The sequence below is a fragment of the Enoplosus armatus genome, chromosome 9 (genome assembly GCF_043641665.1).
Source record: "Enoplosus armatus isolate fEnoArm2 chromosome 9, fEnoArm2.hap1, whole genome shotgun sequence".
In the NCBI taxonomy this organism is placed as follows: domain Eukaryota; kingdom Metazoa; phylum Chordata; class Actinopteri; order Centrarchiformes; family Enoplosidae; genus Enoplosus; species Enoplosus armatus.
In genome coordinates, this window is record NC_092188.1 from 3,987,170 (window position 1) to 4,131,348 (window position 144,179).

The 144,179-nt window shown below is 40.0% G+C and overlaps 8 protein-coding genes across 8 annotated transcripts in view; 3 read left to right on the forward strand and 5 right to left on the reverse strand.

The window, feature by feature from the left end:
* Positions 1-326: 326 nt before the first annotated feature.
* On the reverse strand, positions 327-10,368 carry mios (missing oocyte, meiosis regulator, homolog (Drosophila)). Its single transcript, XM_070912301.1, has 12 exons — positions 10,296-10,368; positions 8,931-9,797; positions 8,244-8,733; positions 7,608-7,706; positions 7,164-7,418; positions 5,115-5,284; positions 4,429-4,494; positions 4,105-4,263; positions 3,112-3,264; positions 2,020-2,224; positions 1,615-1,744; positions 327-1,134 (listed from the first exon to the last, which is right to left on the reverse strand). Exons 2-12 carry the CDS (start codon positions 9,747-9,749, stop codon positions 1,044-1,046), a joined length of 2,637 nt encoding a protein of 878 aa, XP_070768402.1. The 5' UTR covers positions 9,750-9,797; positions 10,296-10,368; the 3' UTR covers positions 327-1,043.
* A 1,446-nt stretch (positions 10,369-11,814) lies between these two features.
* On the forward strand, positions 11,815-29,467 carry col28a1b (collagen, type XXVIII, alpha 1b). The gene is made up of 34 exons (XM_070911831.1): positions 11,815-11,956; positions 12,957-13,522; positions 14,881-14,901; positions 15,000-15,059; positions 15,200-15,253; positions 15,338-15,382; positions 15,474-15,500; positions 15,588-15,632; positions 15,712-15,756; positions 17,335-17,388; positions 18,972-19,040; positions 19,445-19,513; positions 20,005-20,073; positions 20,530-20,598; positions 20,754-20,822; positions 21,016-21,084; positions 21,983-22,051; positions 22,649-22,720; positions 22,797-22,865; positions 22,984-23,055; positions 23,195-23,263; positions 23,352-23,420; positions 23,509-23,577; positions 23,660-23,728; positions 24,066-24,134; positions 24,217-24,285; positions 24,425-24,493; positions 24,691-24,771; positions 24,857-24,892; positions 25,352-25,388; positions 25,473-26,027; positions 26,761-26,945; positions 27,616-27,907; positions 29,295-29,467. Exons 1-34 carry the CDS (start codon positions 11,815-11,817, stop codon positions 29,465-29,467), a joined length of 3,597 nt encoding a protein of 1,198 aa, XP_070767932.1.
* Positions 29,468-30,673: 1,206 nt separating this feature from the next.
* On the reverse strand, positions 30,674-40,798 carry LOC139290075 (uncharacterized). The gene is made up of 12 exons (XM_070911766.1): positions 40,455-40,798; positions 39,216-39,346; positions 38,058-38,233; positions 37,066-37,226; positions 36,625-36,765; positions 36,366-36,487; positions 35,699-35,867; positions 34,558-34,703; positions 32,557-32,681; positions 32,340-32,466; positions 31,860-31,993; positions 30,674-30,887 (listed from the first exon to the last, which is right to left on the reverse strand). The coding sequence occupies exons 1-12, from the start codon at positions 40,796-40,798 to the stop codon at positions 30,762-30,764; spliced, it is 1,902 nt and encodes a 633-aa protein (XP_070767867.1). The 3' UTR covers positions 30,674-30,761.
* Positions 40,799-42,367: 1,569 nt separating this feature from the next.
* On the forward strand, positions 42,368-43,650 carry LOC139290412 (protachykinin). Its single transcript, XM_070912187.1, has 5 exons — positions 42,368-42,511; positions 42,718-42,820; positions 42,925-42,948; positions 43,028-43,084; positions 43,173-43,650. The coding sequence occupies exons 1-5, from the start codon at positions 42,410-42,412 to the stop codon at positions 43,181-43,183; spliced, it is 297 nt and encodes a 98-aa protein (XP_070768288.1). The 5' UTR covers positions 42,368-42,409; the 3' UTR covers positions 43,184-43,650.
* Positions 43,474-57,617, reverse strand: septin7b (septin 7b). The gene is made up of 12 exons (XM_070912186.1): positions 57,512-57,617; positions 55,637-55,743; positions 54,449-54,549; positions 54,159-54,293; positions 51,356-51,473; positions 50,649-50,741; positions 50,463-50,559; positions 50,145-50,196; positions 49,858-49,986; positions 46,802-46,937; positions 45,697-45,839; positions 43,474-44,760 (listed from the first exon to the last, which is right to left on the reverse strand). Exons 1-12 carry the CDS (start codon positions 57,519-57,521, stop codon positions 44,721-44,723), a joined length of 1,161 nt encoding a protein of 386 aa, XP_070768287.1. The 5' UTR covers positions 57,522-57,617; the 3' UTR covers positions 43,474-44,720.
* A 3,045-nt stretch (positions 57,618-60,662) lies between these two features.
* Positions 60,663-72,029, forward strand: nek10 (NIMA-related kinase 10). Its single transcript, XM_070912185.1, has 35 exons — positions 60,663-60,733; positions 60,849-60,909; positions 61,035-61,171; positions 61,648-61,743; positions 61,829-61,913; positions 62,018-62,059; positions 62,166-62,244; positions 62,350-62,417; positions 62,880-62,959; positions 63,033-63,119; positions 63,449-63,673; positions 64,262-64,401; positions 64,776-64,837; positions 64,960-65,031; positions 65,143-65,207; positions 65,353-65,455; positions 65,622-65,750; positions 65,839-65,976; positions 66,175-66,220; positions 66,319-66,440; positions 67,177-67,279; positions 67,381-67,456; positions 68,106-68,235; positions 68,362-68,432; positions 68,748-68,955; positions 69,070-69,151; positions 69,248-69,310; positions 69,572-69,617; positions 69,830-69,867; positions 69,988-70,088; positions 70,358-70,468; positions 70,821-70,926; positions 71,140-71,183; positions 71,781-71,836; positions 71,993-72,029. The coding sequence occupies exons 1-35, from the start codon at positions 60,663-60,665 to the stop codon at positions 72,027-72,029; spliced, it is 3,180 nt and encodes a 1,059-aa protein (XP_070768286.1).
* Positions 72,030-76,286: 4,257 nt separating this feature from the next.
* LOC139290076 (retinoic acid receptor beta-like) lies at positions 76,287-89,314 on the reverse strand. Its single transcript, XM_070911767.1, has 8 exons — positions 89,152-89,314; positions 84,099-84,253; positions 83,009-83,150; positions 80,652-80,818; positions 78,561-78,737; positions 77,375-77,579; positions 77,076-77,234; positions 76,287-76,447 (listed from the first exon to the last, which is right to left on the reverse strand). Exons 1-8 carry the CDS (start codon positions 89,312-89,314, stop codon positions 76,287-76,289), a joined length of 1,329 nt encoding a protein of 442 aa, XP_070767868.1.
* A 54,765-nt stretch (positions 89,315-144,079) lies between these two features.
* Positions 144,080-144,179, reverse strand: part of nr1d2a (nuclear receptor subfamily 1, group D, member 2a) — a 6,171-nt gene continuing 6,071 nt past the window's right edge. Inside the window, exon 8 of the mRNA XM_070911602.1 lies at positions 144,080-144,179. This exon is cut by the window's right edge and continues 1,223 nt beyond it. The gene's annotated coding sequence lies outside the window, so the exon portion shown is untranslated.

The window sequence follows — 144,179 nt, forward strand, 5'->3', positions numbered from 1 at the left end:
AGTTTTTGGGTGCAATTTGGGCACCAGAGAGAGGGAGAAAGAAAGAGAGGGCAAGTCTGTGTATGTCAGAGGGTGTGGGAGGGGGGGGGGTACAGGGCTCAGGCTGTCTGTTCTGTCGCCCTCTCTTTGAGTCAATAGTGTTCCGGCAGCTGAGGTTCTTTATGAGGGGAACAATCTGGAGGGTCTTGTCAGAGTGCCGAGCAGCTGCTGTTTTCTGGCGAGCTTCTTTCATGGACCACAGGCCTGGAGTGGGCTGGTGAATACAGACGCACCCTCCCACCCTCCTCATCACCCACCACCCCTACCTTCTCCAATTCCTCATCCTCTCCCCCAAAACCACCCCTCACACTGGAAGCCCTCCCGCACAATGCCAGATGAAGAGTGGCACAGAGGAACATGAAGAGAGCAAGAGAGTGTTGTTATTGTGCATTGCACTCCGCTCCGTCACCCGGGGTACCGTCCTTCACCCTGAACAAAGCTTTCATGAGGTATGTGAAGATCCATTCGTAAGACAAACACAGACGTTAAATAGCGTATTAAAACACAAGCCACAAAATATAGCTCGGACATATTGGCACCTGTGATCACATCTTTACAACCTGATGTGTGAGTGGACATTTGAATTTTTTTCTTTCTTTTTTTTTTTTTTTTTTAACAGATCACAATAAAACCATAACGAGCCTGATTCAGGTTAGATTGGAAGAGGCTGATTACAGCAGAGCCTCTTGTATTTCTCCTGAGTGGGACTTTCATTCGCAGAGCAGTGAGTTTGCATTTGCTCCCTTTCTGTCATTGATTCGGTTAGTGAGATCAGTAACACACACACTGCCTCCCTTCTTCATATAGGGCTCTGTTACAACGTTACATTCACTAGACTATAACTTAACAGTATGTCATTATATTCAAACAGCCACTCCAGAGAAGGACACTGCTGGCACCCTTTGTCCCTTGCCCAGTTGTCAGTGTGGCGGGTGCAGCAGTGAACCTGCACTGGTTGGCTTCGGGCTGGTGCTTGGCTTCAGTTTCCGACAGGCGTCTTCTGTTTAGCTGCTGTCTGAAGGCACCAGGTTACCTGTGGTGTCCAGCTGCATGCATTTACACGTGCAAGCCGACACTGGGCACTCTGTGTGGTCTCTGTAATGGACACATGAAGGTCAATTAAAAAAACAAAACAACATAGAGGCGAGAAAAACAGATAATACATAAGTTTGGTCACAAGAACAAAGAAGGGCATAGCAGGTCTGTTTAGCTTCCATCCACTTTTTGAGATAAAATTCAAACAATGCAACAAATTGGTTGGCTAATGGCTATGAAGGAATATGGCTCTAATTTCTGTATTTTTGCAATTTCCTAAATTAAATTGACTTGAAACTCCCCCTCTGTATCTTTTATCTATCTATCAACTCTTATCTTTGAAAATAGTCCCATTTTGCATTTCATACTTATTGATATTTTACTTTTGTATTTGACTGGTTATCTAAAAATATTGTTTTTTATTCTTGTTTCAGAATCGAAAATCCAATGAACGGAGGGTACATAGGATCGTAGCATGAATCATGTTCACATATGTCTGAAAATGATCTACACATGTGCAGCATCAAGTGAGAGTCCCACCTGAACCAGCTGAGCATGTGGCCAGCGTGACCGCCGTGTCGACAGTTGTGACACCAGGTGAACCAGTTGTTGAACTGAGCAAGTTTTTTCTCCCTTGTCAAGTCCACGTTCTCATCCGACTTCCCTGTTCCTGCCAAAAAAAGATTTATCCATAGGTCAACATTAACAATATCAACAACATTTGACTATCAAAGTTTGTACGAGTGACATCACAGCATAACAAAACTGGATTGGCCACTGAACTCCCAGGTAAAATTGCCCCTAAATGCTGATCAAAGTCCACACATTCTCCCCCGCAAATGCTCAGTTAAGTATTATAGACACTTAAGCTGCTCCAAGATGGATGCCTGTTACTGGAAATATCAACTGAGCATCTGTCTACATACTCCACACAGGCCAGTTCACCTGGACAATTAGAAACAGGTGTGCCCATGTTCATGAGGCAAAGGGCACAACGTGGCAGCGGTTTCCTGCAGCCAGGGCAACTGGTGACTTTTGACTTGGTGGGTGAGCCGCTGACACCGTACTGGCTGAAGCCGCGGCCCTGGTGAGGCATCGCCGAGCAGCTGTAGGAGATAGACTTCCCACAGAAGTTGCAGCTCACAAACACCTGTCGCACAGGAACAAACACAAAGGTCGGTTGATAAGAACCGGGGAACATGAAGGTAAAACCAACAAGCACACGCTCACCAGCTGTCTGATTTTCACTTTGAGGGGAGAGGGAGATAAGCATTAGATAATACAGCAATAATCCCAACAAGCTTAACTGTGAATATTGGAATGTCAGTGATGCAGTTAGGTAGTGCCAAGTTTTGCTTGCAGCACCAGCATACTCTTAATCACACATAAAAACATTTTTAATATTAGGTTTTATGAAAGCGTCTATTAAAGTACAGCATGTGTAGTGTCGGGAACAGATTCCTCCAACGTAAAGGGAGAAAACAACAAAGATCACTAACTAGAACACAGGTTTTACGACAAGAATTGGAGAGCAGAGCTGTGAGTTTTATGAGCTTGGCTGAAACTCTTCAGATTGCTTGGCACAAACTACCTGTGCTTCTGCTTTGAGTTTGGTAGTGCTCGATCACATTAGAGTCAGGAGTGTGTCAGTTCACGTCAAGACACTGTAATGCTGTTTTACTGAGATAGCAAACATGCATTTCCAAAATAATGTTATCATACCTAACCAGTAACTTATCATGACTGATATTATCAAATGCAAGTATTTATGGCTGCAACTTGTGATTATTTTCATTAATAATTAATCTGTTTATTATTTTTCGATTAATTCTCTACTCTGTAAAATGTCAGGAAAGAGTGACAATTTCATAGAGACGTAGAAGACGTCTTTTTCCTTGTTTTGTTAGACCAACAGTCTAAAAGCGAAAAACAGTCTTAATTACAATGACATAAAACATTGAAAAGCAGCGAATAATTTATCAATAATCACAATTGTTGTCATTTTTTTTGTCAGCGATGTTCCCAGATGTCCGTTACCTGGGCCAGTGGTTTGGAGCTGGGGTCCAGCTTCCCTCTGTGGATGTCAAACTCGGCCCGTTTGTGCCAGAATCTCCACGCATCCAACAGGTTGCGGTAGTTTTCGATCCAGCATTGGACTCGAGGGTCTTTCAACACTTCACCTGGGGAACCCTAATGGAAGAAAGCCTTGTTTCACTTCATCACAGTCACAGTGTCCTTGAACAAAATAGCTTCTAGAAGTCTCACACTCTCACACTGCCCCTTCCTGCAGCCATCCCTCTGGTGCAATGTGTACATGTTTGTGTATATGTGTGTGAGGTATACGCAATTACTGCATAGGCTGTGCACAGCAGTACTCTATTCAGGAGCAGGTTAGAACAGGAAAAAAAATAAAGCAAACCAAGAGTTGAACGAGTTGTTCCACGGCATGTTACAAAGTTACAGACCTGTTCCACAACTATATTTGTCTAGTATTTCTTTATAAAACCAAGTGCATGACAGCAAACAACTCCAGTGTGGCTTGCTTCATATTGTTCAAGGAGGTGGCAAGTGTGTTAAGAATAACAGCTGTGACCTTTTAGAAATGAACAGGCAAGTTTTAGCATGTGTCTTAATCTCTCCAAGGGTGCGAGCCAACAAACAGTTCTTTCTTTCTTGGTTGCAGTTCTATGTTAAGTTCATTTAGGTTGCTATTTAAACCTCACTTATTGTAGCTTGTTGGGGCTGTTCCCTGTACTTTCAACCACAAGACGTCTGCAGTTTGCATGGCACAACGTAAGTTCAAATGGCATTGTGCTCACCTCTTGCATTGAACCACATGTTATGGTCTAGGGATTGGCAATTAGGTTCAACAAGTTTTACAGGTTTGTGTTTATTTGAGAATAAAATTGATTCAAATTAATTTGTTAGTGCTAAACGAGCCGCTATAAGTCTCCTCCTTTCCAATCATACTTGGTGTGAATGTGTTAAACAAAACGACTAAGTTTGCATAATTTGTCTGTGTTTGTGTACCTTCAGCATGCAGAAGCTGGCGGTCTGGACATCTCCAGTGCGGTCCACGTAGCTCTCCATTAGGTCTACGCCATCTTTAGTCAAACCCGTCAGCAGAATGCCCTCCAGGTTGCCCGCCTCCTTCATCTCATTGGTTAGTTTGTCGATGTATCGAGGCAGCTGCAGCCAAATAACCCAGAGATATTCAGTTTACCAATTCAGAGAAGAAAACATCATAATCATGCACTTCTAGAGGAATTCAATAGGAAATGGTGTTACAGGGAACGGCATTAGCATATGGTATCATCAGGACATAATCTGCTGTTGAAAGATTGGCTTTGTTACCTGCGCGTCGCTGAGAAACATACAAGCAAAGGCAACTCGGTCCCGCACAGCAACACTGCTCTCATACTGAAACACAGACAAAGAATTTCATCTTCTCTTCTTGTCATTCAAAATAAACATTTTTGGATCACAATTTGGGGGAAAAAGGCTTCAATTTGCTTTTTACATTCAGTACGTAGAATATGTGTCTCCATATTGGCACTAAACATTATTTGCTAGTAATGTTTTTTTTCTGCTCTGTGACACGGTTCTGCAGGAACACCTAATTCTAAAAGCCAAGATGGCAGGAAACAAAGTCAAATGTTCTTATCGTGGAGTCATTACTTCTGACCAGGAAAAGGTCTAAAGAGATAAATAAATGTGAGAGCAGCTGGCGGCCAGAATCTGACGCAACTGTGGGAGGAAAAAATCAGAAACATGCACTCTGTCCTGGGCACAGGTTCATTTGTTGTGAAGTGACTTACAGTGCTGATGACAGAAATGTAATACACATCTCTTCCTGGACACATGAGGATTTTCCTAATAAAGACCACTGGAGTGTTAACAACCTATTCAAATCCCTCTTTTCATGAAGTGGGAACAAAGAGTGCCAATTTAAACGTTTGATTTTTTTTTTTCCTTTTCACTAACTTTCCTTGTGTTTGTAATAGAGCCATGAAATTCCATGATAGTAAGAGATCCAATACCAGCACGCCATCATAGGCTCCCGGCTCACTGGTGAGAAAGGCAAACATGACGCAAAGGTAGGGGTTCTTCAGCTGCAGCCTCAGAGAGCTACACATCTCCCTCCACAGGGAGGACTTCTCGTCGGTGTAGCCTGACAGAGCCATGGCAACCACATTCAGATTCAGGTCACCTGTGAATAAGACGAAGCCAGACAAGCAGGTTTACTTACTATCTGCAAAGTCTTGACTGTAAGTGCAGCACTGAGGTCAGACAATTGATAAAGCTTCTGAGGCAATTGCTCAAGGTGAGCTTTGTGGCTCAGTGAAAAAAAAAAGTTCCAAGACACAGGAAATACATTAAAAAGCCTTTTGTTTTATGGTTAGCTCACATTAAAAACAACTCCAGAGTGCTGGAGACAAAGAAAATCTCTTTCTTTTAAAGAGATACAGGCAGCTTGTTGGTACTGATGGCCATGTATTGTTTATTTATTGTTTATATTATATAACATTTAGTGTTTCAAAAGTCTACGCTTCATTTTCTTGCCAAGAGTTAAATGATCCAGCACCTCCAAAGGCCACTAATTAACATTTAAAATCCAAAAGTTTGTTTTTTAATCTTTGGATTTTTGAACAGATGAAACACACAAGATAATTAACATGTTATATCTTTAGGGTTAGGGTTAGGGTTAGTGAGCTTTAGAGGTGCTGGTAGGTGGATTTCTTTACCTTTGGACAGAACCAGGCTTTGCTTTATCCTAAGCTATGCTAAGCTAAGCTAACCTAAGCGTCTCAAGGCTGCAGCTTCGTTAAACCATCTAACTCTCGGCAAGAAAGCAAATAAACATTTTTTCCCAAAATGTCAAACTACTCCTTTAATATTAAACTAATTAAATAAAATTTCTCTGCAAAAGTAAACGTGGCAGTTTCCAGTTGGTCAGCAGATGATATCCCACTAGATATTTTAAAGAACCAGCCTGGGAACATGTCAAACTAAAGTGAACCGCTATCACAAAAATGTTCATATGTTTGTGTAAGCATGAAGCCTATACATCAGTGCATTATGTCAGGGCTGCTGTCTGAGAAAAATCACTGTGGGGCTCTGTTGACACACCTTATCTAATGAATCACCTCATCAGTCATGCCCAGGAAACACTCATTAGAACGCACAGCAGAAAAGCATTTGACCTACATTGGTGGAATTTTTCTCAGTCAAGACGTGTGTAAACAACAGCCTTCTCGCTCCGTTTTCATTAAACCTGCAGCTGATACAGGATGAGTGTCAAGGTCCTCCTCCTGTTACATTTCTGAAATTCTTTAAGACCCTAATTTCATTTGTTAGAAGGCTCTGACGAAAAGAAAAGGCACTTTATGTTTATCAGAATAGTTCAATAATATATTTAACACATCAGAGCAGTTTGTGGCCTGAACAACACGCTCCTAACCTGAGTCCTTGGTCGACATAGCTTCATAAAAATTGCTTACAGAGGCAGATCACTTTAAAGTGTAAATCAATGGGATCTCAGTTACAGAGAAAAAAAGTGGTCAGAATTTTTAAGCTTCTGCTTCGTTCTGAAACACTACATAGTTTAATTTAGCCAAAAAACTGTAAAACACACAAGACCAAGCACATTAAAGTTGTAACGATTAGTCAATTAATCAATATGTTGATAAAAAGAAAATTAATCTGCAACTATTTCAATAATTGATTAATCATAATTTTTCAAGCACATTTGATGGTTCCAGGTTGGCAAATGTGAGAATTTGTTGCTTTACTTGGTTTTGGTTGGTCAGAATAAAACAAGACATTTGATGACGTCACCTTGGGCTCTAGGATATTGCCACTGTGTATTTTATTAATTGAGAAACTAATTTTCTTGCAACCCTAATGCACGTAAATACGTTTTTCAATTTAAAATGACTTCAGTGCTTTACATTTTCCAGCATTACATGAGCAACAGTGGTCTGAAACATTCCTCCTTCCAGTCAACACTTGGCTTCAAAGACACACCTGCTTCCTTTCCCACTCCCCTCCCTGCACCCTCCCAACCTCCACAGCGCTGCAGCACTCACCCTTCTCAGCAGTGGCTCCCTTGTTGAGGATCTGGATGGCCCGGCGGATGTCCAGGTTGAACAGAGCCACAGCGGCCGCCCGCTCCCACTCACGCTCCTGCTCCAGGGATCGCAGGAATATCTCCACGTCGATGTCGGGCCCCCGGCTGATCCAGCCGCAGAGCCGCAGGGCAAGGCAGCGCTCCTCGCTGAGGTACCGCGGTACATCTGTCTGCCGGTCTGAACCGCTCCAGCACCTGCGGCTCTCTGTTGTGCCTGCAGGACACAGAACATTCAATCAATATTCCCAGTTTTGTACTATCAATGCAGGGTAACACAAATCTTAAAGACGTTTACAAACGCTATTTAATGATCTCATTCTTCTTCACAAACGAATTCTTCTTCACGAATTTTATCATATCAAATTTTTAGATGGTTCAGGTGAACGGTGTGTCAGTGACTTACCTGAGCTGGTCTTTACAATGTTCTTGATACCAGAGTAGACCACAGACTGTTTGTTCCCCTGCAGTTTCAGCTCCATATCCTCTGCACACTGCTTCATATGTGATACTTGTATAGGAATTCTAACTGATATTGCAGCTCAAACAACATAATGATTGCATGAAAACGACTACAGAACTGTCTCACATTACTCAAATTCTAGCTGGACCAACGTAGGATGACAGTTAAACCGCTGCTTTACCATCAACACAAGAATTAGTACTGACCATAGAGACAAACTTCTATATACAGTTTTTTTCTGCCTTTTAAAACAAAACCATATCTATTTCTTTTTTTTGTGTCTTTATAAAACAAAAATATTAATACATCTCTATGTTTCAGTAGAGTGTCCTTGGGATGTTTTCAGTTGTCATCAGAATTGTCTCATTTTTATACAAATTGTACACCATCAAAATCATTTAAAAGATGCTATACTCACAGACAAATTATTTAGATAAAACTCTAAATAAGAAAGACTTGTAAAGCACAACTATTAAAACAGCATCTTTGCAGATTTTTTTGATAAGGAGCTGTGTTGCTGCACCAAATCACTGCCATCACTGCCCCACTAAGCAGGTACTTCATCATCAAAAAGGATATAGAAGAGATCATACCACAAAGACTTGAGCTGGGGATCGTTTCCTCCCGCCAGCAGGTGGTTCCTCCACACCTGGACAGTATCATGCCCGTACCTGGACTGAGCCCTCTGCCTCATCTTAGTGGCGATGTCTTTCTCAATCACGCTCTCGACTCCTTCAGCACCATCCTCGACGCAGTCGTACAGATGTCTGCCGCACGCCCACATGAGCGAGGTGGTGGAGCTCCAGGCCAGTGAGATGCGTTCGAACACGGTGAAGTCAGTCATGACCCGGTTGGCTGCTGACACCACCACCATGCGGTTCTGAGAGGATGGGTGCCAGGCAAAGCTGCCAATCTGGCTTTCACAGGGCTGCACGCTTCGCTCGATGATGGTGGGCTCCGTCTCATCGCCGATGGGTGTAGGAGTGTGTTGCATGTCATACAGGCGGATGATGTTGCTGTCACGTGTCAGTGTGGCCAGCAGGCCAGTACGGGTTGGACACCAAGCCACCTAAAATAAGAAAGGAAAGCATCACGCTATTAATCACCAACTTTCTGCCTAAAAAATCTAATATATTCAAGATTTTACCAACAAACTCCATCTTCAGAATAAAGAAAAACATAAAAAGACAATTCTTATCCCACTTTAACTGGACAGAGCTTGAACATTTTGCTCATCTCCTCAAAAACAAACATCATGCATCATACCTTAGTGAGTGGCTTAGGCTGCTCAGTGAGCGTGAGCACAGGCTTCTCAAACTTCCTCAGATCCCAGATGGCCACCTGGCCCTCAAAGAAAGAGGCCACACGGTCATGGAAGTGTGGGTCGACCGTCACCCCCTGGATGGCTTTGGTGTTGACAAACGTTTTCTGGCTTGTGTTTCTCAGGTCAAATATTGCGAGGTTCCTGTGCATGCCAGCCAACAGCAGCTTTGGGTCACGAAGCAGCCAGCAGAGGGACAGGCAAGCATCGTTCTGGCCTAACTCATACAATGGTTTGGTCACTACTGTGCTCGAGTCCAAGTCCACAGATGAGAGACGAATCTTCTCAGCAGCTACACTGGCCTCTGGGGAAAACTTACTGCTTATGTCCCATATGAGGACAGAGAAGTCTGCCCTGTGTTTGTCCAACCCAGCAGCCAGTAAGTTGCTGTCCACTGGGTTCCAGGCTAAAGTGTTGCATTGGCGGGCGTGCTTAGGCACAAACTCTTTCCCCACCAGCTCTTTACATGTGGAGTTGTGGCTCTGACCCAGGCTGGTGAGCACCACTCTGCCGTTAGCTTGGCCCACAGCGAGCAAACACTCGGGCTCATGCTTTGGGTACCAGGCCACGCATTTCATATAAGGGGTGTCAGAGTTAATGGCTAATAAAGTAGCAGCAGTTTCTTCAGAGAGCGGGAGAGTGCCAGCCTTGGTTTCTGCGCTGCCCACAGGTCCAATACGGTACAGTCCCAGTTCAGAGTCACAGATGACATAGCGGTCCGGGTGGTGGGGAGACCACAGGATGTCCGGCTTGGAGCCACTCATGATTCAGACGCAGCTAGAAGGATCTCAAGAGAATCTGCCTTCTACAACCTGGAAATTGGACAGTAACACATAAATTAGCACATGTATAAATACTAGTGACACCACAGTGGTATTACTGACCTCAGCTCACTGACTGGATGCAGGTTGACCAGTACACAGCACTGAGAGATCTCATAAACACGTTAAAGTAACGTTAACGTCGTAACGTAACTCGTCACGTAAATCTGAGCGTTACTGCTGTTTATTTCAAAGTTTTAACGTTATGCCTCAAAGTTAGCAACCTGAAGCTAAACTAGCTTGTTAGCAACGTATTTGTTTGAGACAGAGGAGCCGTGTGAAGCGAAAGATGGGGGTAATATGCAACATGCCAACGTGTTACAGTCGTTAAAAGTGCAGTTCAAAGTTTGTTGACATGCTAACTTAACTAAGCTAATGCTAACGAGTGAAGGACGAGCTAAAACATGGCCGTTTAGTTGGCGGTGATTTAGCAAGCAGTCGAAAACATTTGCTAACACTTTACAACATTAAGGATGACGTGTTACTTACAAACATTCAGAGTGTTTAAGAGAGAAGGTGAATTACGATTTGGCATACACATGTCGGGCAGGGACACTTTGAGCCTTACTGAATGTTGTGTGTTACACCAAAACATGTCCGGGGTAATAGAAGTGTCAGCTACTCAAAGTTCCGGTTAGGCTTAATACATCAGTTTACCACTAGAGGGTGCCCTAACCAAGGTGTATGAAAATACATAGAGAGAGAATTCACACAGATCATCCGAATATTTTAGATAATCGAATAAGATTTAGCGGATTATTTGAAAGTATTTTTTTTATCCGGAAAGTAACCAGTTGTACGCGAGTCGTCGGATTGATTGTACTGGTACTTTACAAGTACACTACTACTTCAAATAAGGCTACTTATCTGTGCTGTACATGCGAATCATACTACAACTCATCTGGTTTTCGCATTAGCGGGCGACAGTGGAAAAGTAAAATAATCTCATTGGGGACTTTTACGCACAGCATCCAAACAATCTCCATGCGCAACAGCCCAAAACACAAAGCAGTGAGGCAAAATGAAAACTGTATTAACCCTTCCAACTTGTGCAAAAAGTGACACAGGTAGTCTGTCCATGAGAATAAGTAGTAATGCACTGCCCCTGATGAAAAACCACTCTATCCTACAGAGTAGAGTGTGTCTGCGCTGTGTTTATTGGGGTACTTTATTTTGATGTTGATATCATTTTAGATATTCATTGTGGGGACTTGTACTACTCTTCTAATAATACTCCTGCAGGGACTTGGTGTGTCAGTGAACAGGAGAGTCAGGAAAGTCAAGCTCTGAAGTGGACCAGCGCTGAAATGTTGGAGCGGCCCCAGAGCCCCACGGCAACACACACAGCACATCAGCTCATGGTCCTCAGTTCATCTCAGCCCGGTTTACAGGACTTGATTCCGCGGCGAAATGCAACCCAAAGAGCCACAGCTGACTGGACTACAAGCACTCACTGCTGCTAAATGAGATTCTAGGTAAAATATTTAATACCTTTTTTTAATTTGCATACCCAGTACAATGCACTTTTCATTTATTTAGTCGTTATGCAATGTAACAGTTTGAACGGCAACTTTAATGTGTTTACTGCAGCTTAGAGAAATAAAGCAGGTCCTTCTTTACATTTAGAGATGCTTATTTACTACACGAACTCAAATGCATTATAGATTATTTAAAGGTTGCACTATTTGGAATTTGTTTAGACTAATTTGCTTTTGCACAGATGGTTTTACATACATTTACAGATTTTGTCACTTTAATGTTGCAGGCATTTTAATGAGGCACATTATCTGAATCAGCAGCAGTGTAATTTGAACAAATTAAAGCAGCATCATGACTGTCAGAAACTGCAGCTTTTCAGCTCCCTGTTTGGGTGTGGTTAGTCAGATGCATGATAGTAACATATGAAACAGGTGAATCTCATGATACTGGCAGAATATTTTGTGCAGTAAGTTTATGCACTTCAATACTTTGTCTTGTAACAAGCTATGCAACTGCTTTTTCTGCGAGGATGGAAATGTTGCTGAGGGGAAATCTGAGGAGAGGAGTGGGGCTCTGCCTTCTGCTGTTGGCTCTCGTACATGAGGCCACAGCCCAGAGAAGAAAGACAGGACGCAGGAACGACTACGGACTGCATGACGATGGAGGAAATGGTAATTCTTCATATGAGGTATCTACATGCTGGTGGGGAAACTCAGTCACTGGATCCTGTGGGTGTAACTGACTCCAGGTAGGAGGATCAGACGTTCACCAAGCAACACCCACAGCTCAAGATATCTAGGATCAGAATAAGAATAATTTATATGATTATATTACACAAATATCATATTATTATTTGATAAATGTGGGATGATGGCCAGCAGTGTAGTAGTCGGGTAAAGTCAGGTCATCAAACCTGAAGTCTCAAGACCTTGGTGTTAAAATCCCAGTTCAAGTCTAAAACTGAAATCCTTTTAAGCTTTTTATGCCAGTGATTTAACCCAAAATCCAGAGCTCACAAGTCACAGAGGGACCATCACGGGGCGGCTGTGGCTCAGGAGATACAGCCAGGTTGTCCACTGATCCCCAGCTCCTCTGGTCCACGTGTCAAAGTGTCCTTGGGCAAGACACTAAACCCTGTATTGCCCCCGATAGCAAGGTCGCTGCCATTGGTGTGTGTGTGTGTGTGAATGGGTGAATAGGAGTCAAATTGTAAAGCGCTTTGGATAAAAACGCTATATAAATGCAGACATTTACCATTTGTCATCTCACATTTGATGTGCAGAATTCGCACTCGTGGGCACTGAAAGCCCAGCACTAGTGTTTAAATTGAAGTTTTAGTCTTCATCTGACTTCTAGTGATAGAATCAAAAAAGACAGCAATGCATGCTAGGGCTCTTTAAATGAATGAATGAGAGTCCAAGGTGATTTCTTCTGCTTGTTTTGGCTGACAAACAGTCCAATAAACAAATCAATTAGTCAGTCGTTTCAGCACTAATGCATGTTGCTAAATATTCTATACATACCGGTGTATGGCAACACATCTATTAACAGTTAGATGTGGCTTATCTACTAGAAGGAGTTTGCAACCTTCTCCAGATTCTCTTATCTTCCCCTGCAGCATTGTGAATCTCTACATTCTCCTGAGGTTTTATCGGTTTCCTTCTCCCACAGGTCTGACATGTTCACTGGAGGTGGCTTTCATTCTGGACAGCTCGGAGAGTGCAAAAATATTCCTGTTTGAGAAGCAGAAGGCCTTCGTGTTGAGCTTCAGCACCCGCCTCGCTATGCTGCAGGTAGCCGGCTGGACGCTGAAGGTGCGAATGGCCGCCCTTCAGTACAGCAGCTCCGTGTCCGTAGAGCACCGATTCTCTGCCTGGAAAGACCTGGATTCCTTTCACAGTCAAGTCAGCACCATGAACTACATCGGCCACGGCACCTACACCACCTACGCAATCACCAACGCCTCGCAGCTGCTGGTGCAGGAGACGCCGGCGGACAGCGTCAGGGTTGCAGTGCTGATGACTGACGGGGTCGACCATCCCCGCAACCCCGATGTGATTTCAGCTGCAGCAGAGGCCAAAGGTCATGGCATAAAGTTCTTCGCTGTAGGTTTATCAGACATCGGCCAGCAGAGTCAGAATAACGCCAAGCTCCGGGCCATCGCCAGCACACCTGCTCAGCAGTTTGTCCAGAGTCTTCTTAACCCTCAGCTGGAGGAGAAGCTGCTCAAAGAGATGGTGAGCGTTGGCTTCAAGTGAGATGACCTCAGTTAACATGGGAGAAACAACAGGGACAGGGTGTGTTTTTTAACCCAAAAGTCAGTTTTAAAAGCAAGACATCTCGGTATTAAGTCATGTAATCATTGTGTTACAAATCTAATGTCGTACCCCTGTAAATAATAGCTATAATTATGAAAGAACATGTGTGTAGGATTTAAAACTCACTTTGGCTTTACATAGTTAGGATGGATCAAACTCTGAGCAGTAATTATTGATAAATAACTTTTTAAAAACATTTACGTTAAGTTTTATATACAAATGTAATTTTCTTTTTCAGGCTCAATGAAAAGAGTATTGCTTTGTTTTACCTCGACTGTCATCTGTCTCTGATTGCGCGACATTTCAATAGGTTTAAGATCCACAGAGTCGTAGTTTGATCTTTGAACTGAATTTAAGATGTAAAAATCAAAAAATCAAAAAAGTTGAAGGTTTTCACATGAAAGCAGCAGTGTTTGCAAATACTGTTTGGCCTTCAGTACATCTGGTGGACCAGTGGCTCTCGGGGTTGGGACCCTCCACAGGGACCAACATAAATCTGAAGGGTCATAAGTTCATTAAAGGGATATATGTTCTCCAAAAATACTGGATACTTTCACCTCTTCTGACCTCTGGTTTCTCATGACTCATTTGTTTTAGCAGGTCATAACCACTGAAGGGTTTTGAAGTAGACATAGCTTCATTCACAGTGTCACCAGCCAAAAGGTTTGGTAGCCAGACTGTCAGTGAGAAGACGCTTCAGTGATTCTCAACCATCTCTGTGCTTCCACTTGTTTGACTGAAGGTTCCAAAAAAAAAGAAATCCCTGACATCAGCCGCTGTTGTGTCTGCTTGGATTAAAACCATGCTCGGTTCTTGGCCCTCCACATGTTTGAGAAGCAGGAATGATCTACTGCACATCCAGCGGTCTATCACAGTGACAGCAGCATGCAGCTGTTTATTTTCCCCTCTACTTCTGCACTTTCTGTCCTCACAGCGGGTTCACGTCTCTGTGACGCAGTTGTGTCTGCATGGGGGGGAAGGGGGGGGGGGGGGGGCTTTCCCCGCCTGCTTTGCATTTTTCCTCTCACACAGAAATGTCGGGGTCAGGGCCTGTCTGAGAGAGTGGCATGGCTTTCCAAGAAATGTGTGATATTATTCATTCACATTTATAGCTTTCAAGAAAGACACAACAAATCAAAATAGTGTTGAGGGAAAACAATATCTAATACGAGGGCACCAAGGTTTGACCAAAACAAATAAATTGATCTTTTCTGTGAGTGAATGACGTGATAATGAACCTGTAACTGAACATCTTATGTCTCCTGTTCTGCATCCAGAGTGCAGTCGCATTTGAAGGGGTAAGTCTTTCAATGCAATCCAGAATCCAGAATTTCACCTCTATAATTGATGAGTGTTCTTACTTTGAGCTCTCACTTTGTATTTTTCTCTCTGTTAGTGTCCACAGGCTCAAGTGTGTTTGTGTGAAAGAGGAGAGAGGGGCCCTCCAGGAAGTCCAGTGAGTATTTAGAAATAAACAAGTTCCATACAAAAAACAACCTTTACCAAAATTATAGGATACTCGTTCTGCTGTGCACAAACATACCTAGCATCATCTTGTCTTTTAGCATCTAACCAGTGAACTATTGCTAATTCCAGGGTAGAAAAGGGGACTCAGGCTTCAGAGGGTCACCCGGTATAAAAGGAGCGAGGGTAAGTCATGACACACACAGCGAATAAAACTATTTTAGTGTCTGATTTCATGCGGCTCATTGTAAGTTGGTCTGTTTTTATAAGGGAGAGTCTGGCTTGAACGGCCAACCCGGAAGTGACGGTCCAGAGGTAAAAATATTTTTTTAAAAATCTCCAACCACCAAGTAACATGTTTTTTATCAGATGAACGCAGATTTTAAAACTGTTTCACCTTTTACAGGGCCGTCCAGGTTATAAGGGCAACAAGGTGGGTGACGTTCAGCTTTAGCAACATGCCAGTCAGTTGTTTTACTCTCCTCAAGTAAACTGACATGTTCTGTGTTTGGTCTTTCAGGGGGAGAGAGGAGACTGTGGCACTCCTGGGGAAAAGGGTGACACTGTATGAACATTGTTAGCGACATTATTTTAATCAATACCACAGACTTTGTCCTCATAAGTTCATAAGTGATATTTTGCAGGGACCTGAGGGACCTCCAGGCCTGCGAGGACTGAAAGGAGAACAGGTAGATATCTTTATTTTAAATTGAACGCTAACAATTATGAATCTTGGTTTTATCATTTTAAACCATACAAATAGAAGTTTGCAGGCAAAAAAAAGCATCTCCAAAAACCCTTTTTGTGTCTAATATATAGAACATATTTTATGGGCTACCTGCTTATTAAAGTATATTTCCTCAAGTTTGCTGCTCTATGAATGATTAGTAGAAGTAATGACAGCAAAATGATAAAAAAAAATCATTGTCAGGAAAATGCTTTGAATTAAAATAGTGAGTGACTGAAACATCGCAAAGAATATTGGATGGCTTCAATGAAATTTTGTACATTCGCGGCCTTCAGAAGATGAATCCTACTGATTTTGGTGATCCACTGACTTTTCCTCTAGCGCCATCTTGAGGTTCACATTTGTGGTTTTGAGTAAAATGTCTCAACAGCTACTGGATGGATAGTCAATGAATTTGATTCACACATTCATGTCCCCCCTCAGGACGAATTATAATAATCTTCGTAAACCCTTAACTTTTCATGCAGCGCCATCATCTGGTCAAACTTTTAATTTACCAGCTAACTAATCACATTCAGCAACTGTACTTTATTCAGTGCTGCTTACCAAATGTTAGCGTGCTATGAACTAAGATAGTGAATGAATGTGAGGGTATAATATACTTGTTAAACCTCAGGATGTTAGCCGTGTGAAATGACCATATTAGCATGTTAGCATTTAGCTAAGAACCACACAGAGCTGCAAGCTCGGCTGTACACTCTTAGTCTTAATAATTTAACCTCGATAGACTTTCATAGATCATCAAACTATTACTACTTATTATTAGATAAATGAAATAACTTTAGCAGTTGTCATTCAAGTCCACACCCTTTTTTTTTTTAAATTAGAAGCAATTTCATGATTTTTAATTGTCTTAGCCACATTTTTGTCACTCGTCCTTCATGCGCCTGAACATACAGTTTACTGCCTGCTGTTCATATTGACACACAGACATCACGATACGTCGACATCAGACAGCTCGTTGACTCTTCAATATGAAAAATGGAAGTGGAATTTGTCTCTTATCATCTCTGCACTAATGGAATGTGAATATTGGATTATGGGTAATCCTGATACTAATGTGGCTATCCAAAGCAGTGAATCCAGGCTTGCAGGATATTATTCTTTTGCAGGAACAGACTTTGTGTGGTGGGATTAGTGCAGGGACCTGGCCGCCCAGCACCACTCTTCCTCCTCTGTGCTACTGGCACAGTGTCAGTATAACCTTGTTATTTTGTGAGCTTGGCCTGAGAATCGAAGGACATGAAAGCCGTGAATGTTTATTTAAATCCTGTTGTATTTTTCATTCAGTGGTGGTGGGTTGGTTTTGACCTGGTCATACAACGTGGGGGCTTCATTTTAAATTCATACATGATCCTTTTGTGCTGCTGGAGTCAAAATTTTTGTCGCAAAATAGAAGAAAATCACAGTTCTCAGTTGTTCGGGCAAAAACATTAGATGCTGTTGAGGATGTTATGAATGTGATTAAAGTAAACTAATATGTTGAGAGATTGTATAAGATTTTACATTTGTTTTGCAGGGTGCAATAGGACCACCAGGAGACATGGGTCCTGAGGGCCCAGCAGGACCTAAAGTAAGTCCCCAAAACTTCATGATGAATTTAAATTTCCACTCTGTTTTCTGTTATTTTATGCTGGATTAAAGTCGTAGGCACTTTGAAATCTTATCCAGTGGTGGAGGAAGTATTCAAATCTTTTACTTAAGTAAAAGTACTAGTACCACACTGTGAAAATACTCTGTTATGAGTCAAAGTCCTGCATTGAAAATGTTACTTAAAAAGTAATGGTGTGTATGTATTATCAGGAAACTTTAAGTATTAAAAGTAAAAGTACTCAGAAAAATGGCCCCTGTGACTGTTGTACTATTATATTTTATATTTTATATTTATATTGTTATTACTAATGCATTCATGTAAAAGGATTGCAACTGTTGATTGTTTTCATTACCGATCAATCTGCAGATTATTTCTCCATTAATTGATTGATTGTTTGTAAAGGCTCAGAAAATAGTGAGAAAGGCATCACGATTACAGTGAAACCAAAGTGACACCTTCACAATGCTTTGTTTTGTCCAAACCTCAACATTATTACAAATATATTAAAATGATTATAATAATCAAAAGGAAAAGCAGAAAATCCTCACATTTGAGAAGCTGGGACCATGAAATGTTCAATTGACTAATTGATTAATCAACTAATCGTTGCAGCTGTTACTGGTTGTTTAATTTATGACAAAACATATTTTATAAGCTGTTCATAAGTTTTGTGTGTAAAAATCTTATTTTTTAAGGAATTAGTAACTAAAGCTGTCACATAAATGTTGAGGAGTAAAAAGTACCATATTTCCCTCTGAAATGTGGTGGAGTAGAAGTAGAGAGCTGTATGAAAAGAAAATACTCAAGTAAAGTATCTCAAATTTGCACTTAAGTACGGGGGACTTATAACTTACTTGTATTGTCAGATAGCAGTAAGGAAAAAGGGACAACATAAAAATGACCTTTAAAATGTGTGCTGAAGGCTAATAAGATGCTAAAGCCTCCATCCCCATAGAGCCGTCCCACAGCTTTTTAACAAAGATGTCTTTATACAGATGAAATGCAATGTGATTTATAGCACATCCAGGAAAAGTCAAGACATAAATCAAGTTTTACAGAAGGAACAAAGGACTGGTCTTTATTTCCTAAATGCCATAAAAGGTTGAAACTATAAGTATAATAAGTATTTTTATAGTATTTCCATTAGATATCACAAAAAATGCTACTGTAAATGTCACAAACTTAATTTATTAGTTTCACAGCATTTAGTTAGATTTATTTTGTAAACACTTTAAAGCACTGGGGAGAGCACAGTTTGTTTAATTCTTCATGTACTGCAGTTAAAATCCCACAAACATGAGGTTGAGGTTCTTTCAGAGGAAATATTTACATATTAGTGTTACACTAAGAATGTGAATAGACTTGGATGGTGGATATTTTGTGTATATTTGAGGTCTTGGTTGAGTTTTGAATCTCCCTACTGTATAATCTTGCAGCGTAAGGGCAGAGTCATCAGCAAACATGGAGAGTCAGGAAGGTGTAAACTTTATTGAGACTGTCCTTCAACTGTTGAGCTGCCATCACATAACATGCAAACTTCTGAACTTGTTTCCTTGTCACAGGGGGACAGAGGCCCCAGTGGTGCTTCTGGACCACCAGGAGACATTGGTATCGGATTCCCAGGAGCAAAGGTAACTCTTTTATGTTAACATTACCATAAAAACATCCTCTTCAGTCATATAATCTCCCTCAAATCAAACTTGTGCCTAAATGTATTCTCAAGCGGGTGAGGATGGATTGGATTTTTCTTTATTACAGCAATTTTATATAAATTCTGAAAGTTTTGTGGAATCAAAATAACTCATAAATACAACAGTTAGTTGTTTAATCTTGTTGGCTCATTTGAAGAGTTACAGAACATTTTAAAGACCTCTCTCGCAGCCAGAAATATTGTTTGATAAGGTAACCCACTTTATAAAGTTATTTTCTCTGATAGCGAGATATTAATATAGAATAAATATTATCACTCTTTAATGAATTACTGGAAAATGTTGCAAGTAATTGAAAGTAGACTGGTGCTGTGTGATGCTTACAGGGTGAAAAAGGCCTTCAGGGGAGACCTGGTCCCACAGGTCCTGTTGGGATAGGAGAACCAGGACTACCAGTGAGTATGAAAAACGGTCTTATATTATATTGGTGTTGATTATGTATGTGTTGAAAGTATAACAGCACACTAGTTTCAATGGGCAAGTGACATTGATAAAAGTGTCCTGTTAGAACAATACCTGTAAAGCTACCAGTGGTGGAAGAAGTACTTGTATCATGTACTTAAGTAAAAGTACTCTGTTACAAGTAAAAGTCTTACATTCAATTTTATTCAAAGTATTATCAGATAACATTGGCACATTAGTAATATTTTGGTAACACTTAATAATACCTGTGTGAATCAGGTACCCTAAAGTACATTACTGAAAAACAGGTACCTAGTATTTACAAAAATAAATAATAGAGTATCATTTATGTCTCTTTTCCTCTAAAATGGCCAACTGTTACTCCCTTGTTCCTCATTTTTATTAGCTGCCTCTTTATTACTTTATGTTTTACGGAAGCCATCAAATGCATAGATTTTTATTAAAAGTTGATTGTTTGTTCCAGGGTCCCCCAGGACCACTTGGAGCTCAAGGAAACCCCGGACCACCTGGAGAGGGGCTTCCAGGGCCGAAGGTGGGTCAAGTTTTTAATCATGTGTTGGCTCAAGGAGTGGTTCTACTCTTATTGTGCTACAATAATATATACATACATATTTATTTTGACAGTAACCTAAATGTATTTGTCTGATTTTATTGGTCCATGTTATACGCATGTTATATACAGTCAGGATATAGATAATGGAGCCATTTCCTTATAGAGCCAACACCAATGTATAGCCCCTGTGCAGATGCATTTCATAATGTCCACTACAGGCGCAAAGCAGAACAGACGGATTCACAGAACCAGAAAATGTTTCACTGATTGCCACAACAATCGAACAATGTATTTACTCAGGAATTTACATGATTGGCCTAAAGCATCACCTTTGAAACATGCTGGACATGTGTGAAGCCTATGCAGTTATATTATGAGAGCTGCTTTGACAACAGTGATGTCTACAGTGTGTCACAATTTCCTCCTTTGTTTTAGGGTGATCGAGGATATGAGGGTCCCAGGGGCAATCGTGGACTTACTGGTGTTGGGGTCAAAGGTGACAAGGTGCATAGACTCTAAATGTATACATATCTTAGATGTTTACTGAGGAAAGTGCTGCTACTGCAACACTTTCTATGTTATATACTCTGATACAGAGCTGGGTCTGTACTTCTTGTTTGCCTTTATGAAATTCAGATACAGTAAAAATCTCTTCTCAGGGCAGTCAAGGGCCGCCTGGCATTGCAGGTCCAGTTGGTGCTCCTGGTTTAGGACTTCAAGGAGAAAAGGTAAAAGCTCCTCGGCTCAAACTCAAAGGAAGAAAATTATATTACTGTTGCTTTGACTTTCTGCCAGCCAGATGAGGTTAGAAAAGAACCACGACAAAATAAACAATGTTATCGTACAGAAAGTTACCAGCGTCTCCCACCTGCTCGCTTAACTTTGTTTGATTTGTTTTCTACCTAATCTTCTTTCTTGCAGGGGGATCAAGGCCCGGTCGGACCTCAAGGCCCGAGAGGAGGTCAAGGTATTGGAATAACAGGACAAAAGGTAAGACCGGAGGGGGACGACCATTAACTAACATGAACTGTCACAGACACAGAAACTCAGATACTAACTGTGTTTGACAGCCAGCTGATTCTCTGTCTGATTGCATCTAAATTGTTTTGCATACTTTATCTTATAAATACCCCCGTGAAACACAGCTGGCCTGTCAATCAAATGCCAATCATGGAGGCAACAGAGGGGCTGCTATTGGTGGAAGGTTTATAATCTGAGACACATTTATTTCATATTCAGTTCTCGTTCATTTGAGAGATTCTTTTATAGAATTTCCTGTTTCTGGATAATTTCTCATTATCACATTTAAAGGATAAAGCTGGCATATCTTATTCCTCTGAGCCGTAGAGCTCCATTATTGTCCAAAAACTATTAAAAACACATCAGTGAGTTGTGTTACACTGGGTGACACATTCCCTCATTACCATGAACACACACTGTTTATTGTGAGTCAATCCCACATACATCGTCCTGCTGCCATAAATACTCACTAGTGCGCCAAATGTGTATTAATCCGCCACTGAAAATAGTCCCCAACAAATGCACTATTTACTGTTTAAGTAACGTTTGCTACAAACTACAGTGTCCAGCTGTTTTAGAATATGTCTGAGCCTTTTTTTAAAAATCAAGCTTCATATTTGTGACCTGTTTTTCTTCAGTAGGAATGGGCTTCTGTCAGTTTTCATGGGATTTGTTAATAATAAGAAAAATAGAGAATTATAAGTCTTATATTGTAACTTCCTTTTCTAGGCAAAATTAACCTCCAACTACACAATTTCTTAAATTTAATATTATATTTGCTTGAATTTCACCTGTTTCTTGTTGTCAGTTAGTTTCATAGTCAATCTCCACACAGTAAAAACTGATTCACTGTGAATGTCACCTTTAGGGGAATCAGGGACCCCCAGGTGAAGTTGGACTGCCAGGTGAGAGAGGTGTGGGAGAACCAGGACCCAAAGTAAGTGTGCTGCTCCCTTCTAAACACTATTGCTCTACACATCTATCACAGTACAGTAAAGTCCCCTTTAAAGAAACTGTTTGACATTTTGAGAAATTTGAGATTTAGACAAAAAGATTGATATCACTCAAGTTATAACGTTAGTGAGCTGGAGAGGTGCAGGTAGGTGTATTGACTTTTTTACTTTTGGACAGAACCATGCTAGCTTTTCCCCCCTAATTCCAGTCTTCATGCTAAGCTAAGCTAATCGCCTCCTGGTTCTAGCTCTGGGCGAGGGTAAGTTTAAGTACAGAACTGAGAGTGGTATCAATCTTCTGGTCTAACAAGCAAGAAATATCAACAACTAGTCATTTTATTCAGACTAGTGACATAGATTACAATAAACAAGCCTTAAACCATAAATAATTGACTTTACAAGAATCTGTAAGAAGGTTAAAGGTCATAGCCACTGCCTGAATAACAGTCCAGTGTGATCCTAAAGTGACTTTTAAACCTGATAATTTCAGTTTTGCTTTCAAACTTCCGTTTAGTAGTTTATTTCATTCTCCATCAGTCTGCACACCACCGATGCTCTTGCACTTTATTTTTCTCTCTCAGGGTGACCCGGGGGCTGAGGGGTTAATAGGTATACCAGGTCAGCCGGGAGAGGATGGAGCCCCTGGTCAAAAGGTAACTTCAAGACATAAAACCAGTCTTTCTGTTTATATATTTAGTATTTCTTACCAGTCTGCTGCTTCATTGACAGGGTGACATTGGGTTACCGGGGCCCAGGGGACCTGATGGTGCTCCTGGTAAAGGCGCACCTGGAGAGAGGGTAATGGACATTTTGAGTTTCCAGAAATAGTATAAAAGCTTAACTAAAAGTTTACCTTTCAGTGACTCAGAGGATTGTTTGGGAGAATATGAGGAACAGTTTTGTTTTATTCTGGTAGGGAGACAGAGGGGACAGGGGGACCAGAGGCCAGCCAGGTCCAGTCGGTCCTGTGGGGCCAATGGGGTCAAAGGTATGTAGATACAAAACAGAAGCAGTTTATATGAAAATGTCGTAAAATAATTTTACACAGTAGTGCAACAACTTAGTGCCACATCTTAGCAGTGAAGTGATGAGTAAAGGTTGTCATCAGATGTTGTGTTCTTTTTCAGGGGGATCCAGGAAGTATGGGGCAACCAGGTGCAACTGGACCACCAGGAAGGGGGATACCAGGTGCCAAGGTAAGCCCATGTGGTGCTAACAAACAGCTAATGTAACTGTCAACAACAACAAGGTTGGTTCATTGTTCTAGCTATGTTTTTTTTTCAGGGAGAAGCAGGTCCACGAGGTCCAGCTGGAGCTCTGGGAGAGCCAGGGATCGGTTTAACTGGACCCAAGGTGAGTTCAGCTCAGGTTTCATTGTCAATTATCCTCCCATGAAAAGTGTAAAATGAAAAGAATAAAATTGACATGTTTTGGTTTGTAGGGAGACAGAGGATCACCAGGACCTGCTGGGACACTTGGACTGAAAGGTGAAGGTTTCCCCGGCTCTCCAGTGAGTATCAACCTGCATTACAGCCTCCTTTATCACTTTACACCCCGCACTTTGTTTTTCACTTTTTCACACTGTGTCTTAGGGACTTCCTGGGCCTCCTGGTCTGACAGGAGAGACCGGAGCAGATGGTGTCGGTTTACCTGGACCAAAGGTAAAAGTTAAAAATTGTTCATCTGTTGTAGTAGTTACCTTTACCTAGTGGTAGTTTTGTTTGGTTATACCTGGATATTTTTGGATGTTGTTGTTTTATGCATTTCCACCATGTAGAGTTGTGACGCAGCAGCAGTTATCACCACAAGTGTCAAGAGAAGTTTTATCCTTTTCTGATATTTCTCCAAAACATGGCTTTACTCTAATGAATAATATGATGATGGATGATATAAAAATACTGGAAATTGAAAACAATTCCGGTTTATCACCCATTACTTCCTGATTTACAGACAGAGATCTGTAAATGTTTTATAACTTACAAGCTGTTTCCTGCTCAGGGAGACAGGGGCTTGCCTGGACCTCCGGGACCTGCCGGGCCACCAGGGATTGGCCTAATTGGCCCTAAGGTAATCTGTGCTGTTCAATACAATGACTTGTATGTGATTTGGTCATGTTGGTATCCAGAAAGACAGTTTTCTTTTCCTGCAGGGTTCAGCTGGCCGAATGGGACCACCTGGTCCACAGGGGCTACCTGGAGAGGGCATCCAAGGACAAAAGGTACCGCTGTCGCACTTAGAAACCCATTTAGTCCAGAATCACAGGCACATGTGCTAAAAGACAGACGAGAGAAACTTTCTATAAGCTCGATCTTGTTGTATAAGCTCTCCTCGATGTGGACTGTGCTCTATGTTTCCAGGGGGAACCTGGATTTCAGGGGATCCCCGGCCCCAGAGGTCCTCCTGGACAAGGTCTGCAGGGGGACAAGGTAACGATGTAATGTCACCAGCTGTATTATGAACAGTCATGAAATTAAAACAAAATATGTAATAATGTTATGGAAATGGACGAATCGCTTGATATGTTCTGATATGTTCATGTCTCTGTTAGCGGAGAAAAAGATACCCCTTTCAGCCCAACTGTGTGATCAAGGCTCATAAGATGACCGCTTCTTTCCTCTTGCAGGGGATTCGAGGGTTAAGAGGTGAAAAAGGCAAAAGGGGAGACAGAGGAGAACCTGGAGAGTCAGGAGCCACGGGACCTTTGGTACTGGATTTTGTTTTTAGAGTGATTCAAGGTCTCAAGGAAATCTCACAACAGCTAATACATGATGATCTCTTTCAAATCACAGGGTAGAGTTGGAGAAAAGGGAGACCCTGGACTTACAGTAAGTGTGATGCTCTATCATCATTCATTACACTGAAACACTTGCAGTGCATTGGTATGTTTTTCATTATGAGAGTGAGGTTTAAGTGCTGTCTGTTCTTTAATGTGGCGAACAGTGTAGGAGTTGTAGCCCTTTTTATATATAGATATATATATAGAAAGAAAGTTAACATAATCTTAAACCTTAAATAATCATCATTCTAGTATTCTACTATTCTAGTCAAACCTGTTTAAGGGTGTTTGAGGGTGTTCACATTCATTCTGGGTATACAGAGGCTTTGTGCAGAAACTTACTATCCTAGAATTTGAGGAAACTGAATAAAAGGGGCTTCAAGTCCTAGACTGTCCAACTGATTTGGATTTACACACCCTCAAATTAAAGCTTAAAGCTATCACAGTACCTTTCTACTTTGACTCAGAGACAAATCAGTTCTTTAAGTGCATTTTCTATCTTCCACAGAGGGAAGAGATCATCAAAATAGTGAGATCCATATGCAGTAAGTAATCAGAAACTCACATTTTGAGTTTTTGTTGATCCCTGATGTCTATAACCTGGCTCTTCTCTTCCTCTGTGTCATTAGGTTGTGGAGTGACATGCCGACAAACCCCCTTGGAGCTTGTTTTTGTGATCGACAGCTCCGAGAGCGTCGGTCCTGAAAACTTCAACGTGATCAAAGACTTTGTAAACGCCCTGATCGACCGAGCCTCGGTCAGCCGGGACACCACGCGGGTGGGAGTGGTCCTTTACAGCCACGTCAACATGGTGGTGGTCAGCCTCAGACAGGAAGCCACTCGCGATGAGATCAAGTCTAAGGTGCGCTCCATGACCTACGTGGGCGAGGGTACGTTCACGGGCAGCGCCATCCAACAGGCCAACCAAGTCTTCAAGGCGGCACGGGCAGGTGTGAGGAAGGTGGCCATCATCATCACGGACGGGCAGGCTGATAAAAGAGACGCGGTCAGTCTGGAGAGCGCCGTGTCAGAAGCTCAAGGAAGTAACATTGAGACGTTTGTGATCGGGGTGGTGAACGAGAGCGATCCTCTCTATGAGGAGTTCAAGAAGGAGCTCAATCTCATGGCCTCTGACCCCGACAGCGACCACATGTACCTGATTGATGACTTCAAAACGCTTCCAGGTGAGATTCATGATCACATGACGTACATGTTAAAGGGATAGTTCACCCAAATTACAAAACAAACACATTTTCTTACTTATCACTGGTGGTTTCTAGCCACACAGATAGTTTTTAGATTTAGAGATTTCAAAAACTGAGCAGAAAACCACTGCAGTGGTGGAAAGTAAGTCAGTACATTTACTCAAGTAATAGAGGTACTTGTACTTGAGTATTTCCATTATCTGCTACTTTATATTTCTACTCCACTACATTTCAGAGGCAAATATTGTACTTTTTACTCCACTAAATTTATTTTAAAGCTTTAGTTAATTTGCAGATTCAGATTATTAAAACAAAATATAATCAACTAATTAACTAACTAACTAGAAATAAATTTGCACATTTTTTAGAACATTTTAAACAATTTCTTCTGTTGACACTTGGTGGCAACAAAGAGCAACAGTAAGATACTGCACTGCTTCGTCCTCTACACACAGTTTCTATGTGAGTCTGGGAAAATCTATCCTCCAGAACATCTACTACCATTGTGCTCGTGAGCAAGACACCACAAACTGCTCACATGTGATCTGTGACTGTACTGGGAGCTACTACTAACATGAAAAGTGAAGGCGGAGAACGTGCTGTACACATTTACTGTTGCTCTGAACAACTGCTCTGGCTAAACAGAGATTATACAGAGCAGTTTAACTATGTATAACTGTGTATTTACTGTTATGGTGGTCTGGTTTTGCAGCTCTGGAAAGAAATCTGCTGAGTCGTATCTGTGAGGACGAAGAAAGACATTTGTTCAGCTCCATCCCGAGCTCCAGACTGCCTCCAGGAACCCCTGAGGTCTCCAGTAATGTTCGAGAACCCCCGTACAGGACCGATACAGACACACCCACCTTCACAGGAGACTTCAGGAGAGTTCAGATGGTGGTGAGAACAAATCAGTCACTCCTCTTACAATGGTTTAATGTATCACTGGCAATAGCCAGAGACATTTAAGTGAAATCATTCAAAAACCTTTTGTATTGTCAGTCAATCCACCACTTTGGTCCATATATTCAGATATTCAAGGTGCCTAGATGATAAATCTAAAGACCCCTGACTTTTCATCTGGCGCGACCAGCAGGTCAAAGTTTTCATTTATCCAATGAAATATTTCAACAACTACTGGATGGATTGGCACAAAAATTGGTACAGACATTCATGGTCCCCAGAGGATGAATCCTACTGACTTTGTCGACCCCCTGACTTTTCCTCTGGCGCCACTGTGTGGTTAACATATGTGGTTTTGAGTGAAATGTCTCAACAAATATTGGATGGATTGCCTTAAAATTTGGTTCAAACATTCATGCCCCCCTCCGGATGAATTGTAATAAATGTGTAGATCCGTTAACTTAACGCCATCGTCTTAATTTGTAAAGGAACTCGTAACTAAAGCTGTCAAATAATTGTAGTGAAGTAAAAATTACAATCTTTCCCTCTGAATTGTGATGAAGTAGAAGGGGAAAGTGGCATGAAAAGAAAATACACAAGTAAAGTACAAGTACCTCAAATTTGTACTTAAGTACAGTGGTTTCAGTCATTCTCTGCTCTGTTACAGCCCGGCCCTCCAGCACCACAGCCCGACAGAGAACCCATCAGTCCACAGAGACCCAAGACGGATGACAGAACCATCTTAGAAACTCAGAGATTTCCACTCTTCGACAGGGAGCCCTTTAGACCCGTAACAGAGTTCCTCCCACAGTTGGACATGAAGGACCCCACCAACCATATGGTGATGACGGGAGCCATCGGGCCAGCAGGTCCCACTCTAAAGGCCCCGCCTGAGGAGAGGACACCATCACCATCACCCCCGACTTCACTGCTGCTGCCCTCTGACACCAACGTATCAGGTAAGAGTTTGAGAGATGGAGAAATGACTGATTTAAATGTTAAAAACCAAGTCTTGAGTAAGGAGAAAGAAATGTGCACTGAACATTTAAAGATTTTTACATATTAAGTTCTCTGCACATCTATTCTTATTTGTGTGGAAATGTTGAGACAAAAAGGTATTTCAGATGAATTTACTGGCTATGAACTCAAAATATTATACCTTTACTGACACTTTTAACTGAAACATGAAGGTAAACATTTAAATAAAAAAAACCCAAACAAACACCAATCAGCCAAATTTTAAGGAATAGTTTGATATTTTTGGAAAAACATTTATTCGTTAGATGAGAAGATTGATCTCACTCTTGTTAAATATGCTGGCTGTACATAAATATCAAGCTACAGCCAGGAGCCACTTAGCTTAGCTTAGCATGTGCGTATTTCCCAAAAATGTCAAACGGTTCCTTTAAAGCCATCAAACCAAGTGCAATAAGTTCAAAGGATTTCAAGAATCAGAAGAGTTGTCACACAATTAAAGTCTTTAGAACATATAATGTAAGAACATTTGACTTTCCACTCACATGGTTTCTGTAGCCACTCTGATTTATTTTTAGCCATGCTAGCAGAGTGGCTCCAGAGATTGCATGTTGGTCTATTGGTTTAGTCCAGACTGAAATATCTCAACATCTACTCAATTGATTGGCACAAAAATTGGTACAGACATTCATGGTCCCCAGAGGATGAATCCTACTGACTTTGTGGATCCCCTGACTTTTCCTCTGGCACCACTGTGTGGTTAACATATGTGGTTTTGAGTGAAATGTGTCAACAAATATTGGATTTGCCTTGAAATTTGGTTCAAACATTCATGTCCCCCTCAGGATGGATTGTAATAAATGTGTTGATCCCTTTAACTTTTCATCTGGCGCCATCATCTTAATTTGTAAAGGAACTCGTAACTAAAGCTGTCAGATAATTGTAGTGAAGTAAAAACTACAATCTTTCCCGTTATCCCTTGACCTTTCCTCTAGTGAAAGTGAAATATCTCAATAACTATTGGATAGATTGCATGAAATGTAATGCACACACATTCATCTTCCCTTCAGGATGAACTGTAATCACTTTGGTGATTCACTGACTTTCCTTCTAGCGCCACCACCAGGTCAAAATCGTAATTAGTTCAATATTTTGGTTGATGACCAGATAAAACTAAAAACTTGTAAAACTAATGACATTGCCATCAGACTCTGCTGTACTTTGTATTTAGTTCTAATTATCAAATATTATATATGAACATTGTTAACATCATACCTGCTCAACATCAGCATGTTAGCATTTAGCTTACAGCCTCACAGAGTTGCTAGCATGGCTGTAAACGCTTAGACTTTTTTTTCTTGCTGTCTCCAGCGGAGCGCTGCGGCCACGCCCTGGATCCAGGACCTTGCCGGGACTACGTGGTGAAGTGGTACTATGATGCCACAGCTAATTCCTGCGCTCAGTTCTGGTTCGGAGGCTGCCTAGGAAACAGCAACCAGTTTGAGACTGAGAAGAGCTGCAGAGAAACCTGCGTCAAGGTCTAACAACCACATGCCTGTAGTCACGAATATACACGTTCGTAAATGGTCATGAAACATTTTGCTGTGACGTTGCCACGAAGTTCACTTCAACTTCAGAGCCTTAGTATTTTACTTGTAGCAACTTTGACTTGGATAGGGAAAGTAAACAGCAAATGTTATTAAAGAGGCATCATTAAACCAAATTAGCCTAAAATGGAGTTTAAGGCTTTAAATTGTTCAGTAGCTAATAAAAGTGTTTTTTTCCTGTTGGCCGGAGGGACTTGTGTATTAATTGTGTGAGCCAAGCCAGGCTAATGCAGAGATCTGAGTCTGTGATGTTACTTACACTGTTGAACAGTTCTGCTAAAAATAAAACAAACTCTGTAACCACTAACCTTTCTATTCAGAAAAAGTAACCCTTTTGTATGATGCAATGATGTATTTTTCTACTTAATTTCTTAACGTTTTTTTTTATGTTTTATGTTTTTTAAAGTACTGTGAAATGTCATTAAAGACAAAAAACACAAACAAATAAACATATAATTTCACGCATTGGAGGTTTGCTTTGGACCAAAGTGTCTGCTAAACAAATGTAATGCAAGGTAATGCATGAGTTTTATACACAAAAGAAAAATAGTGCTGGCTTTATTTGGCCATGTGCCTAAAACATGGAATAGGTTTTTCTCTAAACACATAATCTAAGAGCTTCATCAGAGGAAATAGCTGGTATTATAGTTTGCAACAGCAATTTAAACCTCCTGATAATTTCCCACATCTGCAGTAAGCCCATCCTCGCTAAACAAATTAGCTCGGCAGTGTCAAATTAAAAAAAGGAACAAAAAGCCAGTAAGAAGCCGATCTTCTGTTGTTGAAGTTAAGAGGAATCACCTCCCATAAGAAGCACAGCAGGAAGATGACTCACTGAGAAACACTTTCCGTACCCCAAAGTTTCAAGTTGGACATGATTGCATGTAATTAGTGACGAGAGGCTGCTCTCAGAACAATGAGTCTTCAGCTTGAGGCATAAAAAGCATATGGAGTGCCTATTTAGCTGTAAGGCTTCTTCTTGTTGACTTCAGGGCAACATCTTCAGAAAAATGCAAATGGCTGGTCGTGCTGGTCGAGCGTGGCAGGTGATAGTTTGCATCAGCACTGCCGACGGTTACCTCCTGTCTACGCAAATGAATGTAGCAGGAGTAAAGGAAACAGTCGCAGAAAGCAGTAGGAAAATAGAAATTTAATCTTTGGCTTGATTGTACATTCAGTGTCATATTCATTCACTCACGTCGACAGTTTTACAGTTTTACAGTGCAGGGCATCATTTGTAAAAGACAAGAAAAGAAGACATGATGATGTATCCAGGCTGCTTGGATGGATTAGGATCCTGCCCCTCGAACAAGCCGAAGTAGACGACAGTGTTGGACTCAAACATGCTCATGTTCAGCTGAAAGAGGACAGAAACAGGAACAAGCTGTATCAATAAAACTCAGATTGAAACGTTGCTCGTATTTATCAAAAGAGAAACGACCACAAACAGCAACGCACGTTCCCCCAAAAACTTGCGACACAATTACAAATCAATTCTACACATAGCGACCTTGAATACGACTGCTTGCAGCTGTTCATCATCAAATCTTTGTAAGTCAGAAGCTGAACAATACTAATATTAGACTTAGAAGACAAATTAGAGAAGGAAACTCCCAAATCTGGCATTATGTGCAACATGTAGTCGTTTTACTTTTGCAGTTAAATCCTGAAGGAAATCTGATCTCAGGACTGTGCTGCGCATCACGGCTGAGAACACGAGAGCGCCCCAGGCAGGAACAGGTTTACATGATCATATATCAAGAGCCTTTATGGTCAATAACTCACTTCAGAATAATTGACGCCCCTTAAATCTAACGGACTTACTCTATTCAAATGTTCCTGTAACTCTACTAAACTTGTCCTCAGTAACGCTGGATGTGAGTGTGTGGTGGTTAAATTTAAAAATCTCAAACAGAAAATAACAACACTGGCATATCATCACCTTATAAAGCAGTTTACACATCCAGCATAACAAGCAACATTACTTACTTCACCTGGTGACTGTATGTACAATATTCACTCCTCTTTTAGCTGTGTTTTCAGTCTACACCAACTCCTCAGAAGAATATATGGCTTTTTAGCTGCTAAATGTGAAACAATGAGCTGAAAGACGCTAAAACGCTCCGTAGAGCTGAAGGGAACGGCAGAGTCGGGAGATAATTCTCTGTGGGTGCATCGCTACGAACGAAACCTTTCATTTATTTCATTGTGAATTTAAAAACATTGACTGATGCCGCTTTAAACATCAGCTACTGCAGATAAAACATAAAACAAAAAGGTTTGAGATCAATAATGCAGTGAAGATCAAATGATAAAGTTTGAATTGTACCTGTTTGGTGATATCGACCCTCCAGGGGTCCACCTGTAGTCCATCACACCAGCCCCCTCGCCCGTACAGCCATGTGCCGTGTTCGTTTGGTACCGCGCCCTCTTTCACCCGGGTGGTGCAGCCCAGCGGTGTTCCTGATGGTTCCCCACCACGACCCCCAAAAAATATGACAATACAACAGTAAGTGCTTCTCAAACTTTCTGTTTTATATCATTGTTGTCAGACAAAACAAGACACGTGAAGACAAACAAATACAAATACATTTCACTGACACATTTCATGATTAAACTTAAAGTTCAGCTCGTCACATTAAACAGGCCAAAAACATTTTTACTGTCCCGCAAATGTACTAATAATGTGTCAGATTGATCAACATGGGGTGTTTGACTTTCAAGATTTAATTTCTGGAACTTTCAATCCTTCATGTTGACTCAACTTCCTCCTTAAAAGGGCTCAGAAAACTGAGCTTTCGTTTCTCACCTGCAGAATCGAATACGAGGGTGTTGTTGAAAACAGCGTTGAACAAGAAGTGGTGGGAGGTGACACAAAACTCTCCACAGCTGTTCTCGTCGCTGCCGTGGGCTGTGATGACGGCGTACAGCTCTACCTGAAGGCAGACACACAGCTGCTGAGACCGACACAGACAGACAGGAAGCTCTTGAAAAGGTTAACGATGATCAAGCGTCACATCCGTTACCTTTTCGGTCGATGCCGGGACGGGGAACTTGATCGGCTGGAATCTCTTGTTGTAGTTTTTGTCGAAGGTTCCCCCGCCGTACAGTGGCATGACTCTGAAGGGGAGGAGCCTCTCTTCACCATTACCTGTGAGTCAGTGAGTTTATTTATATAGAAGGGCAGAGAGGAAATGCTCATTAAGTGTTTCCTTATTCCTCATATTCAAAAACAGCTTTTAGCTCCATTTAGATAATCAAATTTACTCAACACCCTTTCTTTTGTGAGCCTATAATGTCTAAAGAAATTGAGCACCATCAAACTCAATGATCTGACTTCTTTTCATGACTTTCTTTCCTTGTTGGCCTCAAATATACTTTATTTGACTGTATTTATCTTCATTTTTCATCACTGTTTTTGTTCTCACCTGTATTTTTTCTACACGTTTTGTAATTGTTAGGCTTCATTTCTCTGTACTACTGTCATATTTTATTTAGTTTGGCAATTGTTAATTCATTTAATTTCTGTTTTTTTCCCAGGGAAATTAAGTACATAGGTTTGATCAATATCGTGGTTCATTTCTGGACAGTATTTACTGGCAGCAAACATTGCATGATCAGTTGCTTTTACTTTTCATTTTATGTTAGATTTGATCCCTGTTGCAGTTACATTTTGTGAGTAAATGTGCATGTTTTGTTAAGCTTCTTAGTGTTTTTATGAGTCAACAGTGAAAACACGTAGTACTGTATTGTACTATTTGGCAGAAAATATGCACATGGTCAAATTTCCTGACCACATTAGCATAATAATCTCTTCATAAAATCTGAAGCACATGACGGCATGTCTCTAATCATCCCTAATCAGACTCCTGTTTATTCCCTAATCAGACTATTTTGATAAGGAAGCTGAGTCAAAATATTTCCTGGAACTAAAAAGCTTCGTCTATGCGGTGAGTGTCATTTCTATCCAGATATCTTCCAGTAACTATTGACAGGCAGACTGTTCCTTCCTGCGGAGAGTTTCCTGCTCTCTGCTTTTGAAAAAAACCTCCAGTGAGAGAAAATGGAGAGAAAATGTTCCGGGATGACGTTTTTTTCTCCACTCTCACAGTGGGAGAGTTCAGATCTGGCCATGAAATTATCTCTGAGTGTCTCTGACAGCTGGTGTTAGCTTTGACAACGAGGATGCTCCAAATTGTACCGTGAGTATTGTGTTATATGTTATCTCCACGTTGTAGCGGCTGAAATGCACCTTTAATATGTGACATGTGACATGTTATGTTGTATTGTACAGTACAAAGGTGTTGACTCAATGTTTAAGATCTGTTAAACGCTTCAGTGCTGTGGCTGATGGGAAGATATTACACTTGGTTTTGGTCACGCAACTGAATTTACACTCTCAGGCACTCGTCACTGTTGTATTGACATTTTCGTGACACCACTGTGATATGTTGAATCAAACCATGAACTTATATATTGTTATTCTGTAAATTAAACTGAGAAACATGGAGGATGGAAACAGGAAGTAAGTCAGCTGTGGGCAACAACTCGTTTTCTTCCAAATTTGTTTACATTTTGGCAAATTGTCTTCATTAAAGGTGCCGAATTAGCTATTAGCAGTTCCTGTTTGCAGTGTACCCACGGATGTACAGACAACTATCACTGGAGCACTTTGATACTGAAGAAAATTTAAAAACGTGATGATTCTCAGGCAAGTTCTGGAGCAGGTTCTTTTTTCTATGATTTCTAAGCAGATTTATGGACCTTTACTGGAGATAATCACCATGTCTGTGTGTTCAGATTTGACTGAGTTATGATACTGAGAAGGAAGACGAATATCGATGCAAATTGCTGTTATTGCTACAGCTGCAACTGCTGACTGTGTTGAGAAGCGAGCCAAATATGTGAGAATCATTGGGTCAAAGTACAACAACTAACTTTCTGTTGTTTTCAGAACACCTGTCTCTTTCACACACAGTTTTCCAGCTGCAAATCGAACGCAGCTTCAGCGTTAGAACAGTTCATACCGGTCTGATTGCTGATGCTGAATCTCAGGTTGAGGGAGACGATCCACATCATCGCCCACGGCACCGTCTTCATGGTGAGGGTGCATTTGTTGCTGTCCAGCAGGGGGAGCAGAGGGGACACGTCTGTCAGCCAGCGCCCGATACCTCTGCCAAAATAACACAATCCTATCACACATAGCAGGTGGAATAAGGTCACAACAAACACATTTGGGACTATTCAAGTATTCATTTTTAAATTCTACCAGGAATAAGGGCTGGGTGTGTTCCTGTCCTGGGTGATGTGGTTGAAATCAATATTCATCATCATATCAGTAATAATATTCCATATAATATATATTATGTTAATTATGAATACACATAATGAAATGTGACAAAACATTTCACTGTGCGTATTTATATGTGGTGATTACGTCAGATTAAACTCATCACACATGTAAAACTAAATCTTCATTTCGTAACGACCGGAAACAAGAAAACAGCAAGCCTGGGTCTGTCTAAAGTTAAATAAAAGACCATCACCTCGCTAATTAACACATATCTTGTTTGTTTAATCTGTACAAAAACCAAAGAGTAGCAATTGTGAGAGTTGTGGTTTTACAGGGGGTTGTTTCTAGTGTTTTTGCTAAGCTAAGCTAACTAGCCATTTAGCGTACAGACATGAGGGAGGTATCGATGTTCTCCTCTAACTCTCACCAAGAAAGTGATTAAGAATATTTCCCAAAAATGTCAAACTATTCCTTTGATATATATTTTTTTGGTGCGTTTACACATGGTGGTTTTTACTGCTCAAGCCAAATAAACAGTCAACAAATCACTGTTTCTGCTGTCGGAAAGAAATAAATTCTCTGACTGAAAAAGACCTCTAACTTCTATCAAATTCAGATGTTTTTGTGAATGATATATACGTGGGTTAAAATATTATTGTGCTCAATTATTTGTCAACAGAAAGTAGCAAAACAGACTTTTATTAAATGGCTATGTCTCAGATTTTCATTTTAATACTTTTTAATGCCTTAAATGTAGATAGAAGCCCCGCAGACAGCACAGGTAGATGTATGTATTCCACAACAGCTGTCGATTATTAATAAGAATAGTAGTTATTATATATATAATTATTAGTTTTATTAGTTCAAAATCTGACCTGCGGAAGGCAGTGATCCATCGGCCCAGCTCCGTGTTGCAGTACGGACCGAGAGGATCGCAGCAGACAAACAGCTGCACTGTGTGATCCCAGTGAGCGCAGGACGAGTCTCTCTTGCCGGGACACGACAGGGACGCATCGAGCTCCAGCAGGTCAAAGTCCAACAAGCCTGCAGAGAGACACGAGGTACAAATGTTAGCATCATTAAAATGCTTAACAGTGCTGGTGTTCCTCCTCATGCTGCAGTAAAAGCTCACACTGATGCGCTAATGCAAACCCCCCTCACCTCTCCCTGCTAATGTTGTTGTTGTTGTTGTTGTTGTTGTTTCGAGTGGTCAAAAAATGGATTATATCATCAAGGTTAAATAAATCTGTTTGCTCGTCCTCTCATACCACAGCCACACAGAGAGAGTCTGTTAAACCTGCAAAAACTTTCTTTGCACGTTTATAGTTTCCCTTCTATTAAACACAACCGGACACCTTGTCTTAATGCTGAAAACCTAAAGAATAATATCACTAGTCTGGTAGTTTTAGTGTCACATGACGGTCTTAATCCAGTTTCAGGGCTTTTCCCACGACGACAATCATAGAATACTTGGTTCGGTTTGAAATGCCTGACATGTAAACCTGCCCATCTCACACATGATGTTGCTGTTGGTGAGGTTACCTGACGGCAGGTCGACTGTAGCCACCGCTCCTTTCTCCCCCTGCATTTGGACTTTGTCAAAAACAGAAACAACCTTTGCAGGATTTTGAAGTCTGGTCTGCAGATCCGCGTAGAAATCAAACCTGGAGACAAATTCACAGACAAAACACACTTTTCACACGCGTGAACTGTTACGACGCCTCTGTGGAGATTTATTCAATCTAGGGATTTTTTCAAGAAATTAAAAATAAAATTAGTGTTAAAATTAGTGTAAAATTACCACTGTGCCTGCCAGTTGATGAAGCTGAATGAGGGGTAAAGAAAGCGGCCCATCTCAGCCAGCGCCCCCTGTTGGTCAATACTGAAGAAGAAGTTTGGAGACGGGGTGTTCTGGAAGGACACGAACACCCGCTGTCCAGACCTACAGTACACATTCAAAAGATTTACAGTAACTTTAATGAGCTTTAATGCTTTTTAAATCTTCAGATTCTCTGTGTTTGTTGGAGACATGGAAAGACTGAATTTCAGGACATGACCCTGAAGAGCTTGTGTAAGATTCTGGAAGCATTATTTAAAGCTGTGAGCAGCTTCATCAGAGAGGAAGCAAACAGACTGATGAGAGTCATTACTTTGACCTTTAACGTGTTCAGTTAATCTATGTACGAGGATGTTCAGCATCAGAGCGAGAAGGCTTTTAATCCTTCGGGTGAGTCGGCCTTACTGGAGCGCCTGAGCGACCGAGGGTTCCAGGTGCACCATGGCAGCGGGGATGCTCAGCGTCGTGTCGCATTCATCCCCGACGCAGTTCATGTCCTGGATCGGGTTACCAGGGAGGGCGTAGACAAGGACACCGGAGGTGTTGGATTTGGCCATGGTCTGCACCTGGAAGGAAGAACAGCAAACAGGATCCAATGTTGATGTTAGATGAAAGTCGGAGGAGGGCATCATAAACTACAAAGGAGAAAAAGCAGTAGGATCGCAGCTAACGATTACTTTCATTAGCAATGAATCTGTTGATTTAGTTGAGTCCACAAAGTGTCAGAAAATAGTTGCAGATTGTGATGAGTCACTCTTCAAATAACTTGTGTTGTTCTACCAACAGTCCAAACCCCGAAGACATTCAATTTACTGACATAAAACAGAGAGAAACAGCAAATCCTCACGTTTGAGAAGCTGCAACAAGAGAACGTTTTGTAATTTTTCTTCATAAACGATTAATAAATAATAATAATAAATAGTTTTTGTCCACTGTATCAACTAATTAATTAACCACCAAAAATCAGTCACGAGTCATAAAAGCAAACAGAAGTATATGATCACATCTGAAGGAGTGACAGATCTATGACCAACATTATTTAACAATAATAATAATAATAACTGTCCATTGATCCAGAATTTGTTATTGTTTAGGCCTTGATGGTCCTCTTTTGTAAAGATGTAACTCTTATATGGTGAGATTAAAAATGCTGACACAATTAGTCGATTAATGAAACAGGCAATGGACAGAAAACAGTCATAATCGATTCTTCATTTAAGTCATTTATCAAGAAAAAAAATGACAAAAATGAATGTCTCCGGCTTCTTAAATGTGAGGATCTGTGTTTTCTCTTTGTCATATGAAATCATTGTTTCTATAGTGAACTGAATATCTATCATACATTTAGAGAAACACTTTCCACACCGGTGTCCTGTGAAGCAGCACCATTAACAGACCTTAGTGAAGAAAGAGCAGTTGCCCTCAGACACCCAGGCCACGGCACCCGCCACTGAGGGGGGAGGATCACACCCATCACCCGCATCAATCAGCTCATACGACCTCTGATCCCAGCGCGACACCAGCCAGTCATACCTGGCGTCGAGTCTCTTGATCACCACAGGCATGTTCCACCCTGTGAGGTGAGAACAGGTGATCAGAAACCTTCGACCCATCGAGCCTCCAGCCTGTGATACTGCTGCTTGTTACTGTATTTCATTTTATTTTATTATTATTTACTACTGATGTCTTTTACTGGCTATTGTTGTGCCGTTCACGTCGGCGTGTACAGCACTTTGGTCAACTCTGGTTGTTTTTAAATGTGCTACATAAATAAATTTGATTTGATTTGATGTGATTTGTTAGCTTGAGGACAAAGTCAGACCTGCAGGGTTTGAGGCTGGGTGTTACTGTGGCTCCCTCTATTTCCTGAAAATGCCCGTTTAAGCTATAAAGTCCAAGCATGCAGTTCAATGAAATGTTCTTTGTTTCAAAATGTTCTTCTTCAAATACAAAAAAGGAAAAAATGTCAACAAAATACTTTCAACGTGCTACACAAGAACAATAAACGCGGTCAGAGACTAGAGTGCTCTCAAGGCTCCATAACTTAATCCAATAACTAAATTAACGCACAAGCACAGGCAGCTTGTTATACATCAGAAGCCAGAGTCTGTCAATCAGTCTGCTAATAGAGCCGCTTAATCAAATACAGCAAAATATAAATCATTCACAACTATTTCTCTATTTTATAAATGGTTATTTTATGTTTTCTCTTGAATGTAAAATGCGTCACCCGAAAAAAAAAGAAGAAATAAATCACAATTTACAGGAAAAAAGGGGGGGACCTTTAAGTTTTGTCACTTATTGTGGGCGAAGAAAATAAAGACAAATGTACACTGCTGTTAGAGTAGTTAGGATGCTAAGAGGAAAAGAGAGAATAAAAGAATACATCTAATGCTGCATACATATTAGTAATACAATAATAATAATAATACTGATAAACAACAGTCCCACTTCCAAATACAAACAGTTCATACTACATGTGTCTCTGCTGAACAGGTGAGTCGGACAACAACCAGTCACAGAATCTGAGCCCATGAAGAGAACAGCACTCTTACCCTCGGAGGTGAAAGCAGCCTGGCCGAGTCGTGACGCGCCGCCCCAGTAGTACAACACGCCGGGTATCCAGTTACCCAGAGCGAAGACCGGCACCGGGGAGAAGTGCAGCCTGGACAGAACCTCCTTGTTACTGCAGAAACATGAGCACAGAACTGACATGAAGCATCACGGTTATATTTCTTCACACAGTCAAGTCAAGTCTCTGTAAAAAAAAAAGTTTAAAGAAAATGAATTAAGTTAGCCGAGCAAATTCAAACGTCTGGAACTGCGTGTTATTGGAGATGAGATTGATCCTGATCACCCTGACGAAGGCAGTTACGCTGATTGAGATTTAACGCTAAAACAAAATAAAAAAGTGAGTACTTTATTTAAGGAAAGGAGACTCAAACACAGGTTTCTCACATTAGGTCACATGTGAGTATTTGAAAGCCTCTTGTGTATAAATACCTGACATCCCTGCTGAGTAGTTTCCACTTGTGACTGCACTTCCTGTTTTTCAGTTGTCTGTGTTTGGTTCAGTACACAGCACCTTTGACATGTTAGAGATTTGGCCTCTGATGTTTTATGTGGCTTTAAAAACTCATATTCAATTTCTCCCCTCCAGTAACTGATTTACATCCAACAAGACAGACCCTGTTTTATTGTCTGCTTGTTCTTATTTATTGCTTTTTACCTGTTTTTACTTTTTGTTTTTACCGCTCATGTGTGTAACTGACATTTCTTAGTCAGACAGTAAAGACTGAACTAAACTTACTGCCAGAACTGTTTTTAAAATGATCAATCTTTGCAGCAGAGATTTGAATTGTTATAAGGGTTAGGGTTAAGCAAAAACAAAATCTATATAGTTTGTGTATTTTTTTTCCCTCTTCCAACCCCTTTTATCTAAACTAGCTAACAGTAAAGTGAAGTAGTTAAAACTCGACCAAATACTACACTTCTGCTTACACATTGATGCATCAGTATTGATCTAATTATTCAAAATAGACTGATAGTAAGTAAATGTACTGGGGCCATTTTTCTGTATAATGAGTACCTTTACATTTGATACTTTGAGTGCATTTTGCTCATAACACTTCTGTACTTTTACTTAATTAAGATTTTGAATGCAGGGTTTTTACTTGGAGTATTTTAAGGTTGTTGTATTGTTACTTTTCCTTAAATAAAGGATGTGAGTACTTCCTCCACCACTGATGCCCCCTGCAGAGATGACAGAGCAGTAGTGGTTCCCGTGCGGTCACCTGTGCATGGCGACCCGCTGCACCTGGTCCCTCATCCACAGAACATCACTGACCGCAGAGTCGTCCATGGACAGAAAGAGCACCTGGGTACTGTTAGGCAAGTCCTGCACCAGGCTGGTCAGGGACGACTCCGAGCTCCACAGGCACTCCAGGAACCCTGACTTGTTGGTGAAGGCGTGAATGATGAGGGGTCCCCGCAGAGCACCGGGCTGGTAAGAGAACTCTCCATCCAGGGTTCGGACAGTAAACGGGGCCGCGAGGTCCCCCGGCTCCGGCCCGGCGTCTGTGGAGGCTTTACTGGATCTCAAGCTGACCGTGTTGTCTTGGGAGTCACAGGCCGCCATATCTTCGATCAGTTTCGGTTTCATTACAGCTTCAGTGATACGAGCTGTCACAACAGCGAGGAACCACAACATCGAGAACTTTGAACGCAGCAAAGCCATGTCTCCCGCTGACGGCGAATGAGCCTGAACTCACCACAAACAACCGACTCCGAGCATTTCTTTTGAGACGATCTGAATTTAAAAGGTCGGACTGTTGTTAAACCGCATCAGAGGGGCGTTTTCATGGATCTTAATCTGCCTCTAAAGACTTTTGAGTCGGAGGCGTGCCGTGGTGCCGTCTACGGCGGCCCCAGGGCGACAGAAAGCTTAAAAAACGCGCAAACCGTACAGCTGAGGGCTGAACGGGATTTCCATTGGTTGCCAAATTGATCAAGATTATTCAAATTAGAGATAAAACACACAGATTTTTAATTCCATGAGTAAATATATTGTGTTAAGAAGTGGCAGGAAATCATCATTTATTTATATCACGGTATCTACGTTGGAGAATAGACTAATTATAATATAATTAGGATAATTTAGCATCTCCATATGCTAATTTACAATTAACGGAACTACCATTTCTCGCGAGACTTGTTTTAATGTATGGATTAAATCTTTGTTAGATACAAAAACACATAAAATAAACTTTATTGATTCCACAAGGAGAAATTAAAGTGTCAAGGAAGTACAAAAGCCAAATAAAACTAGAGTACTACACATTATATATAACATCTACTACTACAACAAACACCAAACATATAAGTAGAGGTATGTTCACTGCACCATACATTAATATAAATGAAAATGTATTTTGAGTTCATGAGATTTTATTTTTTGTCATAGATTTAACTACTAGTTACAAATGCTGTTTACACTGTAACATGCATCAGTAATAATAATGAAAGAATATAATATATAGTGGGCTATATGATACTGCAGCACTCTGAGATGGGCCATTCAGCGCATTGATTTATTTTAGCATTAATACTTCAGTACAGTGTTTGACTTGTGTATTTTTTATGTGCAGGATTTTTACTTCTAAATGAGTACACGGTGGCATTACTACTGATCTGAATACTTCTTCAATAACTGGATACTGTACAGATGTCCCTGTTGGATTGCAGCTTATGTTGAGTGATCCAACAACACCATCTTTATAATTTAGGAATAGATAAAGCTAGTTTTGGCCATTTTGTCACTTGAATCTGACAATCTTCTTCCGGCCAGGACGTCAGTTTTGGTCTCGAGTTTAAGTGTTAACGCCCTATGCTCAATTGGTTAGCCGAGTGACCTATGTAGTCTAAGTACCCTGCGCATGAGACACATACTAATTATAACATATGTCAATATCAAGCCCTGTGACTCACAGAATAATTGCCGGAGATGACCGAAATCATCCACTCCAGCTGTGCGTAAAAGCCACTGTGCGCAAATGGAGCGATAATCGACACCGTGGAGCAATGGCGCATCGTCAGGGAAGACGCGCTGTTGTCTGTTCTCAATAATCCAGCAGCGAGGTGTAGACTACCTGCACACAAATATTCATTATTAGCTGTAATCCAGGCTAAAAGGACTCGGCTTTTATATTTTGATTCAGAAGCATTTGGGTGAAATTACGCGCGGTTTGCAATGATGGAGCTGGTTAAATGTGTTCTAGTAGTTGTGCTGCTTCTGACAAATGTTTTCTGTCAAGACCTGGATGTTGACAACTGGAGAGAGGGCGTCGAAGAGGTAAGACTTGTCAAACTTATTCGCATGTGTGTCTCTACAGAGAGACAAAAGATTTTGGGATGGAAAAAAAATCTTCACTGAAACACAGAACAATTTATAATACTTAATAATACTCTCGGCAAAATGATTTATTTTACTCAATTGCTGGAAGAGACACTCTTGCAATATTTAATCTCTTTCTTTGCATTCTTTCTGTCTCATACAAGAACAAATGGCCAAACTCTGAAGTATTTCAAGATGTATTATTGAGAATGACCAGAAAACCGGGACCCCGCCAGTATCTCGGGCTCATGGGGAAGAAAGACTCCGGTAAAGCAAATTTAAGGCATTTCACACAAATGAACACTGTATTTATGTTTAAGACTGTTGAGTTCAGGTCTGATCATTCATTTAATTTATTTCCCTCCAAACAGCAAAAACGCAGACAGCACGCAAGCGTAAGTATTATTATTTTGCTTGTTTTCAGCAGCAAATATAAATCCAGGCATATTTAAAAACTGATGGTTTTATCCCCAGGGCATAAATTTCAAACATTTGTGGGTCTGATGGGTAAAAGGAGCTTTGAGGATCAAGGTATGATACTTCCAACAGTGACATTAAATATACTGAAGGGTCATTTCGGTGGAAATCTGCCTGGTAACTGCTGATTTCACCCCTGCAGGAGCCCTGTGAGCTGCACAGAAGATTGAGGATCTGCGCTTGTTTTCTCACTTTGTTTCATTTCAGACTGACTAAAAGGTTTTATTTTGTTTGTCATTGTTTCATAAAGAAAGTAGAGTTTGACGCCGTTGCCAATGCTGAGAACTTTTAGGCAAACAGCGCCATCTACTGTTCAGTAAAATAGTGGAAAAACGTATTACTTAAACACATTTAACAGTAATATTTCAATGACATAAAGAACAGTGTTATGTACAAAAATGTGTCCACACCAGTTTTCATAACAAACCCATCTCACTCCTCGATATCATCACAGGTTTATTAAGTGACTTTGTACAATACAAATGAAAAATAAAATTAAAAATACAGAGATGGAGTACATAGCCAAAGCAAATTGCGGTGTTGACTCTTCATTTCCCACTGATCGTTCCCGCAGAGTGATTGAAATATTGTTTTTGTTTTGTTTTCTTATCAAAGCGTCCAGGATCACTGTTGTACGTGAAAGTGTTTCTTTTCAACAGTGGACGCTGCTCTCAAGTCTCTGAGGATTTTCTAAACATACAAAAGAAGTTATGACTTCAGCTGGCTCGGTATATATAAAAATAAACTAAAGTGAAATATAACACTTATGACATTATAAACGGTGGTCCAAGGCTAATGCAAATAGCTAAACACAGAGGAAAAAGAAAGCGTTACATTTCAGAGAAAAAAAAGAAGCTTTAGCCATTTTCTTTTTTAAATCTATAAAAAGGCCCAAGGTGCATTTTATTGTTTATTGATTTCAGGTTTTTCCGTTGACTGCCGCACAGGGTTAAATGTTTACCAGATAGTACACTGAAAACAAAACAAAAAGGATTAGTTAATGCCTTGTCCTCTTCTCACTTTAATACACGACAGAAGATCAGGTTAATGTTCACATACTGTTACTCTCATTTTTCTTGTAAACAAATAAAATTCACCAGAACTTGATTGTACAACAGTCAGACACGACTCATGGGTTTGTTTGTTTGTTTTTTTTTTGTCTGCAGTGCTCTTCATAAAACTGTACACATCAGTCTTTTAAAAGCAACCTTGGGATGAAAAGAAGAGAGCAGCAAGTGGGGGGCGGGGACAGTATTCAGTTTCAACAACAACAATAATAATAATAACATCAATAATAATAATAATAATTAAAATAATAATATGGGTTTGGCCTTTCTAAAACAGGGTTAATTCTTTTTGTGTTGTGTTTGTTTTTGACATTCAGTCCCGAGGCAGCGAGGGGGCTCTGTGGTGGCAGATCTACTGTACATGTAGACCCCCTCCACCTCCTCACCTACCCCCTCTAGTGGCTGGGAGCAGGAGCACAGCTGTGCTGGCAGACAGAGCAGGGACGGGGTGGAGAAGAGGGACGGGGTGGAGAAGAGGGAGGGAGGGGAAGGAGGGAGGGAGAAAGGGGGAGAAGGAGAAAAGAAGAGGAGGTGGGTGATGTCAGTGCCACATACTGGTGTCCTGACTGGCAACGTTGGCAAACAAAAATAACTGGAGTTGGGGTGGTCCTGCCGACTGTCTTTTAAAAGATCTTGCCTTTCTTTTTGTTTTTCTCCAGAGTCCTGCAGAAGAGGAAAGACACACACTGTCGAATCAGTAACAATAGTTTAAACGACTTTTACTTTCAGATCTACTAGTCGCAAATACATACATCACTTTGCAAGTTCTGTCTGTAGGAAATAAGATATTATTAAAAAGCCTTCACAGTATTGGCTGATGCAGCTACATGCTGTGTACCTTGTATTCCTTGTCTAGAACAGCGGTTCCCTGTATTACTGGCTTGTGACCCCTCAAACAAGGAACAATGTACTTGTGTCACGAGCTCAATATGTCCATGGGTTTTGACCAGGTCGACCAAAGGTGGATTTTCTTCACATGAGAGATTTCTGAATGTATGTTTTTGTCTGAGCTCAGATGGAAAAAAGGTGTCACACTTCTCACACTTTTTTGAATTTAATAAGTGATCAAACCACACCCAATACAGGCGTGATGATGCAGATGAGTAAATATTTTTCAGGGGATTTAAAGGTTGTGTTTAATCAAGAGTCTAGAGTCACTTCACTTTAATGGCCATATGACCGGTCGATGGAATATGTTTTCGGTAGAGCGTGGACAAAAACGCTCAGTACACAGTGCCAGCAGCATGTTATAGGCAGACATAACATGTTACGCAATAAATAATAAGCAAGAAAGAGCTGAATGTATCAGTTTAGAGTCCGACCTGCAGAATAACAGGAAGGAGCTGCTGCACTGAGGGATCCAATTGTCTGACAGCTTACATACATAAAATCCAATATGTCCTTCTGCAGGAGGGTCAGGTGGCCACAAGGCGGCACTAATCCACTACTGTCCACCATTTACGCTCCACTGAACCTTTCGGTGTTTGTCAACCCCATGGTGGATGAATTTGTGCATGACAGGGGATGATATGTGTTGCTTGGGTTTGTTAAAATAAACAACTGAACTGTGAAAAGTGTGACAGTGAGCGTCAGTTGTACCTGGAGGCCTCCAGTTTCTGCTGCTCCAGGCGCTGCTGGACCTCCCAGTTCGCTCTCTCCTCCTCGAACACGCGCCTCTTCTCCTCCAGCTCCTTGTGCTGAGCCTCCAGGTTCTTCTTCATCTGCTCGTGACGCCGCTGAAGCTACAGAGAGACGGACGGGACAGAGGAGGGCGTCAGTGTTTTGTACCTACAAGCACCGTCACGCATGCAGTCAAAAACTGAAAAACACAGCACACAGACTGCAAAACCTGTGAACTATAGGCTTCTTACACAACACACAAGACCCTCTTCAGCGACACTGAATGCCTTTAAACAGACAATACTGTAGCTGAATCAGAGAGACACCAGAGAGCCCAGTTGGGCTGGAACAACTGAGCTTAACAACAAACAAAACTGGAGAGAAATGGCTGATTTAACAGAGACCAAAACTTGGACCCTTTTTTTAAACCTCCAGAGAAATAAAGTCATCATGAATTTCACGAGAAGGTTAAGTTAATGTTTAATTTATTCGTTTTAAGGTTTAGTTTTGCGTTTGACTTCATAAAACCATTACAACATGACATCTATATACGTCTATAGAAATCTATAATTGGTCCGCAAATCAGCTCTGCTTTTACAGAACTGCCACATGAGTGTGTCAAAGCGGTGCTGCTGTTATTCTCTCATTGTTATAAAAGGAACCTCTCATATAAACAGTGGAAGTCATTACTGGACAATACTCGTTTAAAAAAAAGAAAAAAGAAGATGTAGCGCATTTTCATCTTGTTGCAATAATCTACACACATGGAAATAATTTCAAACAGATGTCAACAGATATCGTTTAACGGAAATGATCCGTCATCGACAGTCCTACTGCCTGCACGTTACACACATTATAAACGTATCTAAATACACCAATTCTGAGACAAATAAATAAAACACGCGGGTACAAAAGAGGGAACTAGCAAAGAGAACAAATCAACCAGACGCTCTCAATCGCACGTGTAACCACCAACACAACAGGAAGGAAGGAGCCCAGACCAAGAGGAGTAACTTCACAAGGACATGTGTTCATTAAACCAGGCGTAAGAGAGAGTGTGTGTGTGTGTGTGTGTGTGTGTTACCTCTGCTTCAGAGTCTTTGAGCTTCTGCACTTTTTCCTTCACTTTCATCTCGAATACTTGTTCCATCTCCATTTCCATCTTTTTCATCTTAGTCACATGATCCCGCCTCTCCTCCTCCATCTGAGCCAGGGGACTCCTGCACGGGGAGCACGTGAGAGCACGCACACACAAAAACACACAGAATCAGACCAGCACTACAGAGCAGCACCGGCGCCGGCCCACTCACCAGTTCATGTCACCCTGTATTAGAGCTGTCACAATAATTTGAATTTCAGTCTTCCAACAGCGTGGCTGTTAAAAACTGAATTTACTGAACATCATTTCAATTTGTTCTGCAGATCGTATTTTAGCATTTCCACTCCTCTTGTATGTTTCTGCATGCAGATTAGAAACCTTTACAGAAGAAGATGATGATAAGGATAAAAGGAGTACAAAGGAGAATGTTTTACTTTCAGCTGTTTTCAATGAACAGGTAAAATGTGCAACGTTTCCTCTCCAAGAGCTGACAGAAAGGCTCTGCACAAATCTCAAATTGTATCGTGATGACATCGGGTCTCATTTCCCAAAGAAATGCAACATGTTCAGGATGGAAAACAGAGCTAGAGGAAAGGTTTTAGGAAAGGCGGGATCCAACAGGTCTGTGACAGGAACAGGAAACCAAACCAACCGTGAGATCTCTGGGAACCAGAAGAAGGGCCCAAAAGCTAATGCGAGGAACCTGTGAACACTGACTGTTAGTGCGAGTGGTGGGTTACGTGTTAGTAAAGCTCTCCAGGATGTTTTGTTGCAGTGTAAGTGTTCAGAGACCTGTCGTGACATATGAGGAGAGGTTACGAGGAATGTATATTCAGGAATGACGACATGAGTAAAGCCTGGTTTACCCTCATTTTGGCGCAGTGGTTATTTTCATTATATCATAAACAAGGGAAACAAAGAGACAAAGGAGCAAACGATACAATCTTAAAACCGAAATATATACTTAGAGTTAGGCTTTGGAGTAATTCTTGTAGGATTTAGGGTAACATTTTCACTTTTTGATTACTAAGACAAGGTTAGTAGCTAGGGATGTACACAATAGCCACTGTAGAGAGAAAGCTAAACTTGTGCTAACTTGTGGATGCTAGGTGGTTGGATGGTGCTTGTTTCATCGCATGCTTTAAAGAGGATCTGAAACCGTGTGCGGGGTAAAGCTGGTAAAATGTGATGTCATGTCATGAGTTTTTGAGGATGTTTCTTCTCCAAACTGATCACTGTATATTCAGTTTAGAGTTATGGAGAAATCCTTCAGATTTGGGGGTTTTTGGGGAGCTTTAACGCAAATTAAATTCAGCAACACTCTTCGTTCAGCACACAGATGTTGTGCCTGTTCAACTTGACGTCATGCAGAAATGACAAGAGCGATAATCGCCGTTTTGTTTATCTTATTGTTACACAGTATCTGCGTTTGCTTCTTCAGCGGCGTCATAATCACATTTTTGTCTCATGTGAAAAAGGTTCAAAGTTGTACCTTTAAGTAGTTTAAATATAATGAAATTATGTTGATGTCGTGCATCTCGTAATCATTCTTAACCACTCCATACATCTCATGTACAGGTCTCTGTTATTACTACAAGCAGGGCTACCAGCAGCAGCAGCAGGAAGCAGCAATGGATTCAGCAGTAGAAAGAATAAAAGGCTTTGTTGTTCACGCATCACATACATAGCTATAAAAACTACACTCATAAGTGTGGCAATTCACAGCTTTTCTCCTGCCGTTCCTGGAAATATCTACTGACGGAGGGGAAGTCAGGAGGGGAAAGCAGCCCTAAGTCAACAGGGAGGGAAGAAAACACCCAAATACAGCCAACGGCGGAGAGAGAGGGAAGGGTACAGAAAAATGAACAGCATACATAAGGGTCTTAAAAATAAGAAAAAATGACCACTTACATTCCTTCAACTGTGTCATGTCTAAAAAACAAAAACACATACAACCAAACACACACACACACACACACACACACACACGCGCACACAGAGACACACAACATGCGATAATGAGGTCATGCACTAAAATAAAACCAGACGTGTTCTGTGATTTCAGCTACTTCTTCATTGGGGAAAAAAAGAAAGCTTGGAAAATATAACAATGTCTAGTTTGTGAGCTGGGCGTCAAATACATTAACAGAGTTGGTCAAATGTTTAGCTGTGTGTTAGCATCAGCGGTGTGAGGCCTCCATTCAGCTGTAGAGCTCAAATTATAGCTGAGTGAGTTAGCCATTTGCTTGTGACTACATGAATGAGAAAGCAGCATGGTGCTTTGAATGAAAATCAGTGGCATGATTTTATGCAAAGTAGTGCAGTGAGAGGCTACGACGAAAGCAAAATCACTGAGTGTTTGTCAAACATCACAGAGAGAAGAAATGGGCGATGAATGAACTCCCCCAACTTAGACCTTTCAGGTTACCTGGAACCCAAATACCTAAATAAATGAGGATAGGAGTAAATAATGTGACAACAAGTCAGCAATCACTTCCTATAGGCCAGACGTCAGTCATGGGGCTTTATCAGGGTTTCTGCAGGTTCACCAAGTTAAATATATGGCCTAGTAATTACCAGCAGTTTATAACAATAATTCCCAATAATATATATAATTCATTAAGTTCATGTGACCTGGATAAGCAGCATAAAATGGATGGATTAACCAATTCAAAATGATTAATTCCTTTAAGTTATTTTAAGCTTTTGCTAAAATGGACAGTTGGCAGTGTTTGCTTTATGTCTAAAGGACTGAACAGCCTCCTGCACACACAATCCACTGCCACACAAGCGTATCACATCTCCGACAGCCTGCCATCAGATACTAAAACATTACATTACTGCCAACGGAAGGCAAGAGAAAAGTCTTTTGTGAAATAAATGTAAGACTTTTAACAAGCTTGTAAATTCAGAGGTCCTGTTCTATTCTGCACAATCTCAGTTGCAGGTACAAAATAAGGCAGACGGTGGATAACGTTATTTAGAAGTGAACTTTATCCTGCCTGCCTTGATGTCTCCAGTGTACTCTGTCCAGGACTTACTTGGTGGACAGTTGACCTTTAGCCCTGTTGTTGTCCACTCCGTTGTAGGTGACAGCAGCCAGCTTCCTGCTGCGGTAGTTTTCATAGTGGACGTTGTTTGTCACGTCCTTCAGGTCCTGCATGTGAGTTCTGGGGACGGATGACAAAGAATTCAAAATATTTTAAATCCTCTCGGAGTACTTCTTCAACTGCTCTTTCAGCTACAGCTCTAAGTTAAATAATTTATACAAAAAAAGACTGAAGTGTTTACTAAAGTTAAATGATACTGGTCTTCGTTTTTTCAGTACCTGATGAGCATATCCCTGAGGATGGTGAAGTCACAGTGGTCACTGTTTTCAACTAGAAAGGAAAACAAGAGGTCAGTTAGCTAAGTATTAGAAGAAAAAAAACTGTTTTCAGGAATGCTGTCCTGTCATGATGCTTACATGTTGGATAAATAAACAACATTCTTTATTTTACATTTGATGCGACACATTTTTAAGTTTCCCTGTTTTTTATTGAGCCCACATTCATATGGATGCATGACTTCCTTCCATTTCTGTAAATTAATTTCAGCGTTACGCATTCTTTCACTGTAGTAATATAAAACTAATAAACACTCATACCTTCTGCAACCCCCCAGGGGTATTGTCTCCCTCTGACCCTCTTGCTGTTCACCTCGATGATGGTGTTGCTTCCTACTACAGCCAGCGGCAACTTGCCCTAGCAAAAGAACAATATCAGCCATTATTTATACAAGTATCTGGGTTTGTAAATTTGCGTGATATGACGTGTCAGGTGACATACAGTACCTTTATTGTCTTAACAACCCTGTTCTCTTCTTCATCGTCTGTCTCAGGGAACTCGTAGATCTTGATTTTGTGCTCTTGGATTTCCCGCATGATCTAACACGAAAAGAGACCTTTCAGCAACTTTTCTCCACACTACTACTATTGAGAAAAGTTGACTTGTGGTTCTGGGTCACACCTGTCTTCTTGACACTGCGAAACGTCTATGTGTGACACTAGATGCGACATATTCTTTGTTGCAGTTTCGAGATGTATTGACTTACAGATCACAGTTTTCATTCTCCTAACCGTATCCAGTCAGTTACAGCCTTAGCTTGATGTTGAAGATGCCCATTATGTAATGGTACCTGATATGTTCCTAGTTTATATGCATTCAAACTCAACTCAAAGTGGTTAAAAGATGTTGCTGTATGCAATAAAGCACAACACAAAAGCACACTTAAAATGGAACTTGAAATGATTCATTATTCATTATTATTTATTGTTCTTACAGGAACTACTTATCTTGCTTTTTGTATTAATATGTATGTATAATGTACAGAAAACCTTCCACACAGTGCAGGACATCACCGTACAAACACCAAAGAGGGTTTACTTTATTTGGGTTTGCTTCGTGATGCACATTTTCTCCAACATACCGATGACCACAGTAGAAAAAAAGATCTGGGATACTTTTACTGCAGTAGTATGCCGCTGTGGAAACCACTGACCTGTTTCTTGAACTGTTGGCATTCCTCTGGGGTGAGGGTGTCTGCTTTGGCAATCAGCGGGATGACATTGACTTTCTCGTGCAACCGTTTCATGAACTCAATGTCCAAGGGCTTCAGTCTGCATGGCGATAAAGATACAGCTTCACATGTAGTTCAACTGGATACTGCAAGCAGCGTCAAATCATTTTGAATCACTCTGTACAGTGGACTGAGTGTTGATATCTTAAGCCTGTCCAGCACATTTAAGAACAAAATGCTTCATGATCTTTTGTCATTATAGGAGTAAATGGAATATTTTGGGTCTGACTGGCTTTTGGATTTACATTTGATCTCTGTTTCTTGGTTGGATCTTCTGTAGACAACACAAGGAGGAGTAGTGGAGCTGTGACGCCTGACTGATGTTTGTAATGTCTAAGAAAATGACCATGTAGTCGTGAGTAAGCGTTTCTATTCTTGGCTCTTTTTGAGCAGAATAAATAACATTTGACATGACTGAATTATCAAGTTATAGCGTTGCATTTCACTTTATATTTTGTCATAAAAAATAACTTAATCTCTGTTTGATTCTTCACCACAGTGGAAATATCCCTCTGAGTTGAAATCTGCCCTGAAGCAGAATCAGATGCTGGTGGTATTAAGAGTGGGATGCATGTTTGCCACGTTGCCAACAGCCATGCAGCCAACACAGTGCTGCATTGACACACTTAGAAAACCCTGAATGCAACAGCTGATAACAACTGTTATTATCTGAAAGAAGAGTAACACAATAAATTAAGGTCTGGAGTTCTCACTGCTTTGACTCTACACAAACTGACCAGGAGAATGTGCTGTTGTCCAGCCACAATGAAGAAAACCCCAAAACATCCGAATCAGAGTGATTCAGCACCCATCAGGCACAAACACACACATTTCCAAAACTGTCTTACACAAATAGGGTAATATATTTTGTGAGAGAACAAAAACTTAAGCCAAAAAGCAACCTATATACGAGACAGCGAGCAATGTATACGTAAAATCACAACAAACAGAAAAGGAAAAAAAAAAATACAGAATTTCATAATATTATGGCTGCAACTTACAACAAGAAATAATTGTTAGAAATGTTGAGAAAAAAAATGGCAATGACAACTTCTCAGTGCCCGAGGTGCCATTTTAAAATGTCTTGTTTTGGCTGACCAAAAGTCCTAAAAAGGTATTCAGTCTACTATAATATGAGAAAGTCAGAAATGCTAACATTTGAGAACCTGAGAGGTTGCAGCATTTTTTCCTCATTCTTTTTGCTTGATAAATGACCAAAGCCAAAATAGTAGCCAATTATTTTTCTGTCGATGGACTAATCATTTCAGCTCTACGTACTGAGGTGCACAATGTCAGAGAACACCTCTCATGACTGGATTCAACCTCTTTTCCTTATCGAGTCACTGTCCTCAAACCTTTAAGACAACCAGAGTTCAGCTGGGAGCTCAATGTCCAGATTGTCTCTCAGTGTTGGAGGTCATTGTGCTGCTGTGTGAGAGCAGTCAGCTGGTGTTATGAGGGGATGCTCTCTCTCTCTCTCCCTCTCTCTCTGTGTGTGAGAGAGAACATACGCTGCCCATCCTCAAGGCTAAAGTACTGCTTGTGTGGGTACAGAGAACAGGCTTGTACAAACACAATGTCTCACAGAGGACGGACGAAAACACGAGGAGAAAGGAGGACAGAGGCTTCTTCATTGTTTACACTAAGTCACGGTCAACAGCTTTAAGGGCAAGTGAGACATTTGCATATACACAAATTGGGTAGCTCCACACAGCAGACACAAACACAACACTATGTTGCTCTACAATGGCTAACAGCATGAGCTCCTTTTGGATGTTTTAAAAGGTCAAGAGTCTTGACTAGAGGCAAGCTTTCATATGAGCATAATTTCATACCCATACATGCATTTAAATGAGTTATCAAAAAAAAATTTCAGGGCAGGAAATAACCTCAAGTTTCTCAGTTTCACTACTCCCACACTTTGTGCTCTTTGACTGAATCACAGAAGAACGCGTGCACATCTTAAAAGAAAGACAAGACGAGCACATCTGAGCTGTTGGCCGTTAGAAGATCTGGTGGTTTGTGAATAATAAAAATACAATTAAAATTCCACACAGTCATCTCTTTATGAAACATTTAGCGATCAGTATCATCTGCTGGGCATGTTGCCACAGTCTTTGTCTGTATTGCTTATGCCCCCCCCCCCTTTTCCCTTTTAAAAGCTTCAAGTTTTAACTCTTACTTTGCAAGACGCTCTGACTCACATGATCATTTACAGCTATGGCCTGCAGCAGTATTTGTAGGAGATAGAGTAAGACAACACACACTGAGCTGCCCAGCATGACCACAGCTTCATGCTGTTGGCCACCGAGCTGCTCCAGAAGCAGCAGGGGGTTCAGAGCCTTGCTGAAAATGCTAAAAAGGAAGAGCTTTATTGACTGCACTTCCATACATTTTCCAGACTGCATATGGATCTGAACCAGCAACCTTCATTTCCAGTCACAAACCAGGTCCTCTGACCTTTGGGGCACTCCTGACCTCTCATTTCCCTCCTTACACTATTTTTTACTCATTTCCTCTCACTGTTCCCCCTTCCTATTCGTACCTCCCAATTCGTTCCTTACCTCCATCCCCTCTTTGTATTGAACAAGGAAGGGAAAATTCAAGAGCTTGAATCTCACTGGATCTGCCCATACTAACAACGTGGGTGGTGTAGAGTGCTCTGAATAAAAGTGCCCACATAAAAAAGGCCTTAATTGTCTTATGAATTTGTCTCCAGACTCACCCGTGTCCTGAGGGGGCGATGAAGTACAGGCAGCAGTGGATTCGGCTATCAGGCATCTGTCGTCTATTCACTCGGGATTCAGAGTTCAGGTAGTCTTCAAACTTGCTGTCTATGTGGTCGATGATTGGCTGCCAGCTGCGTAATACAAATTAGAGCTTACGTTAAGAAAGCCCCTCAAAGACCCAGATGTACCCCTGAATTAGGAATGGCAGACAGCAGCTTTGACATTTCAAGGATTATAAATGAAGGAATCTTATCTGTGCTGTGCTGAAGTTGTGGCAAAGTCTTACCAGTTGCTGTTGTCAACAGCATCTCCGAACCCTGGGGTGTCAACTATTGTGAGCAGAAGCTGGACTCCGCCTTCCTTTATTAAAACTTTGGACTGCTCCACCTGACACAGGAGAAAGAATGAAGGGCACATTGTGTTTACTTCTGCCACAAACTGTGCCTTTGAAACCAAACAACTTTAATTAATAATAAAAATGAAAACACAATATGGAGGGTTAGCTGTGAAATCATTATCACTATAAGCTAATAGCATCACAGATCATATATTTCACATAGAAAACACTTCAAGATAGCAGCATGTAGCAACACGCCATCGCACACTGTGCTATTAGCTAACTATGCTGAGAAACCAGAGAAGCACACAAGCATCTGGAGATAGCAGTGCTGTCAGTCAGGAGCCAGACAGATGAAGTGCAGCTCTTGAGGCTCTCAAGATTCAGGACAATGTTGTGTAATTAAGGAAGACGGCATTTATGGCAGGAGCTGAGTTTGACTTTCTGAAACCACTGTGAGAAACTACGGTTTTACTGCACATCTGTCAATGTAAAGTCAACAGTGTGGTAAAAGGTATTTTTTTACAAATCAAGTCAGCTGTTAACAGAGCTGTATCCAATTACAGAAAGTCATATAAAAACACATAAAAGTAGCAGACTTTCAATATTCAGACGATCAGAGAGCAGGTTCTCTGGCACTGTAACACTGTAAATCACTGTTTTATACACAGTGCATTCATGTATGTTTTCATGATGATATGTTATGTTTGTTAATGGTCCAGTTGCTGCTGTAACAAGAAGTTAACCGTATTCATCTTAGAAGCCAAGGCAGTTAATCTGCATGGGAGCTACAGAGTTGAGGCCACATTGAAAACTAACTAGGCATTTAGGTCATTAACACAGATGTGCCATGAGACGCTACAGAGTCTGTATTTGATGTTTTTTTCTGTTGGCCACAGTTCTGGCCACATTTTCAAATAAAACGTTAAAATGATGGTTTGGATAGCTGCCAAAGCTGCTGGTGGTTTAGAGAATCTTACCAGCCACAGCCATTTCAATGTTGTTTATCTAACTGTGCCATTTGGTCTACTTAGTGCTGTGTAAGTGGTTGGTTATTTTTTACCCCACAGAACAGTGGATTTAACACCATGTGCAACATCTCAGCTCAAAGATGACATTTATTTGCTCAAAATGTACCTGTACGGTCTTTTTGATTCGATGTGAAGGTCCAGGATACTCTGCTGAATACAGGTCTGTTAGGAACAGAGAGTTGATCAACGTGGATTTGCCCAACCCTGACTCACCTGGGGGGAAAAAGCAAAAGCAGAAGACAAATCAGTATTTCAGGAACACTGTGACTTCTGCTATTCATGTTATAGTTAGAAAGTTAGCCAGACTGTAAAGCATTGCATTACTAGGAATAAAATATAGAAAATGTTTAGTACAAAAACCCAACACCCTGTATCATATCCCCACAAAGATCACTGTTGACATCCTAAAGATAATCAAAGGCCATGTGTCTATCCAAGAATGAGACTGACATTTGCCCGAGACATTAATCCATTTGGGTTAACAGTTGAAAGGCTAAGGAAACAACACAGACAATGGCTCTTGTTGTGTGCGGCTGACTGGCTGTGCGGTCCGGGAGCCTTCTCAAACTTGGTTGGCCATTGTGGGCCCAGTTTCCAAGCTCCCAATGAAAAGGATCATTAGCGGAAATGACCAATGCCACTGTCTGCATTGGCTGTTGGCCACAAGTCAATATTTAACGAGCCACCATTTACACCAGAGCTGCAGTCAAAGGGTAATGTGTGGAACTTGTACTGTAGCATTTGTTTGTCGTACATTTTATGCATGGCATGTAACAAGTTTCTGTGGGTATGGACTTGTTAAATTTACTGCAACATGAAGTGGTGACAGGCCTGCGAAATGAGCTGCTCTGTAGTGTGTGAACTGAACAGGTTGTTGGGTCATGTATTTCATGAGGCATGGGCAGACGTGCCAGTCACTGCTGGTGATACGAGTCCCATCTCTCTCCTTCCCTTCCTCTATCTTTCATCCTCCTTTCCTCTTTCACACCACACTGGTGACGCATTGCGTTGCGCAGTGGGGACATGTGGGCTCACAGCTCATCAGAGCCAAGAAAAGCTGAATATTGTGTGTGTGTGTGTGTGTGTGTGTGTGTGTGTGTGTGTGTGTGTGTGTGTGTGTGTCCGTGTCCATGCAAGAGGGTGATACCGTAAAAACAATTGCAATCATTTAACTACCAACAAGACCAGAGGACTGGATGCAATGCCATCTGTATCTTTTTTAAATGAATCCCAAAATGAAGCTGTTTGTCGCAAAACACATCTAAGCATTCACAGTTTCCAGAGGACCACTTGGTCACCATCCAGCAGCTTTTACAGAAGATACCGCAGAGAACAGGAGCAAGCAAACTCCAGGTGCCTTATCATGAAGATGTTCTGATGTAAGCACCTCCTAACAGCAATGAAAAGACTGCACACTTGCTGAAATGTATCAGCAGTACTGTAAGCAAAAGCCTGTAGAAACAAAGTGTTGTGAACGCAATGGGAGATGCGCTATTCTTAGAGGCATGCTGGGTACAAATTCTGTCGGTCCCACCACAGGAAATGGTTTTGACCCGAGGAAACATTTTCCCTCCAAACAGGGACTGATCAGCCGAGGAGGATCTTGGCCTGGTGTCAACCACCACATCCAAGCATTTTAAAAGAATGTCTGCATTTTTGATTCGCTGAGTGCAGCTCTGGATAAACCCATCCCAAATGTTTCTGTTCTGGGAGACAGTGTCAAGGACCTGACATCAAGATAAATTCCAATAAGAGCAAAGCAATGCCCCCCTCCTCTCTGACTCAGCAATTAACACTACAAAGCTGGGGGCATGTCCCTTGTGTATTAATATGGTGGTGTACACACACAATCTCTCTCTCTCGCTCTTTCTCGCTCTCTCTCAAAAACAAACCGCAGTGAAAATACCAACCACAATAAATACAATGAAATGATTCATATGAAACAAGGGCAAACAGAGGGCTGAGCAGCGTGTGTTCTTACCAACGACCATCAGGGTGAACTCAAAGCCCCTCTTGACAGACTTCCTGTACACTTGGTTGGGGAGGCTTGCAAAGCCAACATATCCTTCCAGATTCTTTTGCTGCTGTAAGACAGTAAAAAAAATACACACATCAAAACCATGAAGAAATCTAATCTCGCACCCCCATGTTAGCTGCAAGGCTTAGAAGAAAAGTTTTAATCGCCCCATTCCCACGCTGCCAAAACTGAAATACACTCCCAATCTTCTAACCACCCGAACCCTAACAGTTTGACAACTTCACATACTCACCCTGATTCTGCTTATTTAAGTTTTCATTAAAGATATATCACACTTGAGTGAAATATTCTAATCCCAGATGCCACCATTAAATCAAATGGAAATAATCTAGATGTGTACATCATGTCATAATCCTAACCCTAACCCTGTCCTCTGGAGATTTTGAGTAAAATTCAAAATGATGTTCTGCAGAGCTGAATGCTGCCTCTCCAAACGTAATGGTTGAAAAAAATACTCTCTATGTGTTATTCTAACGCATAGAGATTATTTGTGTACTTACAGCTGTTTTGTGTAGATCAATACAATGCGGCCCCAATGAGCAGGAAAGGCCAGCGTGTCCAGGGTCAGAAAGCAAAGGGAGAGAGAGCACAAAAACAAAAAAAGCAACAGAGAATCAATCTCAGGCCATCTGACAAACAAACCATTCTGTCTCCAGAATCAGCTTCAGAAGTTGAGAGGCCTGGGGCAAAATGATTCATGATCTTGGCTACTGTAACAACACAGACAGTTGGCCAGTGTGGTACATATTCCACTCCACTTGCTCCTTTAATGTCAGTAGCACCATAAAACAAGGTCCATTCACTGTTGCAGCTTTTTCTTTTTCGCTTGTGGCTAGGAGAGGATTTCTGCATCTTACACTGGAGCATCTCCTGCCTACATGTCTTCTGTGTGACACTATGATTTACTACCGATTTGCCTCCAGGATGTGCAGCTTAATCTTGGCAACATCATACTGGTTCAGTTTGAGAATCATTACATATGGAATTTTGCAAACAGGTTACCTTGCAAACCATCACCAGTCATGTTTTATCACCGCTGAATTTTTAAACCTAAAAAGCTGAGAAGAAAATGTGAGAACAGTCATTTTAAAATGACAGCTGTCTGTTTCCTTTCCGGCTTTGTCTGACAGCTCTGCTAAAGGAAGTGGTGGCAGGTGGAGGACTAAGTTACAGTTTGCTTGTGCTGATTTTAAAAAGGCTCTCCTCAACAGAACACAGTTTGCTGTTCCAGTCATTCTGACTTAAAGGTCACAGTCTGAAGCCAATGGACTTTAAAAAGTCAAAACATTAACTCTGAGGTGCTAGATCCACTGTAATCCAGATTAGATGGCAGCCGTAGCCTCTTTATAACTAACCGTGGCACATCTTCCTGGTTTAGCTTTGACTGCCTAACCTAGATGTTCCAAACATGGCAGTTTAATCAAATTATTGATCACACACTAACGTTAATGCAGCCTCCATCTCCCCCATCGTTCTCCCCGTTTAAATAAGCCTTTTGAAAATGTCTCCATGGACAACTGTAATGCTAGCAGTGACTGTGTACTGCATAACGTAGGACTATTAAACGTTATCTCACGTAACAGCCTTATACAAAGCCACTACAGCTCAGATGCAGTAATGTTACATGCCGTTTCTCCCTAGGTTCAAACAAGTTAGCATTAACGCGAGCTGTTTAATCCAACATGCGACACTAAGTGAGCTAGTTACTCAAATTCCTAGAATTTGTAGACAAGATTTAAAAACAATTGAATGTCACCCTAACATGAGTGTTAACATGGTGTATTATGTTAGCTCGTAATACACACAGAAACGTTTACTGAAATGCTTTGCTACAGAGCTAAAGACAGGAAATGACACTCCCGTTAGGTTATGCAGCCTGCGAGCGAAGCCCAGGCTAACAACTAGCTAGCTAGCTAACAACCCATCCAACTGGAGGTGGAAGACTGGGCGTTGGTTGCTCAGACAACTGCAGAAGCTAAATAGCGGCAAAGCCGAATTGTTCAAATAGCGAATCGAATCCAACTCATATAATCACAGATGGAGTTTACAACACAGCTTTCTGGATAAATCGTGACAATATCTGACTGCAGCAGTCTCACCCATAACGTTGACGCTCCCTGCCGCCTCAAAAACCGATCATTCACAAGCCGACATTCCCCCTTCTCGCTACTTTTGCTGGAGCTACGCACTATGAGGCACGCAACGCCTGCCGTGCTTAACGAATCTACTCCGAAAGACTGGCGTAAAATCTACGTGAATCACAAAGGGAGGAACGCTCCAGCCTCGCGATAACTTGTAATTTCTTTGAGTCTTGGTGTGTTTTCGCGATAACTGAGAGTACAAGCAAGAACACTTTTTTTTTATGTGGAACATTTTTTTCTTTTTGAACATGCTAATCTAATTACACCTCTCACTCGGTCTCCATGGTAATACGGTTTAATTAAATAAGTATGGGCCCTAATTCGTTCACGTAGCATTAGTTGAATAAATAAACTCACTTGCTGATGTGTTGCCATTTTACATTATTAGTGGCAGTTAATTAACAGTATGTAATGTGTCAGTTTGCGCTCGTGGCAGTGTCAAGTTGCTCAACGACATTCCAGCGTCAAAATACCGTGGTGACGGAATGCGAATAGCGTCTGTTGTATCCATGGCAACCAAGAGTCTCTAACACTGCTCACTTGGATTGGCTGAAAATGCAGTGAAACTGAGCATTGTCTTTTCTTATTTGCTAATGTATGGGCGTCTGCTGTTTCAAGAATAAAAACTATGTCGCCTATATCCCCGACTAGGGATATTTAATTAAGTGAAATTCGTATTGTAAACTGTCTACTGCTAGTTTGCGATGCTGGAGGAAGGGTAAGAGACCTTTGACTTGTATTTTTAAAACTGCCAGTTCACCTGGTAAACAAGACCAGCTCAGTTCAACTGCTAACTTTAGCCAAACATCAATAGTCCAGTTAGCCTTCTTATCACAGAAGCTAGCTGTTTCGTGTAGGATTTTAGGGTTAAGAAAGCTAAATGTCACTATGTGCCAAAAATTGTCTGAAGTTGAACCACAGGTTACTGATGGAAACAAAGGGGGACGCTGAAAATGTCCAATCCAGTTAAAAAAGTGGGACAAGGAGAAAAATTACCCCTGAAATCCAGAGGAATCCAGAGCAAGTAAGCTGGGTCATCACCTACTCACATTTATTTAATAGTCTGTTACAGAATTTAAAATTAATTTCCCTGCTATGAAAAAAACAACAACAAATCACCTGATAAGCCTGTTTTCTAGGGCATCTCATGATCTCAGGAGGCTTCAGTCCCTGCTTGCCAAAAGCGACCCCAGACAAGAGGTGAACAACAACAAATGACGCCACGCTGAGACAGAGTGTCTAGACATTTTTGATAGCGACACAAACCAGCTCATATTTCTTCTGGTTTGTGTATATATTGCAGTATGAGACTCCCTGTGTTGCAGGTGGCAGCGTTGAGTCACAGTAAAGCACGCCGCAGTGGAGCCAGCAGATCACAAGGCCTGCATCCTCCCAAAGACATCAACAGACACAGGAGTGAGAGCGACGTCACCAGTGAAGCCTCTGAACTGGAAAAATTCAGGTTTTCAAAATATAACATCTGAAAATATTCACAAGCCGTAAGCAGTAACTAGTTAAGTTTACATGTTTATGTCCAAATTTCTCCTATCCATTTGTATGTAACTGAATATTTGCACCACGTATCCAAAAGGCCAATATTTACCCCATTAACTCCCATATTTCCTGCACTAATCATCAGCTGGGCTTCCTGTAGTAGCAAGCTGATTTTGTTGAGTGCATACAAGTGTGTGTATATGTCACTAGGGCTGGCTTTGTGTGAAAATCTTCAACACTGGTGCCGATATGATATCTGAGTTTTCCCCTATACGTTACTTTGAGAAATATCTATGTGATCAGAAAAGAAGTAAACAAGATTATTAATTTGGACAGACATTGGATGCCGGCTTTAGAACTACAGAAATTGTGTTTTTGTCAGCTGAACATTCATTATTATAACAGTTTCTTTTAAGAATCAAATACAGTCTGTATCATTTTCAGCATCGCATACAGAGACCAAAGATCTTTCAGCAGCCACCCGCTGCATAAACTCTTCTCTGACATCCTTACGTCTTTGGTCAGGAACCGACTCTGCAGGTAAAATATCCTTTGTTCGTCATACCGAAGCATTTCTTCTCTTGTCTCACAAAAGGCTTACTGACAATATTTACTCCCTCTATAGTGAATGGATTGACCATGCACCGCCTGAGTCTGTGCTTAGAGTTCTGATCTGCCTGCGATTATTGATCAGAGATCCCCACCATCAGGTACAATTTAAAAAAAAACTTAATTTGTATTGTTTATTATGTATTATATGAATACTTCCACTGTATAAAAACATTAAATGCTTCTTTTAATTGCTTTCTTTTAGAAAATCCTCCGTCAGCTCCAAGGCATCAGTTTACTTGCCAGGGTAAATGCTCTCTAAGACTTTTCTCACATGCCCAAACAGGCTGCGTTTGGTGATTTATCCACACATATCTGCGGTCATCTTCATCGCTGCTCTTTTTCTCTTTCAGTATATGGAGTCAGTCACTGCCATGTACATATCTCATGGTGAACAGTCGCTTGCTGTGCAGAAACTGGTCACAATGACCTGTGAGTAATCTGAAGGCAATATCAAGACGCTGATAATAGCAGAAAATAGATAATAGAGTCCTGTGTGCGTCCTCATCAACGCTGCCTTTGCTGATTTCTCCGCAGACATGTTTCAGAAGATGTCTGCCGTTGAAGATCAAAGGGTCTGGGTCATCGAGAGCGGCGCTCACAGGGTGAGTGATACGTTGTGATAAGGTTATCTATGATTATGTGCTGCTTGGTTTCAAATCATATTCATGTCTGAGCTAAGCTAACAGGAAGTCATTCCTGTTGGAGCACTGGAGTGATGCACTACTTTAGATATTAACAACCTCTCTCGTAGTGTCACATGAAAAACTTTACACTGTAAGCTCTGTGGTAGCTCTAAGAATAGCAAGACTGTCAGTATTGTTGCTTGTGGGTGATAGTGAACATTGCAGCTTCCAGGGTGCAAATATTCACTCTCGGTTGTTAAAGGAAGCAATGGCACCCTTACGCAGAGTGATAGCAAATCTTTTACACTCTCTTAGTGAGATGTATGACGATATTAAGTCATGCTTTTCTTATAGCACAATGGTCAGTGAGTGTCTCCGCTCTCAGTTTATCATCACTAACAAAGACAGATTTGGGTCTCTAACGAAGTAAACCATTTCTAGACCCTGGTGAAGCTCCTCTCCACAACAGATAGCAGTGTGCTTCTGGGAGCCCTGCTGGCGCTCACCACTCTGGCTGAGAGGTAAGCAAACACTTCATTTAATGCATTGAATAAATGTATGATCTCATTTGTTGCAAGACATTTTTTTCTGCAGCCCAGAATGCAAGGAGGAGATTGGCGAGCTGCCGATAGTGGAGAACCTACTTGTAATACTGCAGGAATATGACCTGCTGTCAAAGAGGTTAGAAATCACTTCTTTGTAGATGTATTCATCTCTGTCAGATAAAATGTTGTGTCTTCTCTTGTGGGAATCTTCCTTCATTCATTAGTGCTGATAAAATACAAAAAAAGTAGACAAGCAAATAAAGTTACTGCATCCCGTCTCATCTCATGTCATCTTATCTGAAAGTACACAGACACATTACTTTTGGATACAGAATAACAAACTAATAATCTTAATCTCCACAGCAGTTGAAAGCAATTTGTAGGATTCAAAACAACAAATGAACAACAAACACAATAAAAACTTGGAAACAAGCAAGGCTGGACTGAACCTGGTGTTTCCTCCAGAATGAGTGCAGAGCTGCTGAGGCTCCTGACCCCGGTGTGGCAGGTTAGGGACCAGGTGAGGGAGCTGGAGGGTCTGCCGGTGCTGCTGAGCCTGCTGTACGGCCAGCACCTGAAGCTGCTGTGGAGCGTCGCCTGGGTCCTGGTCCAGCTCTGCGAGGATCCCGACACCAGGACGGAGATCCGGAGCTGGGGCGGGGTGCAGCAGCTTCTCCGGCTGCTCAACAGGTTTGTGACATTTGAAGCATGTTTGATATTTATCACATCATATGAATTCAATTATATTTTTCACAACTGTAGTCAAATTTAAAACAGCCTCTCAATTCACTGGAAGTATTGAAAGTATGTTGTTATGGTATTATGGGAATTGTAGGATCCAGTGATTTTGGAGCTTGACACATATAAAAGTCAGCCTCTGTGGCACCATCTTGATCATTCTTTGTTTTTTAATCTGCCTCGTGTGAGTCCCCCAACTTTATGGATGTAAAACAGTAAATTGCTGTGGTTGTAAAGTGAAAAGGGTTCAGATCTGTATGTCCCCATACCACAACATTTACCATAATATATCTGCAGGGTGTTGACTACTAGCTGCTCTCATTTCTGGCCTTCAAAACTAGCTTTCTGGAATTTTTCTCCTTTGAAATAAAAGCTCCCCCAGTTTTACCTCGCAGTATTTTAACAGCTAACGATGGAGGATGCAGCTACCACTGAGGAACCAGCATCACAAGACATTTCAGTTATAAAGTTTTCAGGTAAAAACAAATGACAAAGAAGTGCAATTATCTACATTATTTTGTACGGCGACAACTCTTACAGTGAGAGGCAGTACGTCTCTGACCGCTCGTCCATCGAGACGCTCTCCAGCGCCAATGCAGCCGGCCGCATCCAGAGAGAGCACATCAGAGAGGAACTCAGCCCGCAGGAGGAGGTGGACAACACTATGGCCCTGCAGTCAGGTCAGGGACTATACAACTTATCAGTCTTTGCAGTCTTATCAGTTGCTGAGAATGTAAACAGTTTTTTCCTGAAGTGAGAATCCAGACCACTGAGACTTGACTTCTTGACTTGTCTCTGAATGACAACACTGCAAAATAAAACTCATTCTGGTTACAAATATATAAACGTTCTGTTACGGCTGTCCCAGGAAGTATCTGCAGAGAAACTTTGAGTTTTACAGTCTAAAGGCATCAGTGTTTCCAGTCTTTGTTCTCCCTGAGGTTTAGGGAGTGAGTTGTTAATGGTCACAGCTGTTCATTGGACTGTCTGAGACAATAAGTTTGCATATATGAGATCTTATATTAAGTCATATTCCCTGTAATGCCTTTTCCAGCCTGCTGTACAGTTCTGACTGAGCTTAGTCTGGATGACACATCTGCTCACCACATTGTGCAGGTAAGGAAACGTCCTTACTCTAAAAGCAGGACGGGAGTTAATAAGTTCCACCTTTATATCAAATGACTGTTGTTAAACATGTTAAAACATCTGGTCAATTCATTTTGACATTCTTTTCTTAGGAAAATGGGGTCTATATAATCACAAAGTTGATTTTACCACAAAACTCTGGACCAAAGGTCACATCTTTACAGGTATATGGCTCCATACAGTATCATCTCAAAGGACATGACATTATAAAGTCAATGAAGATGTTGTATCTACCATAAAGTAACATCTTTGTGAATTTGTTTGCATGTTGGCAGTGCTACGCATTTCGAACCCTCCGGTTTCTCTTTAGTGTGGAAAGAAACAGACATCTGTTTAAGAGGTGATGTTACAACATATTTATTAAAAAAAAAAAAAAACTATATAACCTTAACTTCATGTCAAGCATAAATCGTTTCAGTTTGGCTTCTGCTGGATATCTGTCTTGTTCTCCGGTGCTGTTATGTAATCCTTTTTATCCATTTCAGACTCTTTCCCACAGACCTCTTCGAGTTGTTTATTGATGTTGGACATTATGTACGGGACCTCGCGGCCTACGAGGGACTGCAAACCAAAGTTTCCCTCTACACTGTAAGAGAACAGCTTCTACATGGCTTCATCTGTTTATTCAGCTGGTTTTGGGCTGTAAAATAAAAAGAAATTTGACTGTGTTTTGGGATAAATAAAACTATGTAGATTGACGAGGAGGATTCTTTACCTTGCAAATGGATGGAGTGCTGTGTGTTTTATAATGCAGGAAGAGGAACTGGACAGTCTGAGAGACAGCATCGAGGCTGTGGACCAGAACCGGCCTCCCCTTAAAGTCACCAACGGTTACTCCATACTGGATCATCTGGGCACCGGGGCCTTTGGAAGCGTCTTTAAGGTACAATCATCCTGACAGTCAGTGAGTTTGGGTCAATTTTATTTCTTCGTTGTGACCTCATGCTTCCAATAAATATACTCGATGGCAGGTCCGGAAGCAGAGTGGCCAGAACCTCCTGGCTCTGAAGGAGGTGAACCTCCATAACCCGGCATTTGGCAAAGACAAGAAGTCCAGAGACAGTAACGTGGAGAAAATCATCTCTGAGCTCACGATCGTCAAAGAACAGGTTTAAATTACATTATAAAGAGTCGGTGTAGACCTGCTCTATATGTAAAGTGTCATGAGACGACGTTTGTTGTGATTTGGCGCTATATAAATAAAATTGAATAGATTTGAATTAAATTAAATTTTAATCACTGAAAGTCAGTTTAAAAACATGCTGTATTTTGTGTTGTTTATGTACTCCTTGGTTCTTCTCCTGTAGATGACACACCCAAACATTGTCAAATATTACAAGACATTTTTGGAAGGTGAGAATGATCATTTTTACTGGCCCTTTTAGCCTCCAGCTGATTGTGAGGAAGGAATACAACAAGGCCGGAAACCCTACTCATACCGCTCTTTTTAGGGGACAAGCTGTACATCGTGATGGAGCTGATCGAGGGGGTGCCGCTGGCTGAACATTTTAACTCTCTGAAGGAGAAGCAGCAGCAGTTCACAGAAGACAGGATTTGGAATATATTCATACAGGTAATAACTCTTGGACTTATTTGGGAAATGAATCTCCTCTTGGTTTCTCGTGACATGTCTTGAGAAAGATCAGCTGCATTTCATTTGGGTTGTCCATCTTTAACAAAGCATATCATATATATATATTTTTAAGGTACAATCTTAGACACGTAACTATAGATGTCAGATAAATGTAACAAAGTAAAAACGTATAATATGGCTAGTACAAGTACAAGTAGAAAGTAGCATGAAATGGAAATACTCAAGTAACGTACAACCTCAAAATCATACTTAAGTACAGTACTTGTGAGTAAATGTACACAGTTACTTTCCACCATTACTGTGTGGTCAGAGGAAAGATTGTGAAGTAGCTCAGCTAATTTGTAAAATAATTAAATTCTGATTCATGATTATGATTAATATTATAACAAAATAGATGATCATATTTGTGTTTATGAAAATAAACTCAATTAGGATTAAAAATAGTTGTGAAGCTGATCTTTAGTATAATCATCTTTACGATAACCAATAAACTACCAGCCGCGACTGCAACCTGAGTCAGTATTACTGTACCACTAAAGATGATTCTCCAGAGGAATTTCAGTCTATTTCTGTGCTCATTGGAAATAGTTTGAGATATAAATACGACTGTAAATAGTTTTCATTGTCAAAAGAGAGACACTTTGGCTGAATGGAAATGGGAATGGAAACCTTAGTCTCTCCAAAGTCCATTTCATAAGTGAATTTCTTTCCTCAGATGTGTCTGGCATTGAGGTACCTCCACAAGGAAAAGAGAATAGTCCACCGCGACCTCACCCCAAACAACATCATGCTGGGAGAAAAGGACAAAGTCACCATCAGTGAGTGTCAATTTACAGTTTTCCACACCACACGTCTCCATTCAGATCACTCTGCCTGTCTTATTGTGAAAGTTGAACCTGTGTCTTTCCTCCGCTTGAAGCTGACTTTGGCCTAGCTAAGCAGAAACAGGAGAACAGCAAGCTGACGTCTGTGGTCGGCACCATCCTTTACTCCTGGTGAGGAAATTTCAGTGTTTCAGTGAGTTTTCAGTGGGACTATTTCTTTGGTGGAAAGTAGTTCCAATCAAATCTGCTCATGGTGAAGTCTGTGGACGATTTCTAGAAAAATTGATTTTTTTTAAAAGCAGTGGGCATCACGAATGAAATTGAATTGTATCCATTGTAGTAGGTGGCAGATATCTCAAAAACTGGGCAAATAAAACCAAAAGGGTCCCACAGAAAATGTGTTTTGGGTGAAACAACCCTTTAAGGCAGTGTAGCAGAGCTGTTGTTATGTTATGACAGCCTGTTAGCAACTTAGAGAAAAAGCAGATACTGCAGCTCAAGTGTGTTTATGGTCCTGACAGCAGCTGTGTGTGTGTGTGTGTGTGTGTGTGTGTGTGTGTGTGTGTGTGTGTGTGTGTGTGCTCTCGTACTTATATGTTTGTGAGGATCGATTTGAGTCATTGACCTTTGAGGACATTTTTGGAATCCGGAGACATTTTTCCTGGTCTTCATTTTGTCAACGAGCTGTTTTTAGGGTTGGTTAAGTTTAGCTTTAGGTTATGTAGGGTTGGATACAAGGGAATGCATGAAGAGGGTTTCTCTTGAGTTAAGACGTACAAACGTGTGTGTGTGTGTGTGTGTGTGTGTGTGTGTGTGTTAGTCCAGAGGTGGTGAAGAATGAGCCGTATGGAGAGAAAGCTGACGTCTGGGCTTTGGGCTGTATCCTGTACCAGATGGCCTCTTTACAGCCTCCATTCAACAGCAGTAACATGCTGTCGCTGGCCAGCAAGGTTACATTAACACAAACACACACACACACACACACACACACACACACACACACACACACACTCTCTGGACATAAAATATTGTTCCCTCCGTCGTCTGTTACTGTTCCTCTTATTCTGTGCTGGTAGATCGTCGAGGCCGTCTATGAGCCGCTTGCAGAGGGAGCTTACTCTGAGAGAGTCACGGACATGATCAGATGGTGAGACTTTTGTTTTGAAATGATTGATTTTGTTGTATCGTTGCACCTGCAGAGGGTGTCTTTACAAATATAAATAAGTCCATTAGTTATACTGACTTAGGGTAATTGATTTAAAGTCACAGGGTGATTCTGCCCAATTAATTTATTAGTTTAGAATAACTATTAAAGCTGTTAAAATCCACTTGGAATAACTAACTAGACTTGCATAATCGTCTATGAAATGAAATGTGTTTTTATTGTAGATTAAAAGTAATTTAATATTAAAGTCTAACGAACTAATGCAGCACTCTGTTCTGTTATGGGACGTCCTGTCAGGTGTTTGAGTCCAGATGCAGACCAGCGGCCGGACATCGTGGCCGTCAGCTCCAGGATCTCCGACCTCATGATGAGGCTGATGGACGGCCTCTACACTTCCCAGAATGCACTGGAAAGAAGAGCAGAGAGAGACAGGAAACGAGCGCAGAAGTACTTCCTGGAGAGGCACAAAAGCAGGGCGAACTGCTGTCACTCAAACCTGCCTCAGGTAAATTGGATTTTGACATTTGATTTTATCCTCGAGGACGATTTAGATTATATTTATTGAACGTCTAACATTTATTTGTTGCAAATGTTAAAATAAGTGTTGCGCTTCTTGCAGGAAAAATCCTCAATGAATACTGAATCTCCAACTCCTCCCTTGTCTGCAGCCTGCAGGTCAAACCAGCAGAATATCAGTCAAGGTGACTCTGTTTCATACTGCACAGACTCTAACACTGACTGGGAAAGACATGAAATCAGAATGATTACATGTTGTAAATAATTATGTGTGTTTTTAGATGACGCCTCCGATGGCGATGTTGAACCACGCAACGCTGCTGCCTTCACAGGAAAACACGATGGTCAGTTCTCAGTTTCTACTCAGGGAACCTTCACACACACAAGCATGTTGTTTTTACATGATAAATCAGTCAACCTGTTCATCGTAAACAAGTGGAGGCAGTCTTGGATTTGAACTCACAGTCTTGCAGTAACCTTTTAAAGCTAGAAGTTACTATTTAAAACTTGTTATTGCTCAAGTTTTTCAGATCGCTTCACTGTGTTGTGGATTTTTCTCTGATAACCAAGATTTTATCTTTTGGTTTGTTTGGTTTTGATCAAAGGATTAAAGTCCAGGGCCTGTGTTACACCTGACCAGACTCCATCTGTGTAAGTCAAACATCTCACTTTACCTATTTCTGTGTGGTCAGTGGGATATGTACAGTTATTGGGCTCAGTATCATCATTTAGTAATGTAAAAAAAACAGCTATCTCTACATGGAGGCAGATGTTTGTTGAGGCACAAACACACAAACAAAGACAGTTTATTTATATCTGACACAATTTATTGACCTGCCTTTTCATTTTGCCTCTCTTCTCAGCGGGGATTATGCCGCTGCAAAGATTAAACCAAGACCAGGTACCTTTATGAGTCGACTACACGAACAAAACAACCTAAAGAGCCGATGTTGGAAGTTAAGAAAGTGTCTGTCCTGTTTATTTAGCCTCAGTCAGCCTGTGTGTTTTGGTTTTACCTCAGTGTCTGCAGGGATCTGTGTCTCCCAGAAGAAGCTTCGGCAGATTGATGATCCCATTCAGAGGCTCCTCGTGCAGCTGCACAAAATAATTCACATCACTCAGGTACAGTAATACAAGAATTAGATCTTATCAAGGTTCAGTTCAATGCTGCGGACACATGGTGGTTCTGGTTTTATAACTTTGAATTGGATTCTAACAGGGTCAATCATATGTAAAGAGGGTTTCATGACTGTTTGGAACATTCATTAAAACCACACGGCCATCAAACCTGCAAAATAGGCTGCTTTTCATCCTCACAGGAAGCTGACTCAGCAGGGATTACACTTGAGTGTGAAGATGAAATGTTGACATTATCTTTTTTTCACCTCCAGCTTCCACCAGCTCCGCACCACAACATCAAACGACGGGTCATTGAAAGATTTAAAAAGTCTCTGTTCCACTACGGGAGTGATCCATACAACCTGAAGGCGGAGCTCAGCAAGGTTTGTACGGTCGACTTCTCAAGTCAAACTGTCTTGTTTAATCTTGTCTAATTTAGTCTGACTTTTATGGGGGAGAACTGGCGAGAGTCTTATGTTTTATGTTACCCTTCCCTTGTCAGATGTCACACATATTAGGCCACAGCATTATCTGATGTAATCCACGTTTATTATTAGAAAAAGAATGTTTTTCCTCTTTTAGTTATTAATGGTGAAATAAATGGTATCATCCCAATTCTGTTTCTATTATTTTGAGATATTTGGGGGAGAGTGTTGCAGTTGTTTGTGGGAGTGCATTAGTCACACTGGGGAGGGTCTTTAGAAAATGAGAATCCTCCTTCCTGTTTCCCTGTAGCTCCTCCAGGCTTCTCCAGAGCTGATGGAGTTCGGCTCAGCCAGTTCAGACTGGTGGCCTCTGGTCCACCACTTCACAGGAGACCCCCATGCTGCTGACAGCACAGGTAAGAGTTACCACAGCTTCACCCAACACAAAACACTGCAGGCTGCCAGGCAGATCTCCTCTCACACAAACTCAAAGGAAATGATTGATGTAATCTGGTGCACTTTCAGATCGTCATCAGGCTGATTCGACCTCAAATGTTGGGACGTTAACTGCTGATGTTTAAATTTTAACGCCAAGAATGTGCATCTGATTTTCTTTCTGCTTCTGACAGGTGATGGGAATCTCAAAGACGGAGTCACGTATCAGCAGATGCAGGTCAGTTTCTCTGAGAAGGTGATCTGACCATTATGTAGTCTGACATTTTGGGAAACAGGTAGATGAGAGGATCGATACCACTCTCACCTCTGTGCGTTTAATATTAAGCTACAGCCAGGAGACGTTAGCTTAGCTTAGCACAAAGCCTGGAAGCAGGGGGAAACAGCTAGCCACTGCGTCCGGCCAAGAAATAGTTCCAGCACATAATTTCACAAAATCATTTTTACACTTCAGTTTTTGTATGGATTAAACAAACAATGAAGTGTTAATCATTCTGATTTTGTTACCTTTGGACAGAGCCAGGCTAACTGTTTCTTTATGCTAAGCTAAGCTATCCGGCTGCTGGCTGCAGCATCATATTTACCTCTTAACAAGAAAGTGAATAAGCTTATTTCCCAAAATGTCAAACATTTCCTATCATGTAATCAAATATTTTGTTTAATATATACCAGTTCAATTCAATTCTATGGACATGTGTTATTCTGTAAGAAGAGTAGGTGTCACCTTTGTTTTGGATCTAGAGTCTCATTTTGGAACAAAAATGTTTAATTTCCGCCTCACGCTGAAGAGATTTCCTCTACAAATGTTCCTTTTCAGGGGATCATAGAGGAGCTGCTGGAGGAGAACAGCTACTATGAAACAACACACAGCAGGTGACCTGGAAATGTGTACATTTTACTATTCGGACAGACAATAGACTTGAAATTCTGTCGTTATTTATAATTAAATTTCCTAAATTCACTTAATCGAAAGTGACCTGCTGTTGTTCAGATAATTTTAATCTTTTGCGTGTTTTGTGTTCATTTAAGGATCGCAGAGAGAAGAAATGACCATGAAAACAAGTGACCATCGTCCATAGTCATCCTCAGCTGTAATAAATCACAGTTCACAAAGTATAGCTTTCACAAAAATACTGTATGTGCACTTAAAATGTAATTAACCTTAATTTAGTTAAAATCCTCTTAATACATAATTTATAATTATTTAACATATAAAAGAATGAAAATGCTATGAAAAGTCAACACATGTATTTGTTTGTCCTTGAACTATTGACAACGTACTGCTGCTTGTTAGCTATTGTTGTCATAAGGCTGCTGTCACATGTTACCAAAGCTGACATGTGGGGCTGCAACGGTTATTGTCATTACTGATTAATCTGGCCATTATTTTCTTAATTAATTGATTCATGATTTGATCTATAAAATGCCAGAAAACAGTGAAAAATGTCTGTCACAGTTTCCTAAAGCCCAACGTGACGTGACTGGGGACTGTTTCTGATTTAAGATTAAACGATTAATTGATTATCAAAATAGTTGCCGGTAATTTTTAATTGTTGCAGATCTACACCAAACACCTCTTCGCTTCTCAGGATTTGATTATTTGTACAAATTTGATGTGACTGTGTGACTCTGCAAAGATAATCGAATATATGTACACTATACTGTAAATGCATGTGCTTGTGATGAAGGCTGAAGATGATCTATGTTTATTTTTGTCACTTCTGACAGTTTAGACCACGAGAAGCTTGTAAACTCGTAACCTGCATACAAACGCACAGAAACAACCGACTAACGTCCAACACCATCCAAAGCTCTTTATCTGGTGGGCTCGTGTGAAGCTTTCCGTTTTGTTTTTTCAGGTTTGTCTGAGTTTAGAACTTTAAATTCTCAGGACCAGCGTCAGCGGTTTGACTGTTTTAACTCCTCGCTGCAGGACTGCACATCACAGCATGCGTTTCCAATGGCTGTGAGCCAAAGCTGCAAAGCCAAAGTTCCCTATTCACTTCACTTTCAGAGAGCTGATGAGACACCCGACGTTCACCTTGATTCAACATCAGTTTTCAAGCATATAAAGTCTGACAGACAGTGAAAACCAGGTCAAATGTCTAAATTATTTCCACTTTTTGCTGGACTTGAACTATATTAACACGCACTGTTATCATTATCAATATAATAACATCTGACATATACTTTTTATATGTAATTCGCTGAGCATTTTCATTGTCATTTTGAGGAATGGAGGGCAGCTGAAGGGATGCTTTCTTATGCACTTTGATCCAAAAGGGATTATTCAGCATAATCTGTATAAGAAACAGCTATTTTCAAATGATGTACTAAATAAACACGGTTTTATGTCCAGTTGTGATCATTTATCACGTTAATGTGAACTGTGAGGAAGGTTCACCTTGAGTGAGCTGGATAAAATGTTTAGGTTGAGCAAATGTAGTGAGCAAGTTTTCAGATAATTTACTTAAAAGTACTAATACAACAACGTAAAAATACTCCATGAGTAAATGTCCTCCATCCAAGAGTATCATCACAAAATGTCCTTGAAGTATCAAAAGTAAAAGTACTCATTCTGCAGAAAAGTGTCCCCTGTGACTGATATATTAATATATATGACATTATTTGATTGTCAGCTGTTGAAGTGGAGCTATTCTAAATTACTTTATGTACATTTAGGTAGTTTAGTCCAGTCTTGGGATGAATCTGAGGGTTTGTGAGCTGATAAATGGGAGAGGAAAGAAGGAACGACAAAGGTCTGATACGCAAATCTGTGTTTATTTTTCGGACTTTTCTTTAATACGATATTTCTTTGTGTGAAATATTTGATAATTTGACTCAAACATTCATTTAAACTACTACTACTACCCTACTCCCTACAACTATACGCTGCTTTGTTGTGTAAGGAGTCACAAACTAAAATGTTTGGAAGTTACTGGTTTAATATTAAACAGTGGTTTGTATTTTATAAGCTCATAACATGTTTCTTGTGTAATATCTTAATTTGGAAAGTCACTACAACTGTCAGATAAATGTAGTGGGAGTAAAAAGTACAATATTTCAAATTGTACTTATGTATATACTTATGGGAGCTCTAGTCTTAATGTTTACTGAAAGAGACAACCTGTTCAAACTGGTGACTTCTCAGATCAGAACTGAACAGATAAACTCAGTGGCAATTCCTTACAGGAGCCACAGGGGGCAGTATGAACCTTGCTTTTGAGAGAAGACGACCCTGAACAACCTCACAGCTCCTCAACATGAAACACGTCCCGCTGCGTCACCTCAGAAATAACCAAACAGCTTCAGTGTAAACATGAAACAGCCAAATGAAATCCAGTACACAAGACTTTAATAGATCAACGTAAATCATTTGAAATGTGAATCTGTTCCAGGTTGATACAAAATATGTTAAGTTCCCAGACATGGAAGATGTCGGCACATTTAGAGTAGGCACGTGAGTTGTTACAGTACAAAGTCTGCTTGCTTCGCAGCTTACAGGAGATATTTTATACACTTAAACATCTTCTGTTTCATGGAATGTACATTTCTATAATGAGACAATGCTGCTTTGACATTAGACCACTTTTCCCATAATCCTTTTCCTCCTGTTACAGATACATTTCTAATCACATTGTCTGGTTTAAATGTCATTTGTTTGTTTGTTTTTTCTATTATTAGTATTATTTCTATAGCACACAGCATTTTATTTAGGCAAAATTCATGTGATAAGATGATATCAAACACTGTTGAATTTCAAAAACTTATTTTGTTAAATGAAAAACAATTTTTTTTGTAGAAAACATGTTTATACAGAACTCTTCAAAGTAAGACATATAAAAAAAAAAAGATAATCTTTTCAGAATCAATACTGAAAGTCGAACATTTCAAACATTATCCAGGCCTACCAATAACTGCAAATATGCCACCTGGCATTAAAACCTTCAGAATATGTGTGAAAGAATAAAGTTGTGTATTAGCTTACTTACGTGTACAAACTCTTTACAGCAAAACAATCGAGAAGATTTCCAGCAAAATGTGCCACAACTGCTCCAGAGAGTTTGACCTTGAACCATAAAACCCATTAAGCAACAAGCTCTTTAAGGAAGAGTTCACAACCAGTTAGCTTAGCTTAGCACAAAGACTGGAAACAGGGGGAAACAGCTAGCATCGTTCTGCCCAAAGGTAACAAAATCCACCTGCCAGCACATTAAAGCTCACTAATTAATATGATTTATCTTGTTTGTCGAATTGAGGTTTTACGGGGGTTTACGTGCAGGACTATTTCTTGACGGGGCGCAGCGACTTCCTGGAGTTAGCGTGAGGTTGCTAGTGCGCTATATTTACCCTTTTCACAGCATCTACACTACTTACTGCTAACAATCTGAGTATCAGTTATATATACAGTGTAGTCGGACGAGGGATTTTGGACACAACTTTAGTCTTTCTGCTAAGCTAAGCTAATCAGCTGCTGGCTCCAACTCCAGACATGAGTATGATATCAATCTTTTCACCGAACGTTTGGCAAGAAAGAGAATGAGGATTTCCCCCCAAACTATTCCTTTAAACTGCATCACTGTGTGTTTTATAAACTTATTTGATGTGCATTTTGTTTTCTCCACATTTTCCTGTATAAACTCAGCTATATATGTTTGTGAACTTTGTTAATGCCAGTTATGAACATTCACCTTTACGAGTTACAACTTCATCAAGTTTTTGCATTTACATTTCCCTTTTGTTCGGATAAATCTGCTTATTTCTCCAAATATGTTCAGTTAGTCCAGAGCTTTTTAGTTTAGTTTTTTTTTTTTTACACATATGGAAATCAATAAATTGCGTGTACAAACAGAAGACTTTGAGAAGTGAAATAAAAATCTACTTAGTATGTAAAAAGCTTAAACCCCCCCCAGAAAGTGTTTACTGTCTTTACTACACTAATGCTAAATGCATTGTTATTTAATGAGGTAAAAATTAATCCATGTGATATCTCATGCAAATATAAATATGGTTGAAACCTGACAGAAAAGTTGGTTATGAGGTGCCTGCCAGGGGGGGGTTAAAAATTAAATTGTGATAGATTAAAACATTACTGCATCATTCTCTTTTTTCCCCCGTTTGAAGCAGAATTTGAACTCAGAAATTAGCTTTCATCAGCATTGTCATTAGTGTAAATCTGTGAATATTCAGCGACAGCTCTCCAACCAAAAACTGAGGTAAGACCCTAGTAACCCTCTGGACTTCTGTAGTTTAAACTGTTAGCGTTCTCTCTGGGAGGGAAGACGGGAGCCAATGTTCTTTGAGCAGCTTCAGAGTAAGAAGTTCATGTGCTGAGAGGAGACGGTGAATGTGTGTGCTGGCTGCTCTCTTCGGAGTGTTTCTTCTGGTGTTTCTCAAAGTTCTGCAGATCCTCCAGCATCTCCTCGATCAGAGGGGGCATGGAGCCCGGGATCTCCATCTTTAAGGTCACCACCCTCTCAGCTCCTGTGGAAATTGACATGTTTTTACAAATCACGTGCGGCGGCAGTTTTACCGCCTGCCATCACAGATCTTTCACTTGGCTCCAAATACCTCCAGGAGGCTTGACAGTTAATTCTGGCGTCCCAGATCCAAAAATACTGATTAAACCCACGATGCACTCAGACCCAGATTTATGCTTAGCTTACGCACAGTATACAGAGCTACAGTGTATAGAGCACAGTAATGTCATGATCAGAAAGGAGGTTTTCTAAATAATACAGTGGAGACGTTTGAAGGTCTCCAAGAGGGAAACAGCGTTATATAATTCTAATTGTAACAAACTATAATCTGATGGAAAAAGAGGCATGACTCTCTCTCAAAGCCGCTCTCTGTCTTGATGATACAAGAGCTAATTGTCTTACTTTTTATTTTTGGAATACAATTCAGACAGTCTTTTTTTGGGGGCTTCACTTCAGGCAAATACCTCACATTTGATATCCTCTACTCGCTTAAATATCCAATTCTATTGCTTATGAATTAAACTTTTCATTTGTAAGATAATGTAGTTTCTTCTGTCAAAAGTTACATATTCTTGCTTTACTTTCCTTCCTGCACAAACAGGATTAATTCCTTCAGGGCATTGCTTTCTGACCTTTAGCGCTGATGCTGCGCAGGTCAGTGATCTTCATGAGGGCTTTTGGGAACATGAGGGGCATGCTGGGCCGCCGTTTGCGGGAGTAAATCTTCAGCGCCTCCAGCAGCGGCTCCTGCAGCACCTCCACCTTAGACGGCTCCTCCAGGTCCTGTCGGTCTGTTCACACACAGAGAAAAGACAGATCATAAACATCCAATTTCAGACGTCAGACATATTTAGCATGTTAAAGGTATAGCTGATAGCTTAACAGTCCACTGGTTGGTTTATTTAACATTCTTTCTTCTGAGATTCAGTACCTCCAGAGACGAGACAGATGGCGCTGAGGAGGCCGCTCTCTGTGTCGTCCATCTGCAGTGGCAGCAGCTGGCCGGCAAATGTGAAAACCTGATCTGTCAACGGTCCGAATCCGGCGTTGTGGATCTGAGTGCGGGTCAGGGTCAACCCGTCGGAGAAGGTCATGGTGTCCTTGTCTGGAGTGTAGCGAGTGCAAATCCTCAGGATCTGAGCGAGGAAGAGGAGAATGGAAGGAAGACAGGAGTTGAGTGCAACATAAATTACTTAAACGGAGGTAGAACGTTCTTCAAAAGTGCACCTAATTCATTCATGAAATTCTACATATAACTTTCAGCTTAATCTCATGTGTTTAGTGTTAATTAGCAAATGTTAGCATGCTAACCCGCTAGTAAGATGGTGAACATGGTAAACGCTATACCTGCTAAACATCGTTAAACGTTAGCATTGTCGTTGTGAGTATGTTAGTATGATGATGTTAGCATTTAGCTCAAAGCATCACTGTGCCTCAGTACAACCTCACAGAGCTGCTAGCAAAGCTGCAGAATTCCTGTTGGAAGCTGGTTTTCTGGTTTTACCTTTTGTTTGTTTAATGCGTTTAATTGTAAATTAATTGAGACTTATTAATATTTCAGACAGGGCCATATGAACATCAATCTTAACTGTGGCTCATTTACACTTTAGTTAATGCTGATCACTGTGCATTGTCCCTGGTGAATAACATTGTGCTTTTACATTCTGGGTTGAAAGTGGTGCCTGGTTCCAGGAAGGGAGTGAAAAATATGAAGACTAAGGAGAATTTGGCAAACAACAGTCCCAGAACGTCTCATCAGGGAAAAGTGTGTAAAAATGAAACAGAGCTTTTGATGGTACGTGGCTCTTCCCTGGTGCTACCAGAGAGCGTCAGAGTAAATGATCAGGCCCCGATGGTGACGACGACAGACAGACTTGGCACTGAGTGACGGAGGAGACGGAGGGAGGATGAAGGAGAATAAAACATGTGACACGCTCTGCCTGAGGGCTGCTCTCTGTCTGCCTGCCTGTCAGTTTGTCTTTGGCATTAATGGCGGTTGACAGCAGGAGTCAAGACCCACAGAAGGTGTGAATCGCAGTGGGAGCTGTGTATGTGTGTACATGCGAGTAAAAGTGTAAGTCAGGTCATTTAGTTTAAAAAAAAGGTCTTGTGTGTACCAGGATGTCCAGGCAGGCGGTTTTGAGCAGAGTGATCTGGTCTGCGATGGTCAGGCCGGTGAAGCCAGGCACTCGCTTGGCGAACTCCACCACCTTGATGATGCACTTGGTGGCGAGCTCGCTGAACTTGTCCCAAAGCCCGAGGTCCAGCTGGATCCTGTGGTCTGAGCTGGAGTTCTGGACGGAGGAGAAGATAATATCTGTCTGTTGGTTGTTCATTGTTTGAGAGATGTTTCGGTTCACGTCTCAGGGAGGATCCAGGATTCAAAAAGCCACATCCAAGACATGATTATAAATATAAGTCCAAATGAAGCACCAAAACACATTGTTGTCATTGTGGGATAATGGTGTGCAGACATTTCAAATTCACCTGCACTTACCACACAATGATAATCGAGTCTAGTCTAGCTTTAAAAACACAATCTTGACACTAAAAGCAGCCATGATGTTTACTTTCACCTGCAATAATTGACTTTTTGGCCATTTTTGGGGCAACAAGCTGTAAACACACCATACGTATATTGTCACCATATAAAGTTGATGAACGTGTTAGCAAACGATTGTCTATTTCCACACACACAACAGATGTAAGTGATGCTGCAGAGTGTGTGGGACTTTTCAAATCTGCACATCTAAAACTACACAATGATAATGAAGCTTTGACAACAAAAGCAACCATGATGTTTACTTCCAAAAATGTACCTATTTTCAGAAATTAGGACAAAATCATTGCACACGACCAACGTCGAGCTTTGCTGCATGTAACTACAGAAATTGTCAAAGTAAGTATCAGAATGATAATTATATTCCTGCTCATATTCTGCTTTAAGTACAGTGGATCAAAATGCTCAGATGTTTCTACTATGACTTCACCAGTGTGGTAAATTCATTAAACTTTAATGAATCAACATGTGAAAAACATTCATGTGTTTTTGAGAAGGGCACACCCAGATACATTAAACCAGTTGGATTACTGTATTGTGTTTTACTGACTGTGTACTGTGTGCTCATTGTTGTAGCAGCACATGTAACTCCCGGCCTAATCTTCTAGCAATCTGTATGAATTTACATTTTAACCAACAATTATGGCCAAAAAGGGATTTTCCTGAGCTTTCTGTGGATTAGCAGGTTTTTGCCAAGCTTATAGTGCGGCTTTAGGGATAGCAATGTCTGTCTCTCTGTCTGTTGGACGGTTCACCACCTCGGTGCAGACTGATCAAGTGCAGCGGCTGTTGGATTAGGTTAGATCCCTCCCCCCATATCTTTTACCTCTAAACAGGAACGCTTTAAAATACATATCGCATGAGACCAAAAAACATCCTTTAGTAAATAAGGACAAACACAATTTGACTGTTAAGAGATTAAACATGGGCCACAAATCTTTACTAAGTATCCCCCCCCAGTGTTTATTAGTACATTTCCAATTAATTAATTGATAAAAGCCAGAGCAGCTGAACATGCAAAAATGTGTCCACAGGGAGGCATACAATTCAACATGTATGAAGAATAAAGTTTCCAATAATAAATGAATAATAAATTAAATATTTACTTCATTGAGAGCAGCTCTCTCAATGAAACTCAACTGCTTATAATCTCAACTGACTAAATCCTAACTAAAATAACTTTTCCGTCTTTTCCATATGATTAGTATCAAATTACATTGTTCTTTTCAGAAAACATGAATTATTTGGAAATTACGGACCCATAAAATAAAGCGTTAAAGATTTCTTAGTTTAGTTGTGACTAATTCTATGTTTATTTCTTCTGGTGCAAACGAAAATGATCTGCTGACATATACTGTTTCTAATTTGACTAATAACAAATATATCAATATTAAGTGATATGCTTTACCCTTTAAGCCTCATCGGGAACAGCTCTGCAGATTTTGGGACAATTTAGCCACTTTCATGTATGTTTCCTGTTATGTTTTATCTTCTATTGCTGTCCTTCAATAATTATCCATAAAGTGCATATCTAAATGAAATGAACCACAGGACTGAGAGGACAGCTTTGATCGTTTCCTCCCTGCAGATTATTTTCTCTCTGAGGAGGAACATTGATTTAACAGTCAGGTCTCATGGCGTGACTCACTGTGGTGTATTTTCCCAGCTGGCAGAGGGAGGGGAAGGTCTCCCTGTGAGCCCTGCAGATCTTCTCCACTATCAGGCCGAGCTCCGCCGTCAGCTCGTACGTCTCCATGACGGTCATCTTCACGTCTTCCTTCTTCCCCTTCCTCCTGTTTCTGTCGTTTCTCACTGCTGAGGAAAAACCATAACGCAGGTTATGTTTCGCACCACGTTAAGATGTTTCGGAAACAACTTCTAACAGTTAAAACGATGGTATTTGATTTCAAACTCAAAGTATTTTGTTGTTATTCTGTATGCATTTCCATGACACTCAGACTTTGAAAACGCAAGATACATAATTTTTGACATTGTTGGAAATGACAGCATACAACAGCAATATATAGATATATCTGTAGAATATATATATATATATGTATGTATATAAATATATATGATGGTACATAAACAACACTATGTGGGCTTTCTGAAAAAGGAGGAACGTATTCTCCAGTCAGTAGCGCACCATGGAAAATGACACTGTCTCCTAGCAATGCTCTCAGATGTCAACAACTACCAAATGAAACACCCACCCTGAGGCTTGAATCTTAGTCGCTGTTTCCACAAATATGTCCGAAAATGGTTTTTATCATCTTCTGAAAAATGGAAAAAATATGCACAATAGTTTCTTTATCATTAGAGGTTATATCTCCTTAATGAGAGGAAAATCCATGTTCTTTTATGGAAGAGTATATGTGGTTATAATTAAGTCCTTTATACTGCTCAATGTTACAGCGACATGAGCTTGCAGACTAAAGAATGAAGTGTGTCAAAGGCCCATAAAATAGCAGCCTAACTATGCCTGAACCATGACAAACAGCCCCAGATCAGAAATATTCAAAAGTATGTGGACAGGTGTTTCCATATATTTTTGACCATGTCGTGGTTTTAGAGGTCAGCCACTCGGACAACTGCCTCCATGAAAATACAATGGAGGTGATTGGAATCTCAACTGTGGTTTTTAAAGCATCTAAACATGGCTTTTGAAAGCGTTGAACTCTTTCTCTGATAGAAAACAGTTTCCATTGAAGACAGTCGGCAGTGAGCTGTGTGGATTATCTGTTACTCCAGGAAGCACGTGAAGCCGACTAAACGCAGCCTAACCAGGTTAGCCTTTCATAATCACTTCAGTAATGGTGTCAACACATTTCGATGCGTCCCACTGACTTGGCTCAGGCAGCTACACACATGTCAGACAAGCTCAGGATTATGCAACCCACCCTCCTCTCCCTCCTCTCCTCCTCCCTCCTCTCCTCCTCCTCCTGTCTCTGGATGCCCTACATCCAGTCGTCATTGTGTAAACACTCCAAGTGAGATCATATTACACACTGACTGGAGCGGTCAGCAAACAGTTACATAGCATCCATCTGTCTGCTACATGTGATGCATTTATGTAATACATGTGTCTGAGAGTGGAGCAGCAACAATGAGAACATGTGGATTGGTGGATCCTTCGCTGCTGCCCTATCGCTGCCCTCGACCCCCTCCACATAACACACACCCTCTTATCTAGGCCACTGATCTTGCGGGTAACACAGAGTTTGACTTTGTTTCTGTTGTACAGTCGAGGCGCTAAAGTGCTGCTGGAGTTCACTGAGAACTGAGACTCAATGCGGGGGTTAGGCTTGGATGGATCTCAAAACTTTAGGTGAACTGACCCTTAAATCTGTAAAATCTTTTGTCTTTCAGAAGTTAAAGTAAGTTAATAAAAACAACACACACCCTCGGAAAACAGACATTAGCTGTTATTCATCACTTGGAGAGGCGGATGTTATTCTTCTGTCCAAAGAAAACCTTGTATCTCCAAATGACTCAAACTCAAGGATTAAGTGCTCCTTTGTGATTTGAGAAAAATCCTCCACGTACGCAAGATATTAGAGCGGCAGCAGCTTCAGTCCTCCGTCTGTGTCTGCTCAGGACGCGTTCAACCACAGTATTGGGTGTAAACGGAAGAAACTAGGCCTCAAGTGTAGACAGCTGTTGTTAAGTCACCTCCACTATGGTGGTTCCTATAGTCTAAACAGGCATTTCTTTCACTGTGCTTTTACGAATACCTTATATAACATGTGACTGGTTCTGCAAAAACACAAATGATAAACCTGAGTTGATTATTCACATTTACTACACTGACCTTTCGGTTACCTCTTACATCTTCCACTCTCTAATCAGTGACTTCTGAATGAGAGAGAAGATAAATCCTTTTGTGGATTGCGAATGTGTAACAAAATGCTGCTACAGATGCCACTTATGTTCAACAAGAGAGGGGGTCGAGGAGGACGTTTCCTTCGAGGCGCCCTGCTGAATCAGAGTGGATCAGACACTTACACTCCTTGGACATTCCCACAGCGAAGCACCTCTGGAACCGACAGTACTGACAGCGGTTCCTGGTGATCTTGTTGATGATGCAGTTTCTGTCCCGGTGGCAGGTGTACACCATGTTTTTCTGCACGCTGCGGCGGAAGAAGCCCTGCGGAGACAACGGGAGAGTACAGAGAAGATATTAATGATTGAAGTTACCAGAGTATGAAAATAATCTGAACTCGTTCTGACAGTGTAAACAGGCACTTTTCCCCTAATACTTGGAGAGTTTATAGTGATACTGGTGTTTTGTCTGTACAAACACAGCAACTCGACTAAACGTTGCAGCTCTACAATCAATGACTGACTAATGTGACAGAACACAATAAAACATCCTGTATGAACGAATTATGCATAATGATATTTACTTACTACTTGGAAAAGTGAAAAATTTGACCTGCTGGTGGCGCTAGAGGAATCCCCAAAGTCATTAGAATTTGTCATACATCATGTGGGAATGTTTGTACACGATTTTGTGCCAATCGATCGAGTAGATGTTGAGATATTGACTCACACTGTTGTTGAAAAATCGTCATTATAGTATACCGTAAAATGTAACCCTTCTTCATTTTGATGTTTACAAAAATTACCGATGTAAAGCAACATTAAACAGCATCAGAAAACAACAAGACGTTAGATTTAGTTGTCTTTTCCTGTCCAATAATCTGTTTTGATGAAACTCCTGTTATGTGTACTATACTTTTGGATCAGTGCCTTTAAATAGATTTTCAGCAGAAACTCATTGTGATTCTCAAAAATGTTGCAGACTAACACTTTGTTTGTTTTCAAAAAACAGGAAAGAAACTGTCGGGTAAAAACAAAAATACAAATCTGTGTGTCATTACACAAATAATAACTACACAATAACCAATTGTTTTATTTTTCTTGTGAGCTTCGACGTCCTCCAAAACTGAGGCATCTTCTTTTTTTACAGCATGACACACAGAGCAAAAAAAGCAGAACATCTGAGAGAATACTGTTCTGCCAAGTAGTTTATTGGAGCATAACAGAGGTGATTCTTAGTGAAGAGCAAAGAGGACGAAAGGCCTGACATTACCTTGCAGCCCTCGCAGGCGCTGACGCCATAGTGGTAGCCCGAGGACTTGTCTTGACACACAAAACAGGGCTTGTAAGTGCGAGGGGGGGGCAACGGGGAGGGGGGGCTGGCGAACAGGTCGTCTGAGCTGGAGCTGGAGCTCTGGCTTCCAACTGCTGCAAACACACAACACAACACAACACTCATAAACAGCAGGGAGATACTGTAACTTATACGTCTAAACTTTTCAGGTTTTACTTGAAATCTGACTGAGCGGCGCGACAGTATGATAGGAAATACAACATCTTTGGGTGTTGGAGTTTGACATTTTAACAAGCATTTTCGACATTTCATAGACAATCGATTAATCTGTTGTAGGGCTGTCGCTTGATATTTTATATTTATATAATATTATTATATAATAACAAATTATATTTTGTTGGAACGTGGGGAAAAATAAAATAAAAAAATCTAGCATTTGCTGTAATGACATGAATTAAAAATGTACCGTCTTTAAGCGCAACAGGCCGTTTGAAGAAGTACTCCTTGTGGTCCAGCAGAGGGCGCTCTTAAGATTCTTTACCTATTGCATGTCCTATTGACCTATCGGTAAACGAAGATAATAAATAAGCGATGCTGATCAGATCATCACGACAGCATCTGAGAAGCAGAGTATGGAAGTATTTTCGGTTCTACGGCAGATGGTAAAGTTACCCACAAAGAGACAGCAGAGGCACCAGAAGTGTTGTAATTAAGTCGCAGACCTACATTATATTTGCTTAAGACATTCATTATCTCCAGGAGATTAATCCTAAGACGTTTCCTCTAGGGCCAATATCAGGTCAAAAGTTCCACTTGAACAGTAGAAATATGAAAAATCTAACATCAGATTGTGGTGAAATCTATGACCCACTTGTTTGAGGATGAACCCTGTCGTTCTGGACACTCAAATGTCAATTTTCACACAAGATATCTCATAATCTAACAGGCAGATTGCACTGAACTGAAACTTCACATTTTGTCTCATACATTTCCCAACATTTCTAAGAGTAGCTTCACTTCATTTGACCTTAATCTAACATAGTATTGAGGAACAAGGGCCGTCTTTTTTAAGTGTGCCAATTTGTTATCATAAAAAGAAAGTCAGACTACATAAAACCATAACAATCATAATAAGAATAAATTAATCAGCTGAGCAAGTGTTAGTAACAATACCACAGTCTAAAAGTCCTGCATTTCTAAATTCTACTTCAGCAAAATGTACTATCATTAGTAAAAGTACTCACTATGCAAAACGTCCCCTTTCAGAGTGTTAAATTATGGAGCCTACAAGGTCCCGGAAGATGATATATATTTTTTATCTTACGCACACAAGATAAAAAATATTTGTTTTGGGACTTCAGGGACTCTCCTGTTATTTTTGTAGCGGGGAAAATTTACAAATCTAACGCAAATCCCAGCATAGCTATGCACAAAAAAAACCTGAGAGGGTCTGTTGGGCCTTTTAATCAACAACAATGCATCATATTTAATGAGCTGATCATACGTTTTGTATGTAAAATAAGTAAATAAGTTAAATAGATGTAGTGAAGTAAAAAGTACAATATCCCCCTCTGAAATGTAATGTAAGGATAAAGTAGCATAAATTGGATATATAAGCAAAGTACAAGTACCTCAACATGTAACTTACATGCACTACTTGATGTACTTTTCTTTACTGTCACCAGGAGCTTCAGTCATACTTCTAAAAAGCAAGCTTTGTGGCAAGATGGAAAACACTTTCAAGTGACACTGAGGCAGAGACTCTTTTAAATGCTCAGGCTGTTCAATTTCATTAAGCTGCGATGAGATATCAGAGTAAAGTAATGATCTAAGAGTATTACTTCACTGTGTAAATATACACGGATCTTATCAGCCTTTATCTCTGAGGCTGCAACAGAGAAAAGCATCCCATCCCCCACCTATTCATATATGTTGCTCAGTTTGCTTTGTCCTTAGAACTAAGAAATTATAGAGTGAAGCCCAAACTGTCTCATAAATAGGAGAGTGGGCGCTCTGTCCAGAGAGAGCTGGACTAATTTGTCTTTAAATTTCCTTTAAACATCACAGACAGGCCGAGTTGGAAATGCATTCATGTAGAATTTACCTCTCCCTAATATACACAGCTGCACCTATTGTAGCACGGCTTTAACCTCCATTTTTCCAGTCGAACGTATAATTTCACTCTATCAATCACAACAGTCAACCCTCCCACTTTAGAACCACTTTGGAGAGGAGGATTGCTCCAGTCCGTGGGGCTCGCTCAGCCTCCCCGCCGGCTCTCTGATCACCTCCACCGCTCCGACACTGACAGAAAACGAAGAAAGTCGTTGTGAAAAGGGGACAAAACGAGAAAAATTGCTCATCTACATCCCCTTGAACCCGTGGCCTCTGGTTGAACCTGGAATCAGCGGGTCAAACCAGGACACCCCCATTAGACCCAACACAAAACAATGCAGGAGCATGCCACAAGCCCAGCTGACTGATGAGAGGGAGAGAGAAGAAACAGAGAGTGTGTGGGGTGGGGCGGTGGAAGTGATTTGGTCGGGGGAAGGGGGAAAGAGGTTGCCATCACCCCAATTTAGATGGTGTTATTTGATGTATGCCACAATGCACTGTGTGAGTCAAACATTTAAATCAACAAAAAATGTTTAAATTATTTTGGAGCCTGAGAGATAAGGAGGTACATTTAAAAGGATTTATTTCACAGGAAGGAAGGATCTACACGATACGGTTGAGTAAAATAATAAAAACCTCAACTAGCTAGTGGAAGAAGTTGTGTTTAAGCTTATTCATAGATGCTACATGCTGCTAAATGTTATGTTTGGTTATACTGATATTTTGCTTCTAGCGAAATACAACATCCATAAATCCAGTAGAAGCATTTTCTGTTGCAGATCTAGCAACTAACGATTATTTCCATAATTGATTAATCTGCTGAGCCCAAAGTGACGTCTTCAAATTGCTTGTTTTGACCAGCCAACAGCCAAAAACCCAAAGACATCCAATCTTCTGTCATATATGACAAAGAAAAACATCAAATCCCCGCGTTAATTTCCGGCAAATCGATTTATTCGACAAATTGTTGCAGGTTATTAATTTATCTATCTTATGTAATTTGTCATAAGTGAGATCATTTGTCACGTGCATATGTATTTGGTCTCCCCTCTGGTATTACTGTATGTTCTACAGTTTTAAAATTATAAATAAAGATGAAATGTTTTGTGTTTTGGAGTCTGAGACGTAAAAGCAGCAACAACCTGGGGTGGAATTCATCTAAGTACATTTACTCGAGTACTCAAGAAATATTGTGCTTCTTACTACATTCATCTGATAGCTGTAGCTACGTTTCAGATTGAGATTTTATATAAAACCAACCTTTTTGACCCCTTACCAAATGAGTTGTTAGCAGTTCCACCACAGAGACATTTTCCCTCCTAACTTCTCACATGATTATATTTTAAAAACTGTCGAGGCCCGAAGAGGTAAAAGCATCCAATATTTCACAAAAAAAAAAATCAAACATTAGAGAAAAGTCCAAATAAACTGTTTTATCAGCTTTCAATAAATCAAACAATCTAATAACGTCATATATAATAATAAATCAGTTGCAGGGGCCATTTTTCTGCAGAACAAGTACTTTTACTTTTCATACTTTAAGTACATCTTGCTAATAATACTTCTGTATGGACTTTGAATGCAGGACTTTTACCTGTAATGGAGTATTTTTTATATTCGTTGTACTGTATCTGAGTACTAACAGTCTGGCTCTCCTCTGACCTCCTGAGCTGGTGACCGTCCGGTGAACCCGCGGTGACCCCAAACTGACCGGCCCAGCCCGCCCCGGCCCAAAACACAGACCACCACGCTGTCATGGACTGCTCTGTGCTCAAACACCCCGTCTTTCTGCTGCTCACCATGTCCCAGTTTCTGTTAAAAAAGTTCCTGCGAGGGGAAACTCATCATGAAAAGCATGCAACACTTTACTTTGACCACCAACTGTTTTTATAAGCAGTATGTAAAACAATGAATAAGTTAGTTATAACACGCTGTAATGTAGTTGTAGTCAGTAAGTGTTCATCAATGTGTAGTATTTGTCAACAGTTGTAACTTCTCCCATGAAGACATATTTAATATTATATATATATTACAACTGTGTTTTTTCTTTATTGTCATTCATTATCTGTTTATACACCAGCCTCCACTTACAGTATTAGTGCACACACGAGTTATAACTGTTGACAAATATATTCATAAACACTGCTTACAACTACATCATATTGTTATGAACCCGTTATCAAATGTTTACATACTGCTTATAAATGTTAAATATGGGGTTTAAAGTAAAGTGTTACTGTCGAAGGCAAAGTCCTCCAGACATGATTAGAGGAAAACTCAAATTTCAAACGCTGAATAAATCTGAGATGTGGACAGCGATACAGTATAAAGATCTTGAACCAAGAACATAATGTATCACACCTATTTTAAAGTCCTTACATTTCATTGCTCCATGTCAGTTTTTGGCACTGGTTTTAATATACTTTCACTTGTTTTTGAAGCTCTTCATGGTCTTGCACCTGCATTTAGACAGTATTGTATTCATGCTCTAAAATGTTTTTATTTCTCCTGTGCATTAGTCTCAAATTATTTCACTGTTTACATTTGCACGGTCTTATTATCAGCTTGTCTACCTGTAAAACACTTTGAATCGCACTACCTTGTATGAAAGAAGCTATACAAATAAAGTATGATGGATTGGGTGAACCAGACTATGGGAAAAGTCACAACAGGGCAGTAGATTTATCCCATACTTCTACCTGTATGTGCATAGTATTAATATTCATCTACCTACCTGCACCCTAATGTTATGAGATGAAAGTCTTTTTGAGGGTCTAAGGATGGAGGGTGCAGCACAGACTGTAAAACCCTTACAGGCATGTGGTCTGAATTGTTTTCTGTTTTGATAATAAGCTGATATTTTTCCTTACGGGGGCCACGGATTCACCAAAACATCACTTCATCAGTTTCCACTTACATTGCGAGCACCGGTGCTGCTGCCAGTCCGCCTCGATCAGCTCGGGGAAGAAGGCTGCCAAATCCTGGTCCTGCTCCTGCTGCATGCAGGCAGGGCTGGATGCGGTGTAGAAGTCCACGATTTCTCCGGGACCTAAAGCTTGAAATTCCAGATAGTCAAACATGATTCGGTCCGTCCGGTGATGTTGTCCGCATAGGCACTCCTTTCCGTTGCGGTAGTTTACACTTGATGCAAACGGTGTTTTAATAGGAAAACGTGTGTGTAAGACATTCAAAGCAGCGTGCGCGCTCCGGAAAAGACCTATATTTCCCAGAGACTGTCAGAAATTGTTCGCATGTTGCCGGCGGACTGTAGTCCTCCAGCAGAGAGACCGCGGTTAAACGCATCCAGATTTTGCAGGCTGTTTTGCATAACAAAGTTTGTCCCGGGACTTCTTCTTCTTCTTATCGCTCCTTTATTGACGAATGTCTCAACTCAACCTGCTTCATACTAGTTATGTCACAGCGACCGATGGTGTTACCTAATGTATGCGAGTGAACTCTCCGTGAACCTCCTCCGCTGCTGACCTTCACATGACCCAGCCGCTGCCTCACATCACCAGCAGCGGTGCAAACAAGTACTGAAGTCCTTCACTCAAGTAAAATTATCAATACTGTGGTGGACAAAAGGAAAAGCACGCTACCCAAATAAAAGTTTAGAGTCAAAATGAATGCAGCAGAACCAGAGATATCGTATCATTATTTCCTGGCGCATCCATTACCCACAATGCACCTCGACATTGAGCTTAACTGTCCCTGGTTGGAGATTCTGGTGTGTCATGCTAGCAGCTGCTAGCCGCTAACCTTCAACTTTCAACTACACTATTAATTGCTATACTTTAAAAAAAATTTTTTTAACTTTAAGTCTTTAATGAAGTTATGCCACTTAAGGCAATTTATTAGACTTTATTGGACTCTGTCCAAACGTCACACATGTATACAAAGTTATGAAGCTAGCTAGCTAACGTTATTGAATCTCATTTGTTTAATCCCTACAAAATGAGAAATGCTTTGTGGTTTTAATTAGCGAGCTTTAGAATTGTTGGTTGACATATTTTTGAACTTTGGACAGAACCAGGTTAACGTTAGCTGTGCCCCCCCCCCCCCCCCACCCCCACCACCCAACGGTGCCTTCAATGGAACTGAGCTTGTGGTTACGACATGGGAAGTCGTGTACACGATATTCTTGGCATTCAAGTAATAAGCACCACTGCTCGGCAATGGCAACATGGACGCCAAGACTCCTCGACAAACAATTTAGTAAGATAGCGAGCGGATAACGTAATGCAGGACATGACTAAAATTACAATATATTAACTTACCATCCTCCTAAAAATGAACTTCTATGGCCTCCGGCATTTCTGAAAACGCCGGCAAACACATCGCAACTCGAGAACTCGGAGCTTTCAGAAAATGTCCACTTCCGATGTTGTGAATACCACAAGAGGGGGGGTGTTCATATGAACTCTTATCGTAAACACGACCCCATTTGAAGGCACCATATCTTCTCACCTCACTCTTGGCTAATGGGTACAAGGTCATAATGTTAAATTATTAACAGCTGGTTCATACTAATACATCAATGATGATTTCTTGTCTTCATATGAAGATAAAAGATTACATCCTAAACTATAAATGTGTCTTGTCTGTACCATAGGATAATCATCGTCACACTCAAGTGTGTTTTTGTTCTGAGTTTTGAAGAAGTAACCATGTCGAGGTTACAGGATTTCTACCAAACAACATAGTTTATGAGCTGTTCAATGTCATAATAAGCCTTTAATGCATGGTATCAAATACAGTGGGAGATTTATTTTAACCATTTAAGACAAACCAATGCATCCAAAGTACCCATCATCCACCATCCATATTTATACATTTATATCAGCAATTTATTTATTTATTTATAAGTCCTTTTTTTGTCCTAATGTTTGTCTGCATCGCAGCAGTTGTGCAACTAATTTATTGGGCTGGCAGTAACACACCTGACTCTGATGCAGAATCTTTGAAGCTAAAGGCTCCCCTTGCTCAGATAAGTATTATTTAAATGTTAATGCTCTTGCTTTTGTATTTGCATATTTTGTTCACTGTACGTGCTTTAATTTAACCTAATCAGACATTGGGCGACGATACGATTCAGGGCCGATACATTTTAATAATTTAAAACAATTTTGAAATTGAAAAAGAAATTGACTGTTCACAACCATTGAATAAGCATGGTCTGTAAACCTTTTGATCTGAATTTTTTTTTTAAAAAGAATCTTGTTTTCACGGTGATGATATTAAAATTAATCCTAAACTTAAGTGAAATATTCTTCCTGCTCCCCCCAAGAAGTGCAGTAGGCTTAGTTTTAGCAGGCTGGAGAACATTTAGGTTTTTAGCTCTGGATTTATGGTTTGCCATAAAGGGACACTCGTCTGTTTAAAATAAAGGGCATTCAAAGCAAAGCAGATAACGCTGATGTTCCAGTATTGGCATGTCATGATTGAAACCATGTGGCCTTTTACAAAATCAATACTTTTTAGGCTCTGTTTCTCTTCATTCATGTCCACTTCAATTCTTGATCCTTGACTTTAAGTGAGAAATATTTGCAGTTAGGAGGATCCATAATTAAATCTACCGGAAGACAAAGTAGGTCAGCTGCAAGATGGGTTAGTGGGTGGGGGGAAGGAAATCTGCTCCACTTCAAAATAATGGACCTAATTTATTGCATTCATCAACTGGAAATGACTGAAAACAACTCCCCTGCCCTAAAAACCTAAAACAAAAAAAGAAATACATAGAAAAGGAGTTTAAAGCATCGTCTAAAAATGATCAATTAAAAAGAGACAGAGTGATAGAGGCGGGTGGTTCCAAGGAAGAATGCTAAAGTTATTTTGTTTGAAAATATAAATACACTTGATCTCTTTCAATGCCACTGCTAACCCCATTGAGGCGTAGAGGCAGCACAGACCCAATGTTAAAGGAGGCTAATTACTCCCAGTATCTCCCACACTCCAGGGAGGCGAGGTCATCCAGAGGACAGGCATGTGAAACATTCCTGCAGCCTGCTTCTGCTGCTGGACCTCCCTCCCAGCTCAGTCTTCCCCTGTCCTCCTTTCTCCTCCTTCATCCATCCTCCCCCGGCTCCTCATCTTCCTCCGTCTCCTCCCTCTGTCCCATTTAGCATAGCTCACATTTTATTTCTTGCTCTCCATGTTGATCGCTCTTTCCGATGCTCATTCAGTCATTAGTTTTCATTCTGTGGTAGGAGTGCATCTATTCAGCCATTCATCAATATTTTTGTGGCAGGGGGTTGGGATATAAAGACTTGTTCTGATTAAACAAGACCAGAAGTCTACAGCCATGCTAACAGCTCTCTGAGGCTTGTACATGGTTTGAAGTAATGCTAACATGCTGATGTTAAGCAGGTGTATTGTTTACCATGTTCACTATCTTAGTTTAGCATATAAGCATGCTAACATTTGCTAAATAGCACTAAACACAAAGTACAACTGAGGCTGATGGGAATGTCGTTCCTATGAGAACCAGTTAGTCCTCATCCTTGAGGCCTACTTTTTCCAACAGAAGTTTGGTTAGTTGGTTTGCCTAATGTACTGGTCTGGTTATCTTTCCCACCTGTGATACAACGCACACAACTGCTTCCCAAAGTTTTTCTATGGGAAACATCTGGGATTGTCTCCCAAGCAGTAGATGAGAACTTATCCATCATTCATTATCCTTAGCTGTAATTAGGCTCAGCTGTGCTTTGAGCCGAATGTTAACATTAGCATACAGTTAGCTGACATTCACATATAGCATTTACAGGCTGGCTTGTCAAATCAAGTTTATATAACCCAATACCACAAATCACAATTAGCCTCAGGAGGTTTGATGCTTATTAGCATACTAAAATACTAATGTTAGCATATTTTAGCACTGACAACCATAAATACAATCGGGTTCAATTAACATAATATAATACACTTGATATATAACCCTAAAACATTAAGAAGAATACTATTATAATATTTTCTGTTATTATTTAGGTTTTTGTCAAGATTTGGTCAAAGTCATCAAGGAAATCTACCCTAAATACACAAAACCAGACACAAAAAAAAACACATCTTGGGTTTGTTAAAGTTGTAAAATTCTTTTAATCTACTCATCATCTTGTACATTTCCCCAGCATTTTGTCCAAATATGGCATTGCACCAAATGGTGAGTAGGAGCGGTCAGCCTTCCTTTTGCTTCTTTACAACCAGTTGTAAACCTTTACTTGGAGCCTGGCACCATTGAGGGTTATTTATTAGTGCAATATATCTCTTTATTTTCACTGTCACACAAGCAGCTACAGGATGACAGGGAATGAGCAGGTTTAAAAGGGTTCTCTGTAAATCAAACTCCTCTTTGAAGTTATATTAGATTTTTTTCTAAAGGACTGGGTCTGACCTATTAAACATCTGAAAATTAAGACCGTTTTTGCTGATAGATGTTGCCATGATTTTTTTACTTGGAACATCTGGTGCCAATAAAATATGTGGGACATGGCATGTCCTGCAACCAAACTGTGGGGGATTAGTTTTACACATTTTAAATACGTCATGACTTCCCAAGTTTACAACTTTAGCCTGCAAACTAGTCAAACTGATACACCTTTTGTTAGTTTTTATAATATTGATCCTAAAAAAAAAACGTTTAACAAACCAAATGAGCAGATTTCCACTCAGAGTCAGAGGTCATCCTTGAATAGATTAAGTTATCCACACTCGAACCTATTGTGTTCATTAATATATGCTTACTGTAGACCTAAACACCAAATCTGCACCAAGTAACATAAAGCAGAAAACATCGACTCTTCTTTCTACTCACAAAATAATATAGATTATCAATATAATAAATAGATCAAGATTTAGTTTGCCAAAGTAAAGAATAAAAACTCAAAACCCATTTCAAGATAATTGTTTGGATATTATGCCAATTATTGGAAGCAAACTATTTCAAAAAGCCTTGAAAAATACTATTTTCTGTAACTATTGTTCCAGTGCCCAGGGCAATCTGATATTCAAATACTGGGTTTAACCAAAGAAAGTGATTTGACTGAGACGAGCTTCTTATCTTCTTAAGTGCTCGCAGATGACCTTCATCAATCTTTGTTAGACTTACTTGGCGGTCCAATTGTCTTTTGTGTGCACTTGCATACAACATTGTTGATTTCTCAGTTATTGTCACTAGCAATAGTGATATTTTATAACGATTAATGTTAATCTGTCTTGTTCGTTCCTGCTTTGGCCATATTGATCCAATATTAAGTTTGAAAAAAAAACCCCCATTAACTTTGGCTTGAATTGCTCGAGTTATTTAGGATATCAAACCAGGCGAAATTATAAAATACAGGTAAATATTAGATAAGTAAGTAAATATCCAGCAATTTAATTTCTAATTCTAACTGAATACAACATGACAACAAAATGCTAATTAAGCCATGATGAGCCTTACTTAATTTTACTACACTGTTACTTATTGAAAAACATTAGACTTCATCTTTCCTCTCCTTTTGTTCACATTTGTATCTCGACAGCCAAAATACACATACATATCACAAACAATATCAAACAATATCACAAACCAAAGATAGACGTAATATTTTTTACTTATGGAACTGCAAATATAGCTTGATAGAAGCCAAAATAATCCTCAAAAAGTTTAGTCTGTTTAAGGAGCGGACGGCTTTTGTTCTCCTCGGCGTTCTTGACAACTGCAAGGTCACTTCAGGCTCCAAAAAAACACTTTAACATATAGTGACGAGGATTCATTAAATCAAACGGCCAATAAAAACAAGAAGAAGAATGGATGAACGTTAAATTGCCTTTGAGTTCTGCACTAAAAGTTGACAATCAAAACAACAAAAACTTTCTGCGCTGAACAGTAGGCTCGGGCAGTGTCAAGGTATTACAGCACACCAGGGTATTCAGAAATCTCGAAGGTATGATATTCAATACTGTCAAAAATACAGACGCTCCTCTTTCTATTAAACTGAGACTGAGGCTGCAGTTTAATACTACAGGTCACCGAATTCTGGGGGCAGATGAACAAATTATTGTATTATATTATAGAAGCTGTGAGTTTGGTTTACCAGTCAGTAGTGATGGGTATCAAAACCCTGTATTAAGTCGGCCTGTATTATGTTGATCTATCTAACTGCAAGAAAGTAGACGAGTTAGGATGATGATATGATTCTCATAAAAAGGATTCTTATAGTTTAATCACTTGCATAGCTTGGACCTCCTTCCAATCATATCTTCATGGGTTTGCAAATGTTAGATGAAGAAACGTGTTCTTTCAAAAACTAAGGAAGTCAGATTCAAATGAGAGCTATTTGAGGGACTTTGTACATCCTGTAACAGGAAGAACACATATTTCTCAGCTGTATGATTTAAAGGAGGCCTATAAACTGTTGTGTGGTGCATGTGACCTGGAAACCATAAAAAATAGGATTATGTAAAATCTTTACACTTACCAAAGAAGAGAAAAATCAAAATCAGTTCATGATCCATTCTGATTTCACTGCAAAGGAAAAAAACAGTATCAATAAGAAAATTACAAAGACAGCAAATATTAAAGCAAAAATCCACCCTGAAACAAATGATTTGCATACAGGATCCGATTCTATCCAGATTCAGGCAACTTTGATTGTAAACAATACATTTACACCTGTTTCTGGGGTTGTTCAAAAGCATTTTGGGAAATATAGCTTATCACTTGGTTGTCAGTGGGTTCACCAACACACTAAATTACATAACATAAACAAAATAACGCATGCTATCCAATGATCAACAAAATAAACAACACCTGAAGACGATTAGTAATATAAGATATGTAGTGTGAATGCAATTACAAGTTTAAAGACAGAGGCTTTTAAAGGACATAATTTGCTAATGGAATATTTGCTTTAAGATACTTCATTAAGATACTTTATAAAGAATGTTAATATAAGATATAATCACAAGTTTAATATCCAGCATTCCAGCTCATTTTAGGGACCTCTTTGAGAAGCATCCAGTGCTGTGCTCCATTTTAGCGTGCACAAAGCTGAATATACAGATGAGGAGTCTGACAAAGGTCACCTTGATTGTAACCTGATATTAAAGTTTGGTCACTGATAACCAATATAACCAAGATTGATAACTCAAGAACTGATGACCATATTTCACAGTTGGCTGGACAATGAATTGGAGACACTTTTGACTCAAAGGCAGCAAGAATTACCACAAATCCAGTTGTGAGAATATTAGGAAATGTAATGAATGTATATGTATGTAATCAGTCCACAGAGAAAACACATTTTATTATTTATAGGTGTTGTGTTTTTGGGTGGTCCGTCCGTACGTCCAGACCGTCCATCCGTCTGAGCCTCTCAGTGCTGGCTCGGTGGATCCGGTACCTTCTTCCCGACTGCAGCAGGGAGAGAAGGCTGTTGTCCGGGTGGTTGGAATCCTTGTGTTCACATAGCGTTTTTCTCTGGCAGAGGAGTGCTGGCAGGGCGCTTGTGCAGTGAGAGAAAAAAACGCTGCACATAGGTTTTGTTTCTATGACAACAATATCTTAACGCTACGTTAACAGAGGGTTGACTTTACAGCTAACAACAGTCTTACAGCACGTAGGGTGAAAAGCACAACACTTGCCAGAAACATTCAGTTTCCGGCCGATCTGCTCACAACACAGCACAAAAAATCAGAGAGCGCTCTGAGAGAACACGCTGGGTGCAGCTGTCTTTCTCGAGGCGGCCGCATGCTGTCGCATGCGCTCTCTCCTCATTGGGAACAATTGAAAAAATTCCAGTCTGGCGCTCAGAAAAAATATATATGGACACAAGCCCTTAATGATTCTTCTAGCCTTATTCTTGCAGCACCTGGTGTAAATATATTTTAGGCAGGGTAGAGCACCACCTATTGTACGTTCAGCTGAACGAACCACTATTTAAATGGCCTTGCTGCCCTGTTCGGTGCTGTTTCCGTACCAGGCATAGATGTTCCCTGTGAGGAAGCTCTCAATGGTGCAGGAGTAGAAACTCTTCAGGATACCCGGAATTTCCTCAAGCGGCTGAGGTGGAACGGTCTCTGCATGGCTTTTCTCACCACTGAGTTGGTATGCAGCACCCAGGTCAGGCCCTCAGTGATGTGGACACCAAGGCACTTGAAGCTGTCCACCCTCTCCATGAGGACCCAATGATATTAAGGGGTCGTAGTTCCTTTCCTGCTTCTTCCCAAAATCCACTATCAGCTAGTCTTGCTGACGTTCAGGAGTAGGTTGTTGTCATGACACCTGTGGGTCAGGTCCTCGACTTCCTTCAGGTAAGCCTTTTCGTTGTTATCTTCTCTGTTATCTTGTTAGCAAACGTGATGATGGTGTGTGTGTACAGGGAGTACAGCAGGGGCCTCAAAACGCAGCCCTGTGGTGCTCCGGTATTAACAATGAGGGTGGAAGAGGTGTGTCCGCCCACCCTCACCACCTAAAAAATCGTTTTTTAGCCTTAATTTAAGAATGAATTGGGCGATTCCAGATTTCACATGCATGTTGACTGGACAGTATGGGCTTTCCTCCATCTTGTCCATTCTGCCTTTCACTTCCTGCCTCATTCTGAATTTTCCAGCATCGTCAGAATCACATGACTGCAAACAATGTATTGGAGGGAGCAGAGCTACCATTAATATGGTAATAACTTCCATTTAGCTAAAAAATTACACTCCATTTCTTATATTCAATTCCTCCCAAGTATTCACTACTTATATTATATGAGTCTGGACAGACATGGATGTAAACTGCAATTTGACTGGTTGGTGGAGGCATTCCACCGAAGGGGGGTAATTCTAAGAAAAACTATTATAGAGTGAGGAAAAAAAACTGGCATGAATTATATTTCATGTGGATTTCTACAAATGTGGATAATATGCCATTGATAAATAAACTGCCTTTGTGTAAGAATTATAAATTGCTATCCAAAATGTAAAAGTAGGGTTTCCAGCAGAAGTTGATGCAAAAAGATACAGGTACGTTCAGGTACTTTCTCTAATGCAAATTATTGTGAATCCGTGTGTTACAGTTGTACAAGGATTTATCAATGTTATAAGACAAGAGAAGAAATGCACCCAATAGGATCGTCATGATTCTTGTTCCATTTCAAGCCAGTTCAAAGGGCAATGTTTGCAGGGCAGCATTACAAAACCCAAACTTTAAAGCAGAACAGTAAGAAGTGCTAATCTTTTGCACTGTTCCTCCGTGGTTTATAGCTTCACAGTAAAGGGATGATAATTGAGTCTCGAAGCCTGAAGAAGGATTTAGGGTGAATGGCAAATACATGTATGACAAGTTTTTTTTGTCACTATCTTTATTGAAATTTCTGATATACAAACAAGTACAAAACAGGACAACAAGACCAAACAGTATCAGAGAGGAAGGCTATGTCACACACTAAAGAAACATAGGGGGAGATCACATCCCCATCATTACAGCTAAAGTATGTCATTTTGTTATACTACAGACTACCTGTCGTAGACACACAAAACACCAGAAATAAAGTTTACATTGGACATAATTGCTATAGTAAGATAACTGATAAAAATTCATTAAATTTCATGATAGATTATTTGATCTACTTGGGTTTGGTTAACAAAGTCATCTGGCTACATTAATTATGGTTCCATGCATTCTGCCTTTTTGCAGCTTGTTGAAAAACATTATCAGTTACAAAGGCCATCTTTTCCATTGGCTTCTTCATTCTCTCCGTCTCTCTTTGTTTGTTTGTCTTGTTTTCTGGGTCGAATCTTCCACTCCAGTCTGACGTCAGTCAGTAAAGTCTCATTTGCTAGCACCGCACCTAGCTGAGAGGGAATTAAAATACAATTAGAAGACCATTGTCAAAAAACGACACGAGCAATTCGGGAATGTAGCGTCTGACACACTGCACACCAAACATCATTCATTTCAAATGTTATTTTTGCTGATGGAACACAGATTCACTTGAGGGATGCGAGTTATCGGAGTAAACAGTCAAAGCTGTTTTGATTGGTTTTATCCCATCAGGCATCAGGTCATCTGATTTATCAATATATCAGATTTCACGCAGCTCCCTCTAAGCACAAATATCTTAATACAACTTTTTTTTTAGTCCTCCCCAAGACCTGTAAACAAAAAGATTTAAGACCTGATAGAGAGAGATAACATTGGAGGGAGTTTCACCTGTTGAAGGATCTTGGCGTTAGTAGCTGGATCTGAAAGGTCAGCTTTAGTCTGAATCTTCATCCTCACCGCAGTCATCTTCACCTTCAGGGCTGGACAGTCCAACAAACACATGACCACAAACCAAAGAGAGAAATATTATTGCATTGCAAGAAAAAAACAGAAGTATGATTAAGGTTTATATATTTTTTCACCTCCATGGCAGATGAATGGAAGCTTGAAGTCACATCTTACATCATGCCAAAGGTGGTCTACTGACTTCTCAGCCACACAGTGTTCATCACTATTGTTATTTGGCTGTCCATGTTGCCAGTTTGTGAAGGAGGCGCTGGTATTGTCGGACCACCTCCATGGTACTCGGTGCAAGCCAATCCAATAACCATATATAGTTTTTCCTGTCAACACTTGTGTGTTTTCCTGAGCATTCTCGATGAAAGCCAGGTCTGTGTGGTGTGTTCTGCAGTAAGCTTGGGCATCCTCCCATTTCAGTCCGATTTGGATTGCATTAAATGTTTTCTGGCCTTGAGGATTTGTAACTGCAATAGAAAAAAAGACTAAAGCTACTGTTGGAAGATGGCAGTGCTTGTAAACATACAACTCAGTTAAGTAAAAATTAGTATATATAGTTAAGTTGGGGTAGTAATGCAATTTCAGGTGAAAATTCAAAAACTGAACAGTAAAACAACTTAAAATGTCATCATTATTTTCTGGTTTTGGTTCAATTTCTATACAAATTGCCGATTTGAAGACGAAAACAGGAAATCCATGTGGATCTCAGTTTTTTTTTAAATTCACACTAAAAGCAGAAGAAAAAATAATGCATTGAATATACGGACCGACCAACTTAACAGCAGTTGGAAATATTGTTTTTGATGACCTCCTGTCGTTTTAACTCACCTTGCTGTGGTGATGTCAAAGTAGACTATAGGGTGTGTCAATACACTGTGACATCACTGAGGGGTGGGATTACAGGTGCCACATAGCACACTTCTGACCACACCCAAACAGAGGGCAGTTATACACTGCTTTTCAGTCTGCTTTTTAAGTTACTCTTCATATCAATAAATGCAAAATGTGTCTTACCGTCGTAACAAATAAAATACAATGTATAGTGACAGGCCTCATCTTTCCATGTTCCATCAATGTCCATCACCACACAGCTGTGACTCCTTTCAATATTATCTGGCTGACCTGGTTTCCAGTTGTGGTAACCAGTTCTGCTCGTTTCATCAGTCGCTGACCATCTCCAGAAGTTTGAGTCATCACTCAGTCCGATCCAGATATATGAAGGCAAATTAGGTCTGTCCAACCTGCTTATGTCATCCAGGCTTTCAATGGTTGCCAGGTCGGTGTGTTTCACTCTACAGTAATGCTGAGCCTCGGTCCAGTTCATTTTCAAGCCGACATAGTGGTACTCACGAAGGATGGCGTGAGAGCAGGGAGTGAGGCCAAACACTGAGGGATAATGATAGAGGGCTTATTTGGCTGTAAAAAAATTTTGGAACTGTTGATCGGAATCATCTCAAAACGTTTTTTTATTAAGTTTTACAATAAAAAATGTTTAATCTTTACAATCACAAATATTATCATCAGCATCAAATAAACCAACTGGCAAGTAGATGAGTAAGAAAATCATTCATGTGTCCAACATAGAAAAAATATGTAGTTCTAGTTTAACCACATACAGTATTTCATATATTGGAGACACATTTCTTCCAATCATATCTTTATGAGTCTGATATGGGTAACTTTTAGTGACAGAAGTGAAGATAGATTTAAATGAGAGCTGGTTAAGAGTTTCTGTATGCCTTGTAGGTATTAAAAATACTCCTCTGACATTTTCCATTTGCACAAAATGATGAACAATGATGCCCAGATGCCCTTCAGTAAATGATCTCTCTCTTACAGGCCTATATTTCTCAGCTGTATGATTCAAAGGAAGATTGTTAACTGTTGTGTAAAGTGGAAACCAAAAACCATCACCATGAAAGATATTGTAACTCTTACCAGAGAAAACGGAAATCAAAAGCACCGTATAATCCATTTCTGATTTCACTGAAAAGAAAAGAAAAAAAAACAACTTAGAAAATCACTAAAAACATCATTTACAAGGACAGCAGACATTAAAGCAAAAAATCCACCAGAAAACAATCACATACAAGATATGGTACATTTTGAGTAAGCTCGACCATGGTTTCCATTGGACTTGGTCCAATATTTATTAAAATTGTTGCTGTATATATATATATATATATACAGCAACAATTTTAAGCACCAATTTTAATAAATATTGGACCAAGTCGAGCTTACTCAAAATGTACCATATGTTGTATGTGATTGTTTTCTGGTGGATTTTTTGCTTTAATGTCTGCTGTCCTTGCTGTGTATATATATATATATATATCGTATACATAAATCGTAAATAATTAATAAATATAAAAATGGGCGAAACAAATGTAGATGATGCATGTTGAAAAACTGTGGATTCATCAAAATCCCACAACCTCAAACTAAAACAATGTTGTTAATGTTAATAGAAGATATACTCACATGTATAAAATCCAGCATTTAGACTCTTGGCAGCCAATCAGCCAAACTTGGAATCGCTTGTATGGTATTAATGTCTGCTCGCCTCTCTGGTAAGTATCCAGTGCGGTGCTGCATTTTTACATGTGCATGTTTAAATATCCAAATGAGCAATCTGGCAAAGGTCATCTTGATTTGTACTTTATATCACCATGATCTCTGGTCAAAGCTAAACGTTTTCATTTCATAATCTGAGGTTTACAGAAAGCCTGAAATATATATAAATATATTTACTGTATATATATATTATCTAAATTAGTCCATAGTTGATATACAGTATGTGTATCCTCCTGAGAACCAAGGGAAAAAAGTGTCTTACAATTTCTGTTTCAGTGTGATTTCCTATCTATTTGGGCCTAAAAAAACACCTTACAATTTTATTTTTTTTAAATATATTTTTTATTTTAATAATAATCTTAACATGATCATAAAATGTAATACATTAGCCTGAAACTAAATAAAACATACAAGTTAGTTGTGGCCCACAGAGCACGACGACTTTGCTGCTCCCTCTCTGCCTCTGACTCTCATCAGATTCTCCTGCATCTTCTTCCTCTCCTTCTTCATCATCATCTTCACCTATCACAGGCTGATACTCATCCTCCTCATCCTTTTCCTCATCTGAAAGCTCCAAATCTGAATCTCCCTCTACTATCCGGTATAGAATCCTCTCTGCTTCACTTCTTTCTCCTACAACAATGTGCAGTCATTAAATACATTAAAATGGTCCTGGTGTCCACTACAGTTGACATTCATTTAATGCCTGTTATTTCAAAACAGAAATAATGAAACTGTTTTCAGATGTAAAAATATTGTTCTTAACATGTTTATGAACAAGAATATATATAATTATCATGGTAAAAATAGCAATAGATAAATAATATTTGACTTGCCTCTCCTCTTTCCATAAAATGTGGTTGTTGGTATGGCAGCCATCTTGATAGAGGAAAAAAGTAAAGTTCCCAGCATGCAAACCCATCACATGACACATCACTGGAAAGCCCAGGATGTCCCCTACAGAATACTATAGGACTTGGAAGGGTAACTCCAAATACTTAAGAAAGATACAGGTGAACAAAATGTCCATTATAAAGGACATAAATGAATGGGCCGGGTCTCAGGAGGATATATGCCTGGCTGTGGGTTTGGTGCTGGAACAGTTATGGTTGTTGTTGCTATTGTTGTGGCTTTGGCTATGACTATAGTTGAACCTATTGATGCTGCTATGGCTGTAGCTGTGGCTACTGTGGTTACTTTTTACAGCACCTTATAACTACCACAGCCATGCAATCGTGGTGAAACCACACACTCCTGACAGGGTTTCAACCTGTTTGACCAATACACACCACATGAGTTCAGGAACAGCTTCACCACAATTCTGAGCCAACACCTGCTAGTAGTTGGTGTTACACCCATTAAAAACAAATATGTCACAGCCTTGATGATCATAACAGCCACGACCAAAAGTCAGAGCTCAGTCTTCCTCTGGAAATGAGGACCAGAGGGAAAGCAAAAAGTACTGCAACAGAACAGAAAAGCAGTTTAAAAAAGTCAGTTTTATAGAGAGAGAAAAATGCATATATCTTTATTGATGTAGCTGAACACAATACAACAGGATTACTAAACATCAAAACAACAAACAATGAAAAAAGTACTGCCGCTTTTCAGCTGGCATATATTTGAATATGCAAATGAGGAATTTGACAAAGGTCACCTTGACTGGCACCTGATGTTAGTTTGGTCATTGATAACTAGAGTGTATTGTCTCTTTTTGTAGTCTGAGGTCAGAGGCCTATTATTTAAAGCAATATTCAATTTTAACTTTTAACTTTTTTAACTTGCACCATATTTTTTACAATCCTCCTAAAATATTTGTACAAATCCAGTTGTGAGAATTAGGAATTAGGAATTAGGAAGTGTCATGAATGTTGATGTATGTAATCAGTCCACAGAGAAAATCTACCTATACAAATGACCTTGACAAAGACGTTTTTGGACACACACTAAAGAAACATAGGGGGAGATCACATCCCCATCATTACAGCTTAAGTATGTCATTTTGTTATACTACAGACTACCTGTCGTAGAGACACAAAACACCAGAAATAAAGTTTACATTAGACATGATTGCTACAGCAAGATAACTGATAAATGAGGTGCCCTGAATTTGTGAAAACAGATGAGGATGGCATTACCTGTCATACACCAAGACACCTGTGAGTGTTTCATTGAGCCTATACCATGATCACTCACCACAGATAAAAGACTAAATCATCATCCTCTTTCTTTAGGTGTGTTGTGCTCATCTTGGTTTAAAGAGTAACTTAACGACCCTTGAAAATCATGTCTTTGCTGACCTTCAGTGGTCTTCCTGAAAGAGGCTTGACACTTTCAACCAGAGAGGGTAGTAAAACACTGTTTTTCAGCCTGGTGTTAAGTTACTCTTACAATGTGCGTGTAATTCTTCACAGGAGCGCCATATCATGTAGTATTTGTTGGCTGTGCATTGGGTCTTGTATGCAGATAAAGCACACTGAATGAAGATTTCCAGCATGTTTTCTTTTACAGTATATTTCATGATAGATTATTTGATCTACAGTAAGATAACTGATAACAATTCATAAAAAATCATTAAATTTCATGATAGATTATTTGATCTACTTGGGTTTGGTTAACAAAGTCATCTGGCTACATTAATTATGGTTCCATGCATTCTGCCTTTTTGCAGCTGGTTGAAAAACATTATCAGTTACAAAGGCCATCTTTTCCATTGGCTTCATCATTCTCTCCGTCTCTCTTTGTTTGTTTGTCTTGTTGTTGTCTGGGTCGAATCTTCCACTCCAGTCTGACGTCAGTCAGTAAAGTCTCATTTGCTAGCACTGCACCTAGCTGAGAGGGAATTAAAATACAATTAGAAGACCATTGTCAAAAAACGACACAAGCAATTCGGGAATGTAGCATCTGACACACTGCACACCAAACATCATTCATTTCAAATGTTATTTTTGCTGATGGAACACAGATTCACTTTTTTAGTCCTCCCCAAGACCTGTAAACAAAAAAGTTCCTCTTTAAGACCTGATGGAGAGAGATAACATTGGAGGGAGTTTCACCTGTTGAAGGATCTTGGCGTTAGTAGCTGGATCTGAAAGGTCAGCTTTAGTCTGAATCTTCATCCTCACCACAGTCCTCTTCTTTAGGGCTGGACAGTCCAACAAACACATGACCACAAACCAAAGAGAGAAATATTATTGCATTGCAAGAAAAGAACAGAAAAGTTTTTATGATTAGGATTTATATATTTTTTCACCTGCATGGCAGATGAATGGAAGCTTAAAGTCACATTTTACATCATGCCAAAGGTGGTCTACTGACTTCTCAGCAGCACAGTATTCACCACCAACGTTATTTGGCTGTCCATACAGCCAGTTTGTGAAGGAGACGCTGGTATTGTCGGACCACCTCCATGGTACTCGGTACAAGCCAATCCACACAACACGTGCTGACGTTACTAACACTTCTGTGTTTTCCTGAGCATTCTCGATCATAGCCAGGTCTGTGTGGTGTGTTCTGCAGTAAGCTCGGGCATCCTCCCATTTCATTTTGATGTCGATTACAGTGTATGTTTTCTGGCATGGAGGATTTGTAGCTACAGTGGAAAATAGAGTAAAGCTGGTGTTAGAAGATGCTAGTGTTTAGAGATGAGTAGATATGGATCAGAGCTACTTCTTTTGACGCGTCAGACCACGTCAGAAATCAAAAGTGTTTATAGTTGTTCCGAATGGCTAATTCAAAGGTAGGGTAACAACTTGTTTTTTTGCCTTTATTGTTATACCTATATTATCTGCCCTTACTGCATCTCTACAAAAAACACTGTCATTGGCTATGCTTCCTTTAGGTAGACTGATATATTGATTACGCAGGATAACATGTTTTGCTGATTGAACTGCGGTCAAGTGGTGAACATTCAACGAAGTGTATGTGTGTGTGTGATGAATGAAGTAAAGTGTGTGTTGACCGAAGTGCGTTTTGACTGAGTGAGTGAAGTCCATTTAATTTTCTCAAAAACTGAACAGTAAAAAAAACTTAAAATTTCATTATTATTTTCTGGTTTTGGTTCAATTTCTATACAAATTGCCGATTTGAAGACGAAAACAGGAAATCCATGTGGATCTCAGTTTTTTTAATTCACACTAAAAGCAGAAGAAAAAATAATGCATTGTATATACGGACCGACCAACTTAACAGCAGTTGGAAATATTGTTTTTGATGACCTCCTGTCGTTTTAACTTCGCACCTTGCTGTGGTGATGTCGAGGTAGACTATGGGGTGTGTAAGTGCACTGTGACATCACTGAGGGGTGGGATTACAGGTGCCACATAGCACACTTCTGACCACACCCAAACAGAGGGCAGTTATACACTGCTTTTCAGTCTGGTTTTAAGTTACTCTTTATATCAATAAATGCAAAATGTGTCTTACCGTTGTAACAAACAAATTCTATTGTTTGGTGACAGCTTTCATCTTTCCATGTTCCATCAATGTCCATCACCACACAGATCTGAACACTTCCAATATTATTTGGCTGACCTGGTTGCCAGTTGTGGTAACTAGTTCTGCTCGTTTCACCAGTCGCTGACCATCTCCAGGAGACTGTGTCATTGCCCATGACTCCCTTCCAGGACTTTGGGTCATCACTCAGTCCGATCCAGAAATATGAAGGCAAATTAGGTCTGTCCAACCTGCTTATGTCATCCATGCTTTCAATGGTTGCCAGGTCCGTGTGTTTCACTCTACAGTAATGCTGAGCCTCGGTCCAGTTCATTTTCAAGCTGACACGGTGGTACTCGCGAAGGATGGTGTGAGAGCAGGGAGTGAGGCCAAACACTGAGGGTTAATTTGGAGATGTTGATTTAAATCATTTCAAAAGGCTTTTTTAAAGTTTTATAATAAAAAATGTCCAATCTTAAGAGGCGATATTAGAGGGAGAAAGAATCACAAATAGATTCTTTGAGAATCAGACCATATCAGTGTTTGTACATGTTTTAGCCTATTTACTAAAAATCACATACATTTTAAATTACCCACCAAGCCAAGACATTTTTTAAAGATACTGTAACTCTTACCAGAGAAGACGGAAATCAAAAGCACCGTATAATCCATTTCTGATTTCACTGAAAAGAAACGAAAAAAGAGAAACTCGGAAAAACCCTAAAAACATCATTTACAAAGACAGCAGACATTACAGCAAAAAATCCACCAGAAAACAATCACATACAAGATATGGTACATTTTGAGGAAGCTCGACCATGGTTTCTATTAGACTTGGTCCAATATTTATAAAATAGTTGCAATAAATAAATGGATGAAACACAGGTAGATGATGTATGTACTTATATGTGTAACTGTGATTGTTGGTCTACAGAAACCCTGAAATATATATAAGTATATTTACTGTATACACAGTAGGGTCCAAAAGTTCAAAAGACCACATTGAAAATCTCAAATATTTTCATGTAAACCGGGAAATAATCACAAAGTTTGAGGATTCAGAAACATTTAAAAACATAAGTAGTTATGACATGTAAAAGGAAGAAGAAATATTTTGATTCTGCACTACTTTTAGGTCAACAATCAAATTTAAGCAAATTTGTGGCATTGACCAACTCCTTCGTATGAAAAGATTTCTTTGAGGTGTATCCCTTCCATCGAAGCATGCGTTCAGATGATACTCAGGTGGACTTGATCTACTCATCGGAGACTCGTTCAATTAACTCAGCTTGCAGCCAGTGTTCACCTGTTATAAATACGGCTGTGCAGATCATTGCTTACTAAGTAGCACTGTGATATTGGGAAACATGGCCTCCGAACTAAGTGAAAGCGTCAGAAGTCAAATTGTTATTCTGAGCAAAGAGGTGCTTTCTCAGCGTCAATGATATTCCAACTAACTGTTGAGAAAAGGTATACTCACAGGTTTAAATCCAGGTGGAGAGTGTTGAGTGAAGAGAGTTCTTTATATTCTCAGCGAACTACAACCCTTATATTCAACTCTTCAATGCTCAAAGTTGCAAAGTTCCCAAAGTTGGAATCACTCAGATCTGCATGTGAACATCTGCTGACCTCAATGACAGACTGCCAGTGGTATGTCACTGCATGTTGAAAGGCTTTTATTTAAATATACAAATGAGGAATCGAAACAATGTTCTCAACATTTCCCAACACAAAGCCAAATGCTGTTGTTGCTTTGTTGTGACGACCTCATTTTCACATGCAAATGAGGAATTAGGAAATGTCACGTAGTGTTGTTGGTTGCATCATTAACTAAATTTGTTTCAGCCATCCTGGCTTTAGGGATGGATCACATATAAACGACTGAATGGAAACGTCCAGATCACAAATAGACCTCTGAGCTCTCCTCATGTTTAGGGTGACACATTGGTTAAAGTAACACAAAAAGTAACGCATTACTCTACACAGACAGTAATATTGTAAAGTAACTTATTAATTTCAAATGAAAGTAACTAGTATTATGTACTATATTACATTTTAAAAGTAACTTACCCAACATCTTTTATTTATCTAGCTTAACAAGGCCGCACATGCTACCTACCCAGCTTGCTAACAAGCTCGGTGGGGTTGTGTTGTGTTGGTTTATTACTCATCATCAAGTGAAGACACAGTGTTAAATGCAGAATTGACTATTTTTCATTTTAACTTCAGCAATTCTGAGACAACTTAGTCAAGTCAATTCACTTCTAAATTTTATTTGTGAAGTCAGTGTTTGCTTTAATAATTTCTATTTTGCACAATTGGCAATGTACCGATGAATTGTATTTGGTTTGGATTTCTGCAAATGAGGTTATAAAGATTTCAATAGTAAATTGTATGTAGCACATTGACTGTATTGAACAGGCAAGAACAGGAAGCCCTAAATGAAATCAGAATCAGACACACGTTTATTTCCAAGTAGATTTTCACATACAAGGACATAATAAATATAGAAGGAGGAAAAAGAAATTAAATTATTTCCTGTCTCTCTCCACTATCACTATGAAATAAAGGCATAAAATGCCCAAAAAGCAAGTATTAGAACATTACAATTAAAAATATGTAAAACATATGTTTTTAAAAATGAAAAGCTAAAGTATCTACTTTTATTATGCTCTCACCTATCACAGTCTTCTTTTACTTGAAATGAACAGATGTAGACAAAAATCAGACTAAAGGTGAGTTCAGACAGAAAGCACAGTGAGTTTTCACCTGTTGCACATTTGATTGCTAGACTGTTTGTGTGTATTCACCTCCAGCAGGTGTTAGCTGTAATAAGCTAGCTAGCACTAGACAGACTGTCTACTTAACCCTTGTATTATATTTGTTTCTCCCCCCTTATTTTGGTGTTCCCGGTCAAATTTGACCGTTCTGGTTTAACTGCTCTTACATTAACACAAAAAACATAATTCAAACATAATCATCACCAAATTTTAATTAACACCTTTTAATGCTGTAAATAATGTCTCCAACTAATGGTGAACATGAATAACTGCAGTGAATATACAAAGAATAGACACTGTAAATTAGGGGTTATAATAATAATCAAAACAGAGACCAAATTCACAGAACATCAGAAAATCAACATGAATAGTCATCTTTGTGTGTGTGTGTGTGTGTGTGTGTGTGTGTGTGTGCGTGTGTGTGTTCACACACAGGAGTGGCATTGTACAATTAGGTTGGAGTGTGCCTTGCAAACGTAGGCATCACATTTGTAGCATGTCAGTCTTGTTTTATTGTCTCTCGGGGCACGGAGCTTGCCTAATTGTTTAGGTGTGGTGGTGAAAGTGGTGATCAGCAATTTTATATGTTCAAATGCCTAGTGTGGAGGATATCGTAAGGCCTTGAGGCAATCAGAGGAAAAATAAAAATGTTATGATTTTATGAAGTTGTAAATCGGTCAGATTTGACCCAAACACAACAGAAGGGTTAAGCACAGTGGTGCTTAGAGTTAAATGCTAACATCAGCATGCTAACAAGCTCTAAAAACAAAAAACAGCTGAGGCTGATGGCAATGTCATTAGTTTTGCAGGTATTTGGTCATAATTGGACCATTTAACCTGAAGATGGCGCTAGATGAAATGAGAATTGATCATAAAAGTTGTTATAATTCATCCTGAGGGGAACATGAACGTCTGTACAAAATTTCACAGCAATCTGTTTAGTAGTTGTTGAGATATTTCACTCAAAACCACAAATGTCAATGGTGGCGCTAGAGGAAAACTAAGGGGTTCACTAAAGTCATTTGGATTCATCCTCTGGGCACTATGAATATCTGTACCATTTTATGGCAATGCATTGATTTGTTGTTGAGATATTTCAGTCTGGATCAAAGTGGTTGACGAACAGACAGACCAACAGACATTGCCATCCACAGTGCCATGCTGCTTGCATGGCGAGTAATGATTCTCAAAACAAAAAGGAAAAGTAGTTTACACACAGTTTACAGTCGACATGATTGTCAAAGTAGGATAACTTGATTACAAATATAAGCAATAATACACAAACGGGACGAACAGTGACAATGACAATTTACCACAAGGCAAAAAGAGAAAGGCAGAATTGTATCTACTGTGTTTGATAAAACAAGTCGTATAGCTTCAACAATTAAGGAGCCACACAGGCTCCCTTTTCCCCTCACAGACAACCATTATCAAACACAATGGATGTCTTCGTGTTTGGCTTCATCTTTCTCTTCCTCCAGTTTTCTTGGCTGAATCTTCCACTTCAGTTTGACGTTGGATAGACTCCCTTTGGCTACCACTGCACTCAGCTAAGAAGGAGTAAATCAAATAGTAGAAGACCATTTTCAATAATGACAATTGTGATTTGGGCACCAGCCGTTTAAAATAAAACACTTCACACTATTCCTTATACAGAAAAATGGTACAACCCTCTAAACTCTTACCAAGTATCACTCTTAACTCTAGTATGTTCGTTACCTCAAGGATACACACAATGCTTTTGTTGTGAAAAACACTGAATGTAAACATAACTTTTGTTTGTTTATAAGAAAACTCCAGAGGGCAAAAATGGCTAAAAAGGCCTGCAGATAATGCAAACGTTGTCGACATCGCTGCAATGTCCAGATACAGGTACAGACTGATTTACTTCAGTCCGAGATCTGGGTGTGTTATGCTAGTAGTGGCTAATGTAGGCTCGAGCTGCTAGTCCCAAATATGGACTGTATATAAAGACGGACGACATGACAGCCAAAACATCTGGATCGCCCCCTGGTGGCTGGCTGCAGTATAGGTCCTAGCATCACCAGTGCAAGATGGCAGTGCCCGTATCCAGGATATTTTGGCTTAATTTTTGTACAGTTGGGGGAAGTGGAGACACGTCCATCTTTATATATAGTCTATGGTCCCAAGCGGAGATGAGGAGCGGGCTACAGAGGTCTGATAAGCTCCGATTTTCTACGTTTCTTAACTTGTAGTCTTCAGACCCAACGGACGCTGACTGAAGTGGCATCGCTTGAGGCAATTTATCAGATTTCACACAGCTTTTTTTTCACAACAGACTCTTTAAGAACGATAGAGAGAGATAACATTGGAGGGAGTTTCACCTGTTGAAGGATCTTGGCGTTAGTAGCTGGATCTGAAAGGTCAGCATCAGTCTGAATCTTCATCCTCACCACCGTCATCTTCACTTTTAGGGCAAACACATGACCACAAACCAAGGAGAGAAATATGTTAACGTTGCTAGAACGAACAGAAAAGTGTGTATGTGCATTGTAGTTTATTTTACCTGCATTGCAGAAGAATGAAAGCTTGAAGTCACACAAGTTGTCATACCAAAAGTGGGTTGACGCCTCAGCCACACAGTACTGGTTACCCATAGAGTTAGCTGGCTCTCCATACGCCCAGTTTGTTAAAGAGACACTGCTCTTGTCGGACCAACTCCATGGTACTCGGTACAAGCCAATCCACACAACACGTGTTGATGTTATTGACAACATCTCTGTGTTTTCCTGAGCATTCTCGATCATAGCCAGGTCTGTGTGGTGTGTTCTGCAGTGAGCTCGGGCATCCTCCCATTTCATTTTGATGTCGATTACAGTGTATGTTTTCTGGCCTGGAGGATTTGTAGCTACAGTGGAAACAAGATAGCATCAGCTGAGCGGAGATGGTAGTGTTTCTAAACATTCAAACTTGGCTACGTAGAGACGAGTAGATATGGTTAAGCATGAATATGCTGGGAACGTATCTCACCAAGAACAAGTGGCTTCATATGGGGACTTCTTTAGTTTTCCCTTGTCTTGTTGTTCATTAATACAATTTAAAATGGATTAGTTTGAAAACAAAAAGGCAGCAGAAAAATAAAGTAGTAATACTTTGGGGGCAGATGGGATCGAACAGGTTATGGGTAAACACAAAAACTTTGTTGCCATTATTGGCATTAAGCTACTAGTAATTCTCCATTTGCAATCCAAGATGGCTCCAGTTGATGTTACTTTAAAACTGCAAAGACAAAGTGTTGGTGCAACTTGCTGTCTATCTGTCCCTGACAGGCTGAGCGAACACGTTAAATCTCTTGAAGCAAATCTTGTCTTACCAGTGTAACACACAAAGTCTTGTTCAAGGTAACAGTCTTCATCACTCCATGATCCATTCACGTCCACCATCACACAGGTCTGTTTTCCATCATAGTAATCTGGCTGGCCTGGCAGCCAGTTGTGGTAACCAGTTATGCTTGTTGTGCCAGTAGCTGACCACCTCCAGGAGTTGGAGTCATTGCCCATAACTCCCTTCCAGGATTTTTGGTGATCATGCAGCCCGATCCATGCTGGTGAGGTGTCCATATGAGGTCTTTTTAGTCTGCTCATTTCATCCATGCTTTCAATGGTCGCCAGGTCGGCGTATTTCTCTCTGCAGTAATGCTGAGCTTCGGTCCAGTTCATTTTCAAGTTGACATGGTGGTACTCACGAAGGATGGCATGAGAGCAGGAAATGAGGCCAAATCCTGAGGGTTAATGATAGAGGGCTTATTTATCTGTACATTTGAATAGACAAATCCGAGTTGTAGGCGGAGGTAGATAAACTGCGATTACTGCAGTGGCAGCTCACTCACAACCTGCGTATGCTGTACACTTAAATGTATGTAAAATATTTCACTTTCAAAGAGCTTTTGCCAAGAAATCTCAAGCAGATCCTGTTGAACTGGTTATATGTTGAAAATGTATTCATAAAATGCCATGAAAATAAAGGTTTTAGTTTACAAAACTTCTGTTCACCTTCATCTTTTCTGTTCTGTGCTGTTATCAGCTGCTCCAACAACAAACTGAGACTTTAGGGAAAAAGTCAGTTTTACTTTCCTAAATCTCCATTATTGTTTCGATCACATTCTGCAAGGCTTGCCACCAAAAGGCCGACCAGGTCATTAAAGACTCAGCCCACTGATCTCTTGTTAGCTTGGTACTACGTATGTTTCCTGGCCGATATTCCACTTTTACAGTATCACGTTTCTGCGTTTCTTCTGATTACAAAGCAAGGAATCATGGAGTTTGATTGAAATCATAAACTAACAAGTAATTCTTGGTGGGTTGGATTAGCTGTTTTAGGTCGGACAGAAGTGGTACGTTAATGTTATTTGCTCCACTTCATAACCTACTTCAGACTAGTGTTCAGAGACCTAACCTTCATCTGTTGGAGGGGGGCGACTGCTGACTGCGATCAACCCAAACACCAGTGCTGCTGCTGTTAGTGTTGTGCTAAAAGTAGGATTATGGCTACTTATCTGAAAACAACCTAATCCATTTTTGGTATATAAGTATTGAAAAATGTTGGTGTATTGACAAAACAAAATGCGATAAAGTGCGAATGGAAACAGACTTAGCAAATAAATCATGACGTACATGGATCATGTGACAAACCTGACGGGAGAAATAGCGCAACCAACTGTTCATCTTGATGCTCCCAATATTCACATAACAGTAGCGGATGGAAATGTGCATTGATTCTACAAATTTGGTCAATATTTGAGCCACATTTGGATGGAAACTTGACTATTGTCATTTTACTTAACTTTATCAACTTAAATAAAGTTAAGTAAAAAAGAGATCAATTAATCATTGGAACCAGAATGAAGAGCGTTTGTATGTTTTTATCCCACCATCACCGATCTTTTTAAAGCATTTGTAATGTTTTGGACTTTTGGTTCTTTCTATCTTCCATACAGCCACTGGTTTCCATGTTTTATATAGTCTTGTGGTACTGTGTTACAGACTTTTACAATTAATGTGCACTTACAACTACATTACCATTCATTGCTAACGTAGCTGTGAAAACACTAAAAGAACTCATGATGTTCACTTTGATGGATGTGATCCAGTTTAAAGTCACTGCAAGCTGATTTTTATACTGTAGTGAAATGATTGGAAAATAGTGGCTGCAAAAACACTTAAAAATATAAAACACAACAGAATACTTGAAATAATGAAGAATTGTCAGCAGTAGTAACATGATTTCTAATAAGTGGGCTGAAACAAACAACCACCAAAGAACAAATAAAATTTCACTCTTACCAAAATAGATGAACACCACAAACACTTTATGAGCCATGTGTGAATTTACTGAAAAGCATAAAAGAATACAAAAATAACAAAATCACATTAACTGCAGTTTCCCACTAGGATTAATAAGGTACTTCATATATCCAGACATCTGATAAACACAATGCCGCGATGATCACACGCCAGCTTGTTTCTAGTTATAAGCCAATTGCATTAAGCAAGTTTACACTTGTTTCTGTGAAGTCAGTGAATCATTTTGGAAAATATTTCAGCAAATTATTTACCAAAATATTTTCTGTTTCTGTCACGGTTAATTGACCAGTATGTGCAAGCCAGGCCCTTTAATCAAAATGATATCTTTAATGCTAAAATATAATTATTGTTGTTATCCATGAATTCTAAAATTTACTGTTTTACAAAAAAAAATAGTAAAGCACATTATTATTTTTTGATTGAGATGCCAAATTACAGTTATTTACTTGCATTCCTGAACAGAAACATTTGTTTTGTGGTTGCAAGAGTGCAAGCTGTTATCAGGGCCAAAGGAAGTCATACAAAATATTAAGATTTTTGGTTAATATATGTGAATAAGGACTATTTAGTTGTTCCAGTATGTTATTTGCCTAATAAATAACAATACAATTTTTAGTTTGAAACAAGTTTTTGACAGATTTCTAAAATAGTTTTCTCATTTTTATGACAGGTGGTTAATAAATTTGTTAAGCACTGTATATATAATATATTTAATAATTCAATGCAAAGTCAGCAGGTTTTTTGTTTTTCATCAAAATGTGAGGGATTTAACATATATTTATTATGAGTGTAAACATGAACACGTTAGAATCTGTTTTTAAAAAAACACTTGCAGATATTCCAACATACTTATATGTATGTATATATATAAACCTTCACTTAGTGCGAGGACACCAAAGGGACAAACACGCACAACATTTTCAGGAAACATTTTAAGGAGAAGCTAAAGAGGTATCTGTTACACTTTTATCAACAATGCAGTATTTTAATTTGTGTTACAAGAAATGCCTTAAAAGGGAAAATTATTATTATGATATTCCAACTAACTGCTGAGAAAAGGTATACTCACAGGTTTAAATCCAGGTGAAGAGTGTGAATTCTTTATATTCTCAGCGACTACAACCCTTATATTCAACTCTTCAATGCTCAAAGTTGCAAATTTCCCAAAGCTGCTGACCTCAATGACAGACAGCCAGTGCTATGTCACTGTATGTTGAAAGGCTTTTATTTAAATATACAAATGAGGAATCGGATTACATGGTGATAACCAAACACAAAATGAGGTTTGGTTGCATGATGTGTTGAAAAATTGCATATTTTATCACTTTATTGAACAATTTGATGTTTGGGGGCTATAATTTTAAACAGTGTTCTCAACATTTACCAACACAAAGTCAAACGCTGTTGCTGCTTTTTTGTGACAAGCTCATTTTCACATGCAAATGAGGAATTAGGAAATTGCAAGTAGTGTTGTTGGTAGCATCATTAACTAAAGAAGTAAATTCTAGTAGTAAAATGTAAGTAAGTTAATTTGTTTCAGCCATGCTGGTGTCATTTTCAGTCAGTCAGTCACACTTTGGTCCAGGCTGAAAAACTCATATCAGATATAAACTTAACTAATTAAAAATACAATGCTCTCTCATACGTTGATGGTGGAAATTGCCCAGGACACTAAAAAGTAATAAACATGTTGATTGTTACTAAAACTAATAAATGAATAAATAAAGTAGAATTTGTCCGTTCGGTGGACTGAGGTTGTGCTGGACAGCTTCCAGGTGTGAATGTGATCAGGGCATTCCTGAAAAAGAGAGCATTGCTCTCAGCGATATTTCCCCTGAATAAATGAAGGTTAAAAAAACAAAAGTAACAACTAATACGTACGCGTGTGCAGGATTTTATGATGGTGGGAGACGTCTTGAGTCGAAGTAATTTTAAGAATTTTTAAAAGGAGGTAATCAACCTTTTTTTATTTGTGGAAAAACCACATCAGACACAAACTATTATTCAAAGCAGAGCATCTTTATATATCTTAGAACATATCAAACAATAATACAAAGCCAGTGATGACAGTAATAAAGTCAAGTTAGTCAATAAGAAACTTTATTCGCCAAGTATCATGTACAAGGAAGTTGTTTAGGTTAAGACGATAAAGAATGTTAAAGTGTTTAAAGTAGAATAAAACAACAACTATACACCCAGTGGCTTCTATATTAGACACACTTGCACATGTAATTACTTACATAGTTTACCATATATGAAGTCCTTGTGCAGCACACAACAAAAAGCAGTATTATCTCATATTATTATATTGTTATCTTCTATTCGCTGCAGCGTAATTACATACACAAATTAGTTGAGAAACAACACAACAAAATCATTATATCATCTTGTAGGTTTGCAGACAAAAATATATAGAAAATGTTAAGTGCATTCAGGCTCCTTGAGTTTCTCTTTCTCCTGTTTTCTGGGCTGAATCTTCCATCGCAGCTTGAAGTCGGTCAGTCCCTTACTTCTCAGCAATGCATCTATCTGAGGAGGAATAAAAGAAATATGCAGATTTGTTCTCTCTTTAACTGTGACATCTCTCTTTAGTTGTACACTCTGTAGTTCCCTGTTCCATTTTCTTCAACCTCTGATTTTACATCCTCAAAAAACCAAAACAGAGAAAGAGAAAGAGCTTTACCTGCTGGAGGATCTGGGTGTTTGTAGCTGGGGCGGTCACGTCAGCGTCCGTCTGAATCTTCATCCTCACCACAGTCTTCAGTTTTGAAACTGAACAGGAAACATGCAGTCACAAAACAAAGAGACACATACTGTAAATTTTGATTGACAGAACCCAAAAGAGTGTCTTTGTGTTGTTCAACAATCACCTTGATGGCAGATGGAAGGTTTCTTATAGCTACAGTCGTCGTCATCCCATTGATGGTGTTCGTACTCGGCCACACAGTGCTCCTTACCAGTAAAGCTATTCGGGCTGCCACTTCGCCAGTATCTGAAGGAGCTTTGGGTCTTGTCGGACCAAGTCCATGGCAGTCGGTACAGACCAATCCAAACTTTAGCATTGGCTGGTTTTGCAGAGTAGACCTCATTGTTTTCCACAGTGTTCTCGATCATAGGCAAGTCTGTGTGGCGTTCTCTGCAGTATGCTCGAGCAGAATCCCACGTTTTCGAAGTTGAGATGAACACATAGGTTTTCTCGGTTTGGTTTGTAACTACAGTAGACAGAAATGAATGCCAGTGTAACAAGTAATTAAATTATTCCTGTTGTTGCGTCACAGTTGTCGTCTCTCAATGAGGCTACGTCTACTCATAGTTAGGGCTGGGCAATGTGGAGTAAATTTGATTAATTTGAATGCTCATTTTGGACTTTTTGCGATTTGCGGCGGTGGTCGTGTGCCCACTGCAGTTGTGCTCATTCAGCTCCGTCTGCCCGTTCATTGTTCCCCATTTTTCCTGCAGGTGCGAAAGCAGACCAGCAGGAAAAATGGAGGAGGGAGGAGGGACAATCACACTTTGGCTCTGACTAGTGCTGAAATGATTAATCAATTTATCACATAGCATAAAATCAATCAATATAACATTTGATAAATTGCTTTTAATTGCTAATGAATTATTGTCAAGCCAAACATTTGCTGGTTCACTGGAAACAAAATAAGCATTTTGAAAGTGTCATCTTGGCCTTGAAAATGTGATGGGCATTTTATAGACCAACTGACAAATTATCTATTAATTAAAAAACATTAATCAATAAAAATAATCGTTTGTTAAAAGTCTAATTTGGACTCAAACAAGTGAACCCAGTCAAGACAAGGAGAGCTGAGATGCACCTGCAAAGCTTCAGTCCTGTCGCTGTGACCTATTAAAATCATCAGTGAACAAATGCAGATCCCCGACAGGTTAAGTCAGTAAGTAAAAGCCATGAACTCAGATCTTTTCTTACCAGTGTAACAAACAAAACTCATGGGTGAATTACAGGGCGCATCGTTCCATCCTCCACCAGCTCCCATGAACACACATTCTTCTTTGCCCTGATAACGATTTGGTTTGTTTACGTCCCAGTTGTGATAACCAGTTTTGCTCGTTTCACCAGTCGCTGACCATCTCCAGGAGTTTGTATCATTGCCCATGGCTACCTTCCAGGATTCTGGGTCATCCTTCAGTCCGATCCATGCCTTTGGATAGGAAAAAGCAGGTTTTAGCCTGCTTATATCATCCATGCTTTCGAAGGTCGCCAGGTCAGTGTATTTCTCTCTGCAGTAATGCTGAGCATCGGCCCAGGTCATTTTCAAGCTAACATAGTTGTACTTTCGGTGGGGGAACTGAGAGCAGGAGTTGAGGCTAAATCCTGAGGGTTGATGATAGAGAACATATTAAGGACTTAGTGAATCTTTGAACAGGAATGAACACAATTAAAACCAATATCATCATTTTAAGGGTTTCAAAGAAGAAAAATCCAAAACGTGTATCCACGGATCTCCATGAAAGATCAAAATACAATGGCTTCAAATCCAAGCAACTCATGCAGATGGTCCCTGGCCTGGCAACTATCCGTTTACTCCCCCCCCCCCCCCCCACATCAACGTTAGACTACACAGTGGTAAATGTCCACCTGAATGATAACAACCAAAGCTGGCCAGTATTGCTGAAACATTATTTATTCAGTATGGAAGTCCATTTCTGCCAAGAAAAAAAAAGAAAAGATGATGAAAATAAAAAGTCATGGTAAGTTGAAACCACAAATACAGGCGTGTAGTTTAATTTGTTGAGAAATTCATAAAAAGATATTTTCCTGGGGCACCAGTTTGTGTGCAGGGCCTTTAAAGTGGAATACTTTACTTTATGGAAATGTCAGTCAGCAGTTCTCAACAACTATTGGGTGGAATGCCTTGAAAATTTCCACAGATATTCATGATCCCCAGAGGACAAATCCTAATGATTTTGTTGAGGCCATAATTTTTTACCTAGCGGCACATGCAAGTTAAACTTTTTAGTTGTCCAATACTTTGGTTTATGACCAAATACCTGCAAAACTAATATAATTCCCATCAGCCTCAGCTGTACTTTGTGTCAACGCCTAATCAGCAAATGTTAGCATGCTAACCAGCTAAACTAATATGGTTAACATGGTTAACATTATACCTGCTAAACATCAGCATGTTAGCATTGTCATTGTGATCACGTTAACATGCCGATGTTAGCATTTAGCTGTGCCTAAGTACATTGTCACAGAGAGGCTAGCATGGCTGCAGAGAATTGTACCCAACTAACATTTGGTATTCTTTAATTACTCCACAGACCTCGGTTACTTCCCATCAAAATTTACACTGATAGCATTTTAAAGGTCCCATATTGTAGAAAGTGAGATTTCCATGTCTTTTTTGATTATAAAGCAGGTCTAGGTGCCTTTAAACGAGCCACCAGGACTACCATAAGGATGTGATGTCACAACTATACAGCCACAGCACTCAGCCACGCCCCCAGCAGGTCATCTGCGTCAGTCACAGCACACCCACAAAGCACAGGGCCGCTCAATCTGTCTGAGTTATTCCACTGCTCTTCCAATTTTTGGAGGTTGTTCAGTTTGTCTAAAACGTCTTGTTTCAGACAGACAGGTGAACCGAGAGGCTGCATGAAGGGCCGGTGTAACATAAATAACAACTCTTTTGAACTGTGCAATCATGCAATGCTACTCTAGTGGAATCCCAGGATGAAAATATGAGCATAATATGGGACGTCTGAATATTGTTGATTTTAGTGCTCATCTAAATAATTCGCCTTTTGTGAGGTTTTCTTGTTACGTTTAGCTTCTCTAAGTTTACTAAAAAAAAAAAAACCCCACTCATGAATTTGTCGTCTCTCAGTACATCATTATTCATGACAAACTTTCTAGCACTATCAGATCACACCTTTCTTAAATTGCAACCGTCAGTGAACTCACATGATTAATGCCTACAGGACACCACCCATAATGCTCCTGTGATCGCAAAACTGAGGCAGATCCTCTCTTAAAGCTCTAATCTCACAACCTGAGTCAACCAGTCCTCTTGATTAATATACAGATGACACAAACTGTCATAACTTCTGTCAAGGAGGAGACGCCTTCAGTCCTGTTTACAGTTAAATTTGTTGAAAATGTACTCACTTTGCAACTGAATGAATGAATCGCTTTAAAAACACCACTCCCCCTACTATTCCTGTTTGTTATAAGATAAATGCCTTCTACTTAAAGTAAAAATTAAAACATTTTTCATTTCCATTACTTTCTATCTTACTATCATTTTTTCTGGACTCATTGAACGCTGATTGAGCAGTTTATTAACATGCTGGTGTTCATGAAATGCTTCGAGATACTTTTTTTAAATTCAGGACATGATATTTTTGCCTTCTGCACAAAATAATTGCCTGCGATGATCATAATAAATCTTTTGTCAGTGCATAAAATCTCCTGTAAAATCTCTGTTCTCTCCGTTTGGACCTTTAGGCCTCTTTTAGGCCGTATGACTCAACCAGCTCACAACACTGTGGCATGGTGAACTGAAAACACACTTCATCCATGAAATTATGTAAAAGACACTGTTGAACTTACCAAAGAAGAGGAGAAACAGAGTCATGTAACAATCCATTCCTGATTTCACTGCAAACAAGAAGAAAATAGGTAGATTATACATGCATGAGCACACAGGTGTTCCCAAAAATAATTAGTATGAGAAAGTCACACAAAGTTCCTAATTAGAAATAAATGAAAAAAACTGTACATGTACTGTAAGTTGTGTATAGAGAGAGACACCTTGAAACATATCAAAGTAAGTAAAAAGTTATATTGGTGGTGTACTTTCTATTTCAGGGACCATTTTACTGCCTTTGTTGGTGCCCAGTGGTCATGATTTTGGTGATTTGCAGGTCCAAAGAAGTCCGGAGGTCATAGTTAAAAGTGGGTTAAATTTGTTTGAAAAGACGACAGAAAATTAAACTTTCACCTCCACTTCGATGTGTAATTAGGACCTAGATTCCAACTATTTTGTTTCATTATTAACAACTTCAAAAAGCTGAGTTTACAACTGATGGCAGTTCAATGTGTAGCTGTCACCCTCTTCCAGCTCTAATAATAATTCCCTTAAAATATAAAAGTATACTCACAAGTTTAAAATCCTGTTAAATGTTGTTAAGAGGTTGAGATCTGAACTCCTCGCAGTGGATTGGCTATAACAGCTTTCAGAAATATATAGTGCTTGACACTATTTTCATATGCAAAGCTTGACCTTGGTCAAAGTCATCCTTTGGGGGTTGGTTACATCAAATATCTGACCACTTGCAGAACAGTCATTTAGCACAGTTGATGAAAAAAAGAAAATTGTTTTCTAAAAAGTCCCTCTTTTTCTCAGCAAGTGTCAACATGATTTGTAACCTTTGTTAAAGCTGCATTAACTGATTTCAAAGTGCTTTATTTGAGACATAAAAGGCATTAAGCAAAGAAACAATATTAAAAGGACACATTGAGATTTAAAAGAGTGAAATAAAATAGAAGATGAAAACAAGCTAAAATAGAATAAAACAATAATAGTGCAAGATATGATATAGTCCCAAATGTCATTTTATGAATTGCAGTGGCAAACAAAAGTTTTCATAACTTATAAACCAACAGTAGTATTTTAAAGTAAAGTGCTGCTGTCTGATTGGCTTTATTGATCAGTAAACCTCCCTCCCGAGGTAGTTCTCACATGTTATTGCTGTAACTGTGTACATCCCTCCATCAGCCGATGCTGCTGCAGCCTGCGAGCTCATTCACACTGTGGTCTCTCAGGTACAGACTCTGCACCCCCAAGCCCTCCTCCTCATCTCCGGTGACTTCAATCACGCTTCCCTGTCTGCTACTTTCTCCACCTTCACCCAATATGTGAAATGCCACACCAAGGATGCATACACCTCACTCCCCCTGCCCCCCGCTTGGCCGACCAGATCACAACCTCGTTCATCTCCTTCCGGACTACACCCCCCTGGTGAATAAACATCCACCTGTGGAGAGGTCAGTGATGGTGTGGTCTGAGGAAGCCAGTGCAAGACTCAGGGACTGCTTTGATACAACAGACTGGGGAGCGCTCTGCAGCCCTCGTAGGGAGGACATTGACAGTTTGACCCTCTGCATTACAGACTGTATCAACTTCTGTGTGGAGAATACGGTGCCTTCCAAGAAGGTACAGTGTTTTCCCAACAACAAACCGTGGGTGACTCCCGACATTAAGGCCCTGCTGAATGAGAAGAAGAGGGCCTTTAGGTCGGGGGACAAAGAGCAGCTGCGGAGCATCCAGAAGTAGCTCTGGCAACAAATAAGGAAGGGCAAGGAGAGCTACAGGAGGAAACTGGAGGAACATCCGGGGCAGAATAACACCAGGGATGTCTGGAGAGGACTTAAGAAGATCTCTGGACATGGTAAAGGTGAGGGGGAGACACCAGGACAGTGGAGACAGGGACTGGGCTAACAAACTAAACCTGTTTTTCAACAGATTCGATTCTGCCCAGTCTCCCTCCAACACCTATCCTGCCCCCTCTTCACACCTCTGAAACCTGCCCTCCACTCCACCCCCCTGCTCGTCCCCTTCCTTATCAACACCAGACCGTCACCAGTCCACAACTCCCACCCCCCCTGTCACCCCCCACCCCCCTCTCCTTAACAGCGGACCAGGTGAGAAGGGAGCTGAGATTCATCAAGGTGAGAAAGGCCGGACGGAATCAGCCCCAGACTGCTCAAGGACTGCGCAGACCAGCTATGTGGGGTGGTCATGCACATGTTCAACATGAGCCTCGTCTGGAGAAAGTCCCGGCCCTGTGGAAGACTTCCTGCGTGGTCCCGGTACCCAAAACGGCGCACCCCAGGGAACTCAACCACTACAGGCCTGTCGCCCTGACCTCTCACCTTATGAAGACCATGGAGAGGATCATCCTCAAACACCTGCGACCCCTGGTGAGCACATCGCTGGACCCCCTCCAGTTTGCTTACCGACAGCATCATCTACCTACTACACAGATCCCTTTCCCACCTGGAAAACACTGGAAGCACTGTGAGGATCATGTTCTTTGACTTCTCCAGTGCCTTCAACACCATCCAGCCAGCACTGCTGAGGGTGAAGTTGGAGGGAGCGGGAGTGGACCGTCACCTGGCTTCATGTACAATCGACTACCTCACCAACAGACCACAGTATGTGAGGCTCCGGGACTGTGTGTCTGATGTGGTGGTCTGCAGCACGGGGGCCCCCCAGGGTACGGGCTCAACCAGCACATCAACGCCAGCAAGACGAAGGAGATGATGATCGATTTCAGGAGGAAGTCATCCGGCATCACACCGGTGAACATCCAGGGTTTGGACATTGAGGTAGTGTTCTCCTGAACAATAAACTGGACTGGTCTGACCACTCTCAGGCCCTGTACAAGAAGGGCCAAAGCCGCCTCCACCTGCTGAGGAGGCTGAGGTCCTTCATAATCTGTATTTATTATATATATCTTGTTTTTTTATTGACACAGTGCTTGTCTGCTGTGTGTTTCTGCACCTTTCTGTCTTTGCTGCTGTGACTTGTAAATTTCCCCGCTGTGGGATGAATAAAGTCTAAGTCTAAGTCTAAACAACACTGACATATTATCACCTTTTTAGTCGATTTAGTGAACAGTTGCTTATTTACGCATCCAGCTGATATGGAGCAACATTAGCATTCATTTGGAGTCGTGGGCAAGAAAGTCCAATATTCTCTCTTTTTGGTGTCCACCACCTCCTGAGGGATAGGAATATTTTCTCCAGTGCCTGAAATGGGCTGGTACTCACCGGTACGGAGTACTGGCACGTCACATGAGTACCCTTACGTATTGCAAGGACCAGGAAGAAACTTCAGCAACTGACGAGACTTCCTATAGACATAATATAGGTTTTATATGGAATTCATCTGCTTTTATCCAACTTTGAATGTCAAAAAAAAAAAAAATAAGTAGGACAACAAAGCACTGAAGGGCTGCATGTTTTCAGGCTTGAGCCAATGCAACGATGTAAGTAAGTTAAATACTATTCTCATGCCTTCTCTCGTCTCCCTCTTTCTTCTTTCATGCTATGTATATACCATTACTGCAAGGGGGGAGATACCAGAAGATAAAAGGAAGTTTATCAGTTATACTCCATTTATGTTGATTTGACACACTGTACTTCAAGGTGACACTTGATTTAACTGCATCATGCAGTCTGGCCCATACATTATGGACTTGCCTTTGGTATTCCTTCTCATTATACAATTGAATCTATCACCAAAGATATGCGTATAAATATATATCCAAGACACATGCGATGGCACCTTTTTTGGTCCAATTCAGGCACTGGTTTTCTCCAAATTTTGCATTTGAATGAATCAATTTGTGTCAAAACATTTGCTGTTGTTTACAGGGGCTCATTCATACGTCCCCAGGGTCCTGGGTTTCCGATGGAAGAGATTGCTAAGGGCTAGCTTCACTGTTCAGAACCTCACGTTTCAAATGTTCTCTTGAAATTCAACGGAAACAAGACTAATGTGTCATATTAAACTGGGGAACATATGAGCCTGGTAGCATAGATACACTCCTGTTTAAAGAAGTCAAAACAAAAGAATTAAACAAGCTAATCTTTAAGAGTTGATTTCTTATTCAAACTCTGCTGCTGCTGCATTTGCCTTTGCTCCACAACAAGTTAAGCTCCCTGCTGAGGTTAAGTAGGTTGTGTAATAAAAAAGGTCTTATAAAGGTCATTAAATGTAAATGAGTCAACTACCTTAACAACATCACAAACAACAAATAGCAATTTGTGTGTGACTTGGGTTTTGGATTTCGTCGAATCAAAGTGATTACATTGAATTGAAGCATTTAATTCAGATTCTTAAAAAAAAAAAAGAAGGTATTAAAAATTTAATTTAAATTTAATTTAGTTTGTCTTGCCTGCCGTTGTTAGAAACAGGGAAATAGGGAGCCAAGACAGACACACAGCACCATAACATGCAAAGAACAAAGGAAGTGAACTGGTATACGTAGTGAAGGGCGATTAGGGAACGAGGTGCTGATGAGGGAAATGGTGACAGGTGTGTGGATGAATGAGGACGGCAGGTCTGGAGAGTTGAAGGAAAGAACGTAGCCTGGGAGAAGTGAGCAGGGGCTGGAGACCGGCTGAGGGGAGCTGAGGAGCAAACTGTGACAGCTCTGGATGAAGAGTGGGCTTTTTAAGAAGAGGTTTAATTACAGCTACTTTAAAGGACTGTGGCACGTAGCCTGTCAATAAAGACAGATTGATCATGTCTAGTAAAGAAGTGCTGACTAAAGGTAAAACCTCTTTGAGCAGCCAGGTTGGGATGGGGTCTAAGAGACAAGCTGATGGCTTAGATGAAGAAATGGTTTTAGTAATTTGGTGAAGGTCAATGGGAGAAAAGCAATCTAAATATACATCAGGTTTTTACAGCTGTTTCTGAGATTCCTGTGTTTGAAGGTAAGGTACTACCTGAAGACAGGAGGTGATCAATTCTGTCTCTAATAGTTAGAATTTTATCATGAAGTCATTACTGCTGAGTGTTATAGGAATACATGGCTCCATAGAGCTGTGACTCTCTGTCAGCCTGGCTACAGTGCTGAAGAGAAACCTGGGGTTGTTCTTGTTCTCTTCTACTAATGATGAGTAATAGGCTGCTCTGGCTTTACAGAGGGCCTTCCTATAAGTTCTAAGACTATCTTGCCAAATTAAACGTGATTCCTCCAGTTTGGTGGAGCGCCATTTCCTTTCAAGTTTCTGCACTGTTTGCTTTAATTTGCGGGTTTGGGTGTTATACCATGGAGCTGACTTTCTCTGTTTTATTATCTTCTTTTTAAGAGGGGCAATAGAGTCTAGTGTCAATCGCACTGAGCCTGCAGCACTGTCAACAAGATCGTACATTTGTGAGGGACGACGGTTAGCATAGGAGTCCTCAGTTGTATTGAGACATGGCACTGAATTAAATGCTGATGGAATCACTTCCTTAAATTTAGCTCTAGCACTATCAGATAGATATCTGGTGTAGGCTTTTTTGCCTAATGGCGTGTAGTCCAGTGATAGGAATTCAAAAGTTATTAAATAACGGCCCGATAACAAAGGATTCTGTGGAAAGACAGTTTGATGCTCAATTTCAAGTCCATATGTCAGAACCAGGTGGAGGGTGTGATTAAAACAGTGAGTGGGTTTCTGTACCCTCTGACAGAAGCCGATCGAATCCAATAATGAGATAAACGCAGTACCAAGGCTATCCTTATCAACGTCCACATGAATATTAAAATCCCCTACGATAATGACTTTGTCTGTTTTAAGGATTAAACCTGATAAAAAAACTCTGAGAATTCAGAAACCTGGAGCGCGATAGACTATAATGAATAAGACTGGCTTCAGTGTTTTCCAGGTTGGGAGTGAGAGACTCAGAACGAGGCTTTCCAATGACTTATAATCCAGTTTAGGTTTAGAGTTCATCACTTGGCTAAATGGCTGCAACTCCACCTCCTCGGCCGGTGCCTCGAGGGATGTGAGTATTAGTATGACTGGGCGGAGTGGATTCATTCAGGCTGACATATTCTTCATGACACAGCCAGGTTTCTGTCAGACACAGTAGATCAATATGATTATCTGATATTAACTTGTTTACTAATACGGCTTTAGACGACAGAGATCTGATATTTAACAGTCCACACTTAATTTTCCTATTGTTTTGGCCCATAGTAGGATTGATATACATGTAGAATTCATATTCGTTTGTATATTTTTTTACAAAATGTATTTTATTAGAATTTTGAAGGTGTAATAAAAAAAGACAAAATAGGACAGCACTCCAATATGACATTTTAATATTGCTACACGGACGTTTTGGTCAAGACGCCCTTCTTCAGCGTGTATTCTGGCAATTTCACAATCAATATACACAGGTGGGGTTAATTACAGGTAACTGCAACCAGCACGACAAGTACACCCCAACAGGGGGAGCCACAATCTTTCCAGGCACAGAGTCTCATGATGTAGGATACTAAAACATGAAAGACCAAAGAAACACATCACAACTTATATTCACTTCTTAATAAACAAGCAAAAGATCTGACTATTACTTTATGAACGTTTTGATTGGACTTCAATAGTTTTATAGTTGTATAAAGTAATGATCATATCAGATATCTCCTGGTCTTTTTTCCAGTAACTCGTCATTATCTGCTATAAAGTCCTCGAGTTATTCAGGAACTACTCACTAACGATTCATTAATTATCAGGTCGTTCCTGATTCGTTCCTCTCTCATTTGTTAGTAACTACTCACATTTTTGTGTACAATATTGTGAAACTTTATTAAGTATCATGTACAAGGAATTTGTTTAAGTTAAGTAAAGAATGTAAATGTATAATAAAAGTATGATAAAACAGTGCAATACAACCAGTGTCCTCTTAATTAGATACACCTGCGCAAACGAATGCAATTCAATATAACAGCTCCACCATTAATTCTACCTTTATGAAGTTTATACTTTTCAGTTTCATTGTCAGTAATGTGTAAATTCAACTATATGTTTTGGTGGTTCATTTTTCAATTAGCTGTTATCGGCACACGCAAAGCAAAACACAGAATGTAATATTTTTTTGTAGGGCCGCAACTAACAATTATTTTTATTATCAGTTCATCTGCCCATAATTGTTTCGTTTGGTCCATAAAACGTCAGAAAATTGTAAAAAAAAATCTCAAAACAGTTTCTTGCTTTTTCACCAGAACCCCAAACTCCGGACACATAAGACAAAGAAAAGCAGCTGATCTTCACATGCGAGAAGCTGTAACTAGTTAATGTGCTTTTTTGCTTTCTGTCTATCGATTAATGCATCAGTGCATCACTTACATAGTTAACCATATATGAAGTCCTTGTGCAGCACACAGCAAAAAGCAGAATTATCTCATATTATTATATTGTTATCTTCTACTCGCTGCAGCGTAATTACATACACAAATTAGTTGAGAAACAACACAACAAAATCATTATATCAACTTGTAGGTTTGCAGACAAAAATATATAGAAAATGTTAAGTGCATTCAGGCTCCTTGAGTTTCTCTTTCTCCTGTTTTCTGGGCTGAATCTTCCATCGCAGCTTGAAGTCGGTCAGTCCCTTACTTCTCAGCAATGCACCTATCTGAGGAGGAATAAAAGAAATATGCAGATTTGTTCTCTCTTTAACTGTGACATCCTCTTTAGTTGTACACTCTGTAGTTCCCTGTTCCATTTTCTTCAACCTCTGATTTTACATCCTCAAAAAACCAAAACAGAGAAAGAGAAAGAGCTTTACCTGCTGGAGGATCTGGGTGTTTGTAGCTGGGGCGGTCACGTCAGCGTCCGTCTGAATCTTCATCCTCACCACAGTCTTCAGTTTTGAAACTGAACAGGAAACATGCAGTCACAAAACAAAGAGACACATACTGTAAATTTTGATTGACAGAACCCAAAAGAGTGTCTTTGTGTTGTTCAACAATCACCTTGATGGCATATGGAAGGTTTCTTATAGTTACAGATGTCGTCATCCCATTCATGTAGACCGTTCTCTGACATACAGTGCTGATTACCACCATAGTTATTCGGGCTGCCACTTCGCCAGTATCTGAAGGAGCTTTGGGTCTTGTCGGACCAAGTCCATGGCAGTCGGTACAGACCAATCCAAACTTTAGCATTGGCTGGTTTTGCAGAGTAGACCTCATTGTTTTCCACAGTGTTCTCGATCATAGGCAAGTCTGTGTGGCGTTCTCTGCAGTATGCTTGAGCAGAATCCCACGTTTTCGAAGTTGAGATGAACACATAGGTTTTCTCGGTTTGGTTTGTAACTGCAGTAGACAGAAATGAATGCCAGTGTAACAAGTAATTAAATTATTCCTGTTGTTGCGTCACAGTTGCTTTGAGCCGGCATGAAAATTGTGTGAAAAGTGTGAAAAGGGGCCATTCTTGCATTCTTAGAAAGAAAACACGTATGTTTGAGTAGACAAGACCCACTTGATGCAACAGAATTTTGTTTTTGGCAGATGCTATTAGCACCTGGGGTGGAACCTAACCAAACTGCGACCGTTTCACAACGTTAACCACGTGTTTGAATGGCTTCAGTTAGGTTAAAGCTGGGGTAGGCAGTTTTATTTTGGCATCATTGGGCAAAAAATACATAATACGCTTTCAGTATATTGTAATTCAAGTGGTCTGAGAGGAAACTAGACTTCGGCACATCCTCATGGCTCTGTTTTCAGGCTCCAGAAAATCTAGCCGCAGGTCATTTCAGAGAGAGGGCGTTCCTATTGGCTGTTAACCCTCTATGAATGCAGATGCGCATCTGATACAGTCTGATACAATGGAGGAAAATACAACAGGAAAAGTTGGCATGGCTATTGAAAGTAACGACTAAGATATGTAAAAAGCAACCGGTTGAGCCGACGAACTCCTGGGCTTTCTCGCTGGTGGCGGTTGCCTGTAGTCAAGGTCAAGCTTGCGTTGCGTATGAAGCGCGTGGATGTGTCCGTACTCGTCTGATAGGTGGCCGTTCTTTTTGCCTTTTCCAGAAAACTGTCTAGCCCAGCTTTAAGGAAAAGACCATGTTTTGGAAAAAACAGTCAAGGGATATCATACGGGTTTTCGAACATTGATCTCCCAGGTGAACAAAACTGTTTAAACCATACTGAACAGATACCAAACACCTGCAGCGGTCAATAACCACCCCTCGGTCGACGCTCTCTGCCCGTTCATTCACAGACCAAACTTTGTTGTGACTAGTGCTGAAATGATTGGTCAATTAATTGCTTAGCATAAAATAAATGCAAACCCTAAACCTAACCCTTGATAATCGATTAATTGCTTTTAATTGCTAACCTGCAAAGCTTCAGTCCTGTCGCTGTGACCTATTAAAATCATCAGTGAACAAATGCAGATCCCCGACAGGTTAAGTCAGTAAGTAAAAGCCATGAACTCAGATCTTTTCTTACCAGTGTAACAAACAAAACTCATGGGTAAATTACAGGGCACATCGTTCCATCCTCCACCAGCTCCCATGAACACACATTCTTCTTTGCCCTGATAATAATTTGGTTCGTTTACGTCCCAGTTGTGGTAACCAGTTTTGCTCGTTTCACCAGTCGCTGACCATCTCCAGGAGTTTGTATCATCGCCCATGGCTACCTTCCAGGATTCTGGGTCATCCTTCAGTCCGATCCATGCCCATGAGTAGGAAAAAGCAGGTTTTAGCCTGCTTATATCATCCATGCTTTCGAAGGTCGCCAGGTCAGTGTATTTCTCTCTGCAGTAATGCTGAGCATCGGCCCAGGTCATTTTCAAGCTAACATAGTAGTACTTTCGGTGGGGGAACTGAGAGCAGGAGTTGAGGCTAAATCCTGAGGGTTGATGATAGAGAACATATTAAGGACTTAGTGAATCTTTGAACAGGAATGAACACAATTAAAACCAATATCATCATTTTAAAGGGTTTCAAAGAAGAAAAATCCAGTGTGAAAAGAATTAAAATACGACAACTGCTAACTATCAGTTTAGTTTCTTCACTACATTAATGCTACATACATTAGGCTACACAGTGGTAAATGTCCACCTGAATGATAACAACCAAAGCTGGACAGTATCGCTGAAACAGCAAATTTCTGCCAAGAAAAGAAAAACACTTGAAAGGTTAGGCATGATAAAAAAAAGAATACTAGTGGTGAAGGCGCAGACCATGAATCACAAACAACAGGATCTTTGTTGCATGTTGCATGTTCATTTTTCGTCAGAAAAACCCAAGAAAAAAAAATACACTAACACATGCAGACCACCGCCTGTAGTTTAATTCATAGCAAACAATTCCAATTTAAATCACAATCGTGGTATTGGTAAAAAAAAAAAAAAAAATCTCAATAAGATGTTTTCCTCAAATGGTGAAGCACTAGTTTGCATGCAGGGAGTTTAAAGCTTCAAAAAAGTGTAATGCTTTTTCTCAAGGGATGGAAATGTCAGTCAGTAGCTCTCAACAACTGTTGGATTGCCTTGAACATTTCCACAGACATTCATGTTCCTCAGAGGATTCATCCGAGTGACTTTGGTCCAGCACCACCAGCAGGTCCAAATTTTAATTTGTCCAATACTTTGGTTTATGACCAAATAGACAATTAGTAAATGTTAGCATGCTAACATGCTAAACTATGATGATGAACATAGTAAGCATAATACCTAAATATCAGCATCTTAGCATTGTCATTGTGAGCATGTTAACATACTGATGTCAGCATTTAGCTCAAAGCTAAAAGTCTCTCAGTACATTATTATTCGTGACAAACTTTCTAGCACTATCAGATCACACCTTTCTTAAATTGCAACGGTCAGTGAACTCACATGGTTAATGCCTACAGGACACCACCCAAAATGCTCCTGTGATCGCAAAACTGAGGCAGATCTTCTCTTAAAGCTCTACTCTCACAACCTGAGTCAACCAGCCCTCTTGATTAATATACAGATGACTCTGTATCATAACTTCTGCCTTCTGCTCTGCTTACTTATGAGATTTCAGTTGAATTTGCTGACTTTCCAATAAACATATAAATGAAATAAATGAACTCAACTATGAGAAAAATATCTTTTTCCTAGATTCCTTGGTTCAACACATATCTTTCCATCAGAATTTGCATTTTTAATTGCTTTAAAATCACCACACATCCTCCTACAAGTTCCTTTAAGTCTTCACCAAATTAAATGAGGCAGGAAAAGATTCCTGTTTGTGATGAGAAAATGTCCTCTAGTTAAAATAAACATTACTATCCTTTTTATCATTTTAGTAATGTCGGGACACATTATATTTTTTCTGTCTGCACAAAGTAAGTGATGTGATGATCATAATAAATCCTCCTTTTTTAAAATCTTTTGTCAGTGCAGTAAATCTCCTGTGAAATCTCTGTTCTCTCCGTTTGGACCTTTAGGCCTCTTTTAGGCCGTATGACTCAACCAGCTCACAACACTGTGGTGTGGTGAACTGAAAACACTCTTCATCCATGAAATTATGTAAAAGACACTGTTGAACTTACCAAAGAAGAGGAGAACCAGAGTCATGTAACAATCCATTCCCGATTTCACTGCAAACAAGATGAAAATAGGTAGATTACAGGTGTTCCCATATATTCTGGCTGATGTGGACCTCTGCTCTGGTTGACACTGGGAGAGGCTGGAGATTACTGTATGTTTTCAACTTTACAATAAGGGTCACACAGAGCATTAATAAATGGCCACTTATGGTTAAGTAACGCGTAAATAACATGCACAATTATTTATAGGTTAGGTTAGGAAACATGAAGATAAAGGAACAAGCGAACCTCTACATGAAGACCACGGAGTGAGTCCTCTGATCTCAACCTTCACCTAAAAGAAGTCATAAGCTGGAGGAAGTAAGTGGACAATCATTACCCTTAAATAAACAGTTATAAATAAATAATTTTCTCTTAATGAAATGGCTTACATGACATACATGTTAATGAATGTCTTTATCCACCATTTACCAATTTTAGTTAGTACCATAATTAACACGTAAACCCTAATATATGTTAACAAGAGACATTTGTTAACAGTTACTTAATACTTATTATCTGTCTGTTAATGCATATTACTATGTTAACTAATGTTAATAGCATCTTTATAAACTATTAAATAATATAATGTATGTATAATGTATAAATTAATACTTTAGTGAACATAAACAGCATAAACACCTGCATAGTTTAATAAGTTGTGTATAAAGGCACCAGATATATTGGTGGTGTTCTTCTGGGACCATTTAACTGCCTTTGTTGGTGCCCAGTGGTCATGATTTTGGTGAGTTGCAGGTCCAAAGAAGTCCAGAGGTCACAGTTAAAAGTGGGTTACATTTGTTTGAAAAGATGACAGAAAATTAAATTGTTTACATGTGAAAAAGTTGTCTAAATAAAGCAAAGTTATCCCAGTTTTCATGTCTATACACCTTTTGACCAGCAAATCATCAAAGCAATGCTTCAGAGTAAAGTTTCAGATTCCAACTATTGTGTTTCAATATTAACAAATGTGGGAAAAAAAGGTGAGCAGCTTTAAAAGACTCTGCCAGCTCCATGTTTATTGTAAAGGTTTAATGGTTTTCCAACCATCTCACTAATTCCCTGGAAATATAAAAGTATACTCACAAGCTCTGTTGTTGAATGTTGCAGTATGGTTGAGATAAGAACTCCTTGCAGCGGATCGGCTATAATCCCTTTCAGACTTTCATAGCGCTTGAAATTATTTTCATATGCAAAGCTTGACCTTGGTAGAAGTCATCCTTTGGGGGTTGGTAAAATCATAAATATCCTACCCCTCGCGGACCATTCAATTACCATTTTATTTCTCAACATAAAAATGAAGTTTTAATATATTATGTAACCTTTATTAAAGCTGATTTAACTGATATTTTTTGGCCACTTGGGGGGCAAGACAAGTTTATTTGTGTAGCACCTTTCAACAACAAGGCAATTCAAAGTGCTTTACATAAGGCATGAAAGGCATTAAGAAAAGAAACACAAGCCAATATAAAAAGACACATTTAAATGATATAAAAATATGATATAAATAGTCCAAAATGTATTTTTTTTAACTGCAGTGGGAAACAGAAAAGCTTTAAGCTTTGATTTAAAAGAACCTTTTCTGGGAGTTTGTTCCAGATATGTGGAGCATAAAAACTGCGTGTTTAGTTTTGACTAAGACGGTCCATAAGGTAACATTTCCATAAAGTTGGATGAAAACTAAAATACCACTGTATGCTCTAGCATGAAGTACAAAAGAAGTATGTGGGCAGGCATTTGCATTAGCATGAAGCAGCTTGTGAGTCAAAACATAATTTGTTGTGGTTACAGACAAAAGAAAGGAAGCCAACAAGCAAATCTTGTAGATGTGATTTCTTATTCAAACCAGTAAAATGAAATGTAAATGTTTCAGTAGCGTCTCTGCTGCAGCAGTTCCCTTTGTTTTACCATAAATTAAGCTCCCTCCCTGTTGAGGTTAGGTTGTATAACGTCAGAGATAGTCTTTGAATGTACGTGAACAATTGAAACAAACGAATTATTGCAGAACAAACTTCACAGAATTCAGTTTCGTCAAAACAAAGACCTTAGAAGGTGTTAAAAAGTCTTAGATTTAATTTACAAAGAGAGTTGGATTGTGCTGCAGGAGGCTGTTCAGTCCCTTGGTGCGTATTACTGACAGCAGAAGGGTGTATGTGGGATTGTCTCAATAAAGTACAGTGCCCATGTTCATTGTAATGAAGCCGCCCAGTGCAACAGTGTGTTTTTAATAGTTTTTGGACAATAGTGGACAGTACACAGACAGTACTGTTTAGTTGGATCAATTCAGAATTGGTTTTGGTCTTTATAGAATGTTACCAACTTATCTTTTAATGGATGTATTTATTGACAGTTATTTATAAATCCCTTTACAACTACAGCATTATGAGGATGTACAATAACCGCAGTGGAAGACACTGAATAACACATAATGACAGCAACATTCAGCATAATCAGAGACAAATAATAAAGAATAAAGATTTCTAAGTGGGTTCAAAGTCACTGAATCAGACAACATTACCTCTAAGTCACACATGACGATCAAACACGCTGCCGTCTATTGGGAATTCATTCAAAACTGAAATCAGAAAAGCTGCATCTTTGCACTGCAGATGCAACACTTTGTGCTGGATTTATTCACTGCGAAAACTGACTGCACGCAAAACGCACAGAAAGTAAAACATGTACATGCCGAGGCTGAGCTTTTCTGAGTCCAGTCTTCAACTTAAAAGGGGTCAAACATCAGCGTATTCTGTGTGTTTCCAGAGTCACTTAGTGATCTAGACACAGTAACCCTTCTTTGTACGAACAATGCCGTGGTGCGTCTTTCTAGGAGTTGCTCTCACAGGGTCGACAAGCATCTAAACGGAAAGACAAAAGCATTTCGGTATATAGAGAAGATTCATTGTGTGTGTGTGTGTGTACTAGTATCAGTGTGTGTACTTACCGTCACTGTTCTCTTGTGGCTGCTTCACTGGCAGTTTCTTCCAGGTCAGTTTGAAGTCAGTCACTCCCTGCTTAGCAAAGGCTTCACGCAACTAAAGAAGGAGAAACATGATACTCAAAGTAATTTGTTTTGGACACTTCTGGGTGCTTATCTCTCTAATACTCACGTTCTCCAGGTATTAGTTTAGCATATTCCTTTTATGTCTTGTTGCTGTTAAGATGCCAATGCCTAATGGCGATTTATTTGTTATTTTAAACTGATAACAATACTGAGCGCTGGAACACAATACAGTTCAGAGAAGAAAATTACGTCCTGTATTCTGACTGATACACCATCTTGTTTACTGCCAAACCCTAGATGAGCAAGACCTACTCGATTACCTCACAAATACACTGACTTACATTCATTTCCAGGAGACTTACCCTAACCTTAAACCCAGTCTTCACCCTGTCCCCACAACATGAGTAATACATTTCCACACACACACACACACTATACCTGCAGCTGCAGGTCGGCACTGCGGGCTGGATCTTCCATGTTTGCGCTGGACTGGATCTTCATCCTCACCCGTGTTTCCCGTGATTTAGGAACTGCACGTGGTCACAAACAACAGACAGAAAAATAATCAAAATTAAAAAAATTGTTGCTGTTCTTCTGTGATGGTAAATTCAACATCTTTGGATTTTGGACTTTTGGTTGAACAAGACAAGACAAGCAATTTGATGAAATCATGTTTCTGACACTTTTTTAATATACAATATTTCAGAAATTATTAATTGAGAAAATAATTGGCAAATGAATCGCTAATGAAATATCTATATAAATAAATGAAACAATCGTTAGTTGCAGCCATAGTCTCGGCCAGCAGCAGTATGGGTTTGTTTCTGGACTTGGTAGTTAGCATGAGCAGCATGAGCCACCTTGGTTTAACTGAAAACGAAGAAAACGCTACCTAAAGAGAAAATCCAAAATTAAAGGTGTCACGGGACTGCCTGCACTGTTTGATTGACAGTTGAAGAAACAACAACAAAAAATATATACAGAATAAAAAGCAAGAAGCATGTCATCTGCAAAGTTTTTATCACACTGAGGCTATAACTCAACATTCAACCAGATCAATACACCATACACTCCATGCTGTGTATAATAAAGCTTCAAGGGAAATGTTTGAGTGATTCATACTTCCATAGCAGAAGAAAGGGTATGTTGCTTTGCAGTTCTCATCAGTCCAGGTTCCATCTTTCACCACTACGGTTGCACAAGTTTCTTGTCCTTTCAGGTTGTCAGGTTGTCCTTTTTGCCAGTTTATGAATCGGTAGATTTTTCCGGTGTCTGACCACATCCAGATGTTAGGTCTGTTGAGGCCAATCCACGCTTCTGGAACTCTTGACAGAAGTTCCTGGATTTTATCATTTGTTTTTTTGTCAGGGATAGTGGCCAGAGTTGAATTTTTATCTTCACAGTGGATTTCTGCGTCTGTCCAAGTAATTTCTTTCTCAGAGAGGAAGTAATTCAAACCCTTACCGCCTCCATCTCAAACAGAAGTGAAAGAAATAGTTAAACACAGCTTTTCAACGTACCATGAACAATTGCATTTAGACCACGGGTGTAATAAATATTAAAGGTACTATATGTAACAATTCACATGTATGAATCGCTGTTAATTGCCAATGTGTGAACGGATTGTAACATAACTTAAAAAATGAGACCCTCCCCGACTATCTCGGTTTCATATAACAGCCTGCGGACTGACTTCTATGTAAAGGACTTGGGACTTGGGGAAAATCCAAAGGATGCGACGTTGTGCACAATCCCGAGTGCCTGATCCTCTCTCCGGCTCAATGTTCAGCTCCCCTATAGTGCGAACAATGTGCGCCACTAGCTAACGTTAGCTTAGAAATGAAGTCTGCTAAGATCAACTAACGACTGGCACCCACCAACACAAAATTGGAATGAGTCCAACACGAAATTCACGTAGCTTGCTTGCTAACGCTGACGAATTGCTAGCTAGCTAACGTAGCAAGACTCCCGGGGGTGATCTGACTGGTAAATTGGCTAGCTTGCCATTTTCAAATTACTTTATCAGCTAACGTTACGAAGCAACCAACGCCTGATCCATGCAGCGTAGCCGACCTTAGCTTGCTTGCTTGCTTATATTATAGCTAGCAAAATACTATCTGAGTGGCTCTGTGATTTAACGGCCCAAAGAAAATGTGTATTATTGTTATAGGGTGGATCTTTTAGTTGGCTAGCTTTCCACATTACTTCACCAGCTAATGTGATCCATAATACTAAGTGATGTATTATGATGAACGGTGTTCATTTTAGCCAACAACAAATGAAGTAAATGATGAAAACAGCGTGTAACATTAGAGACAGAATAGTTTCACATCTACCTCAGTTGATCAAGGGTGTATTTCAACCAAAACAGAGTTGGGGATTGTTGGACCAGTGGAAAGACTAACCAACACGTTTTGATGAGTTTTAGATTGGTTTTGGACTGGTTGGGTATCAACCCTACTATTCTTTTGTGAGCTTTTTGCATGTTTTGAATATAACATCTTAATCTGCAAAGTAAGCACAACTGTCACACAAATCTAGTGTAGCAAAAAGTACATTTCTCTCTGTAATGTAGTAAATCAGGAAGTCTTCCAGAAGCCCAACCAGAACCTAAAGTACCAGAACCTCAAAACTATACTTAATTACAGTAATCCTGGTTTATACCCACCACTAACACAAACAGAAGGTTTCTTTTCTGAGCAGTTGTTATCTTTCCAGAATCCATCATTCATGCTCACACAGAACTCCTTGGCATTAAGGTTGTCTGGCTGACCAGCTGACCAGTTGGAATATGTGGCTATTTGTCCGTCCACCCAGGTCCATTTTAAGATGTTCTCGTACAGCCCTATCCAGGCCTTGTCTGTGTGCCCCCCGGTAGGAGTGTTCATCATTGTGGTCGCGTTTTCCTTGCCCAGTATTTGGACCATTTCAGAGTGCTTAGAGATGCAGTAGTCTCGTGCGTCATGCCAAGTCATCTCCTCTTTGACGAACGTGTAGTAGATGCTTGAACAGGAAGCGGAGGGGACGCAGAAACCTGAGGAGGGAAGTGGATTTGTTGTAGGATTTTCTTAAAATCCAAACTTAAATTAAAATGTATTTTTACCAAGTAATAAGTATATATATATCCTTTCTTTTGACATACTGTACTTGCATGGATAATTGCATAATTGCCAAAACAAACATCCACTTGGACACGAGGATGAACTGATTAGAATTTGGTTGTCAAAGTTCAAAGGTCACTGTGGCCTCACAAAATGCGTTTTTGGCCACAACTCAAGAATTGATGACGATACTTCACAGTTGGTCGGACAACGAATTGGTGACACTTTTGACTCAAAGGTCATTGTGACCTCATGACGACATTTCACCCAGATGTTTAACGGGATACAATGATGAAGTGATGCCATTTTTTTACCCAAAAGGTCAAAGGTCCACTTCACTGTGACATCATAATGTCATGATCATAATGGGAAAACACTTTTATGGCCATTATTTAGCACGATAACTCAAAAACAGTTGGTCGGACACTGAATAGGTGACACTTTTCACTTGAAGGTCAGAGATCAGTGTGACCTCAAAATAGGTTTTTAGCTATAATTTAAGAATGAACACACATGTTGACTGGGAACGACACAATGAGTAAACAATATAGTAAATTCCTTTGAGCCATAGAGCTCCATTGTTGTCCAAAAACTATTAAAAACACATCAATGAGTCACACTGTTGCACTGGGTGACATGTTCCTTCATTACCATAAACACATATACTGCAGTTTATTTTGATTTAATCCCACATACACCGTCCTGCTGCTGTAAATACTTCATCTGCCCCTCAAACTTAAATGTTTTTCTCCTTCCTTAAAATCACATTCCATCTGTGGTTAATTGATGTTGTGACATTTTGTGGTTCTAAAATCTTCTACAGTCGCAGCAGATTGACACAGAGTATTTCCACCTTCTTTGTGGTTTATTATGATTAATACAAATAGTGCGTAATGATTTATTTGCTGAACTTCTAGTAGTTAAATACCTACACACCTCACAGCTGGAAAATCAGACTGTGATGGTTTGTTCCAATAATCTATCGTCTATCAGTCATCGCATAAATCACATCTCACCTGTAAGCAGGAGTATCACAAACACAGTCTCTTCCATGCCGACTTTGATTAACTGTGGACAAAATAAAGATCCAACATGAGAGCTGAATTAGCACTGACACAGTTAAAAGACATTTTTATGAAATCCTTTACTTGCTTTTGTTGTTTTCATACAAATCCTGTGTATTCTAGTATTAATAACAGCTGGACAGGTGACCTAAACAGACATGGTTTTATTTTGACAGATTTTACTGATTTTGTCTTTGAACACAGTTACCCATCGCTGTCGGCCAACGTCGGCCTCCTAATTGTTCCCAGAATTTAATCCAAACGTGGTGAAGCTGCTTTAAAGTCATATGCTGCACAGAACCTGAAGATCTGACACTTAATCAAGACAAAAACGTACTGTTTGCTTTTAATTAGACTGTTTTTAGATCTGACTTCTCTTTGAGTTTGCATTTTCAGTTGTTTTGGGCTTTTGGGCAAAGTTAGACAATTATAATATAGTTTAATTTTTTATTCATCTTTTTTTCCATCTTTATCTAACCTGTTGATGTGAATTGGGTCAGACCATAAATTCAAATATTTATGGTGCTCTCAGTTGAGAGAAGTAAAGAATAAGAAATCAGTCAGTTTTGTATCCTGTAGTGATGACATTTTGACAAGCTGCATAAAATAAAACATTTGTTTCATGCTGTTTCTATTCTTTTCAGTGTTATATTGGTGCGCTAACACAAAAATGGTTCAATTGCAATGAAAGAGAGCTAAAAAACCTTAAACCTATCCAACAGATATATGAAGCTAGATGCTTACTAAGATATCAACTTACCAGCTGTCTGTTCTCTTCAGTGTTTGACTACTTCTGTTGTGTTTTAGGCTATTTTATAAGAAAATGCAAATCAGTACAGCTGAATGATTAACTTTGAATGAGACAGATTGGATGAGAAATCTGTGACACACCCTTGCTGGTCCAACCTTTTCCTTTGCAACAGGCTGAACAAAACTTAATATATATTTACATATTTGAAGGTAACCACTTGCAGATTATACCAGTAGAGATCATTTAGCTGTGTTTGCTCTTTATATTTGCATATATACGAGATATGACATGAAATGATAACTGCAGATCTCCAAATCTAAACGTTATCAACAGCATTTCTGAACATGTTTAAATAAAAAATTGAATATTTTGGGAAATATACTAATTTGCTTTCTTCACCACTCTCATGGCTGAACAAACAAGATACAAAGTATAGTATACTGAGCTTTAGGTGTGTTGGTAGGCATATTTTTTAACTTTGGACAGAGGCAGGCTATCTGTTTCCCCCTGCTTCCAGTCTTTATGCTAAGCTAAGCTAACCGACTGTAGCTTCATATTTAACATTGAGACACGAGAGTGATATTAATCTTCTCATCTAACTCTTGGCAAGAAATTGATTAAGTATAAATCCCAAAATGTGAAGCAACAAGCTGCAGATAACCTGGCATCAGTGTTGAACTAAACTTTATTAATACTAATTATTTATTTTAATTCCCACCACATTTATGATACAAAACATCAGACTGGAGATTTATGTTTACCAGTGCTTTCCTCTTTGATTACCACATTTACATCATCATCATCATCATCATCATCATCTTCATCAGGCCTGAGTTGACATTATGTGGTCAGTTAGATTTGAATGAATCATGTGGAAAGCTTTGAATGCAAATTAGCTGAACTTTACAACTTATCGGATCGTCTTTTCTGTGATCTGCTTCAAGAAGAATGCACCTGAAGCACTCACACAAATCAGAAACAATTGAAAGGTACCCGGTGGAGTTTTTAGGGTAATGTCAAGGACACCCACAATGTGTTCTGCTGAGTAACATTGAAAGTAAAAAAAACTTTGTTTACAAGAAAACTCCACATGGCGCCTTTAACTCATGAAAATACAAAATACACGATTCAAAGTCAGATCCTAGAACAGATTGTTTCCTGTCATGTAAACATATGAAAGTCGGCTTCGAAATCCTGATATTTGAGCTGCTGTTGAGTCCTTTTGTGTCACGTTGAAGTTTCTAAATCAGGCTTCATCAAGTTGAGAGCTGATTTAATATGAACGCAGTGCACATTGTTTAGTTAAATTGTTTTTTATACCTGCAGGTTTTAATACGCCACATTAATGACACAAAAGAGCAGTAACTGTACATTCATGTTTACCAGTACTTTTCCAGTGTTTCTCTCTTTGACTGCCACATCTTCATCAGATCTGAGTGGATGCTGTGACCACTCGGATTTGAATGATGCATTTACAGAGATTTGAATATAAAGACGATCATGTTAAAACTTCTGTGGAGAAGGAATCTACGCTGACCTAAAAACACTGGTACTGGTGTACTGGTAACGTGGCAAAACTATGGTCGGATGTTCATTTGTGTGTACAGTATGCCGCACCCATTTGCTTTTGTGGTCTTTAAGATTTAGGACTTTTATTTTTGTATGATCGCTATTAGCCCTGAAACATCAAGCTCTGTTGCCTTTACACTGTACGATAAACACACACGTCTCATTCTACAATGAAGAATGAAATAAGTCATGGTTAAACTTTTTAAAATCATCATCTCTTTACAGTCAATACCTGTCAATATTTACCTGTTCATAGTTTATATGGGATGATTTGGACAAAGCCCCTACAAACACATGCCTCCTCACCTTTGATCTGTCTGTTTGGTTGAACCAGCCAGGGGTATAAAACCCCATCCGCATACCCCATAGCTCTCAGGGTCACTGGAGTACGCAAGCCTCTCCGCCACGTCAAGGTCCAGGAGAGTCTCCAGGAGACGTGGCGACAAAACTTGGTCTTACACCCAACACAGCAAAGACACAAGTGATGAAGATCCACTCCAAAACCAGCCACCTTATCCTCAGGCACAGGTCTGCCCTAGAGGACACACCCTCAGAAAACCTGAAAACAACACCCGACGAGCCCTGAAATGGAACCCCCAAGGAAAAAGGAAAAGAGGTCGCCCCAGGAACAGCTGGAGAAGAGGTGTCCGGGCAGAAATGTCTGGGAGTGGGCTCAGATCTTGAAAGAACCACCAACAACCGAGTGAGGTTGAGGACATTTGTCCGATGCAAAACCAGCCCCAGACAAAGGGCTTAAGTCAAGTAAGTCATTAAAATTACTGATGCATTAATGTGTGCATCGCTTTAATGTTGCATCTCGTCAGGACGGGGCTAATGTTCATTACTTTACATTCTGTTGTGTAGCTTACAGTGCATCTATACATATATTTGTAAGATGTAGCATCAAATGTCAAATATGTGAGACACAAAAGAAAATGATCATAATACATCTAGAAGCTCATTCCAACGCACAAAACAACCTCGTGGTTCAAATGTTCGGATGAGTGCAGTGTTGAACATGTTTTTAGTTATGACTCTGTTGAAACCTGACGTGAAATGAGTTACGGGTGAATTAGAAAGTCGTTCTGCCGGCTGCTCGCGGATCGCTGGACTCTAAAGTCATTAACATTTGGCAAGAATGTGCAACAATTTACATTCGGAGAGCTTTGGTTACAAAGACAATCTCTTGTTAAAACATTGAACCTCTGTGGAAAATACATTTCTGTTAAATTCAAAATACAATTGTGCCTATAGTTTAATATGTGAACAGTGCAAGGCTTCCTCAGCTGTTGAGTGAAGCACAATTTGTTTCATACCTCTGTGCACTGAATTTGATATTTGGCTCTTTTAACATCAAATCTATGGCACGATGCTTGTGGTCATATACTGTATTTATTTTCTGTCAGCAGCCATTTATAGGTGATTTATAGGTCTGTGCATCAAGTTGATTGTAATGAAATAAAATATCACTGTGTGTCTGTGACTCGATTTCTGCTACACGTAAGGAACATTTTATAAGATGATCATATTTACTGAGGGCTCACTCCAACAGACATCAAAATTAAAATAGTGTATTCTTTAAAAAGGGATTTTATCTGAGCTCAGTTGATTTAAAATATATGTAAATAAATTAGAGAGTCACTCTGCAGGATACTTGTGCATCACTGGACTCTAAATTTATTAATATTATGCAACTGTTTGCACAGACAAAATGGCAACACAAAGTTTTCAAGTGAGAAAATGACGTTTCAAAGTTGAAATCAAGAGGCTGCATGCAAATAGCTCCACCTAGTGGAGAACCACGGTCACTGCTGCTCTGAGGATTCATGTGTGCCGTCAGCAGCTTCATTCTTATTTTATCTACTATCAATAAAAACACAAAATACAGAGTAGTCTTCACTTGTATTTATTCATACTATATCATATTTATATTCTATGTCCATCAGATATTTATATATATATATATTTATATATAGTTATTTACATGTGG

Bases quoted from the DNA above. Each gene is read 5' to 3' on its own strand.
- mios (XM_070912301.1), bottom strand. From the start codon at position 9,749: ATGAGTGGCTCCAAGCCGGACATCCTGTGGTCTCCCCACCACCCGGAC. The intron at 3,265-4,104 runs GTACACAAACAC...TTCTTCCATTAG, and splicing joins CCAGCTTCTGCATGCTGAAG to GGTTCCCCAGGTGAAGTGTT. The intron at 1,135-1,614 runs GTGGGACTCTCA...TGTCCATTACAG, and splicing joins CACATGCTCAGCTGGTTCAG to AGACCACACAGAGTGCCCAG.
- LOC139290076 (XM_070911767.1), bottom strand. From the start codon at position 89,314: ATGTTTGACTATCTGGAATTTCAAGCTTTAGGTCCCGGAGAAATCGTG. The intron at 77,235-77,374 runs GTACTGAATCTC...GTGTGTGAACAG, and splicing joins CATCTGTCTCGTCTCTGGAG to ACCGACAGGACCTGGAGGAG. The intron at 76,448-77,075 runs GTCAGAAAGCAA...CAATTTCCACAG, and splicing joins GCGCAGCATCAGCGCTAAAG to GAGCTGAGAGGGTGGTGACC.
- nek10 (XM_070912185.1), top strand. From the start codon at position 60,663: ATGTCCAATCCAGTTAAAAAAGTGGGACAAGGAGAAAAATTACCCCTG. The intron at 62,060-62,165 runs GTAAATGCTCTC...TTTCTCTTTCAG, and splicing joins GCATCAGTTTACTTGCCAGG to TATATGGAGTCAGTCACTGC. The intron at 68,236-68,361 runs GTTACATTAACA...CTGTGCTGGTAG, and splicing joins TGCTGTCGCTGGCCAGCAAG to ATCGTCGAGGCCGTCTATGA.
- LOC139290412 (XM_070912187.1), top strand. From the start codon at position 42,410: ATGATGGAGCTGGTTAAATGTGTTCTAGTAGTTGTGCTGCTTCTGACA. The intron at 42,512-42,717 runs GTAAGACTTGTC...GTCTCATACAAG, and splicing joins GGAGAGAGGGCGTCGAAGAG to AACAAATGGCCAAACTCTGA. The intron at 42,949-43,027 runs GTAAGTATTATT...TTTTATCCCCAG, and splicing joins AACGCAGACAGCACGCAAGC to GGCATAAATTTCAAACATTT.
- LOC139290075 (XM_070911766.1), bottom strand. From the start codon at position 40,798: ATGGCGGCCTGTGACTCCCAAGACAACACGGTCAGCTTGAGATCCAGT. The intron at 39,347-40,454 runs GTGACCGCACGG...ATGTTTCTGCAG, and splicing joins CAGCGGGTCGCCATGCACAG to TAACAAGGAGGTTCTGTCCA. The intron at 37,227-38,057 runs GTCTGTTAATGG...TCTTCCTTCCAG, and splicing joins ACTGCTCTTTCTTCACTAAG to GTGCAGACCATGGCCAAATC.
- septin7b (XM_070912186.1), bottom strand. The intron at 51,474-54,158 runs GTGAGTCTGGAG...ATCGCCATGCAG, and splicing joins ATCGCCCCCTCAGGACACGG to ACTGAAGCCCTTGGACATTG. The intron at 49,987-50,144 runs GTACTGAAAAAA...ATCCGTCCCCAG, and splicing joins CTCAGGGATATGCTCATCAG to AACTCACATGCAGGACCTGA.
- col28a1b (XM_070911831.1), top strand. From the start codon at position 11,815: ATGGAAATGTTGCTGAGGGGAAATCTGAGGAGAGGAGTGGGGCTCTGC. The intron at 24,286-24,424 runs GTACCGCTGTCG...CTATGTTTCCAG, and splicing joins AGGGCATCCAAGGACAAAAG to GGGGAACCTGGATTTCAGGG. The intron at 26,028-26,760 runs GTGAGATTCATG...CTGGTTTTGCAG, and splicing joins TGACTTCAAAACGCTTCCAG to CTCTGGAAAGAAATCTGCTG.